This window comes from Lactuca serriola, chromosome 8 (genome assembly GCF_051521515.1).
Source record: "Lactuca serriola cultivar US96UC23 chromosome 8, Lser_US96UC23_V15, whole genome shotgun sequence".
In the NCBI taxonomy this organism is placed as follows: Eukaryota; Viridiplantae; Streptophyta; class Magnoliopsida; order Asterales; family Asteraceae; genus Lactuca; species Lactuca serriola.
In genome coordinates this window covers 293,787,318-293,931,496 of record NC_136415.1, presented here as the reverse complement: position 1 = coordinate 293,931,496, position 144,179 = coordinate 293,787,318, and the positions used below count along the sequence as shown (strand labels likewise).

Genomic DNA, 144,179 nt, shown 5'->3' with positions numbered 1-144,179 from the left:
AGCAGAGACCTTTTCAAAATCGAAGAAGGAAACAATACCCTTAAAATCAGGGATGTTGAAAAAGATTCGCAAAACCGAAGTGAGCAGTAAGGGGGTGACAATTCGTAATATTCCAGCTCCTGTTTCTCCAGGATCTAAGAGGCAACGCGCTCAGGATGTTGCGAAACAAATGCAACAAACCTTGTTGAAGAAGCGAAAGTTGATTATTCGGAATGAGTCTTCAGATGAAGAGGTGGTTCCAGACACTCCACCAGTTTCTACACCAGTAATCGTTTCTCTTCCACCTATGTCCAATATACATGTTTCGCAAATTTCCACACAATCACTTGAAATAGTCACTACCAAATCAGTTTCTGAGGAGGTACCTATTTTCGATAAGGTTGTCAACGTATCTGATACGGGGGCACCTATCACAAGTGTTGAAACCACTTTGCCAATTAGCCTACCAGTCACATTACCCATTTCATTACCACCTATATCACTTTCAACTACTACACTTTCCACAACCTCATCCATTTTTTATCATCCTCTACAAAACCCATTTACAACCCTATTTCCCTCACAATCACCTGAAACTCCTCAACCTTCGCAACCCATGTCTGATAATGAAACCGAAGGAGGAGCTTTTGGAGGAGTATTTGAAGATATTCACTTTGATTAAGAGGAAGAGGATATACCTGATCATATGCTTATGACAGGAAAGGAATTCAAAATCCTGAATCATAAGTTGAATGCCATTATTCAGTCACAAGTTGATTCTGGCAGAATATCATCTATCTCAGCAATGGAGGTTGATGTTATGCTCAAGGTTGCTGAGAAGAGAATATTGGATAAGGTTGATCAGACAGACAAAAACAATGAGCTTCGCATTAAAGCTCAAGGAAGTTCATTCAATGGAGTCGTTAAAGATTTACAATGTGTAGCAAAAGAACGCCATATTCTGTTTGTGCAGGATGTAAAGAAGGTTCGGGAGGATGTAAACTTCAAGCTTGAAGAGTTAAAAACCGGACTTGCGAAGGAGCTTCAAGATATTCATTCTCAACAAATTGAAGTTCAAAAGAGGGTTGATGTAGTTGTCTCAGACATCAACAAAGCTATTGTTGCTCCTATCTTTGATGCGAATCACAAAGAAAATATGGCAAAGTTTGATCAGTTGATTCAAATGGTGACTGAGTTGAAGGCCTTGATTTCGCAATCTTCATCTTCGTCTATTCTTACTCCTGAATTCTTGACTCTCAAAGTTAATACTTTGGAACAAGCAATTCAGAAGGCACTGGCTCCGATTGCGAACTTCACCTCTTTACTACCAAAGAGTTCCCCACCTGCTTTCAAAGGGGTGCAAGGGGGAGAGAAAAACTCAAGTAAAGAGGATGATGTGAAGACTGTGGGGAAAGTCATATCTACTCAACTCAAATCTTCTCTTCCAATATTCATAATGCCGATTTCCTCAACAAAAATAACCACAAGACCAATTGCCAAAGGAATATCGATTGGGGTAAAAGAAGGAAGTTCTAGTACGAAACCTCAAACTGATAGTGTGTGAAAAGGAAAAGGAATTTTGTATGAAAAATCGAAGGAGGAGAAGAAAGATGAAGTAGAGGCTGAGTTGGAAAGAATGAGGCAAGTTCAAAGCATTATGAGGCAAAGGGCAAGTGATCCTCCCACAATGAATAAAGGAGATCCTGCGAAGCTATACTCTTATGAAACTATAGAGTCAAAAGTTGTGGGAAGAGAGATGTATGAATTTGAGAAGAAGCCAAAGAGAAGTTATGATATTGCGAATTCAGACAAATGCCAGTTGGATTTTCCGATTAACGAAATGCTTTTCATTACAGCTCAATACAAGATTAGTGAGAAGTTCGATAATGCTGATGACTACATACACATGAAAATCAGATTTCATGTTGTATTGGGGATGAATCCAAAGGAAGTATGGTCCTTAATGAAGATCAAAAAGGTGTTGACGATCAAGAAGGATACGATGTTTGAAAACATGCTTCAGAATTTTCGTTATTTTGTTATTCGAGCTGATAACAAGCAGTATGATTTCACAATAGCTGACTTCCCTCTGATGAATCTCAACGATTTGATTCAAGTGGCTCTCATTTTGAAGCATATGGAAGAAAATAAGCTCAAAGGATCTGAAATTGAAGTGTTTAGAATCGGGTTCGCACATGTCAAGACATATATCGATAATTACTTTGATTGTTTGGCTTTAACTGATGAAGAATTGGCAACTACTTTGGGAAGAAAAGTGAACGTTCCTTAGGAAGAAACCTTGACCCAGTCCGCATTATCAAAGTATGTTGTTGGAGAAATATGCCTGAAACCTTTCGGCATGGTATTTTTGGGGAGAGATACGAAGGGAAAGCCCAAGAAATTTTTTTTAAGGTCTCTGAGGTTGAAAGATATACTTCTTCGCAATATACGAACTTTATTGTTCGTATGAACAACTGCAAGAAGAATAATGAAGGAGACAAGAAGGAACTCAAGAAGGTGATTTCCTGGTATGGAGAAGTGCGAAAGACAATTCACTCAGCTATTCAAAGGCTTATGGATTGAATAGCTTCGACTGTTTACAAAGGGGGACATTGTAGAGGTTGAATTGTAAAAGTCGAAATGTTTGTTTGTTTAGTTTCGCATTTTTAGTTATTTTACTAAGTTAGTTTTATGCGAAGCGTATTGTAATAGACATAGTATATTTTTTGTACACTCAGGTTTCCTATAAATAGGGACTGAGGATAGAAGTAGAAAGGACTTTTGCTCTCGAGTATTCCTTCTGCTTAAAAGTTTTGTAATCAGTCTTCATCAATATAAGATCTGATTAATATTTACCCATTGTGTTCTTACTTTTTCAATCATTCAATCATAATTGCTGTCTTATTCTCGATAACAATTCTCATCAACTATTCTAGATTTATTCCTTGTTATGCTTGGGACTTGAAAGCATCAAAATACCATGTCCATAAGAGTTTACGGTAGTAAACTCATGGAGAAATGGTCCATGGATCGTAAACTCCATTTAGGAGTGTATTGATGCCACAAAACACTTCTTAAGGCTTAAACATGAAGTAGGAATGCTTGGAATGGCTTAGAAGACTTCAAAACAACAAATGGTCAAAATATTATGCGCTTATGGTCGTAAACTCAAGCGTTTACGTCCATAAACTCAATGGGATATGGTCTATGGGGAGTAAACTCATATTAGGGGTTCCCTTGAACCCTAAAACCCAATAGCCTTGCCCTACAACACTTAGATGCACTCCTTAGCACTTATAACACTTATAAAAAGTGTTTATCATGCCCTAGGATGTCTTACCTTTGTTTATTAGTTGTTTAGAGACTAATTGGGTACACATATGTGATATTATATGTTATCTAGGATCATATAGTGTGTACAAGTCTTCACTTGACACCTAGCATCCTATTTCAGTCCGTTCATCCCAACCACTTGCTACAGGTGAGTTCATACCCCTTAATCAATGTTTTAAATGTTTTTAAATGTTTTTATGGGGGGATACAAGTAGAATCATGCTAGTTATTATATCAATCACATGTGATTAATAAGCAGCATTCAAATGATTTACTACTCATTAGCTGTTTTACCAAACAGTTTTCTTCAAATGATTTTCATAAACGTTTTATATGTTTAAAACTCCTTATTAAATTGTTCATTATACACTGTACGTCTCATTTCAAACTCATTTACAATTGTGTTTTAAACAAATGTTTCTTTATACTTAAATTGTTTTATCAAACAAATACTTTCAACCCGTTTTATAAGCTGACATCAAGTCGACCTTTTCTTAGATAGTAATCATGTTCAAAGGTGCTACAAAACTTATTTTATGCTTTTATATTGTCAATTGCATGCCTAGATATGTATAGTTATATAATTAATGTTTGAAGGGCTTAGGAAGGCTAACCCGCCTTATTTCCTTTTCCCCGTTGGGATGTGGTCTGGTAGGGTATCGGGTATCCGTCCGAAGCTCGTTTATCTATTATTTATATATCATGTGTACATATATAGTCATAAAGGTTCTTCCAGTCAATTCAATACCCTTGGGTAGCAATGGTATACTTCCATGTTCATATGTACAAGTTATACTAGTAAGCTACAATAGTCGTAGTTTAGGGTTTTACTAATACTAATACTAGAACAATGAATCATAAAAAGAGTCAGTTCATTCATGAGTCAATACTTGCTAGATAGAGAGAACACACAATACATCTAGTACACACAGAACATTACAATATGTATCCAATTAGTGTTTAAACAACTAATAAACAAAGTCAAGACACCCTATAACATGCTAAACACCTTATACAAGTGTTATAAGTCCCAAAGATTGCATCTAAATGTTGTAGGGAAGGGCTAGTGTGATTGGGGTTCAAGGAACATTCCATTAGGGAGTTTACGGTCGTAAACTCAACCCCTTTGTGACCATTTGTTGTTTGAAGCTTTCTAAGCCAATCCAAGCATTCCTACTTCATGTTTAAGCCTTGGTAAGTGTTGTGTGGCATCAAAACACTCCTAGATGGATTTTACGGTCTAAGGACCATTTCTCCATGAGTTTACTACCGTAAACTCTCATGGACTTAGGTATTTTGATGTTTTCAAGTCTTAAACACTTCAAGGTAATAGCCTAGGTTAGATTCTAGGCATAAGGAGTAAATATGGGACATTTATACACCTTTTGGGGTGTTTACGGTTTTGGGAGATCCCCAAACCGTAAACACATAAAAATGGGTGTTTTCTTGTGCTTTTTGTGTGATAAACCCATCAAGGAAGGATCTAGACTTGTTACAAAGGCTTGTGAAGTACCTAGGCACCCTAAGGCACCACCTTGCACCATAACTTGGTGTTTATGGTTCAAGAACTTCTTGAACCGTGAATACCTTGTTCTTGGTGTTCTAGGGACTTTTCCTTGATATTAAGATGTATAGCAAGCTTTAAAAGACTCTAGGATAGAAGTACTTACTTTCTGGAAGCTTGAAATGAGCTAAAAATCCAAGAACACCAGTGTGTGTTCTTGGTGTTCTTGGTGAAAAGGAAGAATCAACCTTTTTGGAATGATTTCACGGTTAGAAGTGTTTTAAAACACTAGTTCTAAACATATAATCACTTAAGGAAAGTAGAAACACTTACTATATTGAAGATCTTGAAAATCTTTTTGGATGATACTTGAGAGAGAATGGTTTTGGATCATGAGAAGTTTTGGAAAAAGTGAAGAAAATGACTAGATCTTCTATATATACTCTCAGATTTAGGGTTTTTGTCAGAAAATATTTTACTCAAGCAGTAAACTCTAATTTCTTAGAGTTTTGGAATAACTGCATTGTACAATAACCCTAGTGCATCCTCTCTCCTGTTACCACTAAAGTGTGAAATCCTGAAATACTCAAACTTATTCTAAAGAGTCTGAAAATTGACAGCAACTGTTCTGACTTCTATTGACTTGATATGTTTGTACATAATAGAAATTTCGAGTTGTCACATCATCCCCTCCTTAGAAGGAATTTCGTCCCGAAATTAGAATTTTAGCAAATAAGTAGTTACAAATAAGTAAGTAAAAAGACAAGGATATTTCAATTTCATCTGATCCTCACGCTCCCAAGTGAATTCCGGTCCTCGCTTGGTGTTCCACCGAACCTTCACTATCAGGATACGACTTTGTTTCATCTGCTTAACCTCTCGGTCCATGATCTCTACTGGTTCTTCCACGAAGTTGAGGCTCTCGTTGATCTCGATCTCGTCGAGTGGGATAACAAGAGTCTCGTCGGACAGACACTTTTTCAAGTTCGATACGTGGAAAGTAGAATGTACGTTACTGAGTTCGTGCAGTAAGTTAAGTTTGTAAGCTACAGGGCCAATTCTTGTGAGAATCTCGAAACGCCCAATGTACCTTGGATTTAGCTTTCCATGCTTTCCGAAGCGTATCAATCCCTTCCAGGGTGAGACCTTCAATAGAACACGGTCACCCACCTGGAATTCCAACGGTTTCCTACGTTTATCAGCGTAGCTTTTCTGTCGGTCTCTAGAGGCTTTCAATCGTTCAAGGATCTGAACTATCTTCTCCGTCGTTTCCCGTACGATCTCTGGACCTGTGAGAGTGCTTTCAGGAATTCATCCTTTAGCTAACTGGGTATCATCCACCTCATCCCAGCACAGAGGGGATCTGCACTTTCGGCCATAGAGGGCCTCGAATGGAGCAGCCTTTATGCTCGTGTGATAACTGTTGTTGTAGGAAAATTCGACAAGGGGTAAATGAGTATCCCATGTTTTCCCAAAGTCGATCACACAGGCTCGCAACATATCTTCCTAGGTTTGGATAGTTCTCTCACTTCTCCCGTCGGTCTGTGGATGGTAGGCTGTACTCATGTCCAGCCTAGTTCCTAGGGAACTTTGTAATTACTGCTAGAACCTCGAAGTGAATCTACTATCTCTATCCGAGATAATGGATAAGGGAACACCGTGCAGCCTTACAATATCCCTAATGTAAGTTCTTGTAAGTGTCTCCATCTTGTCTGTTTCTTTGATCGGCAGGAAGTGTGCAGACTTGGTCAATCTGTCGACGATGACCCATATGGTATCAAGTCCACCCGTTGTCTTGGGCAACTTAGTTATGAAATCCATAGTGATCCGCTCCCACTTCCATTCCGGTATCTCAGGCTGTTGTAATAGACCGAAGGGTTTCTGGTATTCGACCTAGACCTTTGCGCAAGTAAGGCATTTACTCACGAAGGTAGCAATCTATGCTTTCATGTTAGGCCACCAATATAGCTTTTTTGAGGTCCAGATACATCTTATCTGATCCCGGGTGCACGAAATAACGAGTGTTGTGCGCCTCGTTATTGACCAAGTCTCTGAATCCACCTAGTTTCGGGGTCCAGATCCGGTCCATGAAATAATAAGCTCCGCCACCCTTAATCTCCAAGTTCTTATCCATCCCTCTTAGGGATTCACCCGCCACATTTTCAGGCTTCAAAGCGTCGAGCTGAGCTACCTTAATTTGTGTGGACAAGTGTGAATGGATAGTCATAGTCAATGATTTGACTCTATGACCAGAATATTCCTTCCGACTTAGGGCGTCAGCTACTACGTTGGCTTTACTCGGATGATAGCGAATTTCACATTCGTAATCACTAAGTAGTTCGACCCACCGTCGTTGTCTCATGTTGAGCTCCTTCTGGTCGAATATGTGTTGTAAACTCTTGTGGTCTATAAAGATAGTGCTCTTCGTTCCGTACAAGTAATGTCTCCAAATCTTCAGAGCAAACAAAACTACTCCTAGTTCAAGATCGTGGGTCGTGTAGTTGACCTCATGTGTCTTCAGCTGTCTCAAGGCGTAGGTGATGACCTTACCTCGCTGCATCAGAACACATCTGAGTCCTTGATTCAACGCATCGCAATAGACAACGAAGTCTTCTATTCCTTCGGGAAGGGATATTATTGGTGCGGTGCACAAGGCTCGTTTGAGCGTTTGAAACGCTCTTTCTTGCTTCTCTTCCCAGTCAAAGGCCACGCCCTTCTGGGTCAGTATTGTAAGAGGTTTCGCTATGCGGGAGAAGTTCTGAATGAACCTATGATAGTAGCCAGTGAGGCCTAGAAATTGACGAATTTCAGTAGGCGTCTTCAGTGCTGACCAGTTCTCAATGGCCTTGATTTTGGAAGGGTCCATGTGTATACCCTCTTCGCTAACCACGTGCCCTGAGAATTCGACTCATCGAATCCAAAATTCGCATTTCGAGAACTTCGCGTAGAGTTTCTCCGAACGTAATGTCTCTAGGACTTGACGCAGATGTTGACTATGCTCCTCCTTACTATGAGAGTAGATAAGTATGTCATCGATGAAGACGACGACGAACTGATCCAAGTAGGGACGACACACCCTATTCATTAAGTCCATGAATACATTGGGCGTGTTTGTCAATCCGAACGGCATTACTATGAATTCGTAGTGCCCATAACGAGTTCGGAAGGCTGACTTTGGAACATCCTCCCCTAGCACTCGTAGTTGGTGATATCCAGATCTCAAGTCAATTTTTGAAAAGAAGTTCGCCCCTTGAAGTTGGTCGAATAAATCGTCGATACGAGGCAACGGATAACGATTTTTGACCGTCAGCTTGTTGAGCTCCCTGTAGTCGATGCACATGCGAAACGATCCGTCTTTCTTCTTGACGAACAAGACTGGAGCTCCCCAGGGTGAGAAGCTTGGTCTTTAAAGCCATTGCTGAGCAGTTCGTTAAGTTGACCGGACAATTCTTGCATCTCTGCAGGTGCTAGACGATAGGGCGATTTGGCTACTGGGGTAGCCCCTGGAACTAAGTCAATTCGGAACTCGACTTGACGTTGCGGAGGTAATCCTAAGAGTTCTTCTGGAAAGATTCCGGGAAAGTCGCGTACTACTGGAATGTTCTGAATATCTTTCGTTTCTTGGCTCACATCGACCACATGAGCAAGGAATACACGACATTCCTTTCGTAAGAATTTCTGAGCTTGGATGCTCGAAATGATACGAAGGTTCGTGCCGGGTTTGTCGCCATAAACTACTAAGGTTTCGCCAGACAGCAAATTAAGGTGAACAGCCTTTTCATAACACATGATATCGGCACGATGAAGACTCAACCAATCCATGCCGATAATGATGTCGAAACTTTTAATTGAGACCGGAATGAGATCGATAGAGATTGAATGGCTATCTAAAGTTAGGGTACACCCTATGAATATGCTGCTAGTGCTCTCTGTCTTTCCATTAGCCATTTCTATAGTGAACGGTTCATTAAGTGCTCGTGATTTTTGCCTAAGTAAATGAGCAAATTTTTGGTTCACGAAACTCCTCTCCGCTCCACTATCAAATAGAATGCATGCATAAGAGTTATCGAGGAGGAACATACCAGTGACCACTGTAGGGTCGGCAACCGCTTCCTCATGGCCTATGGCCAGAACTCTTGTCGCTCAACCGGCAAACCCTGCCTTCAGGCAGTTTCTTTTGAAGTGGCCTACCTCGCCACATCCGTAGCAAGTTTGGCCCACTCCAGCACCGGGGGCTTGGTTGATTGGCTTTGCCGGAGCTTTACAGAAACGGGTTGTGTGCCCCTTCCTGTTGCAGTTCGTACACTGCATTTCCCGGCAGGCACCGACGTGATGGAAGTTGCATTTGTTGCACTTGGGCAAACTTCCAGAATACTGCTTTACCGGAACAGCAGCGGCAGGTGCTATCGCAGCATGCACTGCCACGACCTGCTGCTTTTTGGCAGCCTTAGCCTTCTTCTTGTCATCCCAAAACTTCCGCTTAGAGTCAGCGGTTCTTGCAGGTTCTGAGATGGCCAGGTTAGTTGTTGTTGCGGTCGGGGTACGAACCCCATGGTCTATGAGCCGTTGTGTCAATCGCTTGGCACTATCAAATGTAATGGGGTGTGATGCCAAGACATTTCCTTGGTATGGGGGCACCAGTCCCCATATGTATCTCTTGATCTTCTTTACCTCTTAAGGAATCATGTTGGGCCAAAGGGCCACCAGTTCACAAAACATGGCAGTGTAGGCGACTACGTTGGAGCCCTTCATGGTTAGGCTCCATAGCTCTTCCTCCAGCTTTTGGATCTCGCCCCTCGGGCAGTACTCCTCAATCATGAGGTCTTTCAAAGTTTCCCAGCCCATCGCATTAGCCACCATAAGAGATAGTGACTTAACATGGCCGTTCCACCACATTAGGGCTTTCGTTTCGAGGGTGCAAGCAGCGTACTTCACCTTGCTCTCCTCGGAACAAGAGCATATTTCGAAAACTGATTCGGTTTTCTCGAACCATTGCGAGAGGGCAATGACTCCGCCAGTCCCCTTGAAGGACAATGGCTTGCAGTTGGTGAAGTCCTTATAGGAGCACTCTCTCGAGCGCACAGGAGCTTCAACCTGAATAGACTGAACAAGGGTTCCTCCTCCAATGGAACCAGATGAATGATACTGAGCCATGGCTGTAGCTACAGCTGTAGCTATAGCAGCATTTAAGGCTGTTGTATCGAATTGAGGAGTAGGTGGTTGAGGAGGTGGAGGAGGTGATGTTTCGTTATTACGGTTTCTCCTTGGATTTCTGCGAGGTGGCATCTTTGACCTAAAAGTTTATGAAGATGAAAACATTGATAAGAATTTAATGGAAGAATTGATGAATATGACTCATGGACTAACTCTTCATAGCCCAACAATACGATTGAATGTAGATCTGGAACTAATAGATGATTACGTTTGGATAATAATTCCCATAAGATTAGATACCTGTCAATATTACTAGAATTATAGATGTAACAAGTTCGGGAAAAACGGCCAACCAAAGTAGGCCTTACATCAACCAAAATGGGAAAATTTTGACAGTATTAAAACCTAACCAAGACCTAACAGATCTAAGATTTACAACGATAGAGAATTAGACTAGAGTTTTACATAACTAGGTTATATCCAAAATAGAGAAGTTGATGAGAATCTATCGGCGACGAGAACTACTAGAGTGAGTTCTTGATCCCGACAAAAGATGTTTTATGTCCCTCATGCGCCTGTCAGCTCTTGCTTACTGAGCTCGAAGTTCTCTGACTTCAGCTCGGGTTTTAGTGAGTTCCCTCTGAAGAGCTGCATTTTGGACCAGAGTCCTTTCATGAGCAGACTCTAGCTGGCGAATGCGGACAGTGTTAACACCAGTGTTGGCGTCAATCTCCAAGACTCGATTGATAGATGATTGACCCAGTATCGTGTTCCGAGAAATCCTACGAACCATGATGGGTAGGACTCTGTCAGCAGAACCTCCATCAGTGAGGTTGTAGAAACTTCTGTCTCTATTGTAGGGAATGGGTTGACCCTGTTTATGGCTCCATGTATTCAAGTTTGTTGCCCACAGAGGTGTGGGTCCTTGAAATGTTGGACGAGGGTTAGGGTTTTAATCAGCTGGGGGCAGGTTGTTGACTTCTGGCTCTGAGTCAGAACCATCAGAAAAGTCTTCAGCTTCATGATCATCCAAAGGAATTTGGTGATCATCTTCTGGTTCATCTTCTAGCCATCTTGCATTGTCGTGGTTGGGATAGTACGGGTCTCCGGGAATGTGGAATCCAGCCATTAAATCTACATGAGAAAAGAGGTATAAGAATCTAGTATATAAGTAACTTATAGTAATGCAAAATACTCCTATAGTATTTTAAGTTTAGGTTCTATTGTTCTCATTATGGTATTGTAGGTAAGTTTTTAGACTTGTTAAAACCTCACAACCACACTTAGGCACATGCTAGTCAACCCTCGGATAATATAGTTGATCAGGCTATATCTTCCCAGTTTTGACCATATGTCTCTAAGTCTAATTGTGTTGCCCAACAATCGTAATACTTTTGTACTGTCTTAGTGACACTGATTTTAGTATGAATGCAAGCACGTATACTTAATTAAATATCTTAATATTTAAAGTATAAACTCTTAGTCAGAGTATTTTAATCCCATTGTATTTATAGTTAGTATATCTTTTATGGGTTGATATACTCAATTCACTATAAACAATGCTCTGATACCAATCTGTCACACCCCAAAACCATGAATGGCGGAAACATTCTGGGGCGGAGAACGTCATGTACAGTATCACAACAATGAATAATAGTAAACAAGCAACAACATCATCTATTGCATTAATAATATAATTTCATACATGTGTGTTCTGTTAAAGTTATAGACACCAAAATATACATATCAAAATAAAAGACGAGTCTTGAATGAATTCCATCTTCTCAAAAGCCTGGCACCAGTACCTGTCTATTGGTGACCTGAGAATACAAGTTATTTTGAAAGTGAGTATCAGCTTTAAAGCTGGTGAGATCATAAGTATATTAATGTTTGTGTGTGTATGAAAGCATTTGTAAGATGTTCCATAAGATGTTTTGTTAGATGTTTTGTATAATGTTTGAACTCTCCTAGAAAACCCTATGTTTCCTACTAATGGTAACCTTCTACCAAGGCATCTAGTGTCCGTGTGTATGTCTCTTGTAAGATTGTGTATTTTCCCAATACCGACTATCATTAACTTAAAATATAGTTTTTACATTACCGTACATCGTGTGAATATTCACGAAGTGAATGAAATGGGAAGATATCATAGTACTGTAGTATTTGTAATAAGTGACTACTGCTGTACTAACTACCTTAATAACAAAAGGTGTTTAAAGTAACATGTGATCGGCCTGTATCATGCTACTGACTCTAGTAAAACGACGATGTAAGACGCCGTAAGAAATGACATTTGGCACCCGTAGACTTGCAAGTACCACTGTATCGAGCAGCAGGGTGTAGGATAGTCAATCCAGTATAGATCTATAGGCAAACTCATACGCTCCCCAATTAAGGAGATTCTAATACAAAAACAGTCATGGCGGGTAGTGCCATGCCCTGTTTAATGGCTCACATAACTGTGTTAATGTATATGTAATGTATATGTGTGCTAGTTGTATTGTGTGTTCTTTCTCTGTCTAGCATGTATGTTTGTTTCTCGTCATAGTGTCTATTGTCTGTTTCTCATCATAGTGTTAACATGTTTGTATACCCTTGCAACCCAAGGGCATTGTATCTCTTGACTCATGTATGAACTGGCTCATTGTATGTTTCATTGTTCTAGTAATAGTATTAGTGTCTTCCTAAACTACTCCTATAGTAGTTTACTAGCAATGTATGATCATGTTTTTGTACCCTTGCTACCCAAAGGTATAGAACTGATTTAAGGAACTTCTATGACTATGTATGTATACATGATATACAACTAATATTTAAACGACCTTCGGACGGATAACCGATGCCCTAAAGCCACATCCAAACAAGGAAAAGGAATTAAAGCGAGCTGGCCTTCCTAAGTCTTTTAAACATTGCTTATATAACTATACATACATAGACATGCATTTGACAATATATAAGTATGAAATAGTTTAAGTAAAAGTATTTGATAAGTAGAATAGTTTGGAAAACAGTTTGATAAACAGTTTGAACAGTAAGAAAATCACTGGTTTTGTAGTTATTAATCACATGTGATTGATGTAATAACTATAAGTATTTAACTTGTATCCCTCCCCCCCCCATATAAAAGCATTTAAAACATTTAAACCATTGATTAAGGGGTATGAACTCACCTGTAGTGAGTGGTACGGATGAACTGGAGGTGTAGGATTGCTAGGTGTCAAGTGAAGTCTTGAACACACTCTATGATCCTAGTTAACATATAATATCACATATATGTATCCAATTAGTGTTTAAACAACTAATAAACAAAGTCAAGACACCCTAGGACATGCTAAACACCTTATACAAGTGTTATAAGTCCTAAGGATTGCATCTAAGTGTTGTAGGGAAGGGCTAGTGTGATTGGGGTTCAAGGAACACTCCATTAGGGAGTTTACGGTTTTGTGGTCACTAGCAAAAGGGTTTACGGTCGTAAACCCTTGGTTTTATGGTCGTAAACTCAACCCCTTTGTGACCATTTGTTGTTTGAAGCTTTCTAAGCCAATCCAAGCATTCCTACTTCATGTTTAAGCCTTGGTAAGTGTTGTGTGGCATCAAAACACTCCTAGATGGATTTTACGGTCTAAGGACCATTTCTTCATGAGTTTACTACCGTAAACTCTCATGGACTTAGGTATTTTGATGTTTTCAAGTCTTAAACACTTCAAGGTAATAGCCTAGGTTAGATTCTAGGCATAAGGAGTAAATATGGGACATTTATACACCTTTTGGGGTGTTTACGGTTTTGGGAGATCCCCAAACCGTAAACACATAAAAATGGGTGTTTTCTTGTGCTTTTTGTGTGATAAACCCATCAAGGAAGGATCTAGACTTGTTACAAAGGCTTGTGAAGTACCTAGGCACCCTAAGGCACCACTTTGCACCATAACTTGGTGTTTACGGTTCAAGAACTTCTTGAACCGTGAATACCTTGTTCTTGGTGTTCTAGGGACTTTTCCTTGATATTAAGATGTATAGCAAGCTTTAAAAGACTCTAGGATAGAAGTACTTACTTTCTGGGAGCTTGAAATGAGCTAAAAATCCAAGAACACTAGTGTGTGTTCTTGGTGTTCTTGGTGAAAAGGAAGAATCAACCTTTTTGGAATGATTTCATGGTTAGAAGTGTTTTAAAACACTAGTTCTAAACATATAATCACTTAAGGAAACTAGAAACACTTACTAGATTGAAGATCTTGAAAATCTTTTTGGATGATACTTGAGAGAGAATGGTTTTGGATCATGAGAAGTTTTGGAAAAAGTGAAGAAAATGACTAGATCTTCTATATATACTCTCAGATTTAGGGTTTTTGTCAGAAAATATTTTATTCAAGCAGTAAACTCTAATTTCTTAGAGTTTTGGAATAACTGCATTGTACAATAACCCTAGTGCATCCTCTCTCTTGTTATTACTAAAGTGTGAAATCCTGAAATACTCAAACTTATTCTAAAAAGTCTGAAAATTGACAGCAACTGTTCTGACGTCTATTGACTTGATATGTTTGTATAGAATAGAAATTTCGGGTTGTGACACATTTCATACACGTATAAATACTTACATTTCATTCGTACAAATACTTACATACAAATTAAGACACTAAAATACTTATGATCTCACCAGCTTTAAAGCTGATACTCTCTTTCAAAATAACTTGTATCCTCACGTCAACAGTAGACAGGTACCAATGCAAGGTTTAGAGAAGATGGAGCTCGTTCAAGACTCATCTTTCATTTTGATTTATACGTTAGTGTCTACTAGACATATCAGAACACACTTGTATTAAAATTATATTATTAATGCAATGGATGATGTTGTTGCTTGTTTACTACTTTTTATTGTTGTGATACTGTACATGACGTCTTCCGCCCCAGAACGTTTCCGCCGTTCATGGTTATGGGGTGTGACACCTGAAGTGTAATCATATATAAACTAAATTTCAATATTAACAAAATATCTTTACTTCTAATTATAAAGTTATGTTTTTTTAACTTTTTACATATCATACTTAATGTATTAGTTTAACATAATGTTGGATGTAAACCATTATCATTTTAAAGCTATAACTTTTGAACAATATGTATAAAATATATAAATTATAAACTTAAATATAACATTATAGGACCAACTTGAATATAAATTTTAGTTTAACTTAAACAACCCAAATAATATTTTGTAAATAATTAAATGATAAATTGTATTGTCTTTCTAATAATGATTATAATTTGGTTAATAAGGTTAAATAAATATCAAACATAAAGTGTAATCATAAATAAACTAAATTTCAATATTAAAATAATATCTTTACTTCTACTTATAAAGTTATGTCTTTAACTTTTAACATATTATACTTAATTTATTATATTTAATATGTTGTTGTATGTAAACCATTATCAATTTAAAGCTACAACTTTGGAACAGTTTTGACAAAATACTTAAACTGTTAATTTAAATATAACATTATAGTGTCAACTTAAATATAAATTTCAATTCCACTTAAAAACTCAATGAATATTTTGTGAATAGTTAAAAGTGATAAATTGTAGTGCTAAATACAAAAACTAAATTATAATATCAATTTAACTAAAATATTTTCTAAAGATATTTGTATAATCGTTAAAAGTTTTCAAATAAATAGCTTAAAATAACTTACAATAACAATAATTAATAATATCTCTATATAAATAATTATATTGTTACCTTTAAAATCAAAAAACAATGTCTGATGTTTTAAATAATTATAATGATAGAAATTAAAATGTTAAGAAAATAAATTTTAAAAAATTAATTAACAATAACAAAAACTATGAATAACATTAAGCCATATATTATATTTTTTATTCATGAGTAACTCGCGGGTAGAAGTCATTCAAACAGTTGAGATTATACAGTTATAATAGATGTATATATTATCATATAATTCAAAACAATCAATATATTATATCAAATTAGTATACGAATTATTATATCATATTTAACAACAACATTATTTTTATATTTAAAAAAAACATATATTTGTAAAGATTTCAACTCTATAGGTATTTCTGCGCAACGCGCGAGCATTCACCTAGTATTTTATAAAGATATACATAATAAATGCAACAAAACTTGTATATTGCGGTGGTCGACAATGGGAGAAAGGGCAAAAGAATTCACTAAACGTAATGGAGAAGAGTACTATTGTTGTACGCCTATAAAAAGCCCTTCATTTTCTGTATGGTCCGGTTGTAATTACAACTTCCGGGTCCGGTCCATTCCTAACTCGAAATTAGGAATTTGTTAAAAATTGAAACCGGGATCGGCCCGGTTACATGTATTTCTGGTTCGGTCCGGTTCTGCAGGCGATACATCGGGTTTTTTCCGGTACGGTACGATTCTGCAGGTCATACGTTCGTCCCTAATCTATAGTACTGTCATCGCTTGATAAAGCTCCTCAAATGTCTCTGTAAGTCCCCAAATCTGCTTGTGTATCAATGAGATCCAATTGATGGTGCGGAATCCCAATCAATTGGATGAGGTCAGATCAAACATAAGAGAAGGAGAAGAAGAATTAAGATTAATCTAATGATGTATTCAATAATATGAATGATGCTCCTTACAATAGATTCTCTCACACACACTTTTTCTCTCTAACTTTCTCTCTCTACATGATGCTCTACTCCTCTCTATTTCTCTTTTAACCGTACACTCCTCACCCTATATATATGAGACATGGGCCACCAGCAGCACACGAGTGTACAGCTGCACACACGTGTGCGGCCGTACACAGCTACAAAATTACAGAAAAATATATTTTCTTTGAAAAGCAAAGTATAAACCATATTTTTGACCCAAAAGTCTCACCATAGCCCTACATCTCGACAATTGTAGAAGGTATACTAGTGGTTGGTTGTTCGGTTTAAGCCTATTAAGAAATGATTCAACGATTTTATATATAGTAATAATACGAAAAACAAAAACTAAGAACACGATCAAATAAATGGTTCAAACTATCTGAGTGATATGATAAACATAAGAGAGATATTTTATTGTCTTCTATCAAATGGATTTGATACTAAACATTAGTTTATACAAATTCAAGGAATATAAATACTAGTAAGTTGATCTAAATCTGACAATAAGCCCATACCTAAAAACTTTGACGAAACTGGGTCATGACGCAACAATATCCCAATTGGAGGTTGATAAAAAATTTGGCTCCATCCAATCTAGAAGTTTGTAACCCATCATATTTCTCTTTAGTCCGCCCCTTTTATTTAAGTACCTGGAATTCGGTTGAAACCATACACAACTTCAACTTCTATGTAGTCACCATGTTGGTGAGCATGTCTGCTAGATTCTTTGTACCAATGATTTCTCCTACTGTAAAACAACAGACTATGTAGTACACAATATTCATATTGTATTGAAAATTATGATAAGAAGTTCTTCAACCATATAAACTCCTTGCTTGCTTCTGCAATCGCCATGTACTCTGCTTTTGTTGTTGAAAGGGCAACACTCTTTGCTAACCTAGAAATTCAACCGATTGTCGTACCCCCAGTTCAATACATACTCGGTAGTGCTCGAATTAATGCAACCCCCCAAATCAGCATCAAGATAACCTTCCAAAACTACCCTTTTTCTTTCAGAAGAATAAGACAATCTTGAAAGCACCTTTCAAGTAATGTAACAACTACATGAGTAATATCTGATCTGGTGCACACAATGGCATACATCAAGCTACAATCTGTTGAAGCTTAGGGAACTTTTGCTATCTCTTTTTTGTCATCTTCCTTCTTTGAACATTGTTTCTTTGAGAGTCTCAACTGACTTCTAAAATGTGTACTTTTGGGTTTAGCATCTGCCATGCTGAATTTCTCTAGAATTTTTTTTGATGTACTTTGCTCGAGAAAGTTTCAAAGTACCTACAACTCTGTTTCTAGTTATGCTTATGCCCAATATATGCTTAACATCCCCTAGCTCCTTCTTCTCAAATTCTCCGAACAACTACTTCTTTAACTCGTTGATCTCCTTCTTGTCTAATCGAATAACCAACATGTCATCAACATATAATAAAAGGATGGTGGATGAGAAGTTAAACTTCTTCAAGTAGTAACAACGTAAAAGGTTTAGGTATAACAAAAGATGGAGATTATGAAATTAATTATAGGATATAAGGGGATGCAATAAAAAACCTTTAGTGGTCTTATCATCCCTAATTTAAAAATGTCCACAACTTGGACTTGGCTCCCCCAAGCTGCTTGAGTCCTAATTGTTACGGAGCCCGATGGATGAAAAAAAGGAAGATATTCCAAAGAGAAATCATATTGAAATTTCCTACAATATTGTATAAGGATTGTCAGCAACATGCTTCTGGTTGGAGTAGAACATGTTACATACAAAATGGTGGATGAACCGAAACATGACATGTTCTACAAATATGGAAATGAGAAGATGAGCTTTATACAATAAGAGAACATTCCAAAGGCCACAATTGCTCGCTTATTTGAGTTGAGAGATGAATGCATAAGAGAATAACTGGATAATGGATTTCATCATCTCTTTAACTGGAGATGGATAAAAGAATAGATAAGCTACTAAAAGAGTGAGTAAATTTTGGCATGCCATAGATCATTACTAAAGTTGAAGAGATTAAAGTGTGTAAGGTTCAAATGCATTAGTATCTTTTGTATTATCACTATAAATAAATTCTTTCTAAATATTAAGAGTTTTGTAGTTTAGTTTGTCTTTCTTAATATAGTTTTGAAATCATCAATTAAGGAAAGATTATCGAGTCAAAACCAATGAATTGGCGAGTCAAATAAGTAACTAGCAAGCTCTAACATAGTTAATTTGATGGTATTAGTATGTTTCTATGCTAATTGCATCAACAAAACGATTAGAAGATCTGCAGGGTGGCATATGAAATTTAAGGATCAAATTTCCAATTTCTGAAGCTTCTGCTAAGCATTGGATCTATATAAAGCTTCCTTATTTACGGAAAACTCCGTAATATTTACAGATTGCATTGGCAGCTATATCTAGTATTTATGTAATGTTAGGGTTTATATTATCATTATCTTTTGTATTCGTATTGAATAGTTTTTTTGTGAAAGTTATATGTTTAAGAGTGTATTCTTAATTAGTTTATGTTCTCTTATAAACTCCCTTGTGTATGAAATTGTTCATATCAATAAAGGATTAGTCTTCGAGTATTCATTGTGTTTCTTACTTATCATTGATTGGTAGCCAAATGATTAAAACAAAACAGATAAGCAACAATAGTTACAAACTACATCAACCAACAAATACGAAAGAGTATCAAGCAAACAAAACCATGAACAACAACGAATACATATCCATAATCAAGCAATAATCTAAAATTTTCGATTGGGGATGTGCCCCAAACGTCTACGGGGGCACGATGCCTCCTATAGCCCCAATGAATTCATCACGGAGTTCGATCAAGTCAAAGAATATGGATCCACGAAACTGGTGTTTGCTACAAAACATTTCACATTCATTGGTTTTGTACGACTTAATTTTCAGTCTTTGACCAAATATGTATATTAAGATACTAGTCGTTTACCCGCCCCAAGCGAATGGTAAAAATAATTTCTTTCGTAAATTAGTTTGTAGAGGTGATTAGTTATTTTTCTCTTCAGTTTGGATGGGAACATGTCATCTTCAGATGAACATAGAGGAATCCTCCGTAAAAATATTATATTTCCAACATGTTTGAGCAACAATTATTTCGACATTCATGATATTTTGCTCAAAAGTTATACATATCAATCGAGTGTCGTTACAAAATCCATCTGATGGGTCGATAGTTCGTAACAGTATTTTCGGGCATCCAGCTATCACGCAAAGTGTCGATTGCGAATTGTTTTCTTTCACACACATGTCTTATTCCAAAAACACGTGGTGAATATAAATTCTTATTGGTCAGTTTACATTGGATGGATGTTTATTTTTAATATATTTACATTTGGTGGATGTTAATTTCTAATATATTGATCAAAAAATTGTCAAAATAAAGAAAAAAAATTGTTAAACATGTATTTTAATATATTACTTGGTGTAAGACTCGTGTATTACATGAGTTAATTAAATAAAAGAAATATAAAGGTCTAAATATTTAAGAACTTTGGATTTATAAGAAAATGAGACAAATAATGAATTATTAAAATTGATTTTTTTAACTTTTAAATTTAAACAAATAAACAAAATAAACTAATGAGCTTTAATTTGAGAATTTTGAAATAAAAAGATAAGTCCATTAATGAATTTGGTATTCATTTATCACTACACTTATTGTAATTATTACATTAAAGTACTAGGTTACAACCCGTGGAAACCACGGGTAAAAAATTTATAAAATTTTATTAAACTAATAGGATATATGTTTTGTTTAGACTATTATATTGATTATTTAGAATTAGAATTTAGAATTAACATATATTCTTAGTTGAATATCCCATATAGACATTTAATATATTATAAATTAATTACATGGTTTGTTAGTAGTGTGATTTTAAAGCTTACATTTATAATCAGAACTTCAAAAATTAGATAAGTAACTTATCAATTGCTAAATAAAATGGAACTGGAATAAATACTATATAAATTGAAGGGTAGAATAACCGAAAATTAAAAGAAATAAAGGGTATTAGAGTAAATTCACATTTGAGGAAAAGCAATTTGTGGAGTGCCATGTGGACAATTGGATTCTTTTATTAAGATTAGATTATATGAAATTTATTAAAATACAAAAACCCATAAAATGACATGTGAAAAACAAATTAATTCAAAATAACCACAAAATGATATTTGGCAAATTGAATGAGAGTCTCACATGTAGCAAAAAAAAAAAAAAAAAAAAAAAAAAAAAAAAAAAAAAACTTCATTTATTAGATTAATTAGATTAGACTCTTAGTTGCGTTTGCTGTGTGTTTTTGAGTGATTTAGAAAATGATCCAAGGCGACTTATGTCATGTTTGGTTATCTTTGAACAATTTAATGATTTTGAATATGTGAAAGAAATTTGAATTTTAAAAGATTTCATATACGAAGGACTTAAAATGTATCAAACGACTGTTACAAAATATAATAAAATTTAGATTTATATATATATATATATATATATATATATATATATATATATATATATATATATATATATATATATATATATATATATATATATATATATATACACACGAAGGAATTAAAATGTATCAAACGACTGTTACAAAATATAATAAAATTTAGATTTTATATATATATATATATATATATATATATATATATATATATATATATATATATATTGAGATTTGTTGAGAACTCATAGTTTTCCGAAAACAAAGAACTAAAGATTAAGCATTAGATCAAAATTAATTCATTAAGGGCATGATCGTCATCTTACCAATCTCATTTACTGTTTAACTTTTTTTTTATTATAAATATTAATAAAATGGTCTAAAAATTAACATAATAAATCAAAATTTTGGATTTTTTTATAAAATAAATAATTTTTTATTTTTCAAAAAAAATGTAGATTTTTTAATTTTTTTTGTAGTAAACATGAATTTAAAAAAAAAAATTAAAAACTGTAATTTTTTAAAAAATATTAAATTTTTAAAAACTAGTAAATTGTAAAAAAAATGGAATATTAAAAAAAACTATAGTTTTTTAACTAAAAAATCAACTTTTAGGTGCATATATGCATATATTTTTAAGTGCATATATGCATATTTATTATACTATAACATTCGTAAGAAAGTCATAAAAAAACTATTTTTATTTACTAATCTATAAGCAGAATAGTACAACTATTTTATTCGATACAAAATAAAAAATAAAAAAATGTTACAAAATTTCAAAGCCTTTTCATGTCTTCGTATCAAGATTTTCATATTTTCTTAAATTTATCACTTTTCACCTCCTCAATATTTTCCACAACTTCTTCCAAATCTATTAGAAAATTAAAAAATAAATTGATTAATGCAAGACCACTCATAAAAATGCATGTGTATATCATGTAAGATTCACACGTGATTATATAATATGATATTCACACGTGATTGTATCTTTTAAGATTCAAATGTGGAATTCATAAGAAAATTTTAAAAAATAATTAAAGAAAAACACTCACAGAAAATACATGTGTGCATATAGACATAATTCATATGTGATTAACTTGTAATTTACATTTGAATTACATTTGATTCATATGAGAATTACATGTGAATCACATGTGATTCATATGCAATTCACTTGTGATTTACATGTGATTCATATGCAATTCACTTGTGATTTACATGTGAATCACATCTGATTCATATGCGATTCACTTGTTATTTACATGTGATTCATATGTGAATCACAAGTAATTCATATGTGATTCACTTATGATTTACATGTGAATGACATGTAATTTATATGTGATTCACTTAAGATTTACTTATGAATATATCACGTAATATTCACAAGTGAATATTACATATAATAATATATCATAGCATATTCATATGTATTCTCATATGAATCACTATAGTCATAATTTTAGTTTAACGAAACGGTATATTAGATACTTGATAAATAGTAAAAAAAAAAATATTAGACTATTAGTACTCTTTTTTTATGACCAATATTCTACAATTATCAAAAAACACATCGTAATTTTGTGCTTTTGCTTTCAAAATTCCTTCATCAACAACCAAATTTTCTACTCCTCTTTTGAAAGTTTGTGTTTTCAGCTTTTGATGTTTTGGATCATTAGGTAAAGAATCAATACATCTTTTTTTTTTTTAATTTCAAAAACAGAATTTTCTATTTTCACAGCCCAAACACGTTTTGTTTTAGTTTGTTGTTGAATTTTTTTTCGAGTATTTGTGCAAACCATTTTCGACGGTGTTTTGATTCAAATAAAATCCTTCTTTTTTCACACTCACATTATCTTCATTTACCAACTTGCTCAATTCAGGAGCCACATTATCACCATTTCCTTTGGTAACAAAGACTTGATTTGGAAACACAACTTCTTTTGAATCCTTAAACCTTCGATAAACCACTACATTTGATTCAAGATAATGTTTTCCTTTGTCTTTTAACACTTTCGTGTACTCCTTTGAATCTTCGAAGACTTGATCCACCATAACTCTTGGGATTGGTTTCGCATTCGAAACTGCATCCTCATCACTCACATAATCCTTTACCACAAAATAACCATGAGAATCACAGGTTATGGATGTCGAAGGTTGATCATTGTTTAATCAACACATTCCTCTTCCTTAATTTCACCGATATTGTTAGAATTATCTTTGATATTAGCAAATTTTGTTGAGAACCAAGTTTCGACTTCTCATTCATGATCAACATCTTGACTTGTTCATTTTTGGTTAAGATCCTATTCTTAATATTCTCAAGATCATCAACATTCAAACATTCATTAATATTTACAATACCATATGAATAAGAATCATTTGGAATTTATTCATAATTTACTATCTTGCTTTCATAGTCATATGTGATTTTGTCTATACGTTCTCTTTTAAAAGCAAGAAAGTGAAGTAGTGTTCAATGTTGTTCACTATAAATCTTAGCAGAGTGATGAAGTTCAGTTAATTTCGCATATAACCTTCTAACAGTATTACAATATATGTTTCATTTTTTTACAAGCATAATATTGTCCATTCGAAAAGAGTCTCTATCTATCAAAAGATTAGTAATCCTTAAATCTAGAGATTCTACTAAACCCTTCTTTTCTTCTAGTTTATTCTTAGCTTCATAATACAGGGTTTTGGACTTTTCTGCTTCACTACTCATGGAGATTAACATGTCATTAAGATAACAACATATATTATCAAACTCAGATAAAACATCATTAAAAGAAGATGAAGGAATTTTAAATGGGATTAGAAGATCACGTACCTTTACAATCGTTGGAGATTTGATTTCGTCATTCGACACAACGCATTTGCCTTCAATTCTTTCTTTTTTATCATCCTCACTCTCGTCATCTATCTCCTTCATTTTCAAATACAATGCGCCATGTGTGGGATGGCACATTTCCTCATCATCTGATCCTGAAGACCATATTTGATAAGTGCCCTCCTCTTCATCATCTCCTCTAGCAATCAGGGAAACACCTTTTATTCGAAATCAAATGTCCTCAATCTTCTCAACATAATAAGCCCCATCCTTAACTCTCTCATTCTTCTCTTCTTTCTTTCTTAGCATACAATCTTTTACTAAGTGATTGTAACCATTGTAGTAGTTACAATTATATCCATAATCAACCTTCAACTTGAACTCCCTCTTCTTCTCATTTGAATTTTGCACCTCTTTCTTCTCTACCTTTACTGCTTCCTTCATAGATTTCCCAGTCGAAGATGCACTCTTTCCCTAATAATTATTCATAAGCTTCCCATTAAATGGTTTCTTAAGGAATTTCTTGACCTTATTGTTTGAGTAATATGCAACTGCTTCATCATCGAAGTTGAACAATAATCCTTCATCGATATCCTTAGCTTCTTCTTTGAATTCAAATTCCTTTGTTGTAACTTTTGAAACCAATGCCAAAGGTCCTCCCAGACTCAATTTACTTTCTTTAGCAATATCATTAATCTCACTGTCATGTGCTTTTAAGACATTGTACATATCTACAAGAGAGTAACCATCAAATCTTTCTTGTGTCTTGATCATCAAACTGATATTTCTCCATTCCTTTATTAAACCCATGAGAAATGTGAGATTGAACTCTATGTTAAGTATTTTGAGATATTGAAACTGATTTCACATTTTTGGTTATTTAGGAAGCCTTTTTAGGGTTTTATATTTTTGGTAAATATTTTATGTTCCCTATAAATAATCATTAGGTTAGCTTTTGATGTAAGCTTTTCCCAAAAAAGGTTTTCTTTATACGTTCATATCAATATCAATATAGACAAAACCTTTGACATATTACTTGCATATTATGGTGATTGATTCATGATTGTTCTTTAGATTCTGCATTCGTCATCTAGTCGTTATTCTCAATAAGTGGGTATCAGAGCGGATTCTTGTAGATCTCAGCGATTATTGCAAGAATCGATCAGATATGGCGATATTTAATCATGAATCTCACTTTGTTCTTTAAGTTTTGTAAGTTCTCTAAAAAAGAAAAAGTGAAAATATATCTTATCATTGCAAAACCTAATTCAGATATGTTATGTTCTACACGTTTTTTCACTTAATTTGTTCTTGATTCGTGTTTTAAAAGAGAAATAGAAGAATAAATTTGTGTTTTAGTCTCATATTCGTGTTCAGATCTGTTTTCACTCTCTCTAGAAACCATCTTTGATCTGTTTTCTAATCATCTCAGATCTGTTTTCTCTCTCTAATAATCATCCCTGAGCCGTTTTCTCTCTCTAGAAAACTTGTCGGATCTATTTTCTCTATCTTCGGGTTTTTTTCTGGTTGGAAATACGATGAACTCTTGAGTTTCAAAATTGTTATCTTTGATTAAAGGACTAGGAATGAAAGTTACAGATCCGAAATTTAAACTTTCAAATATAGATCATTGGTATCTTATATATGGTCCAATAAAACGTTCGCAAAGTGTCATTGATTTGTATAATCTCTTAGTAGATTGAGAGATTGATAAAAATGCATATTTGTATAATATGGAAAAACGAATTATAAAATTTTTAGAAGATAATGAGCTTGTGTTGGAACAATTCCGTATTTCCAAAAATCATTTGGAACGGGAAAAAAGAAGAACAATTGGAGAAAGAAAGAAAAAGAAAAGAAGATAGTTGTTCAAAAGGATGTTCTTGGTCTTCTTGGTGAAGTTCATAATGTTCTTCATGTTTTTGAAAAAAATGTGACTCCAGATGTTCTTGTTGAGGGGGAGTCAATGTTGGATTAGTGTCTAAGTCCATAACTATTTTGGTATGTACTTGACCCGATGGTGCATGGTCCTTTTGGGTTGCCTTCACCAAAGCAACTTGATAGGATGAATTATGGAGAGAAAGGATTAAATATGATTTATTAATATATTATGAGAATAATATATTAAAGGAGAAATCATATTGTTTAATTAATATTAGTCAATAATTAATTGGTAATTAGTTTTGTGACTAAAAGAGATTAATTAAACTTAAGGGACTGGAATTGTAATTATAAGATAATTGCAATTTGGGCTATGGATTGTCTTGTATTAAGGGGTGGACGAATTCTATGGGGAAACCCATAAGGAAATCGTCCAAGGCCTTAAGGAAAGGGATCCATGGGTTGCTTAGGGCTTAAGCATCCAAATTAGGGTTTCCTTGTTAGATAACCCTAATAGCCTCACTATATAAAGAACCCTTAAGGCTAAAAAACGTGGGGAACTTCTTTTCTAGGGTTAGAACACGTTTTGGGCAGCCTCCATCCTCTCTCCTCTTCATCCTCTTGCTTATGGTGTTTGTGAGCCATTAGAGGAGTGACACTTGTGACTCTAAGCCTTCCAAAGTCAATTCAAGGAGGAATTGGGATTGTTATTACTACATAACAATCAAGGTAATATCTTAAACTCATTCTCATGTTAATATGATTACTTGAATGCTAGAATTAGGGTTTATAGTCTTGGATAACTTGCATGTACAATAGAGAAACCTAGATCCAAGCATTCGGGTTTGTATAAGCACATAGGATGTTCTTAGGACCAAAACCTATCAGTGGTATCAGAGCCTAGATTGGTTTCTATTGTATTGATGCATTATATGATTGAAAATTTTGATTTTTTGGTTTCTGGAGGCTGGACTCGCCGAGTCCATGCTTGACTCGACGAGTCAACTCGTCAGATGGAGCAATCTTCGCGATTTCTTGCTGTTTTTGCTTATGGAAAGTTGCCTTATCATATTAGATCAATAAAAATCCGATTTTATGATATATTTGACTATATTCATGATCTAATTGAAGATATTTATCCATTAATAAAATATTTGTTTCCTTATGTGATAATTGATTAATTATTTTGATTAAATTGGTAAATTGTTTTGCAAGAAATCATTAAATAAATCAAATATGGATAATTATGTGATTAATTGTTAATTAAGATTATTTGTTATTTGATCCTTGTGTTATGGAAAGTTTCATATTTTCCCCTTTAGGTTTTATAGTTTAAATTTGAACCCAAAAGTTTTGTTGTTTTGAAATTTAAATAGTTAAAACCCTAATGTTTCGAAAAAGGTTTCAAAACTTGCCCTCAAGTTTTGGAATTTAAAAGTTGATTAAAAGTTTAATTAGAAATGTTAAATTCTAAAACTCTAGTATTGTTTTGAAAAAGTTCAAATCACACCCTTATGGTTTTATTAATTAATTAAGGTGTATAATTAAAAGAAGTTTAATAAATCCATAAAAAGTTTAGGTTTACAATTTAATTGAATTAAAAGTATAATTGTTAAATTAGACCACCTAGTATTTTAAAAGTGTAAAATACACCCTATACTATATATATAACATTAAAAGTCTAACATTATATATATGTATGAGTAAAAGTCAGTCTTACCGTTAGTAGACCTCATTCACGAAGCTGGTCTATAAGGGGTGTTTAAGGAAATTGCCTATAAAATGGCGATTGAATGGGTATCCACTCTTACCCACCGCACTCTTGACTAGTGGAGGGTCGTTAGCCGAACGGGTAGGATAGGACGAAACCTTCCATTATAAGTATAATGAATTACTAAAGTAACTAAATGTTTTTCAAATTCCCAATCTTAATTACTTAGGCAAAAGTGAATTGATGCAATTCCATGAAATTACACTTTGTGCCCTTGCAAAGACGTTAGTGGAGCGTGTGTGGTTTACCGGCACACTAAATGGTTCTAAGCAAAGGTAGCAAAGGGTGACTCAATGTTTGTCATAGTTCGATGGAACATGTGTGGTTTACCGGCACATTGAATAGGTGACTGTAACATGTGGGGGAACCATGTAGTTTGCATGGTTATTCACACCCGCTTTGTGATCCTCGGCATCCCAGTCACAAACTAGAGGGGCATATCAAGATTTAAACATGCCATTGAAAGTTCAATGAATCTCAAAGGATCTAGGAGTTTTCATAGATTTAAAACTTAAATTTCTTTTTCGTTTTTCATGGTGGAAATTAGTGAATCGTCATTCACTTACCTTCAAATATTCTGCAATTAGGGTTACGACATCCCTCTCCCGAGTTGTAGAATATTGTGTTGTTTCCTAGCCTTAGTATCTCATTTGGGTGATTGACTAAGGACTCAATCAATCAACTAACTTGAATTCGTTTTCTCCCGTTTTGTAGATGTCAAAGTTCGACAACTATGGTCTTCCCAAATCCAGTGGAACAAGCATTCCACATGAAGATGATATTCCACGATTCGATCGAGGGACAAGAAATCATACTTCACTTTCTCCACCTCCTCCAATTATTCTCCCTAACCCACAAGTTTGAAGGCTTGAAAAGTTCAAGCTCACTCAAGCCTTTTTGGCAAGTAAACATAAAGAAGGAAAGTCGGTGTGTGCACACATCCTAAGGATGAAGTCATACATTGATAAGTTAAGAATGTTGGGATCCGTTGTCTGTGAGGAGATGGCTGTTGATTGGGTTCTTCAGTCACTTCCCAACTCATATAGTGAGTTCGTAAGAGAGTACTATATGATGAACTGCGACGTGACCCTTATAGATCTCACATATATGCTTATTGCTGCTGAATCAGCAATGGTTTGGCGCAATAGAAAAGCAAAGTTGATTGGTGAATCTGCCTTCAAGACCTCTATGGATATAGACAATGGCAACGAAAGACATGCTATGATTGAAAAGTTTGATCATAAGAGAAAGGCAATGCTTTAGTCAAGAAAAGGGGCATTGAAGACGAAGCTGCCCCATTTACCTAAGAGATCTAAGAGATGGGAGAGTCGAAACGAATGACTCTAATTTAGGTAAAATCCATTGACTAACTCTTTTAAGCTTCATTCTAGATTCTAAATACATAATGTGATAACATTACAATTGATGTTTTGTAGGATCGAAGAAAAGAAAGGAAGCTTAAGGGAAGAAGTAAGCAAAATCTAACCATGAAGGAATGGATTTCAATCGCATTTCTCGAAGATTAGATTCTTGAGCTACTACTTAGAGTTAAAATTAGATTGCTAAGAAAGATGTATTAGCATAGTTTTTCAATGAATTGCATTGTAAGGACAAAATTTTTCTGCAATAAAATAAATTTTGATTTTATATTATTTATTTATCCTTGCAATGGCGTATATGAAAAATTGATGTTTGAATGTTTCTATTAGCAATAATGGAGTTGATTCTTAATAATGTTGTTTATGGAAATGTCGAGAATTTACCAAATAGGGAGAGCTTCTCATCGCCCAAGTTTCAATTGGATAGAAACTTGGAATCATGCAACGTGGATGCACGATGAATGAGAAATTTTGTATTTGGAAATTAGACTAATTCATTGACAAAGTGTCAAGTGAAGGACTAGGAGATCGAGTACACAAAGTTGTGTGTTGATCAAAGTCCACCATAAGAGTAACGAGATATTCGTCATGATTTACTAAAGGTTTAGTAAATATGATTATACTTATAAGATTAAATGTAATTCTGAATTGATTGAAAAAGTTTAAATCAATAGTAGAACGAATAACAAGAATCAAGTAGGCAGAGAGATAAAAGTTTCTCCATTCTAAGAAGAAGGGAGAGTACCTTTTATGCTTTATGATAGGTCTTAATGATTAAGAACCATATCTCAATTGATCCTCTAAGTGAGTATTGGTATAATTGTATGTCCAAGAAGAGGAATCAAAGATTGAAGAAATGGTCAAATCAAGAAGTCAATCATACTTCGTTCCAAAACAAGTCTTAGAGTTAAGATTGTGACAATGAGTGAAAAGTATTAAGAAGGTTTAAAACATTCATTAAATGTGGTAAGTTGTGATGTCTTAGATAAGACAAAGACCAACCAATTTATGAAGAGTTTTGATAAAAGCTACACTAACTCTTGAATATTTGTTTGTCAAGAAATGTTTTGACAAGAGAATCTTATATGTCAAGGAGTCAGTGGGAGTCTTAATAGTCTTGAAAAGTTTCAAGAACAAATCAAATAAACCTTATCGATCATCACTAGCACACGAGTTGAGGTTTACAACCTATCGTGAAGACATCATTTTTTTTCTGTGCTAATCCAATCGAGTTAATTATGCATGTGAGTCCTATGAGTTCTCATTTGAATGCATAAAAGGCAAGGACCTTAATCAATGAAAGGTACATTGATAGGAAAGGGTGAGCTGCTTAACTACTTGGAAGACATGGTGGGCAGTTGTGCTACCATAAGGCAAGAAATCAAGATTAAGAAAGTTCGGTCCATATGAGTTTGAATTTGTTGTAAACTTTGGTTTTAACAAATTCACATGGATAGGAACACATACACCGTTTAAATCTAAGTGTCATAATATTTCCTCCTTCATGAAAATGATTGTGAGGAAATGCTTTCACTAAGAAAGATTTTAAGAAGATAGTGATTGTAAAATTGCATTCTCGAATTCGATTATGGTTACGGTATCCCTTTCCATAATTTGAATTGTGAGGTTTGGCAGTTAGTCTTAATTGTTTAGACACACATATGAACTATCTAAGGCAAAGGTGTATAAGTTCAAGAATCCTTGATAAAAGATTATCAAAGCACTAAGTATTAGAAACATGAAATTAAGAAATTCAATAAGTATTGTTTTTCTGAAAGTTAAGATGTTTATGAATACATGTCAAAGCTAGTGGGAGCATAAGTGTTATGTTTTATAATAATCATCATGATAGTGGGAGAATAAATGTTATGATTGTATGATTATTAAGGCACGTATTGCAAGTTGGCAATATTAATTATAGAAAACAAGAGTTATACCTTGCAAACTAGTAAGGGTTGTAAAGTTGTTTTGCTATAATTAAGGGAGAGAATATTATGCTTCATTACAAATCTAAAGGCTTAGGTCGTGGAATGGTAATAAATTTAGTCAAAGGTACATAGTGTGTTCTTAAAATTTCGATTATGATTACGGCATTCCTCTTCAAAATTCGAATTTTGAGAACGTAGCAAATAAAACATTATGGCAGAAGATTGATAAAGTATCAAATCTTTATGTAAGACATTATGCATCGTGTCCCATACGCTTCGAGTATAGGATCGATTGCAAATGCTATAATATTTAACCATTCTAAAATTTTCCAAATGTCTAGTGCATTTAGAGGGAAAAAGGACAAGAATCGGTTTTGACTAAGATAATTAGACAACTATCAAAGGACAATCCAAAGTTCGCCGAGGATTGGTCGCTTGTGAGTAGTTGGAAGTATAGTATTGGATGGAACATATCGACATTATTATGAATAGAAAAGATTCTATTAAGAATGAGTTGTCATATGGAAAATATGGAAACGTGTCCATATTGGGAATTGAATATTGAAAATCTATGTCTAGATTAGAAACTTTTATGCAAGGGATGTTCAAAGGAATGTACTTTGAGTGAGAGACATCATATCTAAGGAATTGTATTGTAACAATCTCCGATACAAGACTTTGTAATATCATTGGCAATAGTCTTTGTGACTTTGGTGTAGTGACATTACGAAAGGATCATTGCATAAAATGTTAGAATCTAGCATATTCAATAAGTGGCAAGAATTTGATATTCTTTCACTTATGAAAAAAGGATTAGGAGTTGTGAAATGAGAATGATTGGAAATGTGTTCAATTTGATCTATTTCACAAAGTAAGAACCATAGGTAAACATTGTGTGCATGCTAAGAGCATGGGACAAGTGTAATAATTCAAGTAAGAAGTTGATCAACCGAAACGACAAATAATGAGTAATCAATATGGTGATAAATAAAAGGTGTTTTATTTATATTCAAAGGTTTGAGGCCATATGGGATTAGTATTATTCTTGTGTTTCACTTTGCATGTTTTGACTTCCTGAATAATTTAATTGGTTAAGAACAGTCAAATTATTCGAACGGGCCACAGTCGTTCATATGTTGGAAGTAGATATGAATGAAGACTATCATGAATTGGTGTGTGGATTGTCTATAAGGTATTAGACATAAGCAAATGGTTGCTGCAACGTTCATGAGTGCTTATGAATATGATTTGAGCATTGGATTAAACCCACGCTCACTTGGATCACTCCATGAATTGTATCACGAGTGATTGGTGAGACGATAACATCTTATATTCTTAAAACCGAGATGTGTGAGTTGTATCTTGCAAATCGGTTGCACATTGATAATATGTAAACGCACTAGTAACTTGGTGTTATAAAACATATTGTTGTGTGTGATTTGGTTAGTGAGTGCAAGCAAGCATTGTATCAAAGTTTATCCGTTCATTTTATTCAAAGAAGGATAAAAGCGATATCTTTGGGCCCCTCGATGATTTAGTGATGACAAACGTAAATGCTCGGCCGGGCTAGGGCTAATTTGATTTGTTCAATTAGTCAGTCGTCATAAATCGGAATTCGAGATATAATACAACGAGAATGATTTGAAATCATATCTCATATGATATCTAGAATGGAGGAATATATGATCCCTTATCTAAGGACACGCGTATCTAATATGATCAGAGTTGACAGCGGCTTTGGAAAGCTAAGATTGCAGATCAGGATCTGAAGTCATAAGCATAATAGTTATTAGACTTATCCAAGTGGGAGACTGTTGGATTAGTGTCTAAGTCCATAACTATTTTGGTATGTACTTGACTCGATGGTGCATGGTCCTTTTGGGTTGCCTTCACCAAAGCAACTTGATAGGATGAATTATGGAGAGAAAGGATTAAATATGATTTATTAATATATTATGAGAATAATATATTAAAGGAGAAATCATATTGTTTAATTAATATTAGTCAATAATTAATTGGTAATTAGTTTTGTGACTAAAAGAGATTAATTAAACTTAAGGGACTGGAATTGTAATTATAAGATAATTGCAATTTGGGCTATGGATTGTTTTGTATTAAGGGGTGGACGAATTCTATGGGGAAACCCATAAGGAAATCGTCCAAGGCCTTAAGGAAAGGGATACATGGGTTGCTTAGGGCTTAAGCATCCAAATTAGGGTTTCCTTGTTAGATAACCCTAATAGCCTCACTATATAAAGAACCCTTAAGGCTAAAAAACGTGGGGAACTTCTTTTCTAGGGTTAAGACACGTTTTGGGCAGCCTCCATCCTCTCTCCTCTTCATCCTCTTGCTTATGGTGTTTGTGAGCAATTAGAGGAGTGACACTTGTGACTCTAAGCCTTCCAAAGTCAATTCAAGGAGGAATTGGGATTGTTATTACTACATAACAATCAAGGTAATATCTTAAACTCATTCTCATGTTAATATGATTACTTGAATGCTAGAATTAGGGTTTATAGTCTTGGATAGCTTGCATGTACAATAGAGAAACCTAGATCCAAGCATTAGGGTTTGTATGAGCACATAGGATGTTCTTAGGACCAAAACCTATCAGTCAAGTGGTTCAAGTTTTTTTAGAAGTGTTACATTCCGAATTTGGTATTTCTGAAGACGAATCTCAAAGAAATTCTTCTGAAATCGTGAAAGTGAAGAAGTTTTGTTCTATTGGAACTCAAACAGATGATTTTGCATGTTCTGATGATGTTTTTGAAGGAATGGTTCCTTACAGAAAGCCAATAATTCAAGATGTTCAAATTTACCAAACTCCAAAAGTTTGTGTACCAAAGGCTAGTGATGTTCATATTCTAAAATGTAATGAACATGTTAAGATCCGAAAATCATATTTGAAGCCTCATAATCTAAAAGAAAGAAAGAAAAAAAAGAAAGAAAGACGAGTAAAATGAAGAAGGTTTGGATGCAAAAAGTACAAATCCTTCATGCTTGTGAAAAGGTTTAGAAAGTTGAAGCCAAGCATGTTGAAAGAAAACTCTATTCTCATTTTTTTTTAGATGAAAATGTTAGAAGATGGAGAAAAGAGAAAAAGGTTCATGGTTGGGTCAATGAGATTTTTGGAAATTTTTGTTTTCTAACAAAAAAAAACGGATATTGTTCTCAAAAGATGATCATTTTTTCTTCAAAGAAATGGGTGTGCAAGAAACCAACTTCAATTTTAAATCTAAAATAGGTCCCAAAAGTTTCATAAAAGTTTAGTTAAAAAAAGGGAACAAAAGCTGATGAAAATTCAGTCAAAATGATGAAATTTTGTTGAAGAAATCAATTTTTATTGATTTTTAATGGTTGGAAATAACAAAAAGCTGAAAAGTTGAAAAAGATTGGCTGAAAAATGACATTTTCTGCAAAAAGGGGTAAAATCTGACATGTTTGCAGTAAACAGTGGATACTAGCTGTCAAATGTACTTTTAAAAGGGGCTAATTTCGGAACTTTGAAGAAATAAAGGTTTAAATTCGAAATTATTGGCAAAAAGGGGTTAGGGGCTGTTTGGCAGGATCTGAATTTTTAAGATCTGAATTTTTAAGAGGTCTGAATTTCTAAGAGGGTCTGAATTTTTAAGATCTGAATTATTAATATGTTGTTTGGTTGAAACCTCTGAATTTCTTTGCTGAATTATAAAAATTACCATTTTACCCTCTTTATTATTTTTTAAAGAATACAATGTTTATTTTTATAAAATAAACGAATCAAAGCCTTCAATAATATGTATATATAAACGTCATACAAAATCAAAGTTAATCATCCATAATTAAATATATTTTTTTAAAATACAATGCTCTAACCCGAAGAGGCAAAAGTATGATGCTATAATAAAGAAAGCAAAAAAAATACATTGTTATTTCTTACATTTAACCCTTACAAAAACAAGCTATAAAATCAATCATCACCAAGTGACAGATGCATAATCAATAAAACTATCTATTGTCGATCAATTAAAGAAGATGCTAACTGTTACGATGTAGATTAGATGGAGGAACATGGATTGAATTAAGGTACTTCAATAATCATCAAATGAAGAAACTCCATATTTGGAAAACCATTGAGAAAATGAATGAATGCATTCTTGGTTAAGAAATAAACTATTGTGGCTACCTTTGTGATGTTATCTCTATCCAACATTGCCCATAAAGCGCATCCATGTCCTTCCCGCTGAACCCGTTTTTCTTGAACCCGAATATCTTTGAATTTCTATTGCCTGCACACTTAAGAAACAACCAATCATTCTATCACTTTCATATCAACAAAAAATTAACCACAACAATCAATACAAAATCAAATGAACTAATGATTTCATACAAAATCAAACAAACTCTGATGTGAACCTCCCAAAAGAGATTGAATCTCCAAGAACATGTACATGGTTCTTCTGTAAACAAGTAATTTTACCAGATTTATCATTTCAGATTAAAAAAACACTCCAATTGAGTGTAAGAAAACTGTTGAGAGTATGCTTTAGTGAAGTTCAACTCATTGGAGCATTTCTACAAACACTTTGTAGTCAATAACTCACTCCTAACATTCTACAATAAGAAATATGTCGATTACCCAAAAAAGTTCACAAAATATTCAGTAAAATACAACTCACTGGAGCACTTTGACAAACACTTGGTACTACAAGAAATTAATCGAGACTTACATGGCTGTTGGGTTAAGGTAGAAAATGCAGGAGACATGTCGACTCTGGCATGGCTATCAAGAAGACGAATCACAGGGAAGAAAATGACCCAGAAGCTTGAAATTCAAATGAAAATAGTCGACTGACCAATTACTCAAAAACTTTAAATTCAAATGAAAAGAGTCGTATGTTATAGATAAAGTCACCTGGGTTTCTTCTTTTCCAGATGGTGGTTGGGTCTTGCCGGCGCTGTCAAAGAGCTTGGCGTCGGTGGTCGTAACTTGGCGAGGCAACGATGGGTGCGACAATGCTGTGCGAGGTCGACGATGGGAGGAGATGGGAGGCGCTGAAGTTGGTCGGAAGAGGGTGAAGACCAAATAGATGATCGAGAAAGGTAGGTGTGTGTTTTATGAAACGAGGGCAAAAGAGGAATGAGCATCTCTTCTTTTTATTCAGATACCCATTCAAGTCTGAAAGTTTAAGAGGCTTCTAAAAGATTAAGAGGTTTTTATTAATAGGTAACCAAACACATGAATCTGAAAAATTAAAAGGTTGCCTCTTAATTTTACAATTAAGAGGCTACCAAACAACCCCTTAGTTTATTGAAATTTAAGGGATATTTTCGGATTTTGTGGTCAAAATTTGGAATTGATGGTCAAAATCAGAATTCGTTTGTGACTGTATTGGAATCGATATATCTTGATCGGAGTCTAACATCAAAATCACCACTCGAATGTTACTTTCATCTTCAGAGCTTCGGAATCATTCGGAGTTCTGAAATCAGAAACTTGTCAATCGGAATTTCAAGCCTCAAAATTAAAATCGGAATTTACAGTCGGAATTGGATTCTAAAACAGAAATCGGATTTAAACTCACTGAAATCGAATTTGAACGGTAAATCTGAAATTGATTTCGGAATTCCAAAATCGGAATAAATCATCAATCGGAATTCGTTCGTCGGAACTATTGCCAATCGGAATCCAGTACAGTTGTAGACTCGGAATCGGAAATTGCTTCTAAAGCAGAAATCGGAAGTTATAGGTTTCAGAACTTGATTTCGTAATCACTGAAGACCGATATCGGAATTCGCAATCACGTTCGGTAATTGAAGGTTTGAAATATGAATCAATTGGTGTTAGGTATTGAAGATTTGATCGGAAGACTGATTTTGACTTTCAGAAGTCAAAGAACGGGATTTCTCCGGTTTACATTTTCGTCCCTATTCTTTCCAATCTTAACAAATTCTATCCTAGCTTATAAATTATTTACAATTTTTGGGATTTTACCATTTTAACCCTTCTTTCCATAATATTTTCATTTCTAATCCTTTTTCTTGGTCTTATTCTTTTCAAACCCTTCTAAATAATTGCTTCTTATTTTATTATTTTTGTCTAAATTATAAAAATTGAAAAATACAAAATTAATTTTTGTTATTTTACCAGTTTTAATTTTTGAGAATTGCGAATATTCTAAAAGGATTTATTTCATCAAATCTGATGGGTTTCGAAGATCCATTTTGGCAAATTCGCTCCTTATGACAAAGTAGGTTACACAGACTTGCTCTATGAGATTGCGTAGGTTGTTGGTGATTCTTCTTAACTTTTCGGATTCTCTCCATGCTATTTGTTAAAGATTCAAGGGGGAGTTCGTATTGGGAAGATGATATTTGTTTCTCTCGCTTTAAAGACCACATGTACTGATGAATCTCACAATCTAGGGGGAGAAATGCCAAGAAGATCGGAAATCGTGATCTTCATCAGTTTCAACATCTAGGGGGAGATTGTTTAGTATTTTGAGATATTGGAACTGATTTGGCATTTTTGGTTATTTAGGGAAGCCTTTTTAGGGTTTTATATTTTTGGTAAATATTTTATGTTCCCTATAAATAATCATTAGGTTAGCTTTTGATGTAAACTTTTCCTAGAAAAGGGTTTTCTTTGTGCATTCATATCAATATCAATATACACAAAACCTTTGACATATTACTTGCATATTATGGTGATTGATTGTCACACCCCAAAACCGAGAATGGCGGAAACGTTCTGGGGTGGATAACGTCATGTCAAGTATCACAACATATGCAGTATAGTAATCAAAGTACAATAACCATTGCATTAATAGTAATAATTTTACATAGGTTACATTTAGCAACAACAGCAAGAGTAAAATACAGAAAATAACATATAATGCAGCTCGGTACAAGGCTGTCTTCGCGAAAGCTACCGAAGTGTACCTGTCTACCGATGACCTAAGAATACAAGTTATTTTGAAAGCGAGTATCAGCATTTTTAAATGCTGGTGAGTTCAAAAGTATTGAATGACATTGGTATAAATACAGGTTTTACTTCAAAAATAATCTCACACAATGATGGTGATTTGAGTTTACAGAGTATTAGAATCCTTTCCACAAAATCCTATATTTTCTAATAAAAGTAGTCTTCTACCAAGACCTAGTTGTTTTATGTTTAAGAAACATTTTCCCCTTAAAGGTACTATCATTATCAAAATATGATTTATACTTTAAAGATTATGTGAGAAGATCATAATCACAAGTAACAGGGAAAATAATATTTTTACCTCAGCAGTAACGTTGTTGGCTAAAAGTAAATAAAACATAGACTTCGAGTAGTATTGAATGAACAACACGCCTAGAAAAGTGTAAAGGTAAGCAAAACATAGACTCCAGGCGGGACGCCTCGTAAAGTCTAAAAAGGGTAAATAAATACAGACTCCAGGTGGTGTTGAATGAACAACACGCCTAGCAAAGTCTAAAGGTAAACAAAACATAGACTCCAGGCGGGACGCCTCGTAAAGTCTAAAAAGGGTAAATAAATACAGACTATAGGTGGTATTAAATGAACAACATGCCTCGCAAAGTCTAAAGGGATCAAATATAGACCCCAGGGTGGTGTTGAATGGACAACACGCCTCGGAGGGTTTAAAGAATAAAATACAGACTCCAGGATGGTATTGAATGAACAATACGCCTCGCAAAGTCTAAAAGGATCAAATACAGACCCCAGGGTGGTGTTGAATGGGCAACACGCCTCGGAGGGTTTAAAAGAATAAAATACAGACTCCAGGATGGTATTGAGTGAACAACACGCCTCGCAAAGTCTAAAAGGATCAAATACAGACTCCAGGGTGGTGTTGAATGGACAACATGCCTCGAAGGGTTTAAAAGAATAAAATACAGACTCCAGGATGGTATTGAATGAACAACACGCCTCAGAGAGTCTAAACTAGTCTTTAATCCTATGCGGGTTGGTTTAAAGGTTTATAATGTGACCTGGTATATAACTAGGAAAATAGGTTATGATGGTTTCATATATAGAAAATACTATGATAATACTTATTACCTTAAAGCCATGAATTATAAGGTAACTCTAAGATACTTGTAACCATATTGATTGACAATCGAATACTTGACGACTTGTTGGCGTCGGAATGAATGTGACATTTGTCACCCCTTGGCTTGGTCGGCCGGGACTGTAGCTAGCAGTCAGGATGTGGGAGTGTCTGTCCCGTATAGATCTGTACACACAATGCCCGCCCTCCCTCCAGTAGACTCTGGTTACCAACTTGACAACGGTGGAATCCGTGTCATGAGGATGTATCTCGTGCTTCAAATTCTATAACCTTTCTCTTTATTAAAAAGTATAAGCGTTTAGAATAAAGTTATAACTAAGTTCTCTTTCATGAATGTTATGGTTGGTTTCTAAACTATACCTATTATAGTTTACTTGAGAAGTTATCTAGATGCCTTTGCTACCCAAAGGATGATGATCTGGCTGATGGAACCTTTATGACTACATATGTATACATGATATATAACTACAATTTAAACGACCTTCGGACGGATAACCGATACCCCAAAGCCACATCTAAACAAGGAAAAGGAATTAAAGCGAGTTAGCCTTCCTAAGTCCTTTAAACATTACTTATATAACTATACATATACAGCCATGCATTTAAAAATACAAGAGTATAAAAAGAATTTTTGGTAAAACCTTTGGAAAAACTTATAAATAAGGATTTATGACTTGATGTCAGTTTATAAAACAAGCTTTGAAAACCTTTAGCTGGATAAAACAGTTTAACATGCATAAATCTATTTACTATACAGTTATTAATCACATGTGATTGATATAATAACCCTATAGTTCAACTTGTATCCCCCATAAAAGCATTTAAAATCATTTAAAAAGGTTGATTAAGGGGTATGAACTCACCTGACGTGGGTGACTCGGATGAACGGACGGTATAGGATGCTAAGTGTCAAGTGAGGACTTGAACCTAGACGCAAATCCTATTTAACATGTAATGATACATTTAAGTATCATTTAGTCATTTAACAACTAATTATGCAAGTAAGGACATCCTAAACCATGAAAACACTTTGCTACAAGTGTTAGGAGTACCAAGGGTTGCATATAAAGAGAGTATGGCCTCACATTGGAGTTTACTCCTCAAATGGTGGCCCTTAGGGATGTTTACGGTTTCTAGACCACTTACCCCATGATTTTACGGCCGTAAACTCATGGAAGTGGTGCCATTGGGTGTTCAAAGGTCTTATACCACTCAAGGAATTATGCTAGACTCGAATCAAGGGATTAGAAAATGACTAGGGCTCAAAATGACCTTCTTTGGAGTTTACGGTCCTTGGACCACTCCTTGGGAGTTTACGGTCGTAAACACATGGTTTTACGGCCGTGAACTCATGTTTGCCCATTCCTTTCGTGTTTTTGGTGGTTCTATCTTAGGCATGCAAGGTTCTAGTCACTTATACGAGCCATAGAAGGTGTTAAGGGCACTTAAACACCCTTTGAAGGTGTTTACGGTTTTAGGAGGTCTCCCCAAACCGTAAACACATATAAACATGGGGATTTTGATTATTTTCGAGTGTAAACAAGTTCATATTAAGCACATAAGAAGCTAGGGCAAGTGTACTTACGATCTAGGAGCTTGAATGATCGATTTTGGCCAAGAACACTAGTTTGTGTTCTTGGTGTTCTTAGTGTTCTTGATGAACACTTGAAGATCTAAGAAAAGAGAAGATTTCCATGGATGAAATCGAGTATAAACACTAGATAAGGTGTTATATGAATGAATCTAGGAAGAAAAACACTTACATTTTGGCGGATTTAATGGAAATGTGATATGATACTTGAGAGAGTTTCTTGGGTGTTCTTGAAGTTGGAAGTGAAAAATGGGAAATGGTGGGTAAACTCATGCTTTATGTATGAGTCCATGCCAAAGGGGGTTTACGGTCCAAACTCCCTTGTTTGGCCGTAAACACCTAGTTAAGGTGTTAAATGGTTATTTGCTACATAACACTCCGAACGGACACTTCCATTTAATTGTTCGTTTAACAAAAAATTAAAATAAAATACTCAAACGGATTTTAATCCGGCCAAAATGTTTTGAGATGAATTTGGCAAATTTTTGATGTGCTTGATTGCGGAGTTTATACAATGAAAATTTCGGGTTGTCACATCATCCCCCCGTTAGAGGGAATTTCGTCCTGAAATTAGAGTTCAAGCACACACACAGATGCAATTGAGTGAATCAAAAGATAAGGATGCTTTAGACTCAACAGGTCTCCTCGCTCCTAGATGAATTTAGGTCTGCGCTTGGCGTTCCAGCGAACCTTTAATAACGCGATGCGGATTTGTTTCGGTCGCTTGACCTCTCGGTCCCTGATCCCTATAGGTTCTTCTACGAAGTTGGGCTCTCATTGATTTCGATCTTGACGAGTGGGATTTCGAGAGTCACGTCGGACAAGCACTTTTTCTAGTCTAAGACGGGGATAGGTTCGGGTGGAATTTATGGAATTCCAACAGAAGTCGTGGTCCGATGGGGGTTGGGCCAATTCTTATCAAGAATCTCAGATAGTCCTAAGCTCTTGGGAAGATAGAGCTTTTCAGTACTTAGAACATAATGTACTTCCATGGTTAGATCATCACTTGGCGCGATCGCCATTCAGAAGTTCCAAAAGTTCTTTCACACTGGGAGTGTGGTTCTCCGAGTTGGTTCTTAGAAGGATCAGGTCGTTTTCGGATTCACATTTCCTACTGATTGGCTTTCGGAGGTTTTCTGGATCGTCGGATGTATTGGTTATATGTTGGCAACTATTGGCTATGGGCATCTATCTCCACCTAGTGCAAAAATGGACCTGGACTTCTGACTCTTGAGATGTTTCTAATGGAAACTCTCAAGGTCGGTGTGATAGGGGTTTTTACCAGACTATGCTTAGGAAATTTAAATTTTTATTATCATCTGATAGATGCTTTCACATCATAATCCCTAATCGGAATGAATTATACTCTTACTCGCTTTGTTGTTTCATGCATAGCAGTCTCTGATCAGGGCTAACTTAGTCCTTAGAGATTTTCTGAAGTGTTAGACTATTTCAGGAGGTGGTTATACTATTTCTTTTAAGATAATATTCTTTGGAACACCTAATAGCCCAACTAATCTCTAAGGCATGCCCCGTTCTCAATTGAGTTGGCTCCCTCCAGTTTGTAGGAAGCGCGTGTTCTTGTACAACCCATCGACTAACACCTAGACTGGTGTCGAGTCTATAATCTCTTTATGATCTAGGTTATAAGGTTTAACGCAACATACCATTTTACTTTATTCAAGTATTCTTGGTTGCCGAGGTGGTCCTGTGGTTCTTAGCATTCTAGTATTCACTTCGATGAATGCAGTAGATCGTCTATAGTGTGACGGTGACTTTTCTCGCATGGGGCGGGGGTGGGTCCTAGGCACTACTCGTCTGTAACGGAATGGACGAAGTGCCTGAGTAGTGCGAGTATTACTTGCAACTACTCTTCTGGTGTTTCTGAGTTTCCTCGATCTAGATCAAATCTAGAGAGTATAGGGTTCCGTCACTCGGAACTTCTAATTTCCTCATCCAGTCTTCTCAGAGTTTAACCTGCCATAGCTTCCAGGTTCTTGGGATCTCTGCTGAGATGCTTAATTCGTGGCATTAAGCGTAAATGGATGGTCGTAGTCAATGTTTTGATTCTTACGACTTAAGTTACTTTTCCTAACCGAGGGTGTTAGCTACTATGTTGGCTTAACCGGGATGACAACCCACAGTGGTTTTCTTGACTCTAGCTCCTTTTCTATGGGACAAGATGAAGGGTCTTATTATAAGGTTCGTGGTCGACCTCATACTCGGCTTAATCACTAATACTCGGTGTATGCAATTCGTATATAACTGAGATTTGACGGGATGTTCAGATGTGTGGCCCCACGCAGACCCACAACCAAACGAGGAACAGGGAGTAGGGAGGAAGCACACATCTTAAATCTTATTGATCTAAATTATATACCACTATAATGCATATACGCAGTAGTAGTAAGTTAATCCCATGAGTTCTTTCTCTTAATTCACGAACCTGATTGTGCAGTCTGGATGGCCTTTCTGAGGGATCTATTGAGTAGGTTTCAGGCAGTTGTTGTCTTCCAAAGAATCTACGGTGCCTTTCGCTCCTGGTTCTGATGTCTAGGGGGGGGGTTGGTTAACAACGTGTGGTACCCTTCTCCTGGTTACTTCAGAGGGTTTGGATAAGAGAGACGACTGACGGTTCGCATTAGGTTTTCTTATTAGGTTTGGAAGAGCCTTTATTTGATGAATAGGCTATGGTGAAAGTTCTCTTTACACAGCACTAGGAATTCTCACGTGCTCGCACCAAGTCGAACCATGATTGATGGCAGTGTCGAATTTAACAAACATCGACATGATATGGAATGGAGATCGATAGGACCATGTGCTGAACAGGGCACACAAGCTCTTAGCGTCTCGGGTTTCGTCCATGGTATCACTATCACGGATACTTGGACCGCTGGAATTGACGCGGAACTCTAGGGGGTCTTAATGTTTCGGAATAATGTACTTTTCATGAATGGATTTCTCACGAGGCCTCTCTATAATCGCCTAGTATACACTAGTCATGTATAATTAAGATTAAAAGGACTGTTGACTGAGTGACTCCGCCCTAAATCCACAACCAAACGAGGAACAGGAGATAAGGCAGCATCACTCACTCGAGGTCTATCAATCTAAATTATAAATGGCCTTAATGTATATACCAAGCCATCATAGCTTTACCCAATGGGTTTTTATGTTTTTCAATCGTGCTGCAACTTTCACCTTAACAAGGGAGTAATTACAATTAGAATTGATTATTTAAAGTTTTAGGTTAGTTACTCAGGATCGAGAGAGGCACCAAAATTCTACCGGGTTCTTTGATGTTCCCTTAGGCATTAGGGTTAAAATCCTCCTGCGCCCTTGTCATTTCTTTTCGTTGGGCAGTCCCTCTTGAAGTGCCCAATTTCATCGCATAGGTGGCATACTGGACTGGTGTGACAACCCGTAATTTATTCCGTCACTATAAACCGTTCACGTAAATAAAACCGTTCGTATTCCAATTTTTCCGTTAACTTTTGGTTTAAATTAATTAAAGTGGGGACTTTTATTATGACCTCATGAGTGTCCAAACCCATTAGAAACGCGTAAAAAGACCCTCGTTATTTATTTGGAAAATTTTAGTTACGGCTAAGTCGTAATTACGGCAAATTAATCGGGTAAAATTTTTAAACCCCGTTTAACGTCGGTATCAGGTAGATTTCCATCGGGTCTCAAACTCAAACGATATATAAAGTTGAGAAGACTTCATTTGAACTTTTCCACCACCTCACACCTTTCTCTCTCTACTTTCTCTCTCTAAACTCAAACTTTAGCCAAGAACATCCCTTTCAAGCTTCAAAGTGGTAAGAAATCTATTCTAGCATGTTTCTAAGCTTGTTTAGCTTGAAAATCTATGTTTAATCTACCCAAAACACTCAAGAACAAGTGTTTACAGTTTGGGAACATCTCCCAAAACCGTAAACTCTCTTAAAGGGGTTTTGAAGCCCCAAAACCCTTCCAAGTCCCTTCTAGTGCTTAGATATGGCTTAAGGACTTGCATGCACAAGATTTGAACACCAAATCACATGATTTGGGTAGTAAACATGAATTTACGGTCCAAGAACATGCTTGGACCGTAAACCCTCATTCATAGACCATAAACACCTTTTAAGGTGTTAGATTGCCCCTTAAACCCCTCCAAAAGCTTCCATGAGTGCCTAGAACCTTATATTCTTTTATGAGATGCACCAAAACATGTTCAAATGTGTCACACTTGAGTTTACGGTTTGGGAAGGTCTCCCAAAACTGTAAACACCTTCAATATGGTGTTTAAGTGCCCTTAACACCTTATATGACTTAGATTTGGGTTTAGAACCTTATATGCTTAACCTACAACCACCAAAGCACATGATTCATGGACAAACATGAGTTTATTGCCGTAAACTCATGTGTTTACGGTAGTAAACTCCTTAAGTTCCATTCAAGAACCATAAACTCCTTTTCCAAGGTCAATTCAAGTCCCGATCAATTCCTAAACCATGGAATCAACCCTAGAACCTTCCTTTGTGCATTGTAAGACCTTTAAACATCCAAAAGCACACCACCCATGAGTTTACGGCCGTAAAATCATGGGGACATAGTCTTATTTAGGCCATACACACCCTTAGATGCTACCCGGATCACTCCTAACACTTGAAATAGAGTGTTTTCGCGTTTTGGAGTATATTGTCTTACTTATTTGGTAGTTCAAGGTCTAATTAGATACAATTATGTATCTCGTCATATTACATAGGAACCTTGCGTGTACTCAAGCCCCAATCTGACGTTTAGCATCCAAACCGACACGTTTCTTGACTGGTGAGTTCATACCCCTATGCCTTTTTTCGTGTTTTTCAATGTCTTCAGGGGGGGAATACAAGCAAATTATAAATGTTTTCGAAACTTAAAACTAATGTAATTCTATAAATATCTGGCAAACTTTTAGATATCTTTACCTCTTATGTATTATGCGGAGCATAAGGGATGTTTTATCGAATATAACTACATGGATTTCAATTACAGTAAAGGAAACAATCAAACCAATCAAATTATTATGGGAATAATTTGGGGTCTTCAATTCTCGTTTTATGAATTCGGATTTCATGCAATGGCAATAGATAAACTATGTCTGATTCAGTTGATCTCTATTTAATGTGGAGTATTATGTCGGATAGTTTCTTTATATTCAATTATTTATACTCTATTATGTTTCGAAACGAATATGACATTCGATAACGACAGAGTACACAGTGAATAATTTAATACTAGCTTGTGAGATTAATCTTCATTATACCCTTCGAGTTATCAGTAAATCCTCCCCGGAAGTATAACCAGAGTCTCCTGGAGGGAGAGCGTGGAATTTGTGAGTAGATCTATTCGGGACTGACAATCCCACACCTTAACTGTTAGCTACAGTTAGGCGGGAACGCCTGGGGTGACAAATTATGGATATCGTCCGACGCCTGAAGAACGTCAAGGAGGTCTCGGGTCACATTAGCATGGTTATACGACTCACAATATGTATTAAAATATAAGTTTATTCATGGATTCTATATCTTCCTTTAATCTATAGTTTTATGTATTAAAACTACCTACTGTTGTACTGGATGGTATTCCCAGGGGTTTTCAATCTATAGTTGTACGTATTAAACTATCTACTGTTGTACCAAACGGAAATTTAGATGTTCTAACTAAACTGTCTTTATAAGAAAATATGGAATTTTCTTGGATAACAACTTTTCAGAAAACCAAAGGAAACATGTTCTTTTTACATAAACAAACATCTTATGAACTCACCAGCTTTATGCTGATTTTCAAACTGCTTGTATTCTCAGGTTCACATTAGACAGGTACCCAGTAATCTTTTGGAGAAGATGGAGCGTATAGAAGACTCGTCTTAGCTTTTGTTCATATGATGTATACGTATAAGACTGTATCACTTTACTTTCAAACAAATGTAAACACTTCTATGTAATGTAATGGTTATGTTTACTTCGCTTACTATGTACATTGGTTGTGATACTTAACATGAAGTCACCTCCGCCCCGGAACGTTTCCGCCTTTGGTTTCGGGGTGTGACAACTGGTCCCCACATTGGTGGTTGATGTAATGAATTCAACCGGGGTTCTATAGAAGCGAGCGGTATGCCCCTTCATGTTGCACCTAACGCAAGAGAGTTCCCGACAGATACCATGATGATGGTAGTTACACTTGCTGCAGCGGGGGAGGTTTCCTAGGTATGGCCTTCTTGGAGTCGAGACGGAAGGGTTGACAGAGGCATTGATCACTTCAGCTCGTTGCCCTTCGGAAGGTCCTTGAGTCGAGGTACTCCCCTCCTTGTTCTTAATTTTTCTTTTCAGTGGATTTGGTTGGGTTTCTTGGGTGGCTTTACACACCGGTGCTGGTTGCTGTTGTCCATTGCTTTGATCGGGATTCCCGATAGGGCTCTTGCTAACATTGGCATTGTTAGCGTTCAGGTGAGGCGTGACAGCTGCTACGGCTACTGAAACTGCAGCTTAGAACGTAGATTCATCGAATTGAAGGACCGGTGTCTTACTAACAGGTTGGTTACACTTCTTCGGAGGCATGGTTTTTCCTACACGAAAAGGAACACAAGCTGATGAGAGACGATAGTTAACCCTAGACGTAACTTTCTTTACTATGATAGGCATAAATTTTCCCGTTCCTTGATTGATGGTTATCTGAGCGTCGACCTACATCCCTATGATGCAGTCTAGGTAACTGGGTAGGAGTAAGTGTATCGGAAGGCCATAAATCGGGGCTTATTCCAACTAAGTTATCTTTAAATTGGAGAGGTTCACTCTCCAGCTTTGAAAAGACCTGAGAGAAGTTCGGAACGAAGATCATAGGAGAAAAGGCTCATGAAAACTTATGGCTCAACACTCTCAATCGAGGTTTTGAGATCCGATCTATTCGTATTTAATCGCGACGGGAAAGACGATTTGCCTAAAACATAGTGTGAGTAGTGTAATCACTAACTCACTAAATTGTATTATTTTATGGATTTATTAGCATGACGATAAGGGGGAAAAGACACTTCTCGGGTTCCATGCATTGGCTCCCTCTGTCCACCTCTTATCCCTGACTGGAACAGGCGTTGGCTTTCTTCGGGTACTTATCTAAGGTTCTCTTCTCTTGTAGACATATTGAATTTCTACTCCATCTTACTTTCGATTCTGACTCTGAGTGTCATCACTTCATGATGGATGACTGGAATCTCGGAAATTCAGGTGAATTTCCCACTGTTGTCCCTAAAAGGTATAGGCACATGGTGGTTTCAATAGTCTCGTCCATGTTCATTTATTTCCTAATTGGAAACCTTCTCAATGAACCTCTTCTGGGTCTGTATCAACTCTTCTATCGATCACTGAAGTGGATAAGGTTTTCTAAAGGGTTTCGTGCGAGAATGGAAATGTTTAAAGAATCCTAAGAGATTATTGAAACATTTCACTAGGTGATCCATATCGAGTCTTGCTACAATTTCATAGTGTATACAAATCATATATAACTTAGATCTGATAGGCCTTTGAATATGTGATACTACTCTATATCTACATCCAAACAAGGAAAAGGAAGTAGAGCGAAACCACACATTCTTAGCCTATGAGATCCTTACTATATATAATCTTGGAAGTATACACTTTGTAATCATAGGTATATCAATAAGGATCTTTTTAGTTTTTTTTTTCACACAAGGTTATTTATGGTTCCTAAAATACCCCTATGGTATTTTAATTACATGGTTGATTCTTAAACTCTGAATATGCTTCTGGGTTTATTGTAAATCTTTTAGTATCCTAAAATACTCCTATAGTATTTTAAACTTTATGTTTGGCTCTAGCATTCTTATTTGGTAAGTTTCAGATTAGTTGCAACATCACCATCACTCCCAAACACACGTTAGTCGCATCTCAAATAAATGTAGTTGATCAGGTTACATTTATTCCAGCTTACGATTACATAACTGCCCAGGTTTGACGGTAATGGTCAACATCCAAAGACTTTTATTCTTGTTTGTCTTGTGATACTTTGTTCGGGTGTTTAGATTCTGGATGTTCTTATACTTTTGTAAAATATGGTTATATTTTAAAGTAAAATTCTTGGTCAAAATGTAACATCCCAAGTTCAGAAGTGCAAGTTTAGGGTTCAAAGTGTAAATAAGGATGGTCAACTCGGCGAGTCCATGGGTAGACTCGGCGAGTTGAGTCGCGATTCTAGTCGCGTGTTAAGTGGCCAACTCGGCGAGTCGGCGGCTGGACTCGGCGAGTTAGTGATGAAGAGAGAAAAACCCTAATCTTTGGGATTGCACCCTATTTAAAGGACTTAATATCCTCCCTTCAGTCCCCTTAGCCCCCTTTGAAGTCCAGAAAACCCTAGATCCGTTGGTGAGAGTATTGGAGAGCAAATTGGAGCTTTGAGAAGTGATTGGTGAAGAGATTTCGAAGATTTAGAGGTTTGGAGCAAGGGGCTTTGCAGAGATTGGGATTATTCTTCAGTTGGAGCTTTCTTTTGAGGTAATAATTCATTTCTTGAGCTTTTGTGCATCTAGATCTATCATTTGTGGAAGTTTTGGGAGCATATCTAGTGTTATGTTGGGTTTGGAGGATGGATCTGAGGTTGCTACCTCAGATCTAGGATTGAGATGATTCAGAAGTGCATAAAGTCCATGTCCTTGAGTTGTTGATGAAGCCTTCTTGTCCCAAACCCTAGCCTTGAGTGTTTATGGCTTAGATCTCTTTGGATTCACGTAAAGTTTGCCACTTTACGTGATGGATGGCTTGTAGAAGAGTAGATCTATGGATTGGAGCCCTTGCATGACTTGAAGGCCACTGCATAACTAGAGGTACTCGGCGAGTCACATGGGTGTACTCAGCGAGTTGTATGAACATGAGCATGGACTCGACGAGTTTGAAGAACAACTCGGTGAGTCTGTTGAAGATTGCCTTGGACTCGGCGAGTCTGTTCTTGGACTCGGCGAGTCTGGTCGTGGGACCCTAACTCTTCTGGTTAAATTGTGAATCGGTGAGTCGAGGGACGACTTGGTGTGTTGAACAGGATAGGACTCGAGGATTCTTGGACTCGGCGAGTCTCGGGGTGACTTTGCGAGTAGAGTCGAGGCATGGGAGTTTTCAGAGCATAGGAACTCGACGAGTCATCGGGTTGACTCGGCAAGTTGAGTCGTGATATGGGGTTTCTCAAAGTATAGGGACTCGCCGAGTCAGCGGGTTGACTCAGCGAGTAGAGTCAGTCAGGAAGGTTGACTTTGACTGAGGACTTTGACTTTGACCAAGGGTTGACCAGTTTGACTTCCAGGGGTATTTTGGTAATTATTGGTATTTATTGGTTTGTTTATTTGGTAATGATCAGTGGTGGAGTTCTTGCTGGTGGTCGGAGAAGCGTGGTCTTAATCCTTCAAGTCGGCAGTTGCAGGTGAGTTATCCTCACTATATCGATGGGGTCTAAGGCACCAAGGTCGGCCCCCTTTACCGGATGGAAAGCCGGATAGTTGTTGATTACTTTATTGTAGAGTTATGTTACGATGTGAGCATGAGATATACGTGTGACCGGAAGGTCTTATGTGCTATGGATAAATAATTATATGATATGTGATCCATATGAGTCAGGATGCGATATGAGTATGAGTTATATGTGCGACCGGAAGGTCTTAGTTACCATGAGAAGTATTAGCTAAGTTGATAGATGTTATGTGATTCATATGAGTAGGATTGCGATATGAGTATGAGATATATGTATGACAGGGAGGTCTTATGAGTTACGAAGAGTATGCGATATAGGTTGTCTTATGATATGTGATATGTATATGTCATGTGTGACAAATCTAAATTTATTCCGTCACTGTATCCCATTTCTGTTAATAAAATTTATTTTTATTAAATTTTTCCGTTAACTTTTGGATTAAGTTAATTAAATTGGGACTTTTATTTTGACTTCATAAGTGTCGGAACACATTAGAAACACGTTAAAACACCCTCACTATTCATTTGGAAAAGTTTTAGTTACAACTAAGTCGGGTTATGACAATTTAATCGGGTAATATTGTAAACCCCCGTTTAACGTTGGTATTGGGTGGATTCCCACTTGGCCACAAACTCAAGGCTTATATAAAGAATGAGTGGCTTTCATTTGAGCTTTTTCCCACCTCCTCATAACTTTCTCTCTCTACTCTCTCTCTAAAACTCGAATTTTGATCCAAAAACGCCTCTTCAAGCTCCAAAATCGTAAGTAATCTATCCTAGATTGTTGTTTAACTTATTAAGCATTCAAATCTATGTTTAAATCATCCAAAACTCTCAAAATCATGTGTTTACGGTTTAGGAACACCTCCCAAAACCGTAAACTCTTATAAGAGGGTTTTGAAGCCGCAAAACCCTTCCAAACCCTTTCTAGTGCTTATCTATGACTTAAGGACTTGCATGTACGAGCTTAGAACACCAAAATCATGTCATTTGGGTAGTAAACATGAGTTTACGTCCCAATAACATTCTTGGACCGTAAACACCCCTTCATAGACCATAAACACCTTTTAAGGTGTTCAATTGCCCCTTAAACACCTCCAAAAGCTTGCATGGGTGCCTAGAACCTTGTATTCCTTCATGAGATGCACCAAACCATGCACAAATGAGCCACACTTGACTTTACGGTTTGGGAAGGTCTCCCAAAATCGTAAACACCTCCAAGGGGTGTTTAAGTGCCCCTAACACATTGTATGGCTTAGATTTGGGTCTAGAACTTGTATGCTTAACCTACAACCACCAAAACACATGAATCATGGACAAACATGAGTTTATGGCTGTAAACTCATGTGTTTACAACCGTAAACTCCCCAAGGTTCCTTTAAGAACCGTAAACCCCTTTTCCAAGGTCAATTCAAGTCCCGATCACTTCTTAAGCCTTTGATTCAACCTTAGAACCTTCCCTTGTGCATTGTAAGACCTTTAAACATCCAAGAACACACCACCCATGATTTTACGGCCGTAAACTCATGGGGATATGATCTTTGGGCCGTAAACACCCCTAAGGGTTTACACTCGAAGAGTAAACTCCTTATCTAGGCCCTACACACCCTTAGATGCAACCCGTACCACTTCTAACACTTGAGATGAAGTGTTTTCGTGTACTGGAGTGTATTTTTCTTACATAATTAGTAGTTCAAAGTCTAATTCGATACAATTATGTATCTCCTTATGTTACATAGGAACCTCGCGCGTGTTCAAGCCTTAAACTGATACTTAGCATCCTACCCGGCACATTTCTCGTCTGGTGAGTTCATACCCCTACACCATTTTTCGTATTTTTCACGTTTTCAGGGGGAGAATACAAGCAAAAGTAAAAGGAAACTTGTACTCAAAACTTACTATTTTGTATGAAATGTTACATGTTTAGTATGCTTTTTACACTGAAATCCGTATTAACCAACCGTCTAACTTGCAGAGCTAGTTTTCAAACTAATTGTGAAACTTATTATAAAATGTTATATTTTATATTTCACGAAGGATTTCATGCCATTCATAAAACTGGATTTTTCCATATTATTACTTGTAAATTCGTTATTCTTAAGATTGGAGACACGTCCTCTGAAACACTCCACAGAGATACGCGAGTGGAGGACCGCCCTTGTAACCAGAATCTCTTAGAAGGAGAGCGTGATTTGAGTGTATAGATCTATACGGGGCTGCCTACCCCACACCTTGCTGCTAGCTACACTGGGACCGACAGGTCTACGGGTGAAAAAAGTCATAAATGATATTGGCCCCGTTACGTGCCATATCTAGTTATAGTATGGTTATGGAACTCACAACTTAAATAATGGAGATTTACTCTTAAGTAATAATGAACCTAGTGAAATAACCTCAAAGTAATAACTGTTTTGATTACTAGAGGGTATCAATAATACCCTTAGGTATTAGTTCACAACCTACCTATTAGTTTTATGTACGTGTTAAAACTAATGTACTTTCCAAGGATAACTAAACTTTCAGGGAAACTTTACTTAACATTGCAAGTACGGTATATACTTGTATGTTTCATTCCGAATCGATAACCAACCACCTACTTTTAAGGAAAATAAGGGTTTTTCCTGGGATAATTTAACTTAACTTGTCATAAACAGGTTTTTTAACAAATGGATAACCACACTTCTTTTATAAAGAAAATATGGGATTTTCTTGGGAAACAACTTTTCATAACACCAAAGGAAACTTATTCATTTAGCAGAAACAAACCGCTTATGAACTCATCAACTTTATGCTGATATTTTAAAACTGCTTGTATTCTCAGGTTCACGTTAGACAAGTATCTCGCTTTCTTTTGGAGAAGATGGAGCGTATAGAAGTCTCGTCTTTACTTTTGTTATATTGATGTATATATAAAAACATGTATTACCTTGCTTTTGAACAATGTAAATATTCCTATGTAATGTAATGGTTGTGTTTACTATGCTTGTTATGTACATTAGTTGTGATACTTTACATGATGTCATGTATGAATTGTATGTATGTATGAACTGTATGTTATGGACCGGAAGGTCAATGGAGCATGGACCGGAAGGTCAATAGAGTATGGACCGACAAGTCATTATGGGTAAGACTGGAAGGCCTACCAGGTTTGGGACGGAAATCCCCTGAGACATTTGGATCGGAAGATCCCATAGAGTTATGGCCTGGAAAGGCGTATGTGTTGCATGTGGCATTTGGGGGGTAATTCACTAAGTTTTCGAGCTTACAGTTTCAGTGTAATGTTTCAGGTAATTCAAGACATCGTGGCAAGGCAAAGGCGTGATCGTACCGCTCCTTAAATTTTATGTTGATGTTCTGGGATACTCTGATAATAAATGAAATGAAAACCTTTTTGTAATGATTTTATGAATATGGGTTGATTTTGATAAGTTTAAAATTTATTGTACATTTTCACGGTGTTACACAAAATGTTTTATCCCAATGTATTTATAGGTTGTATATCTTTTATGATTAGATATACTGAGCTCACTATAAAGAATGCTCTGATACCAATCTGTCACACCCCAAAACCGAGAAAGGCGGAAACGTTCTGGGGTGGATGATGTCATGTCAAGTATCACAACATATGCAGTATAGTAATCAATGTACAATAACCATTGCATTAATAGTAATAATTTTACATAGGTTACATTTAACAACAACATCAAGAGTAAAATACAGAGAATAACATATAATGCAGCTCGGTACAAGGTTGTCTTCGCGAAAGCCCCCGAAGTGTACTTGTCTACCGATGACCTGAGAATACAAGTTATTTTGAAAGCGAGTATCAACATTTTTAAATGCTGGTGAGTTCAAAAGTATTGAATGACATTGGTATAAATACAGGTTTTACTTCAAAAATAATCTCACACAATGATGGTGATTTGAGTTTACAGAGTATTAGAATCCTTTCCAGAAAATCCTATATTTTCTAATAAAAGTAGTCTTCTACCAAGACCCAACTATTTTATGTTTAAGAAACATTTTCCCCTTAAAGGTGCTATCATTATCAAAATATGATTTATACTTTAAAGATTATGTGAGAAGATCATATTCAGAAGTAATAGGGAAAATAATATTTTTACCTCAGCAGTAACGTTGTTGGCTAAAAGTAAATAAAACATAGACTTCGGGTAGTATTGAATGAACAGCGGGCCTAGAAAAGTCTAAAGGTAAGAAAAACATAGACTCCAGGCGGGACGCCTCACAAAGTCTAAAAAGGGTAAATAAATATAGACTCCAGGTGGTGTTGAATGAACAACATGCCTAGAAAAGTCTAAAGGTAAACAAAAAATAGACTCCAGGAGGGACACCTCGAAAATTCTAAAAAGGGTAAATAAATACAGACTCCAGGTGGTATTAAATGAACAACACGCTTCGCAAATTCTAAAAGGATCAAATACAGACCCCAGGGTGGTGTTGAATGGACAACACGCCTCGGAGGGTTTAAAAGAATAAAATACAGACTCCAGGATGGTATTGAATGAACAACACGTCTCGCAAAGTCTAAAAGGATCAAATACAGACCCCAGGGTGGTGTTGAATGGACAACACGCCTCAGAGGGTTTAAAAGAATAAAATACAGACTCCAGGTATTGAATGAACAACACGCCTCACAAAGTCTAAAAGGATCAAATACAGACCCCAGGGTGGTGTTGAATGGACAACACGCCTCGGAGGGTTTAAAAGAATAAAATACAGACTCCAGGATGGTATTGAATGAACAACACGCCTCGGGGAGTCTAAACTAGTCTTTAATCCTATGCGGGTTGGTTTAAAGGTTTATAATATGACCTGGTATATAACTAGGAAAATAGGTTATGATGGTTTCATATATAGAAAATACCGTGATAATACTTATTACCTTAAAGCAATGAATTATAAGGTAAGTCTAAGATACTTGTAACCATACTGATTAACAATCGAATACTTGAAGACCTGCTGGCGTCGGAATGAATGTGACATTTGTCACCCCATGGCTTGGTCGGCCGGGACTGTAGCTAGCAGTCAGGATGTGGGAGTGTCTGTCCCGTATAGATCTATACACACAATGCCCGCCCTCCCTCTAGGAGGCTCTGGTTACCAACTTGACAACGGTGGAATCCGTGTCATGAGGATCTATCTCGTGGTCCGAATTCTATAACCTTTCTCTTTATTAAAAAGTATAAGTGTTTAGAATATAGTTATAACTAAGTTCTCTTTCATGAATGCTATGGTTGGTTTCTAAACTATACCTATTATAGTTTAATTGAGAAGTTATCTAGATGCCTTTGCTACCCAAAGGATGATGATCTGGTTGATGGAACCTTTATGACTACATATGTTTACATGATATATAACTACTATTTAAACGACCTTTGGATGGATAACCAATACCCCAAAGCCACATCCAAACAAGGAAAAGAAATTAAAGCGAGTTAGCCTTCCTAAGTCCTTTAAACATTACTTATATAACTATACATATAAAACCATGCATTTAACAATAAAAGAGTATAAAAAGAAGTTTTTGGTAAAACCTTTGGAAAAACTTATAAATAAGGATTTATCACTTGATGTAAGTTTATAAAACAAGCTTTGAAAACCTTTAGCTGGATAAAACAGTTTAACATGCAGAAATCTATTTGCTATACAGTTATTAATCACATGTGATTGATATAATAACCCTATAGTTCAACTTGTATCCCCCATAAAAGCATTTAAAATCATTTAAAAAGGTTGATTAAGGGGTATGAACTCACCTGACGTGGGTGACTCGGATGAACGGACGGTATAGGATGCTAAGTGTCAAGTGAGGACTTGAACACAGACGCAAATCCTATTTAACATGTAATGATACATTTAAGTATCAAATTAGTCATTTAACAACTAATTATGCAAGTAAGGACATCCTAAAGCATGAAAACACTTTGCTACAAGTGTTAGGAGTACCAAGGGTTGCATATAAAGAGAGTATGGCCTCACATTGGAGTTTACTCCTCAAATGGTGGCCCTTAGGGATGTTTAAGGTTTCTAGACCACTTACCCCATGATTTTACGGCCGTAAACTCATGGAAGTGGTGCCATTGGGTGTTCAAAGGTCCTATACCACTCAAGGAATTATGCTAGACTCGAATCAAGGGATTAGGAAGTGACTAGGGCTCAAAATGACCTTCTTTGGAGTTTACGGTCCTTGGACCACTCCTTGGGAGTTTACGGTCGTAAACACATGGGCTTACGGCCGTGAACTCATGTTTGCCCATTCCTTTCGTGTTTTTGGTGGTTCTATCTTAGGCATGCAAGGTTCTAGTCACTTATACAAGCCATAGAAGGTGTTAAGGGTACTTAAACACCCTTTGAAGGTGTTTACGGTTTTTGGAGGTATCCCCAAACTGTAAACACATATGAACATGGGGATTTTGATTATTTACGAGTGTAAACAAGTTCATATTAAGCACACAAGAAGCTAGGGCAAGTGTACTTACGATCTAGGAGCTTGAATGATCGATTTTGGCCAAGAACACTAGTGTGTGTTCTTGGTGTTCTTGATGAACACTTGAAGATCTAAGAAAAGAGAAGATTTCCATGGATGAAATCGAGTATAAACACTAGATAAGGTGTTATATGAACGAATCTAGGAAGAAAAACACTTACATTTTGGCGGATTTAACGGAAATGTGATATGATACTTAAGAGAGTTTCTTGGGTGTTCTTGAAGTTGGAAGTGAAAAATGGGAAATGGTGGGTAAACTCATGCTTTATGCATGAGTCCATGCCAAAGGAGGTTTATGGTCAAAACTCCCTTGTTTGGCCGTAAACACCTAGTTAAGGTGTTAAATGGTAATTTGCTACATAACACTCCTAACGGACACTTCCATTTAATTGTTCGTTTGACGAAAAATTAAAATAAAATACTCAAACGGACTTAAAACCGGCCAAAATGTTTTGAGATGAATTTGGCAAATTTTTGATGTGCTTGATTGCGGAGTTTATACAATGAAAATTTTGGGTTGTCACATTGATTCATGATTGTTCTTCAGATTTTGCATTCGTCATCTCATCGTTATTCTCAACACTCTAGTGATGAACGCGTCACTCCATAGCGAGAACACATGAAGATCAATTCATTCAATCGGTCATAGTATGATTCGATTGATTCTGTTTCCTTATGCTTGAATTCTCCTAACTCTAGCAAGCATTGTTTGACTAGACTTTTCTTTGTCTTCTCATTTCCTTGATATTTCTCATTCAGTGTATCCCAAATATGATTTGTAGTTTCACATCCTCGAACATAATTGTAAACTACTGGTGGAAGAGAACTATGTAATTCACGCAAACATTTCTTATCGTTTTCCTGCATCTTTCCTTTTCTTGTGATCATGTCCTCAAGTGTTGTAGACGTACCAACAATGACTAACATGTCTTAACTAAATGGTCATCTTCTTATGGATCTCATCATATCTTCATCAATACCATTCAGATAATCCTGCATCCTGTCAGCCCATTGCATATAATACTCCAGAATCAACATCAGAATCTTTGCTGATGATCCGAGCAAGTGTGAGAAATTAGTCATCGTGTTCATACTGAAATTTGCCATTGTTGTACGTATTTTGAAAAAAGAGAATTTTGATTCAAGTAGAAATCTAAGAAAGAGATTGATCAGAAATCGGTCGATCTAACAAAAAGAGTGTAGAATCAATTCAATACAATCAATTCACCAATTTCATGATTCAATTTGCGGAAGATTTTGAATCGAAAAGAGTGATTCAAAAAAAATGAAAAACTACGAGAAAACTGCAATCGATTGAGTAAATCTGCTCTAATACCAATTGATGTGAGTTAGAGATTGATTAAGAACACAATTGAATCAATAAAAGTTGCAAATGGAAACGAGATCTAAATAAGATCTGTTTGGCTCAAATATAGTTTGAAGAGTATAAGAGAGAATTTCGAGTACAATTGACAAAGACGTTCTAATCGTTACTTTATTCTATGTACTTATCCTATTTATAGGATACAACAGACTCACAAAAAGTTACAAGGACTAGGCATTGGGTGTCGAAACTAAGATGCCTTGTAAATAGATATAGTTTCGAAGCCAGACTACTTTCGACACTATACATACACAAACTACATTCGACTTCTCACTATCCACATTCGACCCAACAAGAACCAAAGAATGCATTGATTCACTTGGTTAACTAACATTTTGAAGTTGAGAAACAACACAAATTAGAAAAATATTGAGCAAATTTATAAAATGAATCAGAACTTTAAGAAAAGAAATCAAAAAGCCTAACCTGACTTGTAACAATTGGTAAAAATTGATCAGAGTTCCGTGGTCAAACCACTGCGAACCGTTGGGTATTAAAGACCAATTGTGTGTAATTATATGTTTATAATGTATAATAAATATATTATATTCATAAGTACTTTTAGAATGTCTCAAAATGTTCAAAACATCTATTGTTGAAGATAGAATCGAAAACTGCTAAAAATTAATTATTGGTAACGTTAAAAAAATAAATTTTTTGCATCAATTGTATCTTAGAGTTATGGATAAGATATTTGAATAGATTATGTTTTCCTAATTTCGTGGATAAAAGAACTTCGAAAATTCAGCTAATACGTTAGAGTTGTAACACTCGTGTTTCAACGAATTATTGACCAAATATATTTTTATGACATTAATTACCGATTGTTGAATTTAAATAGGTCATAATATTGTTCTTTATATATTTAATAATGATAATCTAACATTATTATATATTTAGCCAATTTGAAATATATATATATATATATATATATATATATATATATATATATATATATAAAAGGTTAGGTTCATGTGAGACGGCCTAATTTTGTGAGACCGTGAGACGTATTTTTTTATTTTTTTTATTTTTTTAGTTAATTCAAGTTCCGAAAATAATATTTAAAAAAAGAATGTTTAGATTTTTCCATTTATTTTGCATTTTAAAATTATTTTTTAGAATATGTACAGTGTAATATTCTATTATAATATTTCACGTATTTTTCAAAACATACGGGATTTTTTTTTTAGTTAATTCAAGTTCCGAAAATAATATTTAAAAAAAGAATTTTTAGATTTTCCGTTTATTTTGCATTTTAAAATTTTTTTTAGAATATGTACAGTATAATATTCTATTAGAATATTTCAGGTATTTTAAAAAAAAAAAAAAAAAAAAAAAAAAAAAAAAAAACGGGATTTTTTTTTAGTTAATTCATGTTCCGAAAATAATATTTAAAAAATGAATTTTTGGATTTTTCCATTTATTTTGCATTTTAAAATACATACACATGCACATGCATTCTCAAATCTCCTATGTACCTTCCTATCTCCTAACTCTCGATTTCCATTTCTATATCTCTATACATACACATGCATTCTCAAATCTCCTATGTACCTTCCTGAATCAAATAAAATCTAATTTACATAATTACATTTTAAAAGATCAGCTACATGTGCATTGGAAGATCATTAGAACATCATACGTATTTTCAAAGATCATTCTCAATTCCTATTACTATCTTCCAAGAATATATATTTTTTTTTTTTGAGTTCATGCACATGTTGAATATCTCATGAAAATCTTGCTAAATCTATTTTCAATCTTTAAAATATCTATTATAATCTGATTTTGGTACAAGGAGATCATAAAATATCATCAATATATCACTCTACTCTCGATCTCTCATTCTCTAGTTCTTCTCTTTGAAGCCAAAACAAAGAACCAAGAAGGAGGTTGCTACCCTCCTTTCGATCCAGTTTCCCTTCCACCTGCAATTGTCGAGGTTAGCAAGTCAAAACACCCTTTACCTGTTGCTGATCACTGTTTTCTTCCCCGATCGATCACCAAAGCAGCTCACCGGCGAGGGGTTATCACCGGAAGAAGCAAGCTGGTGAGTACCGGCTGTCACCTCCCCCTCCGGTCGATGAAGCACCATCCAAACCCACCCTCTTCTTCGTTTTTCTCCCGTCGATCGGAACTGCTGAAGCCCCCATTGACGGCGACTGCTGCTGCCTTCGTCCCCTTTTCTTCTCCGATCAGATGGGAATTGAAGACCCGTTCCCTTTTGTTTGAATTGTCGGACCAAGCACCACTAATGCCCTCCTTGTGTTCCTCCTCGCCCCTGGATCGGTGGCTGCCGGAGACGGGACGAGTGAACCAAGGGAAGCAAATCATCCCTCCATTCATTGTTCAAGATTTAAAGAGATCCCTTTTGATTTAAATCATTTCAAAAATAATCCCTTTAGTTAAAAACTTAAAATATTACAAAAATAGTCATGAGCTTTGTTTTAACTCAAGAAGACGTCAAGATGTGGTTTCTCTCATGAAACTTCACCAAAACCAAGCATAGATCGAAATCAGCGTATCGAATGTGAGTTATATGGCCCCTCTTTCACATTTTTAATATTTAGGGGAGAATATATATATATATATATATATATATATATATATATATATATATATATATATATATATATATAAGATGATGTATTTATATTTTACTTGAAATATGAATGTAATTATTAAGAAAAATCACAAGCTTATAAGTAAATTGTTATAATGATACAATTTATATTAGAAGTCACAGAAATGAAAATGACCAAAAATATTATGTGCACATAAAATGAAAGTATATTGTCATATTTGGTAGAAAAGTCAAATTTATGAAATCGTATAATTAATAGTTAAAATTATCGAAAATTAACTTTTAATATATAAGGTTATGTAAAAATGAATATAAAAGCTATTAATATATTTTTATATTATGTATAAAAATATAACTCATTTTTACTAAATCACGGATGTTCGTCACATAAAATAACATGTTTAACTTCAAGATTCAAGAATAATAAATTATGAAATACCGCATCGTATCAATAATATGACTTATTAATGTTATGGAATTTGTTGGTTTCACGCTGGTTGAAACCTGAAAAATGTTATAAAAGCAGCCGTTATGTTGCCCAAATTTCGTTATATCACACAATAAAAATTTAGGAAATCCATTAAGTCTTATTAATCTCAAATACTAAAAGACTTCAATCAACTATTATTTCTAAACAACAAAATCATAAATATTCAACAATCTTATAACAGGAAGTTTAGAACTAGGATGCCTATTAGACACATTGTTAGGATCCATCTGTCACACCCCAAAACCGGAACGGCGGAAACGTTCTGGGATAGATGACGTCATGTCAAGTATTGTCACACCCCAGAACCAAGAACGGCAGAAACGTTCCGGGGAGGAGGGCGTCATGTACAGTATCACAAACAATGAATAATAGTAAACAAGCAACAACATCATCCATTGCATTAATAATATAATTTCATACATGTGTGTTCTGTCAAAGTTATAGACACCAAAAATATACATATCAAAATAAAAGATGAGTCTTGAACGAACTCCATCTTCTCAAAAACCTGGCACATGTACCTGTCTAGTGGTGACCTGAGAATACAAGTTATTTTGAAAGCGAGTATCAGCTTAATGCTGGTGAGATCATAAGTATATTAATGTCTGATTTTGTATGAAAACGTTAGTAAAATGTTTCTATAAGATGCTTTTGTATAATGTTTGAACTCTCCTAGAAAACCCTATGTTTCCTACTAACTGTAGCCTTCTACCAAGGCATCTAGTGTCTGTACGTATGTCTCTTGATAGAGTGTGTGTTTTCCCCAATTCGGACTATCATTTACCAAAAATATAGATTCTACATTACCGTGCATCGTGTGAAAATTTACGAAGTGAATGTTAATGGAAAAAATGAGATAGTACTATGGTGTAGTGTCGTACTACAACCGTACTAATTACCTTAAGTCTAGGATAATCTTTATAAGTACTGTAGTATTTGTAATAAGTGACTACCTCTGTACTCCTATTGCCTTATTTGAGGGATAAGGCCTAATGTGATGGCTAGATCCCAGGCTAAACGCTCCCCTGTCAAAGGGATTTTGGGACCTTTACACGACGCTTGCCTGTATGCAAGCCGTGAATATCCACATTACTATGATCATGTATACCCGATATAGCTACCACAATGCGTTGTGATTCATCGGTATAGTTAGATCCTGAACTTGTTCTATGCTATAGCACCTAGTGATGTATGTTCTATCAAAGTATATGTAACCGCACTCATATAAACGAATATATGTAAACGTACTCATGTAAGCGTAATCATGTAACACATATCTATGTAATAGTATAGTAATGTATTGTAATGTTCTGCGTGTGCTAGCTGTAATGAATGTTCTCTCTCTATCTATCAAGTATTTACTCATGAATGAACTGACTCATTGTATGTTTCATTGTTCTAGTAATAATAGTCTCCTCTTGTGCTACCCCTATGGTAACTTACTGGTGATGTACTGGTACGTATGAACATGGGAGTAAACCCTTGCTACCCAAGGGTACCGAATGAACTGGAAGGACTTTTTATGACTATATATGTACACATGATATATAACTAATATTTAAACGACCTTCGGACGGGTACCCAATATCCCACCAGACCACATCTCAAGCGTGAAAAGGAAATAGGGCGGGCAGGCCTTCCTAAGATTTTTAAACAATGCTTATATAACTATACATACCTAGACATGCAATTGATAATAAGTAAAACAGAATTTAAGCAAATGTATTTGATAAGTATAATATGACATCCCCAAAATCTCGGCCAGAAAAGACCGATTTCATTTATGCTTTTTTAAACATTTTCAGGGTAAATCCGTTTGATTTTAAAAGAGATGCGGAATTTGTTCCCAAAAACAAAACATGATAAAATAGATATTTATCAAAACATTTCATATAGAAATATGATTTCATTTCATAATCAAAAGTCGGGATGTCATGTTCCGATATAGATCATAAATCATAAACGATAACATTACAAGTCGTTCAACAAATATATACATATACAGACTTGTAAACAAAACAACTTGATGATTCGCCCATCTTAAGCTCTTGCGCCACTTCCTGTAATATAAATCAACTGAGTGGGTCAGGCTTGGGAGCCTGGTGAGTATATAGGGTTTTCAAACCCACAATAATTATATTTAATTACAACAATCAACAATAAACCCGATTACCCATTCCCGTTATCCTCACCTTACGTTCCTAAAAATAACGTCTATTATAAGGAACTTATTTCAGGATTTACATCGGGACGGACATTACTGCAGAGGGGCTTCCTCAACGATAAGTGTCCTAAAGGCAACCATGTGGGGGATAGAGTACACCGGTGAACACGTCGTTCACAACACCTACAGGTAATGAGCCTGCTAGTGTTCCACAGGACAGTCTAGAATAGTCCGTGGTCGTCATCCATACTCTGCTGAATGACTAGAATAACACCAATAACACCGAGGCCTCTCATCTGTTTATTTCACACCAATTATCTACCCATGTTCTACCCAACACATTAGTAGATAAAAATATACATTTTTATACATTGTTTAAAAAACCTGTATAGCATGCTTTAATCAATACATATTCCACATAACAGATGAGGCATACACACATAACACGTATTTCATAGAGAATATACATTCACACATATTACCACAAAATATATACACGTAGCACGTATTTTATATTAAATACTTCATAATATTGCGTTGGAGAGAAAATAACTACACACTCACATCCCGTATTCTTAAATACGTTTAAAAATTACTTGTATAATATCGCGTATTGAAAAGGGACTATACACTCACTTGATCAGAAGATGATCCGACAACACTACGGCTTATAGAAGTAGTATACTTTGATAGATCTGGAAGATCTTCACCAAAATCGAACTCCTCGCGGGCAGAGCTTCGGCTCGGGAATAACGCTCTTCGGGATCCTCGGGGCTTCGGATCTTGCTTCGGGGCTCGGGAATGATACCGGGGCTTCGGGGTATAAATGGCACGCAAATCGAGGCAAAAGGGCTAGAGAGAATGAGGAAATTGCAAAGGAAACTCGGCTGCTTCGGATCTCCTTTTATAGGTGCTGAACCCTCGCACGTACGCGGGGCGTACGCCTCGGTGGTCGTCAGCGCTTACGTCACCGGTCCGACTACGTCATTGCATACGACTCACTACTCCGTAGAACTCGAGTGCCCTACGCTATACGCGGGGCGTACAGCAGTACGCGCTGCGTACTTCGGATAGACCGCCTCATCCTTCTTCGGATAATATCAGAGGTTAAATAAATAAAAATAAATATTAAATATTTATTAATCTTCAAAAATTCATATCTCCTTCATATGAACTCCGTTTTCGACGTTCTTTATATCCACGCGAAGGTGAGACTACGCTCTACAACTTTCGTTTAGACTTCTTCGGCTAATTTTGACTTTTATTTTTATTAATTATTTTTAGAAGGCTCGGACAGGAAAACTTCGTTATTAAATCATAACTTCTTCGTCCGACGTCCGTTCTCGCCTATCTTTTCATCGTTTCGCTACTAACAACGAGATCTTCGATTCTCATTTAGATTGTTTCGGCTAGAAATCGCTCGATCTCAAATCGAGTATTTGGGCTGCATACTGCCACGTCGAAACTTCAGAAAATCATAACTTCATCATACGAAGTCAGATTTGGGCGTTCCTTTTACGCTCGCTCTCGGTTTAACGAAATCTATGACTTTCGTTTAGATCGCTAAGGCTAAATATCGCTCTAACTTAAATTCATATTTTACGTCACTCGACGTCGTGCCGGTTCTGTCGCGAAACTTCGACAGGTCATAACTTCTTCGTTATAACTCGGATTTTGGCATTCCTTATATCTCCGGAATCCTTGTTTCAACCACTACAACTTTATGCAAAGATATCGGGCTTATCTCACACTTTAATATTGACGCTTATTTTATTCTTAATTTAATTACATCACATAATTAAGCAAATAAACACATAACTCATATGATACACAAATTCACAAATAATACATTTTATTATTTAAAATTTGGGTTACAATGGTTAACCTAGACTATTACATTGCTAAAAATGGCAAGCCTAGAAACACGGGCATTACAATTCTCTCCACCTTAGAATGATTCCGTCCCCGGAATCACACACCAGCAAACAAATGCGGATAGCGACTCATCATGTCACTCTCCGTCTCCCAGGTGAGATTCGGCCCATTCGTGTGTTTCCATCGGACAAGCACTAACTCAACCATCTTACGTCGCAATTTCTTAGTCTTTCGGTCAACGATTGCCTCCGGTGCCTCAATCAACCTTTTGATCTCATCGATCCTCAACTCCGAAAGTGGAATTATGTCGGGAACTTCTCCCATGAACTTCCTCAAGTAACACACATGGAAAGTGTTATGAATTCCATTCAGTTCTTCTGGTAGTTCGAGCTTGTAAGCTTGGTTCCCAATCCTCTGAAGAACTTTAAACGGTCCAATAAACCTTGGACTTAACTTTCCCCTTTTACCAAATCTTATAAGTCCCTTCCACGGCGAGACTTTAAGCAAAACCGAATCTCCAACTTCAAAAGTCATCGGTCTTCGCTTTTTGTCAGCATAGCTCTTTTGACGGTCCTAAGCTGCTAACATTCTTTCCCTAATTATCCTCAACTTTTCAGCCGTTTGATGGACTATCTCCGGTCCCATAAACTGCTTTTCCCCAGCCTCAAGCCAACAAGACGGCGTACGACACTTCTGTCCATACAATGCTTGATAAGGTGCCATCTTTATGCTCGAGTGAAAACTATTATTATAGGAAAATTCTACCAAAGGTAAATGTTCATCCCAATTACCTAGGAATTCCAAGGTACACACTCTCAGCATATCTTCAAGTGTTTGTATCGTTCTTTCACTCTGACCATCAGTCTGCGGATGGTAAGCTGTACTTAAACACAACTTGGTACCCAATTCCTCTTGTAGACTTTTCCAAAATCGTGAGGTGAAACGACTATCACGATCCGACACAATTGTTAACGGAACACCGTGAAGCCTCACAATTTCCTTCACGTAAGAATTCGCAAGCTTTTCCATAGTTCATTTCTCCTTTGCTGCTATGAAATGCGCACTCTTAGTGAATCGATCGACGACCACCCAAATCATGTCGTGACCACTTTTTGTTCTGGGCAGTTTAGTGACAAAATCCATAGCAATGTCTTCCCACTTACCCATAGGCACAGGTAAAGGTTCTAAACTCCCGTATGGTTTCTGATGTTGTGCCTTGACTCTTGCACAAGTCACACACTCGGCCACATACTTCGCGATGTCGAGCTTCATCGTCGGCCACCAATAATAGGGTTTCAGGTCCCTATACATTTTTGTGCTACCGGGATGAATCGAGTACATGGTTTTGTGAGCTTCTTCCATCAGAAGATCTCTGACTCCTCCTGTCTTAGGTATCCAAATCCGATCTTGGAACACCTTTAGTCCGTGACTGTTTATGCCGAACACCAACGTTTTACCCAAACGTTCCTCCTTTCGGTCATTTTTCTCAGAAGCTTCGCTTTGAGCTTTCTTGATACTTTCCAAAATAGTCGAGACAACTTCAATTCTCAACGCTCTTGGCCTTCTCCTTTCAAGATTGACTTTCCGACTGAGAGCGTCAGCAACAACATTGGCTTTACCAGGGTGGTAAAGTATCTCACAGTCGTAGTCCTTAAGTAATTCCAGCCAGCGTCGTTGTCTCATATTCAACTCTTTCTGACCAAAGAGATATTGGAGACTCTTATGATCAGTGAAAAGTTTGCACTTCGTGCCATAGAGGTAATGCCTCCATATTTTCAGTGCGAAAACTACCGCTGCCAACTCTAAATCATGAGTCGGGTAGTTCTTTTCATGCTCTTTCAATTGTCGAGACGCATATGCGATCACCTTATCCCTTTGGGTCAAAACACAACCCAATCCAACTCCAGACGCATCGCTATAAACAGCGAAGTCTTCAACTCCATCGGGTAGAGAAAGTATCGGTGCCTCGCATAGTTTCTTCTTTAGCTTCTCGAATGCTTCTTTATGCTTATCACTCCAAGCATAAGTAGCTCCTTTGTGGGTCAAAGCTGTTAATGGACTAGCGATCGAAGAAAAGCCTTGGATAAACCTTCGGTAATATCCGGCTAATCCTAAAAAGCTTCGGATCTCCGTGGGACTTTTCGGTTGTTCCCACTTCATCACAGCTTCGATCTTCGCTGGATCAACCATTATCCCTTCTTGGTTGACCACGTGACCCAAAAATTGGACTTCACGAATCCAGAAATCACATTTGGAGAACTTCGCATACAGCTTCTCCTTCTTCAAGACTTCTAACACTTCTCGCAAGTGTCTGCCATGCTCCTCCTGGCTTTTCGAATAAATCAGAATGTCATCTATGAATACTATTACTGATTTATCAAGGAACGGATTACAAACTCTGTTCATTAAATCCATGAATGCTGCTAGAGCATTGGTTAGTCCAAACGACATAACCAAGAATTCATAGTGTCCATATCGCGTTCTGAATGTGGTCTTCTCTATATCCTGCTCCCTTACTTTCAGCTGATGATATCCTGACCTTAGGTCGATCTTTGAAAAATAACTTGAACCTTGTAGTTGATCGAATAGGTCATCAATCCTCGGCAATGGATATCTATTCTTTATTGTTGCCTTATTCAGCTCTCGGTAATCAATGCACATCCTCATGCTTCCATCTTTCTTCTTTACGAATAACACCGGAGCTCCCCAGGGTGATGAACTAGGTCTAATGAAACCTTTGTCCAATAACTCCTGAAGTTGCATCATTAGCTCCTTCATCTCCGTCGGTGCTAATCGATAAGGTGCTTTTTCAATTGGCGTTGTTCCGGGCAACAAGTCGATACGAAATTCCACTTGTCGATCGGGTGGTAATCCTGGAAGATCTTCGGGAAATACTTCCGGATAATCACACACAACAGGAATATTTTGCATCACCTTCTTTTCCTTCTTAGCGTCGATCACGAATGCTAAGTATGATGTACACCCCTTGGTCAAACATTTTCTGGCTTTCATTAGAGAAATGATTCCAGAGTTTACTCTGCGTTTATCTCCGTACACCATAAACGATTCCTTCCCAGGCGGGTTCACTTTCACTATTTTCTTCTTGCATAAAATTTCGGCATCATTGGCGCTAAGCCAATCCATTCCCAAAACGATGTCGAAACCATTAAGTTCGATAGGCAATAATTCCTCGTGGAACTTGTTCCCATTCAGATCAATTAAGATGTTTTTCATACGATGGCTAACAGGTACAAACTTGCCACTAGCAACTTCGACTAATAAAGCATTATCTAGTCTAACAACAGGCAAAGCTAGCTTTCTACCAAATTCATGCGATATAAAGGAGTAGTTGGCTCCAGAATCAAATAAAATTTGGGCAGGCAATTTGTTAACGAGAAAGGTACCTGAAGCGACATCAGCTTCATCTTTAGCAGCTTCCAGTGTCATCTGGAATGCTCTCGTCTTTGGCTTTGGCGGAATGTTGGGTCTTGCTGCTTCCTTCTTTTTCGGACAATCCCTTGAGATGTGCCCCTCTTCACCACAACCATAACAAACATTTTTGGTGAAGGTGCAGTCGTTGGCATAATGCCCTAGCTTTCCACATTTGAAGCATGTGGTTTCCCCGCCACACTTCCCATAATGCTTCTTCTTGCACTTGTCACACCATTTCGCTTCTACCTTTCCTCCACTTCCTCTCGAACTAGACTTCGAGAATTTACTTTTCTTGCTAGACCCTGAAAATCCATCGATTTTCCTTTTCTCACCAACCTCTAACCTTTCCAGACCCTTTTCCCTGATCTGGGTCTCAACATTTCTAGCAGCCCAGATGGCGGCTTTCAATGTGGTTGCTTGCTTAACCATTGGACCATAGTCCGCTGGTAGTCCAAGGGCAAACTTGTTGACCTTAGAGAGTTCTGTAGGCACCAAATATGGTATAAACTTCATCTTTTCCGTGAAACTTGCAGCGTATTCAGTAACGCTCAATTTCCCTTTCTTCAGATTCTGAAATTCATTACTGATTTCTAGAAGGTCCTGCTCGGAGCAGTATTGCAGTTTTAGTTGTTCCACAAAGTCTTCCCAAGACATTTTGCTTGCTTCTCCCTTGGGCATAGTGTCAGCTAACAGCTTCCACCAACTCAGCACGCCAGATTTTAGCAGAGGGATCGCAAGAGCGGTCTTCTGCCTGTTGCTGCATTCGCAACTTTCAAACATAGTCTCCATTTCGGAGACCCAGTCCATAACTTGCACCGGCGTCGGGCTTCCGGATAGACATGGTGGTTTGGATGCCATGAAATCCTTATACTTGCACCCACGACCATCATTTCCTCCATACTGGTTATTGCGTCTAACCACTGGTTGTTCGTCTTGACTAATAATCCCACTAAAGTTTTCTCCTCCAGATTGCCCTCCATTCTCCTCGGGCTCTTCCGCTTGAATCGACGGTTCTTCACGATTCTGCCTAAGCAAGCGCCTTGTTTCTTCCATCTGACGATCCAACATCATTTGAATCATCATTTGTACACCAGCCATTGTTATCGGCTCAGGTGCATCAGCTACAACAGGTACTTGTTGAATTACAGGCGGTTGATTCCTGTTTTCATCAGCATTTCCAACTCCGCTTCTTGTTCTCACCATTTTTTTATCTACACACCGACTAATTTCACCTTATTACTCCAAACGATTACATGCTAGTTCTAATATCGTATACATACGCTTAGAATCCTAAACACATAAACCTTCAGATCCGGTTGGCAACAAACCGTAGATCCGAACAAACAATATCATATATGGCAACATATAACATTTAGCACATAAAAGCATTTTAGGCAACTTTCCTAAAATAAACTAGTGCTCGTGTCTAAAATTTATCAGACACACATCTCACAATCTCCACTTAGCGTACTAAGTTTAAGTCTAGAAATCTTACAAATTCCTAGTTCGCTTAAACTAATGCTCTGATACCAACTGTGACATCCCCAAAATCTCGGCCAGAAAAGACCGATTTCATTTATGCTTTTTAAACATTTTCAGGGTAAATCCGTTTGATTTTAAAAGAGATGCGGAATTTGTTCCCAAAAACAAAACATGATAAAATAGATATTTATCAAAACATTTCATATAGAAATATGATTTCATTTCATAATCAAAAGTCGGGATGTCATGTTCCGATATAGATCATAAATCATAAACGATAACATTACAAGTCGTTCAACAAATATATACATATACAGACTTGTAAACAAAACAACTTGATGATTCGCCCATCTTAAGCTCTTGCGCCACTTCCTGTAATACAAATCAACTGAGTGGGTCAGGCTTGGGAGCCTGGTGAGCATATAGGGTTTTCAAACCCACAATAATTATATTTAATTACAACAATCAACAATAAACCCGATTACCCATTCCTGTTATCCTCACCTTACGTTCCTAAAAATAACGTCTATTATAAGGAACTTATTTCAGGATTTACATCGGGACGGACATTACTGCAGAGGGGCTTCCTCAACGATAAGTGTCCTAAAGGCAACCATGTGGGGGATAGAGTACACCGGTGAACACGTCGTTCACAACACCTACAGGTAATGAGCCTGCTAGTGTTCCACAGGACAGTCTAGAATAGTCCGTGGTTGTCATCCATACTCTGCTGAATGACTAGAATAACACCAATAACACCGAGGCCTCTCATCTGTTTATTTCACACCAATTATCTACCCATGTTCTACCCAACACATTAGTAGATAAAAATATACATTTTTATACATTGTTTAAAAAACCTGTATAGCATGCTTTAATCAATACATATTCCACATAACAGATGAGGCATACACACATAACACGTATTTCATAGAGAATATACATTCACACATATTACCACATGTATAGTATCAAAAACAATGAATAATAGTAAACAAGCAACAACATCATCCATTGCATTAATAATATAATTTCATAAATGTGTGTTCTATCAAAGTTATAGACACCAAAAGTATACATATCAAAATAAAAGATGAGTCTTGAACGAACTCCATCTTCTCAAAAACCTGGCACCTGTACCTGTCTAGTGGTGACCTGAGAATACAAGTTATTTTGAAAGCGAGTATCAGCTTAATGCTGGTGAGATCATAAGTATATTAATGTCTGAGTTTGTATGAAAACGTTAGTAAAATGTTTCTGTAAGATGCTTTTGTATAATGTTTGAACTCTCCTAGAAAACCCTATGTTTCCTACTAACTGTAGCCTTCTACCAAGGCATCTAGTGTCTGTGCGTATGTCTCTTGATAGAGTGTGTGTTTTCCCCAATTCGGACTATCATTTACCAAAAATATAGATTCTACATTACCGTGCATCGTGTGAAAATTTACGAAGTGAATGTTAATGGGAAAAATGAGATAGTACTATGGTGTAGTGTCGTACTACAACCGTACTAATTACCTTAAGTCTAGGGTAATCTTTATAAGTACTGTAGTATTTGTAATAAGTGACTACCTCTGTACTCCTATTGCCTTATTTGAGGGATAAGGCCTAATGTGATGACTAGATCCCAGGCTAAACACTCCCCTGTCAAAGGGATTTTGGGACCTTTACATGACGCCTGCCTGTATGCAAGCCGTGAACATCCACATTACTATGATCATGTATACCCGATATAACTACCACAATGCGTTCTGATTCATCGGTATAGTTAGATCCTGAACTTGTTCTATGCTATAGCACCTAGTGTTGTCTGTCCTATCAAAGTATATGTAACCGCACTCATATAAACGAATATATGTAAACGTACTCATGTAAGCGTAATCATGTAACACATATCTATGTAATAGTATAGTAATGTACTGTAATGTTCTGCATGTGCTAGCTGTAACGAATGTTCTCTCTCTATCTAGCAAGTATTGACTCATGAATGAACTGACTCATTGTATGTTTCATTGTTCTAGTAATAATAGTCTCCTCTTGTGCTACCCATATGGTAACTTACTGGTGATGTACTGGTACGTATGAACATGGGAGTATACCCTTGCTACCCAAGGGTAGCGAATGAACTGGAAGGACTTTTTATGACTATATATGTACACATGATATATAACTAATATTTAAACGACCTTCGGACGGGTACCCGATATCCCACCAGACCACATCTCAAGCGTGAAAAGGAAATAGGGCGGGCAGGCCTTCCTAAGCTTTTTAAACACTGCTTATATAACTATACATACCTAGACATGCAATTGATAATAAGTAAAACATAATTTAAGCAAATGTATTTGATAAGTATAAGAACTTGTAAAATAGTTTGAAGCAAAACAGTTTGATAAACAATTTGAACAATAAGGAAATCACTGGTTTTGTAGTTATTAATCACATGTGATTGATGTAATAACTATAAGTACTTGACTTGTATTCCCCCTCATAAAGCATTTAAAAACATTTAAATCATTGGTTAAGGGGTATAAACTCACCTGTAGATGGTGGTTTTGATGAACTGGACGGTGTAGGATTGTTAGGTGTCAAGTGAGGACTTGTACACACACTACGATCCTAATAAACATATAATAACACATATATGCACTCAATTAGTCTTATATTACTAATTGATAATGTTACGACATCCTAGAACATAATAAACACTTTATATAAGTGTTATAAGCCCTAAGGATTGCATCTAAGCTATTGTGGGACAAGGCACTTGGGTTTAGGGTTCCAAAGGACCCTATACTTGAGTTTACTCTCCATATAACCTCACACATGGAGTTTACGGTTGTAAACTCTTGAGTTTACGGCCGTAAACTCCCAAGCTTGGTGGTATTTTGTGTTTTGAAGTTCTAAATGATCCCTAGAATTATTCCAACTTGGTGGTTTAATTCTTGGAGGGTTTAAAGCATAGAAACACCCCTTTGAGGAGTTTACGGACCTAAGGCCATTTCCTTTAGAGTTTGCGGCCGTAAAATCTTAAGGAAAGGTGTTTTTGATGCTTTCAAGTCTCTTGCATATGTAGGATAGGTTCTATACATTTATCTAACGCTAATGAAGGCCTTAGGCACACATTGGTGCCCTTCTTTCATGTTTGCGGCCCAAGAGCCTTTTCCCTTAGATATTACGGCCGTAATCTCTCTTTGGGAAGGTTTTATGATTTTTTAAGGTCCCTCTAATAATTAGGAGTAAGCCTAGGTGATTGTCCAAAGCCTTAGGAGTGTTAAAAACACCTTTTGGTCCTTGTTTTTGGAGTTCACGGTCCAAGAACTCCTTAGGCCGTGAACACCTAAACTTGGGTGTTTCTTTGATGTTTTCTTGTCTTAAATACACTTACCTACAAGCCTAAGGTCGTTATTTAACATGTGGAAGGGACTAGGCATCATATAAGCCTCATATAGGAGTTTACTCCCCAAGATGTTCTTGGGCAGTAAACTCCCGAATCTTGCTGTTTTGCTATGTAATCGATGTTATTAAACATGTTATAAGACATATAATAGAACTAGAGAAGGGTACTCACGATTTGGGATGAAAACCCGAAGATCCGTGAGAGAGAATTGGCTTTTCTCTAGTTGGAATTGTCAATAATGAATGAATATGGCTCAAAATTCTATATATAGTCCGGAGATTTTTGGCAGAAAATATTTTATTCCTGTAATGAACTCTAATGTAATAGAGCTTTGGAATAACAGTGTTCCACAAAACCTTAGTGCATCCACTCTCTTATTATCTCCTTAAGTGTAAATCCAGAAATACTCAAACTTACACAGAAAAGTCTGAAAATTTACTGTGACTGTTATAACTTCTATTGACCTGATAAAGTTTGTACAGAATGGAAATTTCGGGTTGTCACAAGTATCACAACATATGCAGTATAGTAATCAAAGTACAACAACCATTGCATTAATAGTAATAGTTTTACAAAAGTTACATTTTACTGAGACATCAAAGTAATACTGAAACTCGTATAGATACAGCTTGGTTCTTGGTTGGCTTCACAAAAGCTCCCGGGTGTACCTATTTATTGCTGACCTGAGAATACAAGTTATTTTGAAAGTGAGTATCAGCATTTTTATAAATGCTAGGGAGTTCATAAGTATTTAGTGTCATTTGTGTAAGTAAGCATTTTATTCAAAATAACTTCATGAAAAGTAGTAGTTTAGAATCTACGGTGTATTAGCGTCCTTTTCCAGAAAATCCTATATTTTCTAAATAAAATCAGTCTTCTACCAAGACTCGACAGAGTTTTGTTTTAAAGAGTAATTTTCCCTTAAAACTATCATTACTAAAATACGGTATTTGACATTTAAAGAAGGTAGGAGAATATCACTAGTAAAATACTAAGGGAAAATAACATATGCCTCAGCAGAAATACTGCTGACTAAGGCAAAAGAAATTATAGACTCTAGGAGAGTATCGAATGAATGATACGCCTTGCTCAGTCTAACAAAAGGAAACCCAGACCCCAGACGGTATCAAATGAACGGTACGGCTAGCAAGGTCTAAAACAAAGAAACACAGACCCCAGACAGTATCAAATGAACGATACAGCTAGCAAGGTCTAAAACAAATGGTAATCCTAAGTGGGTTGTTTCAAGAATACCGTGTTAATTCTCGTTACCTTAAGGCCATGAATTAAAAGGTAAACATCGAGATACTCGTAACCATATTGATAGACATTAGAGTACTTGATGCCCTGCAAGCGTCGGAAAGAATGTGACATTTGTCACCCCTTGGCTTGGTAGGTCGGGGACTGTAGCTAGCACTCAGGGTGTGGGAGTGTCAGTCCCATATAGATCTATACACACAATGCCCGCTCTCCCTCCAGGAGACTCTGGTTACCAACTTGACGACGGGGAGATCCGTGTCCTTAAGATGCATCTCGTATTTTAAATTCTATTGTAAGTACTGGAATAACGATATAGACTCACGAATGAACTGACTCCTTTGGAATTCTATGAACTAGAAAGAGTGATTAGAATCTCCTAACTATTCCTATAATAGTTACTAGTGTCTATGATCTATGAATGATGAATGGAAGGATGCCCTTGCTACCCAAGGGAAATGAACTGGTCGATGTAAACCTTTATGTCTATACATGTATACATGATATATAATTAATGTTTAAACGACCTTCGTACGGATATCCGATACCCACCAGACCACATCCCAACGAGGAAAAGGAAATAGGACGAACTAACCTTCCTAAGTCCTTTAAACATTATTTATATAACTATACAAGTACAGGCATGCATTTAACGAAGTAGAAGCATAGAAGCATAGAAGAAACCTTTGGTAAAACCTTTGGAAAACCTTTAAAAATAAGAATTTACGACTTGATGTCGTTATGTAAAACAAGCTTTGAAAACCTTTGGAAATCCTTTGAAAAACCTTTCCTAAACAACTTTGTAAAATGGTTTGTATAAAACGGTTTAAGTGAAGAAAAACATTTGATATGAAATCACGACTGGATGTCTCTTAAGTAAACAAACTTTAAAAAACCTTGGATAACCTTTAATGATCTAAAAAGGGATATTCATACTTTAACAAGATTCGAAAAACCTGATTTGGAAACCTCTAATCTGGATAAACAGTTTAACATGAAAAATCTATTTTGTTGTACAGTTATTAATCACATGTGATTTATCTAATAACTATACAGTTCAACTTGTATTCCCCTCTATAAAAGCAGTTAAAATCATTTAAAAGGTTGATTCAGGGGTACGAACTCACCTGTCGTGGGCGATTCGGATGAATGGACGGTATAGGATGCTAAGTGTCAAGTGAGGACTTAACTACACACGTGAATCCTATTTAACATGTAATGATACATTCAAGTATTTAATTAGTCATTTAATAACTAATTAAGCAAGTAAGGATGTCTTACTACATAAAACACTTTGCTACAAGTGCATAGAAGGTGTGTATGGATTCACATTGGAGTTTACTCTTCAAATGATGGCCCTTATGGGTGTTTACGGTTTCAAGACCACTTCCCCCATGAGTTTACGGCTGTAAACTCATGATAGTGGTGTCATGGGATGTTTAAAGGTCTTATCTCACTCATAGAATCATGCTAGAGTCAAATCAAGGGCTAAGGAAGTGATTGGGGCTCAAAATGGACACAATAGGGAGTTTACGGTCCATGGGCCACTCCTTGAGGAGTTTACGGCCGTAAACACATGAGTTTACGGTAGTGAACTCATGTTAGTCCATTTCTTTTGTGCTTTGGTGGTTCTAGGCTATGTAGACAAGGTTCTAGTCACTTATCGGCCAATCGCAAAATAATATCAGTTTGTTCTAAAGTGCCTAAGTCATGTTGATCAAAAAGATTTCCTGGGATTATATTAACACTTTTGATATTAATATTACCTAGGGTAATAGAAATGAAAGGTTCCCCGGGATCCTTAAGCTTGGGTGAAAGTTTATTTGATATTATGGAACTCGCATGCTCGGTTAAGTCAATCTTTTTAGGGAGTTGTGCTTGGAGTTTGCGTTTTTGAACACACAAATCCTTCAAAATTTTAGCATAAGAAGGTACCTCCTTAATAAGTTTGACTAACGGGATATTTATTTTAATTTTGACTAAATAAATCTCACATGTCTTCCATTTTCTGCCCTCGCTTCCCAAAAGGGAAGGATGTCGGTTTCTCTAAAGCTGAAGGGTATGGTGCGGTATTAACCTCCACACCATGCTCCCCAACTTTAGAGTCATCTTTACCCTTAACTACTTTTTGTTTTTCAGATTTGAAACCTTTCTCAAACTCTTCTTTTTCATCAAAGATGACTTCAGTGTCACTGTCATTATCTAAGGTGGGAGCACTTACCTTGTTGTCAACCTTTTTCCCACTACGCAAGGTGATTACCTCGTTCACTTGATGCTCTTTTCCGGGTCTTTGGGTGTGAGATGGGTTGACTGTTGTGGTGCTTGGAAACTTGCCATCTTCTCTTTTCCCAATTTTCTCCGCCAGTTGAGCAATCTGCTTCTCGATAGCAGCTATGGATTTGGAGTTGGTGTCAGCTTTTTGGTATGTTTGAGTTATAAACTCCATGATTTTGTCCAACTTGTTGCTATCTGTTTCCTCCTTCTTTGATGTTCCACCTTGGTTAAAGTTGGACTGTTGGAACTGTTTTGGCTGATTCTGGTTTTGGTAATTCCCTTATCGGTTGTTGTTGTTGAAATTCCTATTATTGTTGTAGTTCCCGCCTTGGTTGTAGTTCCGATTGAATGATCATGGATTATTTTGGAATTGACCATAGTCATGAACTTGATTGATTTCCTCTTGACTTCTCATGCACTCATCTGCAATGTGTCCTGAATCTCCACAACTTACGTATATCTTATGTCCCTGCGAAAAAAAACACACCTTTCTCTTTGCCTAGACTAGAGAGTAGTAAGTCAAATTTTTTATTTGAAGAATTAATATCAGATTTGACTTCATTTTTCCAGTTTTTTTCTAGTCCAACAGAAACAGCCAATGAAACTGGGTTGTCCCATTTCTTAGCTGAGTAATTGGTTTTTGAACCATGACTCAACTGCTCCAAGAATCGCCAAGCATCTTCACTATCTTGCATCATAATTGTGCCGCCAGACGAGGCATTAATCATGGTTTGATTGGCAGTGTCGACTCCATCATAAAAGAAACATACAACTTGCCAACGGGGAAATTCATGATGGGGACATGAACGCAACAATTCCTTGAGGCGTTCAAATGCATCATGAAATTCTTCATTGGGTTTTTGAGCAAAATCTTGTATAGCTTTTATTATTTCCGTTGTTTTACTAGCAGGGTAAAACTCTTGCAAAAATTTAGTTTTTAATTGCTCCCAAGTAGTAATACTATGGGGGAAAGAGAAGTGAACCAATACTTAGCTTTTTCTTTTAAAGTGAACGGAAATAAATGAAGTCTAAATGAATCTCTATTAGTTCCTCGCGGAGTATTCGCGTTAGCAATTGCAAGGAACTCATAGAGGTGATTGTATGGATCATCAGTTTTATGGCCTCTAAAGATGGGTAAGACACTAATTAGTTGTGGTCTTACTTCCACATGATGCTCATTTCCTTCCACGAAGAGTATAAGTGAAGCATCATCATACTCTCCCGGCTGAAAATGAGACGCCACAGATTGTCTATTAGGTTGCGGAAAATAAAGATGAGGGAATTGGTTACCTTTGTTGTAGTATCCTCCATTTGCATTATTGAATCCACCATTTGGATTCCTTCGATATTGATTCCCAAAGCCTTGATTTCCGAATCCATCGTTGTAGTCATTGTTGCCACCATTGGGGAAATTCTAGTTGTTCCAATTATTGTTGTAGTTCCCATTTCCACCCCGATTGCCTTGATTTCGCCTGTTACCACCATTGTGGTTCTGATTCCAACCAAGTCCGTTGTCACTTCCATCATCAAAGTCCCAGTCATCCTCGTTACCACCATCACCACCATTACCGAATTGAGGACCAACATTTCTAGGATTTTGGTTTTGATTTCTAACATTACCACCGTTGTGGTTTCCTACATTGCCTCCCATATTTTGTGCCCAATTTCCTCCATTCCCACCATTTTGGCCACGGTTGTTTCTATTTGGTTGTGGTTTCACTGGTTGGATGATTGGTGCACCGGCATTGTTGTTATTCTCATTATTCCCATTGTTGTTGTTTGGGAATTGAGGAGCTAATGGTGGAACTAGTGGTGGAGGATTGTTGGCTGCACCCTCACGCCCCTCGACCACATCTTCCACAACAACATTATCTACACTCATAGTGTTGATTTTCCTTTTGGCGACCCGATTTGAGCGATTTGTTCGTTCGATTTCCGGATCGAATGCAAGTAGTGAAGAGCGTCCGCTATGTCTCGTATGCATGCACCGATGTGCCTGCACAACACAAATAAAACAAAACGTGAACTGCAAACAAGAATTTAAAATGAAAGTAAAAGACTATAAATAATTAAACACAATAGCTCAAGCGCACAATCTCCCCGGCAACGACGCCAAATTTTGATCGAGGTCGTTGTCTCGGTCAAAAATAAACCAACTAACCTAAGTAGATATGGTAAGTCGGGTCGAATCCACAAGGAGTTCGTGGTTAAACTTTGTGTCAAAGCAGTCAATAAAAAGAAAAGTATTACTATCAATTGTCACAAAAAAGATTAAAACAAAATTCAAACAAAAGCTTGGAAATTTATTAATTAAAAATAAAAATCTCAATGAGAAAACTAGAGTACTCTCGGTTCAGTTATAGACAGTTTAGATTCACACACTTTCTTCCCTAGAATCCTAATTCAATTACTTAGATGTAATTGGGGTTTATTAACTTGGAACACATAGTTTGGGTACATAATATGTTCATTCAACTAATTGTCTTACTCCTTTATGTCTAAATGAAATGTGAACAATTAGTGAACTAGCAATAAAATGTCTTACAACTACCTATTACCATATTGAGATTCAATATCATAAATTGGAATAATATATGTTGATTCATTCACTTGTCTTTATTCCTAAACTAATTGAATTTGGAAGAAATGATAAATTGGCAATAAACTATCTTAATTATGACATCAAACAACTTCATACAACCCAATTTCAATCGTTATTACCAAAAGATCATCATGTGAAGCATAAAATAACAATTGGAATTAATTAGAATCAAGTAATAATCAAGTGTGTTCATCCAAAAGTCATAAACATCCCCGGAAGTAACCCTAACGGTTTAGCCTTCCATTAAATTCATAAAAATAATAACTTTGATTAAATGATTGAAATGCACAATAGAATTCATAAACAAACTTAAAATCATCCAACAATTGTAACCTAATGATTATCAAAATATGGAACAAATGAACCTTGTGAAGAAGTAATCGTTTCTGAAAGTTACTAAAATTGATGAGAAGCACCGATTGAATGATCTTCAAATGTTGCTTGATGATGAATTGAATCGAATCTTGCCTTGAATCCGGATTGAAATGGAATGGATTTGTGTTTCCAAATGTTTCCAAGGGTTTTAGAAACCTTAAAAACATAGGGAAAACTCTGAAAATCGCAGGTGGGAATCCTAAAAACGAATGCACCAGTCCCAATTTATAATGTGAGACAAAAAATAATGAAACTGAGCGATGTGGGACGTTGGACGTCCCAAGAGACGTCTTAGACGTCGTGTATAACGCCCATGCGTTCTTTGTACGTCCTTGCATGCCTTCTATCGTCCTTGAAATACACTAAAAAATGGCCAAAAACGTCAAACGTCTTAGGAGACGTCTTAGACGCCCTCTAGGACGCCCTTCTTTGATTTCCAAACTTTCCGAAACACACCGTTCCAACACGAGACGTCCCTAAAATGCCAAGACGTCCTAGGAGACGTCTTAGACGCCATGTAAGACGCCGACGGGGCTCTCCCTTCTTTTCTGCTCTGAATTAACGACTAAATGCTGACCATTTGACCTGGACGTCCTAGGGGACGTCTTAGACGCCTGGAGGCGTCCTTCATCTTCCGTGCAAGTTTTGGTGGTCAAAACGACATAACTAGCATAAACACAAAACACGAAAGTTGTAGCAAATCTTGTCTAGTTTCCAGAACTTCATTATTCATGTCAATCGGAGCTCCAAAACTTGAGATATGATCAAAGCAATGAAGAGTGGTCAACTTTCCTGACAACATTTCTTCATTCCTTGAGCAATTCGTTTTACTTGCAGGTTCCGCCCACTTTTAGTACGATATATTGACCTGCATATGAAGTTCAACAACTCATCAAAGTAGTGCCATTCTTGGACAATTACACATCAATTCAACATAACATTGATAAAATAGACTTATCAATATTATTTAAAATATTCCAACAGGTTTAAATCCGGTCAAAAATATTTTTGGGATAAATTTGGCTAATTTTTGACGTACTTAATTTCGACGTTAAAAAAACGGAAATTTTTGGGTTGTCACACCATCACTCCAGGGTTTCCCTATAGGTGTCATGTTGTTTCTAATCCATGTGAGTTAGCTTCGTTTCCTAAGCCATTTTAGACTATGTTTCTAGGTATACTAAGACTGTGTGTCTTGGTGGAAAACCCTTCATTTTCATAACCGTTAATCCGACAAGAACAACTAACGACAAGTATAAGTGTCATACTATTGATCTTGTATGGTTAGACCGTCCGCCTGGAGTTGCTACCTACAACTAAGACTGACGAGACGAATTTTGGTGTTGACGTTAGTAACATTGAATATTACCACGTGTTATAACGGGGTGAATGACTTAAGCATGCCCTACTATGGAGCTAGTGCAAAAAATGTAGTGTCACGAGTTCGGTTATGAGTTCATTATAAAATCTCAGTTTTGTTTCGTTAACGTATAGAATTGATATTGGGTTTATACGGGGTTTTTGTTCACTTATTCTAGTTGAAAGATATTGTATGTAGTGGGATGGTTTGGGATTCTAATTGACAAGTGTTAATACCATAAATTAAGTCATATAATACTTAATTAATAGCAGGACATGCCTGATTAAGGTTTAATAACTTACAGTTAATAAGTTGTTTTTATAAACCATTTGCTTTTATAAGAGAATATAACATTTATATGCAAGGGATATGTTAGAACCTGAAAGTGAACCTCTAGCAATCACAAGTTATGAAGCTTCTAGATCAGCTTATGTCCAAGGTGAAGATGATGTCCGAAGTGAAGATGAATCTGAGATGCAGTAATAATTCGAGCTCAAGTGTCTCTTTCAGCATTTATTATTTCTTGTCTTTTGTTTGATGTAACATTTCATAGGACTAAGCTTTTTTTGTATATGTTGGATAATCAGTTGTCAGAAGCTGTTTATTATCTAGTCCTTAGAACGTGTTGTAGTTTGTATGATGTACCTCCTTTTGTTATATAAGGAGTGTTCAAAATTCAAGAAATACAACGAATTGTTCCTTCAAAGATAGCAAATATTACTTTTAACTCTTTTTCACTTTTCTCTCAAGTCAAAACTCTTTACAACATTCTTCTTGTTCATTTATTGTCTTTAAATTTATTATACTCATAGTTTCTTCATTAAATACTTGTGTACTTTGTTGAATATTAACTTCAAGTTTCGATTGGTTTTACCAGACTTAGTTGGAACATCAATTAAGAGCAGACATTGATTCTTAATATTAACTCAAGGTTTGAGTTTTCAAACCTTGTCCTTGCACATTGATTCTAGTACTCACAATTGATATCAGAGCTTGAGCGGTTGTCCCTTGAATTCGTAAGAACAGATTATAGTTAATTCGAATTCACCTTGGTATTTCGATCATTTCTGTGTTCAGGATAAAAGTTCTTCTATATACCACTTCTACTCTCATATCAAAGATTCAATGGCTGCTCTTAATTCTCAACAAATATATTCAATGCAAATAGCAAATAGCGTGGGTTGCCCTTCTCGTTCCCCATTGCTAGTTGTTGAAGAGTATGATCACTGGAAAGTCAGAATGGAAATGTTCTTACTTGGTAAGAAAAAGGTGAAACTATCTGGAGATCCGTTAAAGAAGTTCCATATGTTCCTATAAGACAAACTGTGAGAGATGTTGCTGAAACTCTCATGGGACAGGATGAACAACGTTAAACACCTCTTACTGCTGATGACATCAAGAAATTGCATGCAGATCAAGTTTCATTTTCCAAAATGGTGTTTGGTGTTCCACCTTCTCTCTTTGAGCACATTAAGTTGTTCAAATTTGCTAAAGAGATCTAGGGCACTCTCCAAGACCTGTTCGAGGGATCAAAAAACATGAAGGATAAGCGTTTGACTTCCGTTGTCAACGAGTTTGATACTTTCACCATAACTATCTGTGAATCAGTTGTCTCGGCCTCCAGCAGATACCGAATCGTCGTCAACAACATGACAGCTCATGGGATTGTCCGAACTCCTCTAGAGTAGAATCTCAAGTTCATTAACAGTCTCGGAAAGGGATGGGGAAATGTGAAATCTTGTCTTCAAAGTAATTGATATCTGAAGAAGTTGAAGCTCTACCAATTGTTCGATGAGCTTCAAGGTCATGAATCGAATGTTGCACATAAGAGAACTCTCAGGAAGTCTTCTAGCTCTTGTCAGTTCCTATGATCCTCAAGTTCCGAACCTCTCTGTCTCGGACTCTTTCAAAATTGTTATCCCATCTATTCCACATGTTCAACCCACTTCAACTCTACCTACTCTTGCCAGTTCAAACTATCAGTTTGATGGAGACATCAAACCTGAAGCAGTTGACTCCGAACTATGTTTTCAACAAGAGTTTGCTTTGCTCTCCATGAAATATAAGCGCCCTTTTAATCCCACTCACAAACCATACCACAACCGTTTCCAATCTCCTCATCAAAGTAATCCCCAACCATACCCTAAACCTTCCAAAAATCCACCTGCATAGAAGCCAAACATTCTAACACAAACTCACTCCTCGGAATCTCACGAGACTCTGAATTCAGAAAAATCAAAAACTGTTTGTCACAAGTGTGGTCATGCAAACCACTTTGCCAAAGACTGTGTGACAACCTGGAATTTAGGGCTAAAATTCTAACCGGCTGTTTAACCGTGAATCTCATGTTTAACCGGATTACTGAGTTTTAATGTATCCTAAGAAGGTCAAGTACGTAAATTTTAACTACTATATGATATCTGGTGATATCATACTTCCAAACGTATAAGTTCAAATTTATATAGTTATATGTTTTATACAATTTATAGAACAAAATCATGACAAATAAAAATGGATTATAATTGCTAAGGAATAATTGGTAAAAGTTTTAAGAATACATATATACATATACAAATACATGTCAACACATACACATTACACACACATTGAAACAAATATGTTATATAAATTCATATACAAATACATCCATTTAATCAACCAAAATGAAGAAATAAATAAATAAAATACAAAAAAATTGATTTTACAACAAATATCTTTATAAATCCAATCTTGTACAACAAATCGATTAACAATCTACCAAATCTTAGAAAGATTAGATCTTATACAAGACTAGGTGAAAACCCGTGGGACCCACGGGTGTTAATGTTAAATAGAATTTAAAATTTAATTATGTAATAAATAATATATCATTAAGTTAGAAAACTTATATAGTATTTTTAAATAACTTTTTTATTTGTAAGTATTTAATTACACAATAAATGGTAAGTATTTAACTACAAATGGAGATTTTTAATACCCTTACTTTTTACTGCTTCTTAATCGTTCATGGCAATTGCACGTTAGATTAATAGAAATTGTTGTTGTTTTCATCTGCTTTTTTCAAAACTTTACCTTGATTTACTGCGTCATGTGTTTCTTTTTTAGGCTTACTGGCTGTAACCTTGAAATTCGTTCAATGTTGTTGTTTTTCTTAGGATATGTTCTCTATTTTTAGTAAATTTGTAAAATTTAAGTATTTAATTACAAATGTAAATCCACATATTTTATAAAAGTTATTACTTTATATAATGCAACATACGTTTAAATAATGATAAAAAAAACCCAAAACAACATCGAAATTGATTTGATACAAAACAAGAATAAGATGTATGTAATGAAATTAACATAAAAATACAATACGTAATTATAAATAAATAAATTATTATGATGGATGAAATGTGCTTTGCTAAAAATGAGTAAAACATTCCACAAAAAAGTTGGTTATAAATTGAGAAAACTTCCTTATAAACAACATTAAAAGTTTTATTTGTGAGTCTACCATATTTATCTAAAATTAATAATTTCAATCCCTCTCTGCTTTGAACTCTAGATAACGCAACATACAATTGTCCATATGAAAAAACCGGATCTTTGAGAAACAAAACAACATTCGATAACGATTGTCCTTGGCTCTTATTAATAGTCATTGCAAAACATACCACCAATGTAAACTGTCTTCTTGTGAATTTGAAGGGATTTTTTTTCTAATTGAGTTAAAGACATTCTTGTAATAAAATTCCGGTTTCCAATATTAGTTCCAAACATTATACGTGCCTTAATAACACGTTTGCCCAATGATATCACCTGTAGTCTTGTGCCATTACATAAGTTGTTTTTCTGATCAATATTTCTCAGTAACATTACTGGAACACCAATTTTTAAAACTAACTTATGATTTGGTAGATCGGATACTTGAAGACCATTTAATACATCAGGCGAGTATAAATTTGCATCAAACTGGTCATGGAAAAATTCGGACTGACATAGGCTATCTGAACTTAAATATTCAACCTCATCTCCTGGAAACTTGTTAAGCAAACGGTCGTTTATTTCCTAAACAACTTCATTCTTTGGAGCAAGTATAGCTCTTTCTTGGAAATAATTTGTACTGCTATACTTCTCCAAAATTGAAGGATATACAAACTCAATTAATGAACCTATAGGATCATCTGGATCATTAATGAGAATATCATTCGGAATATCGATAACCGTTTCGCCGTCGTTCGGACCACCGAGTTTGCCTTCTCCTATATCCAATAACCAATTTGCAGAATCTCTTATTTTTCTATATCAGGTTGATCCATTCCAACAGTTAGGCTCATGTTTTTTTTGTTAATATATACACTTTGAAATGTTGCCATAAATATGAAGAACTCAAAGAAGCATTAATTATGTTCTGTCTGCTGCCACCCGGAACAACAGAATATGTCTGAAATCTCCTCCAAAGACAATAACTTTCCCTCCAAAAGGAATAATTGAGATGCTAGAATTTCCACACCTTAATACATCTTTCGAAGTTCGATCTAAAGCTTCAAATGCATGCTTATGGATCATAGGTGCTTCATCCCAAATTATCAAAGAGGTTTTTCTTAATAAGCTAGCCAACTTACCATCTGGATTTATTTTACAAAAAGAATCCTCTATAAGTTCAAATGGAAGTATAAATCGAGAGTGTGTCGTTCTACCACTAGGAAATAATAACGAAGCAATACCACTTGAAGCAACATTTAAAACAATATTACCGTCAGATCTAATTGTTCCAGATATTGTCTTCCAGAAAAAAGTTTTACCCGTTCCACTATAACCATAAACGAAGAAAACACCTCCTTTATTTTCTTTAATAGCACTCATGATGTTAAGGAAAATGTTACATTGCTCATTTGTTCATGCAAGAAACATATGATCAAACTCATTCTTTATAACGGGAATGTCGTAATCTAGCTCCTCAATGATAAGTCGTTTGTTCGAAGAAGAAACTGATTCAACATCTGGGTAAGGCATCTTTGTGAAATTTCACTACTAGAAAACAGCCCTTTAATGACGCGCAAACAATGACACTCGCTGATAGAGGACATGCATTGGTGTGTACCCTAAAAGATAATGTCAATTTTGCAAAATTTGAAGGATAGTGGACACGCATTTGTGTGTGCCCTAAAATTAGTGTCAGAAAAGAAAAAAAATGCGGAAGGCGCCTTTCGTAAAATGTGCATCCTCTAAATGTGTCGCTTTATATTTTTTTCTTAAACGCACGTTTTTAATGGGGGAAAACGAAATCGTCTGAAATTCTAAAATTTTGAAGAACCCCGCTTCTACCCTCTCTACTCAGTATCTCCCTTCATTCACTCCTTCCTTTTCTCTCCTTCTCTCTGTAAACCCTAAGCCATCGCCACTGCAACCGCCATTGAACCTTAAAAACTCAATCCACACTTCACGCTTCTATGACTCTCTCTTTTTCGGCTCTTTAATAATAGAACGCGTGTTCCATCCTATGGGGAAAATGAAATCCCCAAAAATTAAAACCCCCGCCTTTTGCTGAAAACCCTCGTCTCCTTTACATGGCTGACAACCCCCTTCTCATCAGATTTCCAAGCTATCTCTTCGTTTTGTCTGAGATTGTTGTAAACTGCAACATTCTTAAACTAGGGGATTCAACTAAATACCACAACCCAAACCTATTCTGGTAATTGGGAGCCAATTAGTGCAAAATGCAACCCTCATACCACATTTTCTCTCAAGAAACCTCATGTACGTACACTTTTTCTCCCATCTCTCGGTCTCTCCGATCTTCTCTTTGTTTGTGATCCTACCTACCCTGCATGGTCAGAGCATCCACGAATGCTGCAAGCCCTAAAAGATCTTAATCACCATCGCTCATGTTACCTTCTACGAATTCAACGTTGACCTCAATCAATAGGTTTGGATTTCTTTTTCTGTTTTCATTTTGATTCATTTAGCTTTTTTGAAATGATTCGTACGTGAAATGATACTAGAACGATGGTAACGGCAGCTATGAACATTAGTTAAAATTGAGTTTGACTTTAAGAACGATTCGATCCCGATTCTGTTTCCAGTACTCGAGCACATCAATCAAAATAAGATTCGAATCCATAAGTATTTAAGTCCAAACCGATCCATCGAAATCGGTTTTGACTCCATGAATCCATCAAAGTCGATATCGTATTTTGATATCGCATTTTCCAAAATCGATACATCAACACTCGATTTTGACAAATAAAACTTCGATTTTGACTTTTTGTTTGACTTTCGATTTCAAGCTGTCACCGTTGATTCCAACTCCTTTTTCAAGATTTTCGATTCATACACAAAAATACAATAACTAGATTTCTATCGCGATATACTCCTGTGGGATCTAATAAAATTGATGGTTCGGTTGACTTTTCTCTTATCGGACAATGATTTTACGACTTTTCCATTGTTATATATTGTAAATCTCAAATCTCAATTGGAAGCCATGAAATTCTAAAAAGTTTCCTTCTTTTATGGTTGACCCAGGCTTTAGGAATCAAGGGTAAGCTGTTTGCTAAGAAACGATATGCAGAAAAGGCTCAAATGAAGAAGACGTTAGTATCTCTGCTCTACTTTTATCATTCATTATCATCTTATGGCATCAATTTCTTTTTATTTGCTCCTTCTAAGCTGTAAGTGTGTTAATATAATAGATTGGCCATGCATGAAGAATCATCAAGTAGACGCAAGGTGGATGATGATGTTCTGGAATATGTTGTTCCTGCCTATCTTCTTGATCGTGAAACCACAACATGTGCAAAGGTTTGTTTCTTTTCCTTAAATTAATAAACAAAAACACTTCTTCTCTTCTCCTTTATAATATAATTAACAAACATTCAGATTCTTAGCAACAAAGTAAAACAAAAAAGAAAGGAGAAAGTAGGAAAGTGGGATGTGCCTTTACCCAAGGTAAGACCCGTGGCTGAAGATGAGATGTTCAAAGTGATCAGAACTGGGAAAAGAAAAAGTGAGTTTTTTGACTATATTACCCTTCTTCTTCATCTGTTTTGTTTGTAAGCAAATAAGTTACGTTGATTGATTGCAGCGAAACAATGGAAGAGGATGATCACAAAAGTGACATTTGTAGGACAAGGTTTCACAAGAAAACCTCCAAAATATGAGAGATTTATTCGTCCAACTGGTTTAAGGAGAAATATTTAAGGAAAAAGATAAAATATTTAAAATATCACTTGTTGATGGATAAAAAAAATCCTTATATTGGCATGTTTATGCTCTCATAAGGGAAAGAGATACCATACATAGAGAGCAAAATAAAAAGAGTGATGATGCTACTCTTCTCAAGGAAAAGGATGAAATCATCACTCAAGTTATGGAAGAAGGTAATGACTAGCAATTTTAGTACATAATCAATATGATAAAACATTTATTTCACAAAACTGTTATTTCACAAAAGTTTCTACATATTGTTATTTTAAAGGTTTTTTTTTTATGATCACTACTACATCAGAGACTTTGAAGAAGAGAAAAAGGGATTGACAAAAGGCTACTTTAATTTATTATTTAAAAAACAAACATCAATTTATTTTCCTTGCTCTTATTATCCCTGATTGAGCAACATATAAAATTTGATTCATTGTCCCTTCTTCCTTTGATCATTCTAGATTAATCTGCAAATACAGTTGGAGACTAGACAGATCTTGAAACGGATTGCAAAGGAAAATGTAAAATAGCTTGGAAGAATGGTGGCAAAATTATCTCATGCGAATCCCATGACGGTTCTTAGAACAATTGTGCACCAGGTACCCATTGCTTTCATGAGGTTTGCTTGTTAGGCATTAAGTATCTAAAACATCTTAGAAGAATGGTGGCAAAATTAGTAAGGATTCCTGGCAATTTGTGATATGTATATCAGGATGCTTTCCTAGTTGATCAGTAGATTGAAGTGTGTGAATGCATTATGTATTTTGCTGACTGGTATCAAAATCTTCATGTTGAAGCATCATGTTTTTGTGGAGATAATTGTTTGATTTTATAGTAGCATAGTACACATGATATTTGTGCACGCCACCAGATTCCATGTGGTGGTGGTGGTGATTTTGTTCTGTTGATGCCTTTGATGGATGTTTAAGATTCTCTTATTGCGTGTGATATTTGAAAAGGAATTGAATTGTGGTTTGGTGGTTTTCTCTACAGCTTGAGTATGATATTTTGGAAAATGTTGTGATTGAGCGGCTTATACAAGGGGGTCGTGAGAAGCTAAAAGATGACGGCCTAAACTTAGCAGACTGGCTTCAGTATTTGGCATCATTTTGGGGTCATTTGTAAGTAATCTTTTATCCTTTCTACTTCATCTTGCTGCCTCTTTTTTTAATCTATGCTCCTAGACCTTTATGTGTTGTTACTAATCATGCATGACCTTGTGCTTTCTGGACATATATTAGAGAAGGTCTAGCCCAGGTCCGCATGAGTTAATTTGTTTTAGGTCTATTAATGGCAACCCTACTTCATAGGAAGGAAGTAGAGAAGCCAAAAGCAGTATGTAAATGTATATAAATGAATGTATGTGAAATTTACAATTCCAGGCCAGTGTCTTCTCCTCCAACTTCCGATCCAGCACCTGTTGTGAATGCCACATCAGCATTTCTCTCGAAACCTAATTATAAAATACAATTAGTCCTTATTATTTATTAATGAGTGATAATGTTTATTTTTTTTATTTAGGACCGGGGATGTATACGATCAAGTAATTTGGAAGGTACAATTCAACATCTTCTTGATATGGGAGGAGGAAACTGGGATAGGGATACAGTTGTTCGTGCTCTTCATGTTGCTTTCAATAATCCAGAAAAAGTTGTTAAATATCTTTATTTTGTAAGCCTAAACTCCTACAATTTCTTTCTATTTTAATAATTAAATATAAAACATTTTAAATTTATAATTTTACCGGAGCCAGCAGAACTCCCGCCAGCTGCCGGAGTTTCACCACTGCCAAGTCTGCAGGCTGCCCAGCCCCCACCATCTACAGTTGTTCCTCCAAGTGAACCAAATTCAAACCCTTTGGATCTCTTCCCTCGGGTATTCAATATATTTTTTTGACTTTCATTTTGTCAATTTTCGTTTTAGACCCTGTATATTGTAAACTTGTCGTGTTTGGTCTAGGGACTTCCTGACATGGGCACAAATGCTCCTATTGGTGCTGCTGGCAACTTGGATTTTCTACGTAACAGTCCACAGGTATTTATTTATTTATTTATTTGTTTATTTATGTATAAACTAGTCAACCATATCTACATACATATTAATTATTAATTATCTCAATAAAATAAAAATGTAATTTATATTAGTGTTCCAGTTTCAAGCACTTCGAGCCATGGTGCAGGTTAATCCCTAAATCTTGTAGGTACTTCATAAATACAAATCAAAATACTTCTCAAAGACATAAATGGTAGCTTCTCTTTTATCTTATTTCTTATGATTTACAGGAAAGTTTTGATTAAGAACAATTTGAAGATCATCATTCAGTTGAGGTAATAATATCATTAGTTCTTACAATTTTAGGTATTTAGTTTCATGTTTTTTTCTCTTTTATCTCATTTATTATGATTTATAGGAAAGTTGGGCTGCTGGATTTAACGATGATTGGAACATTGGGATGCTTGAAGAGTTGAAGGCAGAAGATAGTGAGGGTATTATTGGTTCACAATCACATGTTGAAAAAAGTTTAGATAAGTTGAATGCTAGAAACCAAATTCTTTGTGACCAATTTGGGATTGATATTAAAGCTAAGAGACATGATGAAGGGTTTTAGAGCTTCTTCAGACAGCTTAATGACGAGTTACTGAAACAAGAAGGTGCCCCTTTATAGCAATGTAGTATTAGGTTATATTGTTAGGGAAAACCTCTTAATAACAATGTAAATTTAATTTATATATTGTAAGAAATGGAATTGTATGACATTAAATTTTATGCAATGGATTGTATTTTTTGTATATGGTATTTTATTTCTATAATGAGACATTAAATGCAAATTTAATTTAAAAATTAATAAATATATAAATATATTTTTTTAAACATTTAAATTTACGATACGCAAAAGTGCATGTCATCTTCATTTATGACATGGCCTTTCTTGACAAGGCTTTTAATGATACGCATTGTGTGTCATTAACACGCGCGTCGTAAGGTTACGACACGTGAATGCGTGTCGTCTTCCTTTATGACAGGGTCTTCCTTGATACACATTGCGTGTCGTAAACGCGCGTCGTAATTGCGCGTCGTAAATGAGCGTCGTAAATGCGCGTCGTCTCTCTTTATGACAGGGCCTTCCTTGACGCGCATTTGCGCGTCGTCTGATCCTTTTACGACACGCAATGAGCGTCGTAAAAGGCTGTTTTTCTAGTAGTGTTTTTGAGAGTGGAGTTGTTTCGAAGTAAAATTCGTTCTATTTCAAACAAAGTTAAGTTCTTAACTTCATCTTCATTGAGTGATAACTCTGCACCATAAATTTTAAATTAATTATAAAATATAAAATACAATATTATAATATTTATAATAATTATTTAATGGGTGTTGAGAAGAAAAATAAATTATTTTAAATATAAATGAAGAAAATAATTTAAATACCTGGAGACTTGAACTTTTGTCGTTGGTTATATAGAATTCCATCCGCCAAATACTCTCATGTATTTTCCTAAACGACCTCTAGTTAGACATACTATTACACATCAACAATGTGGCAAATAAGAAGCGTAGATAAAAACCAGATCCAAAATGACTTGCTTCTTTAATTGCATCGATGTATTCCTTGTCATCATGTAATAGCCCGAGTGCATAACAAGCATCTCTAAAAGAAGAATATGTTTCGCCATTTACCGTGCGAATTTCATCAAATGACGTCGGACCTTTAACTTTATTTAAGAGAATCCTTAAAAAATAAGCTTCACCAAGATTAGGTGAAACCGAATGAATTCTACCAATGCCTTTTCCTACTTTCCTTCGCTTCCAAAACCTACCATTTAATACCCAAACAAACTTTGTAGGAAATTCAACATATGTAAGTTCTCATGCTTCACTATTAATTGCATAACAGTCCATCTAAGATGTGAACTTTGAAGCAGCAACAGAAGGTTTGTCCAGAACATCGTCAATATCATCGTCTTCGCCATATACAATTTGTTGTTGATTAAGAAGATGAAAAGGTAGTCTAACCACAGAAGGATACCTGCAATGAACATCATATTCAAAATTTTGCCATGATGCTTCACATGAAGATAAATATCTACAATCGTAATATTCAACTATTTCATCGACCGCATCATTATTTTCACATTCATTGTTTGTTGGCACAACATCAACTGTAGCTCTATCAGGACCCTTGTTTATGTATTTAAACATATACTTTATAGAAGATCCCTGATTGCACCATTCAATATTAATATGTTCCTGATATCTTTTTAATAGATATTTGTTGTATGGAACAACATTTCTATTATCCAACTTGACACCCAATTTTTCAACAAAATGACCATCGTTTCTTCTCCTATATAACGGAAAACCATTTTCATCAACAAACGAATGATTACAGAATTGTTTTGGAAAGTTTTTAGAGCACTTTTTATCCGTCATGCATGGAAAATTGATATTTTTAGCTCCACGTGGACCATGAATCATGAACTCATTGACAAGTGAATACAATTCTGGCTCTTCAATTTTGTCTGGTATGTTGGCAGAAATTATCGGATCGATAAATTCAACAGTGGGTAACTTGTTGTCAGAATGCATAAATAAACATCTGCAAAATATTTGGCAAAAAAACAAAATATGACTAGACTATAAAAACATATAAAAAAATATACTATAATAAGAGTAATGTTTTATCAATAATGAAAAAATATAATTTTAATTACATGCTTGAACTTTGTCGAAAAATTGTTTCACCCTTAAATCTTTAATAAATGCATCGAGCTTGATCTTTAACAACCTACATAATATATCAAGCATGTCTTCTGGTTGAAGTGAAGTATCCTTAAGAAACCTTTTAATCTCTGCCATTTGGGATTACAGTAAAGGTTATGAAAAAATCTGGATATCCAAACCATTTACATAATGACACGGCATCCAAATAGTTTTGCAGCATATAGTGTGCGCCACTAGTAAAGGATGAAGGTAATATGAAACGGTGGGCGGCATTGGAGATATTAGTGGTTCCTTGAGCTTTTTGGTTACATAAATTCTCATAAGACTCACATCTAAGAACATGTTGTTGCCTACGTATGTAATGCAATCTCTCCGTTTCCATCATAGTATAGACATCTACCAGAAATTGTTAAAACAATCTTTTTGAATTAAGAATGAGCAAGAACGAATGATCTCTATCTTGAATTCTAAAAGCAAAATATTCTCTCATTGTACATTTCACCTGCTTACTTTTGGTCCTAAATGACACAACTCTATGAAGAATGTCAACACTGTAACCATCATCTCCATAAGGAAATAGCAGTGGATATTGAAGAGGAATGTATGAATGATGCAATTCACTGATACGTTGTAGAAATCCAGTTTTTTTCAACAACAATATCCCTCTTTTCAATTGAATCACAAATGTCATCGACAATTAAAGCGGCAACCTCAGAAGCAGTCGGTAGGTTATATGTTCTTCCATCTCGCTCCCTTCTCCCGATAAGTCGTAGTTTCATATCAAGTTGAGGATTTTTCTGAAAAGTATCTCTTACCATCTTATAAGATCTAACCAACACATTATTTGAATCCAACATCAACTTAATATCTTCAATAATATCACTATCAATTGATTTTGATTGATCATTTTCCCCACTAAAATAAATGAAATTAAACATAATATTAGTAATATATATATATATATATATATATATATATATATATATATATATATATATAATGAATAATTATGAATAAGAAGGTTGAAAAAATACCCAAAGCATTTTTGTCTATTTGAAATTTCGTTCTTAGTATGATAAATGTATAACTGAGAGAATTTTGGTTCCGATCCTTTTGTTGGTAAAAGACTTCCAAGTTCCAATACTATGATAATTTTGACCACCGAGTCTGAAAATGTATTGAGCGTTTCCTCTAGTGATTGAAGAATCAATTTTACCACCCATCAACGTAAAATAAAACATTGAATTTTAACATCTAATGTTTTTCATGAAGTGTTTGCTTTTAGAATCCATATTTCGAAACATTTTTTCATAACTTGGGGGTGCTTTCTTTAAATCTGGAAGTTGAATTTTGCCGTAACCACAACATAATGAATAATTTGTGTTCCCCTTTTCTTTTCCTCTAATGAATTCATTTATCCATAACTTTGCATGACATGTTTGACATACAACATTTTGATCACCATGATCCAAATATTCTGTAAAATAAAAGGCCTAGAAAAAAAAATATCAGTGAAATTTATAAGTATATACAACCCAGTATTTGAAATGTAAAAGAAAAATGAAAAATGGATATTATTTTTTTATTACCATTTGAGATACCAACTATAAGGTTTTTATTTATGACTTGATGTATATTTTCTACATCTTCTGTCAAATCAACCAACGGGATAGGGGATAAATATGTCGTCTTCCTTTTTAATTTATGACATCCTGGAGTTAACTTGATTGATGATGAAGAACTAGTTATTGTAGATGCATTTTTCAATGTCATATCATTTGAAAATACATAGTACTGTCTTTTGTCTGGTAACTTGGAAGTGACATATTTATCGAAAGTGATGTTATCTGAACAAAAAATAAAATAAGTATATATATCCGGATTATAAAGAAAATGAATAATAGTATATTTTAAAAACAATAAATTATTATCATTTGTAATGTTAGATAACAGATTTCTAACATTTGTAATGTTAGATAACGAAGTTCTAGCATTTGTAAAGGAATGAGAGTTGTACGGTTGTATTTTGGATTCCAGGCGAATTAAATGAATTGACATTTTCAGTTTGACCAACAATATTGGTTGATTGATCTGCAAATAACAAAAACTTATGAAAACTGAAGACATATGTATAAAATAAAGTAATAACCTGAAATCATATAATATTAAAAGATAATAAAAAAATATGAGAAATCATTTATTGTATATAAATGTAAAATAAGCGTAAAACATCGAATAAAAAAATACTAGGGTTATAATTAATTATATTTTTAAGAGATGCGGTATTGAAGTACTTGGAACGTTGGATCTTGTATTCATTTTCTTCAATCTTTTATTTTCCAAATATATATATTTTTGAGTAAATTACACGAATGGTCCCTATGGTTTAGGGCAATTTGCGCGTTTGGTCCCTAACTTATTTTTTTAACTCGGAAGGTCCCTACTGTTTGTTTTTCTTACGCGTTTGGTCCCTGTCTTACCTAAAAAATCTATTTTGCCTTTGATTTTTTAATTTATTTAAATAAACACACCACCATCCTTATCCCCTCACTTTACCTTACTTACCTCACCATTTTTCCCTATTTAAATAATAGCCTTTTTACGTAAGATAGGGACCAAGAGCGTAACAAAAACAAAGAGTAGGGACCAATGGCGTAACAAAAATAAACAGTAGGGACTTTCCGAGTTAAAAAAATAAGTTAGGGACCAAACGCGAAAATTACCCTAAACCATAAGGACCAATCGTGTAATTTACTCTATATTTTTTGTCTTCTTTTCTCTCTGGCTTGCAAGTGGTACATGTTATTGTTGTTTTCTGCATAAGAGATAATAGGACAGGATATGAAATGTATAATTACGTAAATAATATGTTTATATAATAATATTGAAGAAATAAACGTACCTTTGTAAGCATCGGTTACCAATTTCGACGAATATTGACTTGTTGCGGACGAAGAATTTGACAATTTATCTACTTTTTTTTATGTTAATAAATGTGTATGTTATTAAAATAAATTTTATGTGAGTTAAAAAAATAAGAAATAAAAATAATAAAAATTCTATACGAAAAGACTTACCTTTGTAAATCGAAGTATTAACAGTTGTAGTTGTTGATGATAGATGTGATGATGTAGTACCCAAATTAATATTTTTTGTATTATCTAAATAGAAACTATTTAGTTTTCTAGTCTTTTTAGAAGAAAGTGAATGCATTGTATGTCTGCAACCTTAACAGATAAATCAAATTAGTTTATAAATTAATATGCTTAACAAATAACAATTAAGTAGTTCATATAATAATTATTTAGCGAACAAATGGGTAGAAATTCAATTTGTAGTCATTTTTAAGTATTCTTGTTAAGTAGTAGCAAAAACAATACAATTTAACTGTGTCATTTTTTTGAAATGGTTTATTAAAATGTACATATAAATTAAATTTAGTTTATTAATGTATTATTTTTTATAAAAAATAAGTCAATTGAATAGGTTGTATTTAATAGCTATAGAGTTTAATAGTAACATACGGGCAGTTTTGGTATTTCAGTTAGACATTTTGAGCGGGAAAAAAGCTAGGAGAAGGGCTGAGCAATTGTCACGTGTCAATTTTATACTTATTTATTAGGATAGGGATTGTTTAAGCGTTCTAAAGATGTATGTTGTGATTCAATGACAAAAAGTTATGATTACAAAATCAAGCAAAAAGTATTTCAATTTTCAACTACAAAGTGTAATATGGGTCGGAGTTGGATCCAAATAATACTCACACACTCTCACTCGTCACATGTCTTTTATATGCAGAAAGAAATTGGGTCAAGAAATCGTAATACTCTCCCCACCCACTCTCTCTCCTGATGTCTTCTTCATTACTCCCTCTCTTTATCTTTTTATCTCTGTGTGTGTCTTCCTACCAAAAAGCCTAAAACCCAGTTGGTTTCACAGAATTCTGTATTTGGGTTTTTGTTTCCATGGACTCCAACCGACCATAGACACTCGTCACCAGTTAACCCTCAATGACTCTCCTCGATTCCCCCATCATCGATTGCGTTCAAAAACACATCAAACGAAAGCTCGAAGATTTCATCAACGATGACCTCTCCTCCTCCGACTTAGTCTCCGTCAGGATGAGAAAAGACGATCCTAACCCCGACTCTCCTTCTTCCACTACCACCCTTAATTCCTTCCCTGATCAAATCACCACTCATCATCCTCATTTCCAACCTAGGGCTTCTTCCAGTTCCATTTGTTCTTTCCCCAATTTCACCAAATTCTTCGTTCGGATGATCTCAGGGGGTAAAACCCTAGTTCTCTATGGAAACCCTGAAGATAAAATCATGTCGAATCACGAAAAAATCCAATCCGCCACTGGAATTCCCTTGATGGAGCAAAGGTTAATATATTGTGGGAAGCAGCTTCACTGGGAGCAAAGCTTGTCTATGTGTGGGATCACAAACGACTCCGGGTTGCATTTCGTTGATCGAATGCGAAGCACAGGACATCCGCAAGCTTGGCAAGTCGTCGATTATTTAGTTTCTGTCATCTGCAGGGTGTGTAAAGGCGAAAGAGGGGTTTGCATAAAGTCTGTCAAATCCAGGTTAATGGAATTCTTAAACATGACACCTAAAGACGGAATCGACCATGCCGCTCCTTACCTAAATATATTTCTCTCTTCATTCGCCATTGCAGCACTGGTAATGCTTTACAGGTTACCCCATACGAGCAACAAAGAATGTGTCGAAGACTCGATTCAACATTTCATCAAATCCAATAGGAACGTGTTACCAAGACCTATATATCCTGAGTTCGCACCTATAGTATTAGAGTTCTGTAAATTGCTTGGTAGAGCTACTGCCCATGAGGATCCTCTATATAAACTATGTCGAAGTAGTCTAGGATCAATGGTGGAGCACGTCAAATAGGTAGAAATTCAAAATACTACGATGGTAGTGGCTACAAAAAGGTGGTCATAACAGTTCAAGAGATTTTTCCATTTGTAGACGAGCTTGCAAAGAAGCTATCTGAAGGTTCAATTTAAAGTATGGAGTCCAATTTTGGTCCTTCCCCAAATGACGTCCGTGATTTTGTAGCATTTGTACGACCTCTGAAGGATGCAATCATTAGCCATGTACCTTTTGGGACTCTCATACCAATGCCATACAATCAAAACCTCCCTTGTTACAGTGATGAAGTCAAATTTCTTTATATGCTGTTCTATGACTTATAGGTAACACATTTTGCTCGAGGATTTGCAGATATTGTTACAGATGAAGAGATTCAAAAACGTTGTTTTAAAAGCTTAGAGCTTGAAGATCTTGATGGAATGTTACATGGTAGTGAAAGTGATGTTTCTGTTGATGATTGGAAGGCACATACAGAATATAATGGATATAAAGATACAGATCCACATATTTATTGGTTCTGGAAGGTACATAATATTTTCTTGTTTTTTTTTAATATTTTTTAATGGTTTAGGTTGAAAAATGCATTATCTATATATAAATAAATACAACCTGTTATAACAGGTTGTTTGCCAGTTATAAGGGTATATTTGGTACCTTTATAAGGGCATTTATGGAAGGGACATAGTATTTTCTTAGTCAAGATGCTTTTTGATCGATGTTTTTCTTTAGTTTGGTTGGAATTGGAATTCAATTCCATTCCAACATTTAGTTAAAAATGAGTATGGAATTGGAATCCACAAAATCCATTGACTAACAAATTTCAACATCCATACAGAAACCCATGTAATCTAATTTCAAAACACTAACCTGATATGTGAATTTGGAAATCTTGCAGGAATTAAGAGGGCTTTAAAATCAAAAGCAGTTGACGTGTGAATTGAAATGAGGAATAGAACTTGTATGAAGCAGATTGACGTAACTTTGCCGAAAGAAGATTCGTAGATGCAATTGAAAGACAAAGAAGATGAACGAGGAATTTCAAAATGATGGATTTCACGTTCTGAGGTATATTTATAGATATAAAATTATTCTTTTAATATCTTCGCAATATCATCCTAGATTTTATGAATTTATTGTTGTTGAAATTATATTGGATAATTTTGTGTTACTGATTTTATGGGATTTAGTAGATTACAAATCAATTTAATTTTAATAAAGGATTTGCATTTAATAAGGGATTACAGAAAATTAGGAAACAATCAATTAAATGGACGAAATTTATATAGTATCTGTTATATTGATATCTTTGACTTACAAATCAAGTGTAGACTATTCCTGATTTATTGGTTTTTGAATCCAGAGAATGAGTTTAAATTGGAAAATATATGACGTTCGTGATTAAAGATCAACATGCGACTTTAATGGAGGTAATGGCATCCTTTTTGCCTAAATGTCGGATTTATTACTTAATTAAATTTTATATTTAATAAATAAATAAAAATATTTTTTATTGTCAAGGTAATGGCATCCTTTTTGCACCATCATAAATAAATAAATAAAAATTACATTGATAATGCATTCAACTTATCTATGAAAAGCTTCCAACACATGCTTCTCATTGATCCCGTTCTGAATTTTCATAAAATAAAAAGTATATATAATCTATAAAATCATATTTTGAATGATTAAAATTGAAATCATATTTAAAATAAAAACAAAAGCAGTGAAAGAAATACAAAAGTGAAATTCTTTGATGTAATTACACAGAACCGTATATAGAACAGTTTAAAGTTTGTAGAATGTAAATTTTAAAGACAAATGACATAAGAATCATTGATACATATAAAGTAATATTTTTTTTTCTAAAATTAAAAATTTGAAAAGGGATCTAGTATACTGATTTTTACATCATAAAGAGAACTAATATGAATTTGAAGACCTTGAAATAACATCATAAACAGAACTAATATGAATTTGAAGAGCTGATTGTCAAGATAAAAGAAGATAATGTATGTTTTGATTAAATATCACACATAGATAAAAAATAATTTTTATATTAAAAGGAAAACAGTAGAAAAATGAACCAAAATGAATAAAATTTAAATCAACCATCGTCTTTAAATTTGCAGAATGTAAATTTTAAAGACAAATGACATAAGAAGCCTTGATACATATAAAGTAATATTTTTTTTCTAAAATTAGAAATTTGAAAAGGGATCTAATATACTGATTATTACATAAATTTATCAATTAAAATTTAAAAGAAATTTATAAATAAGTTCAAATTTATTAGAAACTTATATTATATAAAAGTAGTTTATTTGTATTAAAAGATACGATATGTAAATTTTATAAGACTTTCAATATAAATTAAAATATAATTAATTGATATATATAAATTAGGAAACGCCACATTTAATTTTCATAGTAATAATATTAATATGAAATAACATCATAAACAGAACTAATATGAATTTGAAGATATGATTGTCAAGATAAAAGAAAATGATGTATGTTTTAATTCAATATAACAAATAGATAAAAATAATGTTTATATTAAAACCAAAACAATAAATAAATGAACCAAAATGAATAAAATTAAAATGAATCATCGTCTTAAAATTTGACCAATAACAATCTACATTTCCAACAATCATTGTACCAAATAAGCATACATTTTTTAAAACCAAACCAACATCAACCAAATTTATTTGTTTGTTAAAACAGAAAACAACTTACTTTAAACACCATCAACGCCATAAATATCATGGAGGTTGCGCTTCAAATCACCTGATATTTTCATTGGACTGGTTGAGGATGATTTATCAACTGTTGAGGGAGTAAAACTCTCATCCGTTTGTGATATCACATCCTGAACAACATCATCTGATTCCAGGGGTACTTCATTTAAGGACACAGATTGAATACTCTAGAAAATAAAATGGAAATATGTAAAACGTTATGTATGTAAATAAAAAACAAATATAAATGTTGAACATTAAAACATTATGTACCATAAGTTCTAGTTTACTTTCCAATTCGGAAATAATGGACACATCTTCTGTAAGTTTGACAATGGTGTATATATTATTATCGTTGTTGACATTGTAGGATATAATATCTACAAGAAACGCAAATTTGCGGTTTTTCAAGACGTTCATTTGATTTGGAAATAGTTGCAAATTGTCGCCAGCCTGTAAGAAGATTGTTTAATATATTAAAACAAATAAAATGTTATTTGATAGAAAAATATGAATAAAATATTATACCGCTTCATGTATTTTTTTCAACTCGAATGCATTTATATCCAACAACCTTTTCGTTTTCCTATCAAAATGAGTAAATTTGATGGTGCTAGTATGATCTTGTATGTTGATTGGAATTATATACCTAAAAAAAAATATTAGATTAATAGTAATTTTGTTGAAAGATTGAAATGATTAATATAAATAGATATGTGTATACTTTGTAACAGTATGAAAATTCGAATCATTGCAAACTGCATTTTACATTTAATAACAACACTTTTTGAAATCTTGTCGGGGGAGGTATAGGAAAGATTAGTTTTGGGCACTGTGTTTATCCTTTTTCCACATTTGTAGCACGCATTGTAATACCAAGGTAGATTCTGTCTTATATTGACGATGTAACTAACTAATAGAAATTTCATTTCCTATATCAAATTAAATGTAAAATTAAAAAAATCATACGATGTTTAAATAAAATTAAAAGATATAAAGTAAAGAAATATACCTTCAGTGGTTCTCTGATCTCTCAAACAGTTTTTAAAGGGAAATCCTCTTTAAAATTCTATAAAAGAAGAAGAGTAGCTTAGGAGTGTAGTTATGCTTTTTTCAGACATACCTCCATTATTATCAGTTTTCAATATGTAATGTTTAAAATTACTTTATTAAATATAAGAAATTGTATTGATTTAAATAAAAAAACAATATAAAAAATTTTAAATAAAAATAAAAACAAACTAACTATTTCTTAAACTCGTTAATTTCGACAATGTCAGAAATAATGAACATTTTGGTTACATCAAAATGACTTTGGGCTTGACAAATTCCTGTAAAAATAAATTAGTCAATAAAAGTATATTGAATATATATATATATATATATATATATATATATATATATATATATATATATATATATATATATATATATATATATCTATCTTTAGTATCTTATAAAAGAAATCTCACTATTTCTAAAAATAGACTGAATATAATAATATTATTTTTTTAAGACGTTCAAATCATTAAGCTAATAGTACAAGTAGTCATCAATAAAATAATATTAAATTTTAACATGTGCTTTGAATCCTTATATTTCTCAACAAATTCTATCTCATTCCCTGAATTTCGGATAATTCAAAATTTGAAACCATCAGAAAATACATGTTGATTCAAATATCCCTCCTGCAGATGGCTCTTTATTAACAAGTTTTTATTTTAATCCTTACTTGTAATTGATTTCATCATTTTTAACTTTTTGTATTTTTATCTTATAAATATATTGGGTGAAGGCTTTATTATATCAGGTTTGTTTCTAAAAAGGTTTTTACTATGTTTTTTTAATGTGTTGGCTTTGCAGGTTTAAAAAACTCAACCAAGAGGGCCAGTTAGAGCATTGTATTATCATTAGTTTGTATATTTTGGCATCTTACTTTTGCAATAAAGAATGGTTAAACACAAGATTTGACATGATTAAGGTAGTTTGTATATTTTTCATCTTGTTTAGTCTAAAAATGAAACATTTTTCATCATTGGTCCTTATACTATCAAGTTTCATCACATGGACTTCCTGATTACGGTGATTATTGTCCTTATTATAAGGTTCTATATAGATTTTGTTCAATATTTTAAGGTTTTGAGAACCTAAATCAATATGAATCCTTGAATTACATACCATCGTTGAAAATGTTTTAATTTGTAACCAAACTTAGTTTAAAATTATAATAAACAAGTTGACACCTGAGTATTTTGGCATTCTCAAAGGCCTATTTATCGACTTTTGAATCACAACACCTGATATTCTAAAGGTTTATTTTTATAAACTATTATTTATATATTTTAGCATTTTACTTAGTAGGACATTAAATTAATAAAGGAATTAAGGAAAACGAAAAAAAAAAGAGGACGATAAACAGTACAAGTGGTTTAGGTATGTATAAATGGAAGTAATAACCATTTAGGGGGTGTTTGGCAAAAAAGCTTATTGCTTATTAGTTTATTAGATTATAAGTTAATAAGTAAGTGTAGAGTAACTTATGAAAAAATAACGTATTAGAGATTCCCCATCGGAATAAGTTATTTTAATCTAAACACTTTTTTAACTTATAGTGATGTGGAACCTAATAAGTTGTTTTAAAAAAGCTTAGCCAAACACCCCCTTAATATGGTATGGTAATGCTCTTGAAAAATAGATGTCATTTAATATTCATTTCTCGAAGTGAACGCAAAATGATTTTAACTCTAAAGAGATCAAACTATTCGCCGCCCGCCGCTTTGCGCGGGTAGACGGCTAGTGTGTGTGTGTGTATATGTATATATATATATATATATATATATATATATATATATATATATATATATATATATATATATATATATATTGCGACAACAAACCATCCCAAACGTTAAGTTTGACAAACTGCATCACTATAACAACACAAGTAATCATGGGGTTACTTTTCATGTACTGTGACATTTGTTGTGCTTGACTTCCAAATATAGTGACCTTGAAGTGTACAAACCTAAATAAAAAATGAATTTAATTAGTATGAAAAAATATGATTAAAAATAATAAATAAATTAAATAAATATCATCTCACTATAAGTTGCTAATAGTCATCTTTATGTAATGCCTGGATGGGTTAGGATTGGATGTCTCAAGTGGCCAAAATGAGACAATTTGTCCAATAACATCTATATAATTTTAATAAAAAATAATATATAAGATTAAGTTAAATACTAACATACTAACATGTATAATAAATTACACAAGTTATAAAAGTGAATGGAATAAACATAAACACCTAATAAAGAATGAGTCTCTTGGGCATTTCTATTCGATGATAGAGTTAAAATCAACAAACACAAAACCATTATTTGGACCTAAAAAATCCTCACATTTTTTACAATACTTTTCCAATCCAAAGTTAAGGTCTGTTTTTGACCGGTAACACTAAAACCATTTCTAACAGCCGCCATGTTTGGTTTTAAAATGATATAACTTTGACCTTCCTTTAAAAGGTCACCAAATCTGGAAAAATTTTGGTTGAAAACACGAGAATGGTATTTTGTACCATGTTAAAACAAATAAAAAAAATTATTGATTGAAACATATGTAATATTTAGTGGGTTTAAAAAAAATATAACCAACGTCCTCGTCCATGACGATTATTTCAATCAATTATTCTTTATAAAATTCCAAATCTTTAGCACCTGTACTTTGAGATGTGAATCATCAGCAATATGTTCAATGTCTTTTAGGTATAGTTTATTACTTATATTCATTTCCTACAAATAATTGATAGCATACTGAAATTAATACCAATTTTGCACTTTTCATTTCAATTGAAAGCATATGATTGAATAGAAAGGTACTATAATAGCAAAGTACTTTCATTTAATGATAAAATAGCAATACATTATAAACTTTTTGCAGATACTGTTTAAACACTTAACATAATTAATTAGTATTAACTTTTTTTTATAATTAAACAGTTAGTATTAAATGCAAAAAGTTAAAAACATATTACATCACATATATAGATGGAAAACATTATCGTTCGACATAATGTTACATATACATTCAATTTCTGTTTATCGAAATCTGCAAAGTACATCTATATTCAATCAAGGGTATCCTTTCCTATGATTGTAAACACTCGTTATTTGATAAAAAGTGAATACATAACTCCACCGAAATTCATCTATTTGATAAAAAGTGAATACAAAACTCTTGCAAAATTTCAATGTTTGCATGTTATTGAATCCATTTCCAGATATAAAGTAATAACCTAAGGAATGACAACAAAAAATTGCAATTTGATGAATAAATCTGTGTATCAAATTAACAAAGCAAGCATACCCAAATTTCGATTTCATTAATAATGATATGCCATGGTTGATTTCAACTCATCAATGGTAAATATGATGACCTCTCAGCTTTTTTTTTTTCTCAAAAACAATGTACAAAGGCTCAAAAGAGTCATTTGTAGATAAAGATGGAAATAAAAGAAATGGCTCATTAGAAACCAAGGAAAAAAGAAACAAACTTACAACCCAAACATACAAACAGATAACCAAACATACAAACAAATAAATGTACATATACACATTGTAAAAAGTGAATACACCGAAATTGATTTATTTGATAAAAAGTGAATACAAAACTCTTGCAAAATTTGACTATTTGCATGTTATTGAATCCATTTTTAGATATAAAGTAATAACCCAAGGAATGACAACAATTTTTTTTTTTAATTTGATGAATAAATCAGTATATCAAATTAACAATACATACCAGAATTTCGATTTCATTAATAATGACATGCCATAACTAATTAGAAATCAGGGAAAAAAGAAACAGGGACAAATACATTCACATACAAATAGATAGATATACATATCCACACACGGTAACAGATACATATACAATGTTTAAACCATTGACATAAAGAGTGACTATAAACAATATATTACATCGCTATTACAAATATATACATACACTAACAGTGACAAATACATTTACATACAAACAAACAGATGTAGATATACACACAGTAACAGGTACATATACAAACAAATCGAAGGCAACTTCAAGATGAACACATTCAATAATCATAACAAAAACTTTTAATACCATACCTAAAAGAATAACAGAAGGCGACTTCAAGATATAATATTACGTTCTCTTTTGCTCTAAAATTTGGATTCGTTGTGAATGAAACTAACGGTGATAATGTATTTAAAATAAATTGATTAGGTAACTTACGCTTTTTAAGGAATTGATAAGCATGATATATTTGAAAGATATCTTTATCGTTTTAAATTAAATAATGATTATTTACTTTCCATTTGTTTGAATGTTGCAGGAAACAATCAAATTGACATGCATCAATTAAGCAATCGATGTGTTTAATGTTGGGCAATATCGGAAATTAACATTATGAAAAAGAGTGGGAAAATTCGATTGGGGTGCTATTTGACTACCACTTGTACAAATTTTACTTATTTATTAGATTAGATTAGGGATTAGATCTTAGACGGCTAGGAGCGGGCAACGCCTAATGGCGTTATTATGACGTGGCCTCCAAACACGGCGTTATAACGCCTGGAACACCGCGCCCGGTGGCGTTTTTGCGTGTTACGTTACGACACGTTATCGTGGTAACGCTTGAAAACGGCTATTTCTTCGAGGCTCAACGTATACATTTCATTTTTCAACCGTTGTAAACCGGTCAAAAATGTAAAAAAAAATAAAAATAAAAAATAAATAAATAATTTGAATGTTTTTACCTCTATACGCCTATATATATATATATATATATATATATATATATATATATATATATATATATCCATTTTATTTCTTATCTCATATCAAACTACATTTCAAATTCTTCAAAAAATTTATCTTTTGAATATTATGGATCAAAACCCCAACATCCCTCCTCCAAATACAAATACACATCCGCCTCTCGGTTTTGCACAATACGAAATGTATGCGAACATCCTCAACACTAAAGACAATTTTTTCAATCCTGTATCACCCCTTCCACAAAATCTTTTCAACTCATTTGGTACAATGCAATAAAATATCACACAACCACAACCCACCCAACAAACTGTACCCGAGACGCAAGGGGGGGGGGGGGGGGGGGGCGGAAAAAACGGACCAAAAAGGGATATCACGAAGGAAAGGGAAAGCGGTTGCGGTGGAGCAATCGGAAGACGAACCTCTAACATGGTGGACCGCAGACGAGGAGTACGCATTGGCGGTGGCTTGGTGTGGGACATCAAAAAATCCAATGCAAGGAAACGACATGCGAAGAGTTGCCTTTTGGGAAGCCGTGATCGGGAAATTTCGTAGCCTTTTGAATAAAGATGAAAATTACCATAATCACGACATGTTGAGTAGCAAATTGACTCAAATAAGCAAGAACTGCACCAAGTTTAATTCCACCTATTGTGGAGCAATCGGAAGACGAACCTCCAACATGGTTTTATTTTTTTCGTTGGAATGTTGTTTTATGTTTTTTCGCTGTAATGTACTTTTTAATTAGTATTTAATTTAATCATGTGTTATTTAATTCATATGTTTTTTAAAAATTATTATGACATAAATTAAAAAAATAAAACAAAATAGAGAAATGAGAATTACAAACATAAAATAAAATAAAAAAAAATGGTGTTATTAGATGTTATTTGGTTTTGCCCATTACCATATTTGGTGTTATAACACCCATTTATAACTAGGATGATGATGTGGCTCCTTTTGAGTGTGGTAACATGTAATAACATGTATACGAGCTTCGCTTTCGACATTCTTTATATTGTCGATTTCGTATCAAATAGTACTACAACTTTCATTTAAAATGTTTTATTTAACGAGCAACCGAACTCTATCTCACATTTTATGACACATACATTATATCGTGTCGAATGCGAAACTTCGAAAAATCACAACTTCCTCATACGAAGTCAGATTTAAGTGTTCTTTATATCTGTGGGCTCGTGGTTACGGTTTCTACGACTTTCGTTTAGATTATTTAACCTAAATAACCTTTTATTTTTAATGTTATTTTATCGCTTAACGATAAATTTTATATTAAGTTTTTCTACCAATATTATAATACTAATAATATTTGTTTACATATCATGTATACGAATATATGATAAAAATTTATTAGCTCATAACGCGTATAAAAAACAATTACCCTATTCAATGATTTTAATTGTTCGATAAGATATATAATTATTACTCTCTATGTCTCATATTTATTGTCGACTTTTGACTTCTGAAGTATTTATTTTTTAACTTTAACCTTAAATATTTATATTTGTGTCATAAAATCTTTGATGCAACTTATAACAATGAGAAGACATTTAAAACACAATCCATTCAAATATTTTGCATCAGTATTATATATCAATTGCAAAAATATTAAATGTCAAAGTTGAAAAATAAATATTTTAAAAATAAAAAACGGACGATAAATATGGGACGGAGATAGTATTATTATATCTTAAACATCTAATAGCTCAAATTTGTGGGTGTTACTTTAGTTTTTCAACTTTTTTCGATATTTAAGGGTATATTGCATAACGTAACAATGTACTTTACTATTTTTTCAATATAGGCAACGCATTTTATTCTTGACCCATATTAGCAATATATTTTTATTTCCTTACCCACAATAATAAGAGCATACTTATATTTTCTTTTACCAATAATGTGTAACTCAACTCAACCACCTTAGATATTTTTTACACCAACATACTTACAATTCTTTACTTATAATAGTAATGTTCTTGGTTATTTTACACACATTAAAAGAATACATATAATTTTTATCCATTATTAGAAGCATACATATATCTATATAACAATAAAAGCAAATAAACAACATTGTCCATACTCATAGCAAAATAAAATAATGTTGCTTTATCACCTTATTCGTAAAAATATAAAGTACATTGCTATTGTTGTTGAAAAATTAAAATTTATGGATATATGGTTAGAAAACTATAGATACGTTACGTTCTTAACCTAAAAGGAATAATGACTTAAAAGCCCAACAAAGTTTTCAAACCATTCAAAAAATCTCAATCATGTTTTGTATGTTCAAAAAATCCCAACGAACTTAAATTTTTGTCTAAAAAGCCCAACAATGTTCCAAACCGTTCAAAAAATCTCAATTTTGTTTTGTTTAAGTTCATTGGGGTTTTTTTAACTGTCAAAACATGATTGGAGTTTTTTAAACGTTTTGGAAATTTTGTTGGTCTAACAAGTCATTTTCCCGATCCGGTAATAAGGCACGTCATTTTTTTCTCTTATTTGACTTTCAAGAAAGTGTAACTTAGTTGGGTTTTTTAAAGAAAATGTTAAGTTCGTTGGGTTTTTTTGGACAGACAAAACATGATTGGGATTTTTTGAACAGTTTAGAAACTTCGTTGGGCTTGTAAATCATTTTTCCTAACCTAAAACTAGACAAAATTGCAAAAATAGTCCCTGTGGTATACAGTTTTTTGGGGTTTTAGTCCAAATCACGACTATTTTGGATCGATGGTCCTTTTGAGCTAGTTCCGTTGCGTTTTTGGTCCCTCTGAATAGTGAAATGACTGTAATGCCCTTGGGGTATTTATTTTCCATTTTTAAATTTAATTTTTTTAATTTAATAATTATTTATTCATTTTAATTATTAAAAAAAATGAGAGACCCACCTCTCTCTCTCTCTACAAACTCCACCCCCTCTTCCTTTATTTACGACTAAGAAACTCCCCACCGGAGGTAGAGTTGTTTTTCCGGCCACCATCCATCGTTGTTGTTGTTCCCCTTCCTTCTCGTCAATCCGAGCCGGACTCCAACACCGAAGGTAGGAAAGCCGCCGGAGGCAGCTCGCCACCCCACTACACCAACTGCTTTCCCTTTTTACTCTCGTTGTGTACTGTCGGACGGGAATCCAACTCACAATACCATACATGCCATTCAAGAACACCCACATACAAATCAGTTTATGGGGGATGAACACCCACAAACAAATTGATTTCAAAAAATGAGAACACATACTCTCCAAAAAGAAAAACACACACATAAATCAATTTCGGAAATGAGAAAACACAAAAAAAACAGAAACACACTATCTGATTCCATTTGAGGGAATTAATACACATAAACACGCACAATTTCGGTTTTGATTCAAATTTAGGCTTTCGATTCTTGAGTTACCATCTGAAAAACCCTTGGCGAATAAATTTGGGAAGGAGGCGATGATCTTCATCTGATTTCGTTTTTTGCTTGCATCTAATTTAGATCTTCATTGCTTACAATTCGTAGGTTTAGTACCCCCAAGATTCCCCAGTGAGTAAATTGTTAGAGACTGAAAAGAAATAGACATAAATGAGGTTTACCCCAATGCTTTAAGGAAGTGAAGAATTGAAAAGATTGTTGGAGAAATCAAAGAAGGCAGCAACTTGTGGTGGAACCGGAATCACCCTAGTGAGGCGATTGGAATACAGATTGAGGACAAAAAGCGGAGGAAGGTTCAGATATGAAAAACCTCCATTTCCAACCTCCTAGATTCAACTTGGTATTTCTCCAGCAATTTTGTTGTCTGAGAGGTCTAAATTTATACATCATGTTTGGATGAAATTAGGGTGATCGTGTGTGAACCATAGAAAGGTAGAGACCGGAGATGAAAGGGATGAAGTCGAGTAAAGGTACAGACAGCAAAACCTGCAACTCCGATCTCTCTTTTATTTGTCCTGATTTTAACCCATGTGGAGAGAGAGAGAGAGAGAGAGAGAGAGAGAGAGAGAGAGCTTTTATATTTTAATTATTAAATTGAATAAAACATTATTAAACTTTAAAAAAATGAAAGAAAAATAGAAAATAAACACCCCAAGGGTATTATAGTCATTTCAGTTTACTGAGGGACCAAATCTACAACGAAACTAGCTCAAAAGGACCACGAAGCCATAAAAGTCGTGGTTTGGACTAAAACCCCAAAAAAATGCATACCACAGGGACCAATTTTGCAGTTTTGTCCTAAAACTATTTATCGTTTATTTATTTTGGTTTTTTACACTATCCTTACCTAGAATTTGTTGACTTGAATAGTAAACATACTAAAATAAATTGTTATGCAAAGTGGTATTTTTTTTTTTTTCTATTTAAATGTGAATTTACCTTCATATACAATTAACAAAATCCCAAAACATTTCACCCAAAAACGATATAATATCTAACGATATCATCAACAAATATGGCCTTTTACGATGTATTATGAACTCGAATTATCTCCCTTATAATATCATCTCCAGCAATTATTCGTAAGTTTCTTACGAATGTTTCTCCTGATATCTTCTTTTTCTGCAAAATAAAATGTTAATTAATCATTAGATTTAATAACTCATTCATCGTAAGCGATGATATAAAGAAAGAAAGATTCAATCGAAAAACTTTACATAAAAATCATAATGAAGCTTTTTAATAAAAGCCATCTTTGAAGAACTCAGATACTTGGGGAAGTTCGTCAACAGAATTTTCATCATAGCATGCCACCTTTCCTTTCTTACTCCTAAAAAAATGCGATTATCAATCTTGAAACAAATTCTGTTTAACAAATTGGGTCATAGAGATTAAGAATTTTCACCTATTAATGAATTTGCTTTGAAGGTGACGATGAAAAGGGGAAGAACGAAGGTGTTCATGTAAGGTTCCCAAATGATGTATCTCTTGGGTGATGAAAGATCATCGACACCCGAATTGAATTCTGTCGATGTCGGATGATCGATTTGTGAACCAAAAGGAATTGGTTCGAGTTTCCCTAAAATCAAGCGACATAGTAAGACATGCATCGCTCCATCTGAATCAGCTATTATCGATTTTTGACTGGAAGAAGAAGAAGAAGAACAGTTGATATGAACACCAAGAACAGATTTAAACAAAATCGCATTCGAATTGAAGCATATAATGAACTTAATTGTAATAAATTGATAAAAAGAATGGAGATATGAATGAATCGAGAGGAAATGTTACTAACCTCGCATTTGAATTGTTCACCGGAGAGAAGTAAACACCGCGGCCATAAGATGACGAACTGTTTTCCAATCGACGAAATCCATAACACAAAATGTCACGAATCTCTTCACGAAAACCGCCGTACCAACCAAACCTGATGTTCGGATCTCCGCCGTTTCTATTGGCAACCGCCGTCGCAAAACGCCTAAACGCCTCCGCGCGAGCCTCATCCATCACACTCCATTTATAATTCTTCCGGTGAATCGCAACGACGTCAACATGGTTCTCGAAACTCCTCATCCCATTGATAAAACTCCTCGCGACATTCACGTATTCACTGGTTCCTTTCTCAACTCTACGCAACATCAACTGGTTGTTGTTTCTGAAAATTCCAGATTGCCAGTAACTGGGAACAGCTACTTTGGTATTTGATTCGGAATCGGAATCCGGCTTAGTGATTTCATCGTCTTCGATTGTAATATATTCTTGATCTTGATTATGAACAGGTTGATCCATGCTGCTGATTGATGTAAGTTGTGAAGGAATTACAAATGCAGAATTCTCAAAAATAGATTCGAAATGGAAATTTTGATTGGAGTGGTGTGGGAATCGGGGGAGATGAAGAGGTTAAATAAACAGAGCAAGAAACAATTAAAGTTTAATATTGACTAATCACTATCGATACTAATTTTAATAAATAATCTATTTTACTTTTTAGTCCTTTATTTATGTTAAAACATTATCTAGAATTCTACATTCGATGAAACTGAAACACATATCTAGAATGGTTATCATTTCTTTGTTTATGTAGTTATATATTTGATGAAATCTAAAAGTCTTCCAAGGAAAATTATTTAAAACATTTTGTAGGTACAAGTTCAACTTGGGCAAAGTTTAGTTCATGGTTTATTTGATTCATTTTATTCTTAATCAAGTTTTTTTTTTTATCATACATTGCACACAATTTAAATCGAATTATCGTTTATTTTGGAATGATGGACCTACGGATGCAAACGAGTCAAGCTACTCGCGAGCTACTCGAGATCGGATCGTTAAAAGCTCGACTCGAAATCGATTTTAAACGAGCCCGAGCCGAGCTCGAGCTTAATATTAAGCTCGTTTATTAAACGAGCTCGAGCTCAAGCCTATGTCATTAAGCTTGATTAGGCTCGCGAGCCTAAACGAGCCTTTATATAATATAATTTAATATTATTTAAATATATTAAAATAAAAACATATTAAGGAAATTATGGATTTAGGGTATTAGTAAACGAGCTCGAGCCGAGCTTAAGCTTATTTAGACACATCAGATAAAAAACGAGTCGAGCCCGAGCCGAGCTTGTATAATTCTTTACGAGCTCGAACCGAGCTCAGTACAAGGAAGCTCGAACCGAGCCGAACTCGATCTCGAGCCTTATATAACTTAAACGAGCCCGAGTCGAGCCTGGCCAGGCTCGGGCTCGACTCGGCTCATTTGCACCCCTAGATGGACCTATTTTGGTTGAAACTTGTGAGATTCAAATCTAAAATGACTATATTTTTGAAATGATAATTATTATCGGAACGTATTATGTTGTATGGTATTGGAAGCACAAAAGGGGCTTGATGCCTACATGGTATGTGTTATAACGTGCAAATTTCAAACCCTATAGACGTGATGTGGTGATTTGTTGCCAAAACCACATTCTATTCAATTTTTTTATCGTTTTTTCTTTTAAATTCTATAGAAAAATAACTATATTTTTTTACTAACCAGTATATGTATAAATACACAATTTCCTCAAAACAACACATTGAACTACAAAAAAGAGAAGATTACTTTGAGTTGTGAGCATAAAATATTGACTTATCACTGATATGCAAATTCTGAAAGTGTCATCCGATGATGTTCAAAGTGAAGACATCGAGACTATGTTAGCGGTGCAAAAGATGATCCAGAAAATATAAAAAAATAAAAAATAAATAAATTAATTAATTAAATTTTCTTTATGCAATATTTTTTATTTTTATTTTATGTATTGTCTTTTGTTTTTATTTTTTATTTATGTGATGCCACTTATCTTTTTAAACGAACAAAATATTTCATTATATATATATATATATATATATATATATATATATATATATATATATATATATATATATATATATATATATATATATCATCCCTAATAAATGAAAATAATTTTGCCACACGTCACTCTCTCATTAATTTGGAGACATGTTATTTTTTGGTATTTTTGATTAAATGATTTTTCCATTTGTTATTTTCTTATATTTTTATTTTTTCTTAATTAATATATTATATTTAAACCTCAATTAATAATTGCCATAATTGAAAATAATCAATAAATTATAATATTAGTACTCATAGTATTTAATATGTTTCCTTTTAATTCAAATTTTAAATTTTAAATTTTAAATCTAAAATTTCAAAGTTAAATAAATTTTTTGTTTAAACTTTTATATTTAATTTTTTTTTATCAAACTCGTATAACATACGGATCTCACACCAAGTAACATAATATAAGGATGTTGAAATCATTTTTAGGTGGGTGAGTGGTGATCACTTTGATTTTTAGTATTTATTTTGGCATGTATTTGATTTTAGTTTAAATATTTTTGTTGCATTAAGTCATTAGAATTTTTGTTGTAGATATTTTTACCCATTTAAGTTAATTTTGTGTAGGTTTGTACGAGCGGGTTGGTACTTTAAAGCATCTATAAAAGTTACATGAAATGTCTTGCAATCGCGAATGAAGTCACGTAGAAAAATTACGTGAGCAAGAATAAAAAAAAGTTATATAAAGAGATTTTTGGATTTTGACAACCTTGTTGACTTTCTTCAAACGATTAGATGGAAATGCAAACATTGTCCGATTGAGCTGAAATTTTGAGGGTGTCTTCCTAACTCATTGATTTGACCAAAAATAAATGGATTGGGAAGACGTTTGGTCCAGTTTTTGGCCTGGTAAACAGTTGGACAGAGTGATGTCGAACATGATGTAATGGTAGCATAATCTACAACCCATTTCTTAATTTCTGGCAGCCCAATATGAAGCCCATTCTTTAATTTTTTGAAACCCACAAATGAATAATCTTTGCAGCTTAAAAAAATTAATAGAGCAGCTCAATATATAAAGTAATATCTCATTTTTTGTGTTAGTATGTAGTAAGGAAAAACGCAACATATATAAAATGATTCGAATATTTTTTTCTCCGTACTCAACAATATATATATATATATATATATATATATATATATATATATATATATATATATATATATATATATATATATATATATATATATATATATATATAGGGTTAGGTTCATGTGAGACGGTCTAATTTTGTGAGACTGTGAGACGCATTTTTTTATTTTTTTTATTTTTTTTAGTTAGTTCAAATTCCGAAAATAATATTTAAAAAAAATTGATTTTTCCATTTATTTTGCATTTTAAAATTATTTTTAGATTTGGTCTTACGGTCTCACAAAATTAGAATGGTCTCAAATGAACCTAAACCTATATATATATATATATATATATATATATATATATATATATATATATATATATATATATATATATATATATATATATATAATTTTAAATTAGAAATTGTTGTATATGAATCACCTTCCACAAAACACAAAATATATGGCATTTGGAAGCATCACAAGAGGAGAAAGAGAAAGGGGGGAGGGGGATTTTGGTGTCTCTCTTTTCTTTTGCTCTTCCTTACTTTTGGAACAAGTTAATATTATTGGATAATTCATTTCTTTTAGATTAGATTAGGCTAAGTTTTGTATCAATATTTTGATTATGGGTGGAGTTTTTGGAGGAACAATAAAAGACAATTTCAAAAGGCTTTTATCATTTTGGTTTTGCAATCGGTATTGGTATAAGTTTCTATCATTTTAATTGTTATTATTATTATAATTAATTATTTTTATTTTCAATATTGGATGAATCAATGGAACAATTGGTTAATTATGGTTAATTTTGTATAGGCTTTTATTCTATGTTATGATTACATTTTCTACTTGCATATTTATATCATTCTTGTGTTTTTAATCATGAGCTTAATGTATAAATGATAATTAATTGGTTAATTTTTCGATTAAGTAACATATCTTAAAACTAATTAGAAAAACAAATGGTTTTTATGTATGTTTTCATTTCATTTTAAGCCATATTGATAGGTGTCTCATTAGGGATCATATGATGCAATTTTTTTGTACAGGGAGTCACGGAGGAGGAAAAAACTCTTTTTCGTCATTCTTGTTGTACATTGGTCATTGGGGCCAAATATATAAGTGTCTTAATTATTATTCATGGTCCATAATGTGATTATTAGGTTCTTAACTTCCATCGGAATCGACGTCGTCATTCAAACCATATACCTAAGACTAGGTTGTTTTAATTATATTTATCTTTAACGAGTCAAATGGGTTAAAAGTCGAACAAACTATACTTATATGATTTTATGAAAAAAGGTTATTCTTACAACCTAAAAATATACTTATAGGATTTTATGAAAAAAAATGTTATTCTTACAACAAGGTAAAAGTATAGTAGTTGATTTCATTTATAACTTAGGTTGAAAAGCTATATGTGATATGGTTTTGCAACACTTTCTAATATAGTAGAATCATATATGAGGCCGTAATATAACCGGATTTACAACGACACCCCAAAATTTATATCTAACTAGTGAAGAATCTCCCGCGTTGCGGGGTTGAAAGGTATTTCATAGCGTTTTAATACTTTTTCTGCATGGATGAGGATTTCAAACTTAGGAAACTCAATTCATTGCATGTTCTAAAGAAGTATATACTCATTGTTATTTATAGATCTGACCACATTTAGATGTAGAAATGTCTATTTTAATCACAATTTCTCCCGCATCACCAATGGATGTTTTATACTTTCAAAACTGATTAAAAAACAATCTTGAAAAGCATATGTTCATGGAATGGGAATAAGGAAGAGCACATTTCTTTTATACATCATTTATAACCCAGAAACAGACAAAAATTTACATCCGTTTACAGTACCAAGTAAGTAGTTCAACATTTTGTAGGCCTAATCGTTTGAGGTGGTTGTGAGGAATATGGCAATTGTATTTGTATGTTAGATCCATCCATCCATAGTTATGAATGGTGAAACTTGCCTGCCACTTCAAATTTACAGTGACCTTTCTGCATCAGTAATCACATCAACCCCACCTTCTAAAAGCTTATAAGTATCCTGTATAGAAAAAACTATATATTGTAACACCAATTTTTATTTTAGAATATAATATAATATAATATAAAATATTCTTACTTCTATAAAGATCCCTTCTGACTCTTTAGGGATGTCAGAGCTTTTCCATTGATCACCAACTGTCTTTATCAACTCTTCCATGGGAAGAGCTTTTGAATGCAAGCCATTCATCCATCTTTATTTTTTTTAAATACAAAAGTTATAAAAGGCTAATGATGAAATTAATAATACAATGAGTTATTTGCATTATCTCAATTTGGTTGAATCAAATTTGTTGACACAATTAATTGGGAAATTTTCAACTGTAACAGAAAAAAAAAGAAATACATTTATTTAAGAAGACGAAAAAGGGCATATTATGTGCATATAACACAAGATTACATTACATGAACTAACCTAGTTGGTCAAGGGTGAAAAAATCATCATTAGTCCCATCACTCCAACCCAACAATGCTAGATAATTCACAATTGACTGAGGTAAATACCTAAAACAACCACCTAACCCACAATGATTGCAGAAAATAAACCAAAACCTTCTCAGTATCTCGATTCCAATTCTCATTTCAGCAAAATAAACAAAGTCAGATCAAAATTCCGGTTGCCATTACTAATTTAGTACACTATGTAAAAATACATTGCAATAAACAATTCATTAATTTCTATCAAATATAACAATGAAAGAAACATTTATTAGGATCATCATCAAGTTATGCAGTTACACGATCAACATCCAATTTTAGTTTCTCGGGCTACATTCACAATTGACTTCATGTAACTTCAAAACTGATAAGAATTTGTTTTTTAGAAGGAAATTTACTACAAATAAAAAGCTATAAATATGATAATTACCTGTTCTTATTCCAGTTTCTCATGCGTCTCTTCCTCCTTTTGCCTTTCTTCTTCCATGGGTAGCAACTCCTTTTCTCAGTCATGTTGCAAGAGATTCATCATCCTGTAAAAAAGCTTGTATGGCTTAATGTGGACAAATAACCTTTGACTTTTATATATTAAGTCATTAAAAAAGAATACATGTTGTTCTCTTATCAACCTTTGGGTAGTAAGGGAGGGAGATGTAAGGCCCAACTGCAACACCTGTATTGAAACCATTATGCATGTTACGATGTATCCAAATCCACCAAACATTGCAGCCTTAAGCATGTTCTTCAGATGACATGTGTCCCCACCAACAACTGCCACTCCTGCTGCTATATGGTTTAATTTAAATTCCAAATAAGTCAATCCATACATGACAAAATTACCATTTTAGCCCTATTTTTCATCAAATCAATCATATCACAACATATAACATATTAGACAAAATCAAACTTTTAATTACCATTAGTTAAGGATAATATGAGTTGGGTTGATCTTAAAATTAAAGTTCTTGAAATGGGTTAATCAATATTTTTCTACTTGGCATTTTGTCGAGCACGAGGTGTGCAGGAAGGAAAAATCCAAATTAGACAGTATCACCTATAATTGTTTGAAATTTCTATAACCAACATCAACTTAATTTCAACGTCAACATGATTACAACTTCGAATCATGATTATTTTGAATTAAATTTGTGAGTACTTGGAACAATATAAGGCAAGAAGGGAGCATTTTTTATTGACTGAAAAAACCGATATGGAAGTAATTCTTTTAATCAGTATTTGAGGGAAGATCTAGAAGGAACGAATAGAACCTGTGGAAAGAACCGATAGTGGCATGGACGACGGTGGCGATCGATGATGGTGTAGAGAAAATAGAAAGAAAGATCTTCAAATCTGGAAACCGGCGAGCAAGTGCTTGATCGAGATTTTGTGACGCAATCGCATTCATCTGATTACTCACTCCTTCTATAGGCTTTTCCTTAGCCATGATCTTCAAATCTGGAAACGGAAGTATCGAGTCTGTGATGTCGCAGGAGTATTTGGTGCACTGTTGGTCTGTTCAAACCATCGAATGTACTATCTAGTGCAGCCACAATCAGCAATGAGAAGGTGGGGTCGATGAATCGGAGCACCAGTGGACCGCTTCAACCTTTGTTGTATCAAAAACAATCAACAACGGAAAATCGTATGAGCATTATATACATATATTAAAACCCAACGCATCTGACAACAGTAAACTTTCGGCGTTTCAGAATTTCGCCACATCACTTTAACAAAATTATTGTTTACATCCTTCTAAGTTTAACATCGACATCAGTTTGTAACCATCCACATCACTTTGTAAATTCCTCCGCCCCTTTCTTCTTCATTCGTCTCCCCGACTATCTTCCTTTCTTCTTCATTCGTCTCCCACTGTTCCTTAGATTCTCCCGACGACTTCATCCAAAAATATAGGATTTCGATTTCTCTCACCAAAAACTTTTGCGCTCTATTTCCGCCACCAAACGCCTGTAACCAAGTGCATGTAATCTGAGGAATTTCGGTATGTTGTTGGTTGTTTCAACCCATCGCCTTCTCTACCGGTCGAATTTCTTTTCATCGGCCACATGTTTCACAGTTTATGCTTCCACGTTTTCTCCACCGTCTTTCCTCTTATCCTCTGCTTCACCAACAAATCGAAACCCAAAACAATCTCAATAACCATCCAAACACATCACCAGTCGGACCAAAACAATCTCAATTATCCTTCAAAAATCAAAATAATCAGCGAGCGAACCCCATAATTCGAAATCGAAATCGAAAGAGGAGCAGGAACCAAACGAAATTCAACGTGCGTTCTTCAAATATTTCTAAATTTCCCGACAAGTCAGGTATGTAATCGCTAAGGATTTCCAATTACATAAAAAAAACATTGATGGCAACTATCGGTTGGTATTAACCAGAACATACATCACTCTCTTTGAACCCTCAATTCCGTGTGGGCGTTTCCTTCAAATTCTTATATATGTTTGTGTTTTATGTAGTTTTAATATAAGTTTTCCATTGTTTTTGCCCTTTACGTTCGAGGTATAGAAGGATATCATAAATAGTGGTATCGTTGGTGGTGGAATTAAAAAAAAAAATTGATTTGCACACCAACTTTTTGTTCATATGTCTCAATGAACTTCAGTTACTTGATTTCAAAACTGGTTGCTTACTCCAACGTAACTTTCTTTCAAATCATAGTGTCTTCCATGAAATTCAGTCATCACTTCAAATATCTTAACATCTTTCCTATTTTTTCTATTTTATCTTACAGTGTTCTCGGAAAACATCTTGATTCTCTCCAATGAGTCTAATATGCGCTACACAACCTTTCTTTTTTTGTTTTGTATGAATTCAGGTGTGTGAAATGTGAATCTTTTAACTTGATTGAGTTTTTGATGGATTTCTTCATGTTTCTTTTGTTTGTTGCTGTAAGTTAGATCATTGCAACAAGTCCCATGACTTAAATGTTTGTAAATAGCAATTAAGGATTACTCAATTGGTTCATGTCAGTTCTAATCTACCCTTTGTCACAAGTGTTATATTCCTTTTTATATTTTCATCCATGCCATAGGAGAGGTTGAATGGTTTAGTCATGTTTCCATTAGTTTCTCTTAATTCCTTTTGTTTTTACGTTATAAATTATTATATTTTATAGAATTAATGGTAACTTTTAAATTGTTCATATTTTTGGTTTTGAAACTGTAGGATGATTGCAGGCATCTAAGGCAAAGTATAAAGTATGCATGGTAGCAGTGTATTGTAAGTGTTGTTGAACTGCACCAAATAACAACATACTTTTCAGTTTTACCATTTTTTTATTTTATGTTGTTAAACAAGTTAATAAACAAATGCAAGAAATAATTGGTAATGTTTCAGTATGCATGTGTAGCTTATGTTCAACACTGGTACTTGCCTTTCTACTTACACCTTTAATTAAATGGAATGATAATGTGTTTTGTAAAACAACTATTTGTATACTTTGTTATTATTAAATGATAAAATAATCAACTTCTTCGTTTAGCTACATCTTTGCATGTATTACTATCAAGAAGACTTCAAGAATACAAAAATAATCTGATGTTGATGTAACCTTTGAGTTTAATAGGGTGGCTACAGAACATGAATGTTTAAAGTTACTAATGCATATGATATACAAGACCCACCTTGGATTACTTCATTGCTAATGAAGAATTTTTATAGGAGTAATGTTAAAAACAGGGTTAGATTTTAAATTGATAAGAGAAATTGTTATTTATTGAGAAGGCGACAGATAAAGGCTGAAATAGAGGCTTGGGAACTAAATATTTACAAAGCATTCTTAAAATGTTATAAATTGGTGGAACTTTGAAAGTGTAACGTCATTTGGGGCTTCCTTGAGTTGGAGATCATCATAATGAACAGACTTTAGCTTGCATATTTCATATTCTAACAAATATAACGATATATATATATATATATATATATATATATATATATATATATATATATATATATATATATATATATATATATATATATTGCATTATTGTGACGAGGGATATTAGGAGATCATAACAGTTGAGCAACTGCATCAATTGCATATCTTTATATTCTTCTCTTCTTGGTCGTGTTTCATGTAATTTATAACGCCCTCAAAATGAATTTTCGAAGAGCAAACGTTAGAATCTTAATTTATTTTTACATATTATAATATTGTTTTTTTTTATTAAAATGTTACAATGGATGCCATTGACCTATTTACAAAAATCTTAAAATGCATCTTCAACCTCACACTAATATGCCCGTGGAATTCTAATATATATGATGATTAAAAAAGTCCTACTTATTTCAAAAAATTAGGAATCACTTAAATAAAAGCGCCAATTTTGCTGAATGCAGACACGTAAGTGGAAGTTATGGGGAAAAGAGATTTTTGAGGAACTTGTACCCCATGGCGCAGGTACTATTATCAGCATCATGTATTTGCTATGAATTTAGTTTATTTTTGAATAACAATTGTAAATGACTAATTTAACCATTTATGCTCATGTGCAGATCCATCACAGTTTAGGCCTACCAAGGAATTATCTTTTGTGAAACAACACATTGTTTCTTTTACCAGTACGCCAACAATATTTTACCTTGTAAGGGAGTTATATATAACAAAGTGAAATAGTTTTATAATTATTATATCTGAAATTTATGTGCAAACTAATCACTAATAGTTTTTTAAATTAAAAAAACATACACAAAGTATATAATTTCAATAGTTAGTTTTTAAGAAAACTATGAGTATGATAGTTATAATGATTCACACTCAACAAAGAGAAAACCTAAAAAAAATTATAGAACATTTACCAGCATCAACACTAACTGTATGGGCCTAAGAACAAAACCCACTTCAAAACAGAAAAAACCCCCAAAAACAACCCGACCCGTGGTTCACCATGGGTTCACTTACTAGTTAAGATTAAATAAAAGAAGCGGATCAATTAATCCCAAAACAGAAACCAAGAAAGCACGGTAGAGGATCACTTTGTATAGAGAAGAGTAATCGGTGGAGATAGAGTGATAGAACGCGAAGAGATAAAGTGATAGAGATCAAGGCAACGTAGTGGGTGCATCACTGCATCAGCGAGCTGTGTAAGCATTTCATTGGAGAACAAAACGGCAGGGAAGAAGAAGCTCACACGTATACGTGACCAAGACTCCTCAACAATTTGACAAGGGATTATATGTAAAATATTAGGATTGTCACACCCCCGAACCAGACGGCGGAAACGTCCGGGGGCTGTTGTGACTCAATTGAATACCATCACAATGAATATACATGAAACATAACATCATTCATCACCAAGCATTTGAATATTACAACTAATAGTGTTTACATCCATTACATTGTTCCATAATATTACATGCCCAAAAGTAGATTGTTCGATACTAATTAAACAACAGCAAAACATCATAGAGTACAATTCTTCCTTCACTTTATCTGTTACCTGAGAATACAAATATTTTGAAAAACGTCAACATATGAAATGTTGGTGAGTTCATAAGTAATGTTTGAAATCCAATGTTTTGTATTGTTTTGAAAACCACCAGAAAATCTGATATTTTCTGAAAATAGTATAGTCTAAAAGGTGTGAAGATCCATAAGTATGCTTCTTTGTTTCTATAAATGTAAGAGTACGATTTGTAAAACTCGGTATGTAGTTCGAAGGTGTATTAATTGAAAACCCGACGTTTTCCTATCACTTTACTTTAATTAGTTTATGTGTTGTTATTTCGTTACGACAAGTGTATTCGTTGAGCTCCGGAGACGTGGGATTAATAGTGGATTGTGAATTGTTGTAACGTACATTATTGAAAACGACCAGTTGACAACCGTACAAACGATCCCTTAGGCGTCGCTTGCACTTATTCACTTAACCCAACCCCCCCCCCCCCCCCCCCCGGACTCATGTAGCCCCACAACCGAGGGGAAAAAGAAGGTGCGAAGCCCCCGGTAATTCCCTACGTCGTTCAAGGCTATAGTGAATGCGAAGGGCCCTTAGCCCAACTCGCATTGGTGAATTCTCGACTTCGCTAGCAGTACCGAAGGACCCTTGGGGACCAGCAGCACGTTTGCCATTGAAAGTCCTTTTACACGGAATTAAGTCGTATTAGACCCAACTACATGTAAACAAATTTCCTTCGGGCCTAAAGATCATGTCATTGGGCTAGCTAGGCCCAACAAGCATGATTTGAAACTTTTGGGCCCAAGGACGGAGTGTCGACGTCTAGTGTATTTCCGCGTGTGTATTGAGTTTTCGAGATTTCCATGTGTGTATTGAAGTATCGCCGCGTTAGTAGTTTCGGATTTGTTATTGATTCGAGACCGAATCAATTCGTTTGATAACGATTTTTGGTGTTGTAGGTGTATTGTATTTCGCCGATAGTTGAGGTACTAGCATTTCATTGTGTCGGGTTCATTGCTTAAGACATTAATCTTTTACATTTTTCAGACCCTTCTTTTTGGATGAATTTACACTTTTGGACCCTTATATAAAATAATTTATATTTTAGTCCCTAAGCCATTTTTCTTGACACTTTAGTATCAAAACTTATAGAAAAAGTATTTTTCAGCTCAAAGCTTTTTGAAAAACAGTTTTAGTCCCTCAAAATGAAACTTTTTCGGCTGGAACCTTCATTTTCGCAAATTTTACACTTTTGGCCCAAAATAGAGAATTTTTGCATTTTTTGGTCCCTTTTAAATGTGAAAACATTTTTAACCCTGGAAATGGACTTGGGACATTAGTAGACCCCTGTTTTATAGGAAAACGCATTTTCAGCCCCTCAACTTTGAAATTTTCGCATAGTGGGCCTTATTGGGCCGAAAAGTTCTCTTTTAGCCCATTAAGTTTAGAAATTTACATTTTAAACATTCTAAAGTGTATATTTCTGGAAAATTCCTTTATGAAACTGTTTTGACACATCTTAACCTCCAGAATTTGTATTTTGACATTTTGAGCCCTTAAACTTCATATTTTTAGCATTTTAAGTCAAAAAAATGTGATTTTTAGCCCAAGATGTTCATCTAAACCATCTTGGTTATTTTTCTAGTAATGACTTATGTATAATGTTATGTTTTAGCACTTGATTCATGCATCATAATATAAATCTCGATTTTTTGGTCCTTTTGACTAGTTTCAACACCATAAACACACAAAAGTATGTAAATAAACATAGAAATCATACAAGGCATACACATAATGATAGATCTACACATTTGCTTGTATTCTCCCCCCACAAAACTTATAAAAACCGAAAATAAGGGGGTATGAAGCTCACCTTGGGTGTGGTTTCGGTTTTGGAGAAAAGATGGAAGAAAATGAGGTGATTTTCGGCCCTAGCACACTTTGATGAAGATCTCGGCCTTGAGGTGTTTCTAGGATGCAAGATCATGAGTTTGAATGAATTAAGTGGTGATTTTTGGATGAAATGAAGTAGCTAGTTTAAGGATCTAAGAGATTTCTTACCTTAGATGTTGATTTTTATGTAAAAATCCTCTTGATTTCTCCTTAGATCTCGAAATATGGATGAGTTATGAGAGAGTTTCCTTGAGAGAAAAGTGAGTGAATTGTGTGTTTGTGTGTGTGTGTTGGAATCGGCCGAGAATGAGAGAGAGGGAGAAGAAGAGAGTGGTTTGCATGGAGAGATGAGATTTGCATGGATGTTTGAGGTGTAAAACTTGGATATCCCCCATACAAAAGTGAGGTGTCATGCCAATAGTCCACTTCCTCTTCTTGGGCTTGTCTTGGGCCGAGATTTGGAAAGGAAGAAAAGATTTTTGGGCTTTATTGCCCCTAAGCCCCTATTATAGTTAGTTTGGATGATCTTTGGCCCAAAAAAAATATAATATGATTTTTACACTTTGTTGGGCTAGTTTGAGTTAATTATGATTTACAATATTTAATTTATTTCATTCTAGGTCCAATATGGCCCAAAATGTTCAAATACATGAATGTGGGTCTAATTAGAGCTCATTTAAAGGTTCTAATCCCATGATAGTCAAATTGGAGGCTTATTGGCCCAATGAGTCCAATAAGGAAGTCCTAGTCCCAAAATGGACCTAACAGGAACTTCTAGGGTTTCCAATTGTTTGATGACTATTTGTAGCACTTGTATGGTGCACTTGTTTGAAAATTAGATGTCATAGAGTAAGCATCATACATGCTCTTTGAGTTTTTGATTCTACATTTAACTTGAGTGTATAGATTACATGACACAAAATTTCTATTTGTGACATCATCCCCCCGTTAGAGGGAATTTCGTCCCGAAATTCTGTTTGAAGGATAGATTTGAGAATGCTAGAATAGGTGAGGGTACTTTTGCTTCATTTGGTCTTCGCGCTCCTATGTGAATTCTGGCCCACGCTTCGCGTTCCACCATACCTTCACGATCGGGATGCGGCTTTGCTTAGTACGCTTCACCTCCCTGTCCATGATTTCAACCGGTTCTTCCACGAACAGGAGATTCTCGTTGATTTCGATTTCGTCAAGGGGAATGACGAGTGTCTCATCCGATAGGCACTTCTTTAGATTAGAGACATGGAACACGGGGTGAACACTGTTTAGCTTTGTGGGTAGCTGCAGCTTATACGCCACTGGACCTATTCGGGCGACGATCTCGAAAGGTCCAATGTATCGTGGGTTCAGTTTTCCCCGTTTTCCGAAACGTATAACCCCTTTCCAGGGTGAGACTTTCAGCAGTACTCGATCACCAACCTGAAACTCTAAGGGCTTTCGCCGTTTATCGGCGTAGCTCTTTTGTCGGTCGCGCGATGCTTGTAATCGAGCCCTGATTTGGACGATCTTTTCCGTGGTTTCGCGAATGATCTCCGGTCCCGTTAGTGCTTTGTCCGACGTATGTGTTTTCGCTAGTTGGGTATCACCCACCTCAGCCCAACATAACGGTGATCTACACTTACGCCCGTACAGTGCTTCGAAAGGAGCCACCTTGATGCTCGAATGATAACTATTGTTATACGAGAATTCGATTAAAGGTAAGTGGGTATCCCAAGACTTCCCAAAGTCTATCACGCATGCGCGGAGCATGTCTTCGAGCGTTTGGATGGTTCGTTCGCTTTGACCATCCGTTTGCGGATGATAAGCAGTGCTCATGTCGAGATGAGTTCCCATTGCCTTATGGAGTGATTGCCAAAAACATGAAGTGAACCTACTATCCCTATCCGAGATAATAGATTTTGGCACTCCATGAAGTCTCACGATTTCTCGAACGTATAAATGCGTCAATCTCTCCATCTTGTAGGATTCTTTGATTGGCAGGAAATGGGCAGATTTCGTCAGTCGGTCGATTATTACCCATATGGTGTCTAGTCCATTTGACGTTTTGGGTAGCTTGGTCACGAAGTCCATAGAAATCCCCTCCCATTTCCACTAAGGAATTATCGGTTGCTGTAATAACCCTGAGGGCTTCTGGTATTCCACCTTTACCTTAGCACACGTAAGGCACTTACTAACATAGGTAGCAATTTCGCCTTCATGTTAGGCCACCAATAGTGTTGTTTAATATCCAAATACATCTTGTCTGAACCAGGATGAATGGAGTATCGCGTCTTGTGGGCTTCCTTCATAACTACCTCCCTATATCCTCCGATTTTAGGGACCCAAATACGGTTCATGAAGTAGTATACTCCATTCTCCTTTGCCTCTAGGTTCTTCTCCATCCAGCGCAGTGCTTCGCTTGCCCTGTTTTCCGCTTTCATGGCCTCCGACTGGGCTACCGCAATTTGAGTGGCTAGGTGAGATTGGACGGTTATAGAGAGTGTTTTCGTACGACGATTTGAGTACTCCTTCCGACTTAATGCGTCGGCTACCACGTTGGCCTTGCCCGGGTGGTACTTGATTTCACACTCGTAATCATTTAACAATTCAACCCATCTTCGTTGCCTCATGTTCAACTCTTTCTGGTTCAAGATGTGTTGGAGACTTTTGTGGTCCGTGAAGATGGTGCACTTCGTACCATACAGGTAGTGCCTCCAAATTTTCAGAGCGAAGACCACGGCTCCCAATTCCAGGTCATGGGTCGTATAATTTACTTCGTGCGTCTTTAGTTGGCGAGATGCGTAAGCTATCACCCTTCCACACTGCATGAGAACGCAACCTAAGCCCTGATTTGACGCGTCACAGTAGACCACGAAATCTTCCGTTCCCTCCGGTAGCGATAGTACCGGGGCGCTACAGAGAGCTTGTTTCAGGGTTCGGAATGCGGTTTCTTGTTTGTCCGTCCATTTGAATGGTACGCCCTTTTGTGTAAGCAAGGTAAGTGGCTTGGCGATCTTAGAGAAGTTTTGGATGAATCTCCTATAGTAGCCTGCTAGACCCAAGAACTGACGGATTTCGTAGGTGTTGTCGGGGTTGCCCATCCTTCAACAGATTTTGACTTTAGAGGGATCCACATGGATTCCATCTTAGCTGACTACATGACCTAGGAAGTTCACACTCCGAAGCCAGAACTCACACTTGGAGAGTTTGGCGTACATCTTTTCCGATCGCAGAGTTTCTAGGACTTGTCGGAGATGTTGGCCATGCTCTTCTTTGCTTCGAGAATAGACGAGGATGTCATCAATAAAAACAATGACAAACTTGTCGAGGAATGGTCGACAGATTCGATTCATTAGGTCCATAAATGCAGCAGGGGCATTTGTCAGACCGAAGGGCATTACGACAAATTCATAATGTCCGTAGCGAGTTCGGAAAGCGGTTTTTGGAATATCCTCTTCCCGGACTTTGAGTTGGTGATATCCGGATCGTAGATCTATCTTAGAAAAATAACTAGCTCCTTGGAGCTGGTCAAATAGATCATCGATTTGTGGGAGTGGGTAGCGATTTTTAACAGTGAGTTTATTTAACTCTCTGTAATTGATGCACATTCTAAAAGATCCGTCCTTCTTTTTGACAAAAAGGACTGGAGCTCCCCATGGCGAGTAACTAGGGCGGATGAATCCCTTGTCCAAGAGTTCACTGAGTTGGCTGGACAATTCCTGCATTTCAGCAGGAGCTAGCCGATAGGGTGATTTAGCGAGAGGAGTTGCTCCTGGAACGAGGTCAATTCGAAACTCCACTTGTCTCTTTGGGGGTACTCCTGGAAGATCTTCAGGAAACACGTCTGGAAATTCACATGCTATGGGAATGTATTGAACGTTAACCTCTTCCTTGGTTTTATCCACTATGTGAGCCAGGAACGCCAAATTGTTCTTTCGTAGATGTTTTTGTGCCTTGATGCACGAGACGAGGCGGAGGTTCATGCTAGGTTTGTCTCCGTAAATTACTAGGGTTTCATGATTGGGGAGGCGAAGGCGAACGGCCTTCTCGTGACACATAATTTCAGCATGGTGGGAGCTTAACCAGTCCATGCCAATAATCACATCGAAACTCCTAATTGATACGGGCATCAAGTCTATCCGAAAGACGTGTTGATTTAGGGTTAGGGTACATCCGATGTAGATTTCCCCGGTGGATTCGGTTTTCACATTGTCCATTTCCACCGTAAATGTTTCATTGAGCTTCTGGGGTGGTTGTTTTAATAAATGCTTAAACTTATTACTTACGAAGCTTCGTTCCGCTCCGGTGTCAAACAGGATGCATGCATAAGTGTGGTTTAGGGGAAACGTACCGGTAACAATAGCGGGGTCCTGAATCGCCTCTCCCTGACCCATGGTCAGCATCCTTCCTATTCCTCCGTTTCCTGGATTGTTATTGTTAGGGCAGTCTCGGCGGAAATGCCCAGTCCTCCCACACCCATAGCAGGTGTGGCTAGGCCCTGCATTGTTGCCGGCGGTGGTGACGTTGTTGTTGTTGCGATTGTTGTTGTGGTTGCTGTTTCGCTGTTGTTGGTTTTGGGGAGGGTAAGCCCTGCAGTACTTCTCCGTGTGTCCCTTTCGGTTGCAACCGGTGCACTGTAACTCCCTGCATTCTCCATTGTGATGGAAACTGCACTTGTTGCATTTGGGAAGATTACTGGAATAAGGTCTGGAAGCATTTGAAGCAGCTGAGGCTGGAGCATGTGGTGTGGCTGGAACCGGTGCGGTGACAGCGTTAACCGCCACTGTCTGCTGCTTTTTAGAGGTCTCGGGGCCCTGACGTCCCTTCCTCTTGTTGTTCTTCCCTTTCTTGCCATCACCTTCCTTTTTGCCCTCAATCTCCGCTGGCTTCTCACCCTTTTTGGTGTTATGGTCATACAACTTCTTCGCCAATCTCTTTGCACTGTCGAATGTTTCCGGGTTTGCAGCTATCACATTTCCTTGAATTGGTGATGTTAGTCCCCAGATGAATCGCTCAATCTTCTTTCCTTCCGAGGTGATCATACCCGGGCACAACAAAGATAGTTCACTAAATCTCGATATGTAGGCATCGATATTCGCATTCTGCACAGTGAGGTTCCATAGCTCTTGCTCCATTTTCTGAATCTCACCTCGTGGGCAGTATTCAGCCATCAGCATTTCTTTCATCTCCGCCCACGGCATGGAGTTAGCTACCGGGAGTGTCATGGCTTCCACGTGTCCGTTCCACCATGTGAGCGCTTGGTCGACCAGAGTGCAAGCTGCGAACTTCACTTTCATCTCCTCAGGACAATCGCATATCTCGAATACCAATTCCACCTTCTCGATCCATCGCTTCAGAGTGATCACTCCTCCAGTGCCGTTAAAAGTTCGTGGTTTGGCGTTTGTAAAGTCCTTGTAGGTACATGTTTTAGTAGGTCCTTGATTCATCCCGTTGTTCGAACTCCCTGCCCCTTTCCCGTTGTCTCCTCCGTTATTCCCTTGGTGGAGTTGTGCCATAGCTGCGGTGACCGCAGCAGACACGACTGCCTGAAATGCAGTGGAGTCAACTTCGGGTGGGGTTGGTCCAGGGTTTCCGCGAGTAGGTCGGTGAGGCATCTTTCTGTCAGGAAACGGAAAGATGTTGAGTGTTTGGGGTTTCTGGAAGGTTGTGACCCTACTGACTAGGTGCAATGTACGTACTAAAACACTCCTACGATTCAACATACAATCATAGATTCTCAACACATAGTAATTTGTAATATTATAACAAAGCACGTAAAAGTTTACTAATATTATCCGCATTTGATATATGAAAAATTTGCTCGTAAGAGCATACATGAGTAACACTAGTTCGACAGCATAACGGCTCTATGAGTAGTGTAGTCACTTAAACATAGAGTCGGAGGTACATAGCATAGTTCCTAACGACCTACTAAGATAAGTCTATCCCTAACCACGACGATCTGCGTCCGGAGGTGGTGCCGAGGATGTGGATGCTCCCTGAAGACGAGCCACCATTCGTTCTGCGTCCTGAAGTCGAGACTGCCACCTTACCTGCCTCATGTGAAACTCCCGAAGGACGTCACGTGTCTCCTGTTCCACACGCTCGACCCTAGTCCACAGCTGGCGTACCTGATCAGCAGTGCCCTGAGCAAGATCGTCGGTGTTCCGTAAGCGTCTCACCATGACCGGTAGGGCTCGGTCGGCCGGTCCTCCGTCCCTCAGGTCAAAGAACTCGCGTGACATGCCGAACGGGGGTCGCTATCCCTGCTGTCTGCTCCATCTCCAAAGATCAATACCCCAGGGAGGGGTAGGACCAGTGGGGCCCACACGGTAAGCAGGCACCCTGATCGGGTAAGGGGGGTTGATGACTTCGGACTCTGCGTCCGAATCACCCCCTTCACTGTCATCGGGTTCCTCTTCGAAGTTCTTTTCGTCCTCTTCGGGTTCGGCAGGCTCGCCTTCGTCTCCAGCCTCCGGTTCCCCGTCGGATTCCTCTTCGGGGTCTTCCTCAGGCTCTTCCTCTAACCATCCGTTATTCCCCTGATTAGGGAAATAAGGGTCTCCAGGGTGATGAAAACCAGCCATGCTGTCTGCGCGAGTATGTAAATATGCTAACATTATTCCTAGGATGCTACAACTATTGTACAGACTAAGCAAGCGTTCTCTTTTTGGTGATAAAGGGGTATAGTTTTAGGTTCCCTAGCTATCCCGATCTCATCAGAACGTGTGTTAGTTATACTTTGGAGAGAATGTAGTTGATCAGGCTACATCCACTCCTTGGTACCACTAAGAACAGTCCTGAATTAACCGAGATACTAGCATTATTTTGTTTGGTTCGACGATAGGTTCCTTGTTCCTAATGCAAGCAAAGGTGTTTTATTGTTGTATTTTTACTCGTTTTATTCAGAGTTAAGTTAGTCCCTCTTTTGGTTTATAGTTGCATATCAATGTATGGTTCGATATGCTAGTTCACTATAAACAGTGCTCTGATACCAACCTGTCACACCCCCGAACCAGACGGCGGAAACGTCTGGGGGCTGTTGTGACTCAATTGAATACCATCACAATGAATATACATGAAACATCACATCATTCATCACCAAGCATTTGAATATTACAACTGATAGTGTTTACATCCATTACATTGTTCCATAATATTACATGCCCAAAAGTAGATTGTTCGATACTAATTAACCAACAGCAAAACATCATAGAGTACAATTCTTCCTTCACTTTATCTGTTACCTGAGAATACAAGTATTTTGAAAAACGTCAACATATGAAATGTTGGTGAGTTCATAAGTAATGTTTGAAATCCAATGTTTTGTATTGTTTTGAAAACTACCAGAAAATCTGATATTTTCTGAAAATAGTATAGTCTAAAAGGTGTGAAGATCCATAAGTATGCTTGTTTGTTTCTATAAATGTAAGAGTACGATTTGTAAAACTCGGTATGTAGTTCGAAGGTGTATTAATTGAAAACCCGACGTTTTCCTATCACTTTACTTTAATTAGTTTATGTGTTGTTATTTCGTTACGACAAGTGTATTCGTTGAGCTCCGGAGACGTGGGATTAATAGTGGATTGTGAATTGTTGTAACGTACATTATTGAAAACGACCAGTTGACAACCGTACAAACGATCCCTTAGGCGTCGCTTGCACTTATTCACTTAACCCAACCCCCCCCCCCCCCCGGACTCATGTAGCCCCACGACCGAGGGGAAAAAGAAGGTGCGAAGCCCCCGGTAATTCCCTACGTCGTTCAAGGCTATAGTGAATGCGAAGGGCCCTTAGCCCAACTCGCATTGGTGAATTCTCGACTTCGCTAGCAGTACCGAAGGACCCTTGGGGACCAGCAGCACGTTTGCCATTGAAAGTCCTTTTACACGGAATTAAGTCGTATTAGACCCAACTACATGTAAGCAAATTTCCTTCGGGCCTAAAGATCATGTCATTGGGCTAGCTAGGCCCAACAAGCATGATTTGAAACTTTTGGGCCCAAGGACGGAGTGTCGACGTCTAGTGTATTTCCGCGTGTGTATTGAGTTTTCGAGATTTCCATGTGTGTATTGAAGTATCGCCGCGTTAGTAGTTTCGGATTTGTTATTGATTCGAGACCGAATCAATTCGTTTGATAACGATTTTTGGTGTTGTAGGTGTATTGTATTTCGCCGATAGTTGAGGTACTAGCATTTCATTGTGTCGGGTTCATTGCTTAAGACATTAATCTTTTACATTTTTCAGACCCTTCTTTTTGGATGAATTTACACTTTTGGACCCTTATATAAAATAATTTATATTTTAGTCCCTAAGCCATTTTTCTTGACACTTTAGTATCAAAACTTATAGAAAAAGTATTTTTCAGCTCAAAGCTTTTTCAAAAACAGTTTTAGTCCCTCAAAATGAAACTTTTTCGGCTGGAACCTTCATTTTCGCAAATTTTACACTTTTGGCCCAAAATAGAGAATTTTTGCATTTTTTGGTCCCTTTTAAATGTGAAAGCATTTTTAACCCTTGAAATGGACTTGGGACATTAGTAGACCCCTGTTTTACAGGAAAACGCATTTTCAGCCCCTCAACTTTGAAATTTTCGCATAGTGGGCCTTATTGGGCCGAAAAGTTCTCTTTTAGCCCATTAAGTTTAGAAATTTACATTTTAAACATTCTAAAGTGTATATTTCTGGAAAATTCCTTTATGAAACTGTTTTGACACATCTTAACCTCCAGAATTTGTATTTTGACATTTTGAGCCCTTAAACTTCATATTTTTAGCATTTTAAGTCAAAAAAATGTGATTTTTAGCCCAAGATGTTCATCTAAACCATCTTGGTTATTTTTCTAGTAATGACTTATGTATAATGTTATGTTTTAGCACTTGATTCATGCATCATAATATAAATCTCGATTTTTTGGTCCTTTTGACTAGTTTCAACACCATAAACACACAAAAGTATGTAAATAAACATAGAAATCATACAAGGCATACACATAATGATAGATCTACACATTTGCTTGTATTCTCCCCCCACAAAACTTATAAAAACCGAAAATAAGGGGGTATGAAGCTCACCTTGGGTGTGGTTTCGGTTTTGGAGAAAAGATGGAAGAAAATGAGGTGATTTTCGGCCCTAGCACACTTTGATGAAGATCTCGGCCTTGAGGTGTTTCTAGGATGCAAGATCATGAGTTTGAATGAATTAAGTGGTGATTTTTGGATGAAATGAAGTAGCTAGTTTAAGGATCTAAGAGATTTCTTACCTTAGATGTTGATTTTTATGTAAAAATCCTCTTGATTTCTCCTTAGATCTCGAAATATGGATGAGTTATGAGAGAGTTTCCTTGAGAGAAAAGTGAGTGAATTGTGTGTTTGTGTGTGTGTGTTGGAATCGGCCGAGAATGAGAGAGAGGGAGAAGAAGAGAGTGGTTTGCATGGAGAGATGAGATTTGCATGGATGTTTGAGGTGTAAAACTTGGATATCCCCCATACAAAAGTGAGGTGTCATGCCAATAGTCCACTTCCTCTTCTTGGGCTTGTCTTGGGCCGAGATTTGGAAAGGAAGAAAAGATTTTTGGGCTTTATTGCCCCTAAGCCCCTATTATAGTTAGTTTGGATGATCTTTGGCCCAAAAAAATATAATATGATTTTTACACTTTGTTGGGCTAGTTTGAGTTAATTATGATTCATAATATTTAATTTATTTCATTCTAGGTCCAATATGGCCCAAAATGTTCAAATACATGAATGTGGGTCTAATTAGAGCTCATTTAAAGGTTCTAATCCCATGATAGTCAAATTGGAGGCTTATTGGCCCAATGAGTCCAATAAGGAAGTCCTAGTCCCAAAATGGACCTAACAGGAACTTCTAGGGTTTCCAATTGCTTGATGACTATTTGTAGCACTTGTATGGTGCACTTGTTTGAAAATTAGATGTCATAGAGTAAGCATCATACATGCTCTTTGAGTTTTTGATTCTACATTTAACTTGAGTGTATAGATTACATGACACAAAATTTCTAGTTGTGACAAGGATGGTGGGAGTTTAAGAAAATAAGACATCTGTAATCCACTATGTAAAATATTTAATAATGTAATCAAGACAACCAGTGAAGAAAAAAAAATCCCAACAGCCAATAAGAAGCCAGAACTGTTCATGGTGTAGTTTGGAATTAGTATATATATAAATGACACAATTACTTAACCTGGATTGGTTTTAAAAATAAATAGTACGGATGCCCCAGGATTGGTTTTAAAAATAAATGGTACGGATGCCCAAAGTATGTTTTACAACCAAAAGTATGTTTTACAACTATGTGTCGTTTGTCATTTTCAAAAAAAAATATAATAAAAAAATAAAATTTGTCCTTTAACTAGCTTTGTTTGATAATATGTTTTATATAACCCAACTAGGTGTGAGACTCATGTATTATATAGGTTTATTAAAAAAAACTAAACATAAAATTCTAAACATTTGAAAAATATGAATTTATAAGAAAAATAAGAAAATGTTGAATTATAAAAATTAAAGTATTTTTTTCTCTTTTAAATTTAATCAGATAGTTTAGAAGATAACTAAATAAAGAAAATTAATTCTCTAATTTGGTAATTTTAAAATTAGAAGGAAAGTTAATTAATGAAATTGATACACATTATTATACTATCTACAATTTAATAAAATTAATTTAAAATAATCATAAAATTACACGTGGCAAAATAAATAAGAATATAACATGATAAAAATATCTTTATTTATTATAATGATTATTAATTATTATTAGGGATGATTTTGTCTTACTGACAACATCGGTATAACAATACCTTGGAAGTGAATACATGATTATTTTAATAAATAAACAAATAAATAAATAAATAATAAAAAAGAGTAAATTACACGAATGGTCCCTATGGTTTAGGGTAACTTGCGCATTTGGTCCCTAACTTATTTTTTTTAACTCGGAAGGTCCCTACTGTTTGTTATTGTTACATGCTTGGTCCCTATTGTTTGTTTTTGTTACGCGTTCGGTCCCTATCTTATGTAAAAATACAGTTATTTAAATATAGAAAAAATGGTATGGTAGGTAAGGTAAGGTGAGGGGGTGAGGTTGGGGGTGTGTTTATTTAAATAAATTAAATAATCAATGAAGAAATAGACTTTTTATGTAAGACAGAGACCAAGCGTGTAACAAAAACAAACAGTAGGAACCTTCCGAGTTAAAAAAAAAAAGTTAGAGACCAAATGCGCAAGTTACCCTAAACCATAGGGACCATTCATGTAATTTACCCTAAAAAAACTAATATAACAATACGTTGATATAACAAGTTTGTCTTGGTCCGTATTGAATGGTTTCAAGTACATGGGCGGGTTCTACCGTGTTAAGGGGCGAGAGGCCCAATAACATTTGTTCGAGAAAAAAGAAATTATGTTGTTAATTCAACTATAATTTTCAAACATATAATGTAGTAGTCGATGGTTACCCCAACTAGTATTCGTAAACTAAAAACACACAAATCCATATTGGGAATCTAGCACGTGGTAACAGTACTAAGTGTTGTTTGTTTTTTTAAAGACAAAACGTCTGCAGTCTGCGGACCACATCTGCAAATCTCTTCAGAAGAAAAGGTGGACCAAACGTCTGCAATCTACAAGAAGAATATTGTTTGTTTTTTTAACGACTGCAGACTGTTAATAGTAAACCGAAATTTAAATAATTATAGTCTCTTTATATATATATATATATATATATATATATATATATATATATATATATATATATATATATATATATATATATATATATATATATATATATATATATTAAACCTAAGAAATATTTGCATTAAAAAACATACATAATGATTTTCCACCATGCGACATACTCCATTATAATGTTAGGGGGTTTAATGGATTTTCTGAAGAATATTTAAACCAATCTATTTGTTTTGACTAAATTTGGATACGACCTTAAAGAAAAAAAAAAAGAAAAAAATACTTCATAGTAAAATAGCATTAATAATTGGGTTTTATACAAATAAATTTGTCGGTTGTTTCTTTTGAAGAAATGGATGGGGCGATGTGAATAAAAACATTTTTTCATTTAGGTTTGAATGTGAGCCTTTTTTTTGTTTAAAATTAGTGAGAAGAGGTTAGAAGACACAGGTCCATGTCTGCACCAATAAGAGGACGCACAAACATTTTTAGGTCTGCGGTCTTCTGAAAAACAAACAGTCTGCAAGAGTAAACGTCTGCACGCCGTCTACGTGGCGCAGACAGAAGAGGTCAAGAAGAGGTTTTTGAAAAAAATAAACACCACCTAAGTGATTATAATATGTGTTAATCCATATTGTGGCGCATAATTGAACCAAAGATAAGATAAAAATAAATAAATAAAATAAAATAAAAAAGTCATTCAACTCATAAAAATAGTAGAAAACCTAAAATAATTACCTATGTAAGTGTTTCATCCTCCTTAATAAATAAAAATAATTTTCCTACATGTCACTCTCTCACTAACTTGGACACATGTCATTTTTTGGTATTTTTGAATAAATGTTTTTTATGTAACGACCATAAAAATTCAACCAATTTTAACTTTTCAAAAACAACTCATTTTCTTAATATTATTACAAAAAGGTTTTCAATACAATTATTATCAGAGTCTTCCCAGAATCACATCATAAAACATAATCATGAGGAGCGGTACGATCACTCATTTGCCTTGCCACGGTCTCCTAAAGAACCTGAAAAACATTAAACCACAACTGTAAGCCCGAAAGCTTAGTGAGATACCCCAAAATACCAACCACATATACCATACACACATAACATGCCATAACATATCCGATCACAGAACAGTCATGCACTTTAGGTCTACTGTGTGACTGGTCCGCCGCACCGACCAACAGTCCACCTAGTCCACCCTCCGAGTCTATCCATATACATCGAGTCTGCAGTGTGATTGGTCTGCCCGCACCGGGCCTTTAATCCACCTGGTCCACTCTCTGAGTCTACAATATGACTAGTCCGCCCGCACCGGGCCTTCAGTCGGCCTGGTCCACTCTCCGAGCCTCGACACGTCTGGTCTGCCCTCTTGGGGCCTACAGCCTATCCGGACCGCTCGCTGGGCCTTCGGGACAACCGGTCCGCCCTAGGTATCTTGTCCTACATCATAAAGCAGGACCCGCCTCAACCCAACCCCAGTCCAAACAACCATGTGCATATAAACATACAATCATACAACAATTCACAGTCAACAAGCCGATCTAGCAGATCACATAACATATCATCATCCTAACCAGGATACCGACCTAACCGGTCACTAGCATAGCATCATCCTACATAACAGGATACCGATCTTAACCAGGTCTCTAACATATACCATCCTAGCTACCAGGATGCAAACATATCAAAGCAATAACATAACAACAATACCCGGATCTCAATCCGATAAAGGGACGGCCTTGGTATCTTAGACCCTATTGATATAGTGAGGATAACTCACCTTGCCACTGCCGAAACTCTTAACTGAAGAAGCAGATTCTCGAATCACCGACTCACCAAAAATCCCGAACTAGCCAACATAGCACAAATAATCATTAGGCTAAGCACAATACCCTTCCAAGGGTAAATTGACCATTTTACCCTTAACTCAATCCGTCCCAACACTAGGTAAGCTCTTAAGCCCACTGATGGCCCAAAGACCAAAAGTCCGAAGCAAAGCCCACTATTGACCCAATTTACTAAATTGGGTCCACCACACCAAATGGGCCTAGACCCATGGTCCATAATAATTAATGGGTCCATAATACTCCATCCATAATGTCCAGTCACGGCCCAAAATCCATCAGCCCAATAACAACCCAATCCCTAAGGCCCAAAATGAAAAACCCAACAGAAGGAGTACGTTGGGCGTACCCTCCTTGGTACGTTGGGCGTACACGCTAATTCGCAACTGAGGATCGGGGCACTGACCCGCTATGCGGGGCGTACTCCTAAGTTACGCGGGGTGTAACTCCGCTGCTCATTAAGTCCTCATAACTTCTTAATGGCTTAAGCTCTTAAGCCCAAACTTCAGATCCTTAGACCAAATATGCCTAAGATTCATAAAGTCTCAAACTTTATCACTTGGGACGTCCATAAAGCTCTTAATCCATTAAGACCTACTTATCTCACACATGGAACAACCACAGCCCTTGGGACCTCATTTTTCTCACTCAAGACCTCTCCAAAGGTCTGAAAGGACAGATAATCTCGACCAACTCAAAACATGCATCAAGATGAGGACTTTTGGGACAAGAATGATGTCAAAACTTCACAACACTTAGATCTATGCAATATAAATGACAAGCAAGAAGCTTTATACCTCAGATAGGCTCCAAAGGATGATATCTTTCCAGATCTATAAGCTCCAGCCACTCAACTCCTTCTTTGACAACTTCCTCTTTCTTCTTCTAGCCTCTCCTTTGCCAAAATAAGCTTTCCAAGGCCAAACACACCCAACAATGGAGGTGGAACGGCTATCAAGGGTTTCTGAGGTTAAGAGAGAGCTTATGGAGGCTAGGGTATGAACCAACATGTTCCTTATATAGTGGCTGACCCTAATTTTAGGGTTTTAGAACTCTGAGAGTACGTTGGGCGTACTCAACTTTGCACCCGCGTCCAATTACGCACTTACGCTGGGCGTACTCGGCGTGTCCCAACTTTCATATTTGACCCTCTTTTTCCACTTTTCCCACAAAAGGACCAAAATACCCTTCCTCTTAAATCCCGGGGACTCACAAATAAGTACTTTTAGGAACGGGGCGTTACATTTTACATGTGTCATTTTCTCACTGTTTATCTTTTTTTAATTAATACATTATATTTACAACTCAATTAATAATTGCCTTATTTGAAAATAACCATTAAATTACAATATTACAACTCATATACTATTGAATATGTTTCCTTTTAAATTTAAATTTTCAAATTTAAATAAATTTTTATTTAAACATTCATATTTAATTTTTTTGTTTTATCCAACCCGTATAACATACGGGTCTCACAACTAGTAATATAATATGTGTCACTTAGTTGTTTTACCACTATTTTACTTTTATATTCATATATTTTATAACAAACGAGACTTAAACCATTTAGTTAGTAACACCTACACTCTTGTGCCACGATCCATTTGGTGTGTTAGTTAATATTATGCTTTAACAAATTACTAACTAAAGGCCTCCATTCTTCAAGTTCAAGTATGTTCAATTTTAAGGTTATGGTATTTTATTTGAACCTCTCATATATATATATATATATATATATATATATATATATATATATATATATATATATATATATATATATATATATATATATATATAGTCAAGATCAAATAAGAAGGAAAATTTTAATAGGAAGGTAAGAAATTGTTTATATACATATTTTCTTAGCAAAAAAATGAAATGATTCAAAAGTAAGATGATTCACAAGAAAAAATTCCGAAAAAACACCTTCATGATTCATTTTTAGGTAAATCAAGAAAAAAAAATTCACTTTTATGACAATTTTAGTGAATATCAACAAAATCATCATAAAAATGAATCATTGAAATGTTTTTTCGGGATTTTTTTTGGTGAATCATGTTATTATTGATTCATTTGTTTTGTTCGCCAAAAAAATAAGTCGAAATTTTTTTTTTTACCTTCCTACCAAAAAAAATTTCTTACCGAATATATATATATATATATATATATATATATATACTAATAAAAGAGTAGCTCTTTTGCCAAGTGTCACCATATTAGACATTTTAATTAATGTGTTGCCACTTGTCAATCTATTAGTTTTCCATTTTAAATTTATTAAACTTCCTCATTAATGCGATTCTATTTTAAATTTTAAATTTTAAATTTTAAATTATTGTTTTCATTAATTCACAAATAAAAAATATCTAATATATATTAAAAATTAATTTTATATATTTATTTGAATCAATGATTATAATTTCACATAACTAATAAAAAATATCTCTTAAATTAATAATTTATTTAAAATAACTTATTAATAATTTTGAATTTTTACTATAAATTTTTGATTAATTTTTTAACCGTGGTTCCCACGGGTTATAAACTAGTAAAAGAATATGTTTAATCTCCTATTGACAAGTGTCATACAATTAGAGTTTCTCATTAATGTTATATATCATCTATCATGTCACTTGTCAACCTATTAATTATCAATTTCAAAATTTCAAATTTTAAATTTTCACTCTAATTACACTAAATTAATAAATGATTATCCATTTCAAATTTCAAATTAAAATTTTCACTCTAATTACATTAAATTAATAATTGATTCTTTATTTTAAAATTCAAATTTTAAACTTTCTCACTTTAATTATATTTAACTAATAACATTTGATTGAAAAATAAAATAAAATTAATACAAATTATAAGGTGATATAACTAAATATATTTATTTAAATCAACGATTATGATTTTATATAACTAAAAAATATATATCTTAAGTAATAATTTATTTAAAATAATTGATTAATAATTTTGACTTTTAAATATGAAAGTTTAATTAATTTTGTAACCGTGGTTCTCACGGGTTATAAACTAGTTAGTATATATATATATATATATATATATATATATATATATATATATATATATATATATATATATATATATATATATATATCCAACGCATACTCCTACAAACCCATACATAAATGTCAAATCATTTTAAGTTTATTTAACAATACCTTCAAGTCTTATCATTCACAATAACTTTTTTTTTTCTATTTGAAAGTTTTTGAAAAGGTTTTTACCCTTAAAAGATGAGTTAAAATGAGATGTCACTTCAATTATTTATAAACTCTAACATTTTAATCAACTTGTATGTTTTGTCCTTTTTGACCTTATGGTTCATACCAGGTTCGGCCCCGAGAATTTAGAGACTCTGTGCAATTTAGTAATAAATGGCCTTAAACGGTAAATTCTAAAAATACCAACAATAAAAATTTTATTTTTCATCTAATCTCACAGTTACGAGTCCTATCAAAATAATACATAAAAAAGTAAACTCGTTTCCACTTAAAATATATCATCCTTTTAATATCCAAACTCAACTTCTCTCTTTCAGATGAATTAGGAAAACACCTCACAGGGATTTTCTCCTTTCTTGCTTTTGAAAAATCAATCTGAAAAATGAATGCATAAATTTGAATCAGAAAGACAAAAAAATGGATGACTCTAATTTAAAATTCAAACCTGATAATATGATATAATCAGAATTGTTATTTACCTTTTCAAAATCTGTAAAATCTGAAACTACTAGCCTTATTTGTATAGGTTGCCTTTTGAAAATTTCAAAATCAGAAGAATTGTCAAATCATAATTATATATACAACATTTATCTCTTAAAAACTAAAAATAAAAAAGAATGAAGGATCAAACTAAGATATTTAAAAAAAAAATGAAGGCTCAAAAATAGAAAACGTATAATTCATCTGATTATGTAGAAAGAATGAAATCATAAATCTTGACTTTTAAGACACCAAATATATTACTCTAAGAATATGTTAAAATATAAATCTGAAACATACTCTAAAAAGTAAAAAAGTCGTTCGAAGATACAAAATGTACTCCAGTTACTTACATCTTAAAACGATGTAGAGACTCAAGAAGAGAAGAAGTTCAGGCCACGATTATTGAACATGAGGGTGTTTTGTGGTTGAAGGTTGTGATTCCCGAACAAGAAGGATGTTGAATGTTATGATTTTTTTTAAGAATAGAAAAACCAAATGGAAGAAACTGTTTTCTTTTTGAAGCCTTGAAGGATGTCAAATTTTAAATCCCGATATATCCTAGGATTATGAGATCGTTAATAAGAACTGAATCGTTGTATGCCATCAATTGTTTTCCCTTCACGCGTATATTGAAAACGAGGCAGGAGCAAAATCGATTTCAATCATATTCCCGCTTTCAAATTTGATTTTGCGCGCTTTAATTTGGAAGAAAACGTGTTCTGTTTTAGACGAAAACATAAAGCATGTTATTAACCCGAAACGAGAAATTGGGCAATGTTGGAGGATGGGCCCTATTCATGGGCACCTCCTGAACTTGCCTTGGGTCGACCCTGATTCATACCATTTTGTTTTACACGCTATTATATTTAGATTTTACACCTTATTTATATTTAGATATTTTTTTATTACTTAATCAATTTAAATAAATATACAAAATAGATGTGAATATATTTTATAAAAATTACAATATAGAAAATAAATTTCAAAATAATACAAATACTAAAGATTATAGAAACTCATAGCAAATTATTTTATTGTTTTTTTATTTATTAAATGAAATATTAACTAATGCTATTTTTTCAAAAATATATGGTACGCTTATAATTAAAATTTTATATAAAAGGAGTTTATGTAAAATATAAGAAAGATAAAGGCAAATTAATTTTTATTATTTTTTTAAATCTTTTGAAAATTTGAGTCATTGGAAAACATGTATAATAATAGCTTTTTAATAAATAAAAGTTATTGTAAACCTGACAAAAGTAATAAGTCTTTTAGGCTGGACGGAGTAGCTTCGACAAAAGGTTCGGCAACCTCAGCGAACACCGGGCCGACCTCTCGGCATGTCGAGCTCGATTCGGCAACTCGGTAGAGATGTGCCGAATATCTTTCTTCTTCCTCCTTCCTTCTCCCCCAATCGGCACCCCCCCCCCCCCCTCTTTTCCCTCTCTTCTTTTTCCGAGTTTCTTCTCCACCTTTTTGCTGATGTGGAGTTCGGCAATAGCTGCACGACTCCGTTCAGCCTTATAGGTTAGCCATTATTAGCAAGACATTTCCTGAGAAAGTAAATATCCTCAAAGACCCAGGATGGATGAACCATTAAAAAATGACGTTTATCGTTATTATAAGTTTTTATTTCTAAATAAAAATATATAATAACAAACAGTAAGGATCTTCTGAGTTAAAAAAATAAGTTAGGGACAAAACGCGCAAATTACCCTAAACCATAGGGACCATTTTGTAATTTACTCTACAAAATACAAAAAAAAATGAATATTAAGTTTTCTAAAATTTCTATTCGGAATGAGTCTGTAAAAATATCGGATTGAATTTAAACAATACTAAGAACCGATAATCGGGCCTCTTCTTATAAAGTGGTACTGGTCCTAGTACGTCTCCAAGTACAATGTTGTTTAATGGTCCAAACACTCACCCCTACTCCAGAGCATCAAGTTCAACATGATTTTAACCAAATTATTCCATTAGTTCACCACATCAAGCTCCCATTGCAACTACGACCAATGCTTTAATATATGCTTTTGTAATATATCATAATATGTGACTTTAATTAGCAAACTATGTTGTCAATTATTTTAACGTTAATGTAATATTGAACTCTAAAG

At 35.1% G+C, this 144,179-nt stretch overlaps 4 protein-coding genes, 2 long non-coding RNA genes, 1 other non-coding gene and 1 pseudogene across 11 annotated transcripts; 4 read left to right on the top strand and 4 right to left on the bottom strand.

Moving 5' to 3' along the window:
- Window positions 1–34,741: 34,741 nt before the first annotated feature.
- On the bottom strand, window positions 34,742–36,687 carry LOC145069453 (uncharacterized). Its single transcript, XR_013689500.1, has 3 exons — window positions 36,448–36,687; window positions 35,593–36,345; window positions 34,742–35,158 (listed from the first exon to the last, which is right to left on the bottom strand). It is a non-coding gene; the product is annotated as an uncharacterized LOC145069453 (long non-coding RNA).
- Window positions 36,688–77,661: 40,974 nt separating this feature from the next.
- On the top strand, window positions 77,662–77,768 carry LOC145071683 (small nucleolar RNA R71). Its single transcript, XR_013690691.1, has one exon. It is a non-coding gene; the product is annotated as a small nucleolar RNA R71 (small nucleolar RNA).
- Window positions 77,769–86,263: 8,495 nt separating this feature from the next.
- On the top strand, window positions 86,264–88,400 carry LOC145068190 (uncharacterized). Its single transcript, XM_079015166.1, has 5 exons — window positions 86,264–86,293; window positions 87,726–87,793; window positions 87,893–88,001; window positions 88,080–88,206; window positions 88,285–88,400. The coding sequence occupies exons 1-5, from the start codon at window positions 86,264–86,266 to the stop codon at window positions 88,398–88,400; spliced, it is 450 nt and encodes a 149-aa protein (XP_078871292.1).
- A 3,501-nt stretch (window positions 88,401–91,901) lies between these two features.
- LOC145068189 (uncharacterized) lies at window positions 91,902–93,934 on the bottom strand. The gene is made up of 3 exons (XM_079015165.1): window positions 93,744–93,934; window positions 92,308–92,991; window positions 91,902–92,208 (listed from the first exon to the last, which is right to left on the bottom strand). Exons 1-3 carry the CDS (start codon window positions 93,932–93,934, stop codon window positions 91,902–91,904), a joined length of 1,182 nt encoding a protein of 393 aa, XP_078871291.1.
- Window positions 93,935–96,910: 2,976 nt separating this feature from the next.
- LOC145068857 (E3 ubiquitin-protein ligase UPL5-like) lies at window positions 96,911–101,328 on the top strand (annotated as a pseudogene). The gene is made up of 4 exons (XR_013689159.1): window positions 96,911–98,538; window positions 98,910–99,079; window positions 99,375–99,441; window positions 101,126–101,328. The product of XR_013689159.1 is annotated as an E3 ubiquitin-protein ligase UPL5-like (transcript).
- Window positions 101,329–110,971: 9,643 nt separating this feature from the next.
- On the bottom strand, window positions 110,972–112,369 carry LOC145069769 (putative inactive poly [ADP-ribose] polymerase SRO3). The gene is made up of 4 exons (XM_079016715.1): window positions 111,800–112,369; window positions 111,410–111,648; window positions 111,222–111,334; window positions 110,972–111,126 (listed from the first exon to the last, which is right to left on the bottom strand). Exons 1-4 carry the CDS (start codon window positions 112,291–112,293, stop codon window positions 111,028–111,030), a joined length of 945 nt encoding a protein of 314 aa, XP_078872841.1. The 5' UTR covers window positions 112,294–112,369; the 3' UTR covers window positions 110,972–111,027.
- A 4,395-nt stretch (window positions 112,370–116,764) lies between these two features.
- LOC145070521 (glutamate--tRNA ligase, chloroplastic/mitochondrial-like) lies at window positions 116,765–119,088 on the bottom strand. Of its 3 annotated transcripts, none has more exons than XM_079017460.1 (5): window positions 118,738–119,088; window positions 118,099–118,255; window positions 117,900–118,002; window positions 117,111–117,225; window positions 116,765–117,032 (listed from the first exon to the last, which is right to left on the bottom strand). In XM_079017460.1, the coding sequence occupies exons 3-5, from the start codon at window positions 117,980–117,982 to the stop codon at window positions 116,970–116,972; spliced, it is 261 nt and encodes an 86-aa protein (XP_078873586.1). In that variant the 5' UTR covers window positions 117,983–118,002; window positions 118,099–118,255; window positions 118,738–119,088; the 3' UTR covers window positions 116,765–116,969. The 3 variants fall into 3 exon arrangements, with proteins under 3 accessions (XP_078873586.1, XP_078873587.1, XP_078873588.1); XM_079017461.1 differs by having other exon boundaries at window positions 118,099–118,252; XM_079017462.1 differs by having other exon boundaries at window positions 118,099–118,249.
- Window positions 119,089–119,658: 570 nt separating this feature from the next.
- Window positions 119,659–122,336, top strand: LOC145070522 (uncharacterized). Of its 2 annotated transcripts, XR_013689976.1 has the most exons (5): window positions 119,691–119,796; window positions 120,225–120,308; window positions 120,659–120,712; window positions 121,832–121,892; window positions 121,988–122,336. It is a non-coding gene; the product is annotated as an uncharacterized LOC145070522 (long non-coding RNA). The 2 variants fall into 2 exon arrangements; XR_013689975.1 differs by lacking the exon at window positions 120,225–120,308 and having other exon boundaries at window positions 119,659–119,796.
- Window positions 122,337–144,179: the final 21,843 nt, after the last annotated feature.

Bases quoted from the DNA above. Each gene is read 5' to 3' on its own strand.
- LOC145068190 (XM_079015166.1), top strand. From the start codon at position 86,264: ATGACACTCGCTGATAGAGGACATGCATTG. The intron at 86,294-87,725 runs GTGTGTACCCTA...TGGTTGACCCAG, and splicing joins CTGATAGAGGACATGCATTG to GCTTTAGGAATCAAGGGTAA. The intron at 88,207-88,284 runs GTGAGTTTTTTG...GATTGATTGCAG, and splicing joins CAGAACTGGGAAAAGAAAAA to CGAAACAATGGAAGAGGATG.
- LOC145068189 (XM_079015165.1), bottom strand. From the start codon at position 93,934: ATGGTAAGAGATACTTTTCAGAAAAATCCTCAACTTGATATGAAACTA. The intron at 92,992-93,743 runs GTATCAGTGAAT...AATATTTTGCAG, and splicing joins AAAAACTGGATTTCTACAAC to ATGTTTATTTATGCATTCTG. The intron at 92,209-92,307 runs GTTCACATCTTA...ATTAAATGGTAG, and splicing joins CCTTCTGTTGCTGCTTCAAA to GTTTTGGAAGCGAAGGAAAG.
- LOC145069769 (XM_079016715.1), bottom strand. From the start codon at position 112,293: ATGGATCAACCTGTTCATAATCAAGATCAAGAATATATTACAATCGAA. The intron at 111,335-111,409 runs GTGAAAATTCTT...GCATTTTTTTAG, and splicing joins CAAAGCAAATTCATTAATAG to GAGTAAGAAAGGAAAGGTGG. The intron at 111,127-111,221 runs GTAAAGTTTTTC...TTTATTTTGCAG, and splicing joins AGCTTCATTATGATTTTTAT to AAAAAGAAGATATCAGGAGA.
- LOC145070521 (XM_079017460.1), bottom strand. From the start codon at position 117,982: ATGACTGAGAAAAGGAGTTGCTACCCATGGAAGAAGAAAGGCAAAAGG. The intron at 117,226-117,899 runs GTAATTATCATA...AAAAAAATAAAG, and splicing joins AGAAACTGGAATAAGAACAG to ATGGATGAATGGCTTGCATT. The intron at 117,033-117,110 runs GTAAGAATATTT...TTTTCTATACAG, and splicing joins CAGAAGGGATCTTTATAGAA to GATACTTATAAGCTTTTAGA.